The sequence below is a fragment of the Haliotis rubra genome, unplaced genomic scaffold, assembly GCF_003918875.1.
Source record: "Haliotis rubra isolate DU_JTF1 unplaced genomic scaffold, ASM391887v1 Scf498, whole genome shotgun sequence".
Taxonomy (NCBI): domain Eukaryota; kingdom Metazoa; phylum Mollusca; class Gastropoda; order Lepetellida; family Haliotidae; genus Haliotis; species Haliotis rubra.
The window spans coordinates 542371-685312 of record NW_025767188.1 but is presented as its reverse complement, the minus strand read 5'-3'; the positions used below and the strand labels follow the sequence as shown (position 1 = coordinate 685312).

Here is a 142942-nt window from a genome sequence, read left to right as displayed (position 1 = left end):
AGGACTTCACCCAGGCCCATTGTTCATTATATGAGATAATGTGTAATGATCACTTAAAACATGACAATTTCAGGAACATTGAAGAACCCATACAGATGTTCTTCGATATACTAAATGACATTGCTGGTCACAAAATACAAAGACTTCTGCAACACATATTCGTAAACAATGGTTTAACAATGACTGAAACAGACAGTGCAGGGAGAAAGCAGAAAAATATTTTTGGGTCAGCCAACAGGCCATAATTTCGATAAAGTTAACATTTTCATATCAAGGCTCGACGCGCATTTAAACAGAAACATGTGGTCGTACATTTATGTCAAAGGTGCGGATATAAAGATTTAAGGCAAAGGTTCAAACTCTAATAAAGCTGACATAGCAAACAGAACTTGGTGAAACCCGAGCTAAACATTCTTCATCATCTCATTATGTCCCTGAGGTTAAAAAACAACAAAAACAACAGAAGAAGAAAAGAATAAATTTCAACTCAGGTGGAGACAAAGTGAATTATTTTCATTAAATGAGATATATACAGGACTTGAGCGCGAACTCATGATACAGCAACTGAAGCTGATAATATTCAGTATCAGCTCCTGAGACATTTACCTGATTCATATCTAGAAACATTTGTAGATATATTTGACAAAATATGGACATCAGGGAATTTTTCACCTTTATAATGTCGGAGTCGTCGGTCTGGTTTATATAGATCCATCAATTTACAGACCAATATGTTTCACCAACTGCGTCTGTAAGACCATGAAACAAACGGTAAATAATGGATAAATTTGGTATCTAGAAATCACTAACCTAATTACAAATATTCCCCCCATGGTCCCTTGTATGGTGATCTATCTTCAGTTGTTGGCGATCTATAGCCCATTTTTACATTGTATTGTCCAAAAATAGTTTTGTACTTTTAAAGATATACGCTAGCTAGTTTTAACTCAATCTGTGATAATCTAGTGGTTTTACTGTCCTTCGTTGACAGGGTTTTATATATTATATGTATGTATTATGAAATTTAGAACTAGTTTTAGTCACGATATGGCTGAAATATTGCCGATGTGACTTTAAATCTTAACTCACTCACTCACTCACAAATATTCCATGTGGAAAAATAGACGTATTATTTCTCTGATCTTCAGAAAGCCAGCAATACCACTTGGATGCAAGGAATTTTAAAGGGATTACATGATTTTGCTTTGAGAGATCCTTTACTTACCAGTATTTAACAGCATGATTTTCAATTTCGGCGTGTAGTGTCACAGAATACACAATTCACATGCAATGCACGTGGAAGTTGGGGATAAGATAGTCTCAATAATGGGTACAAAAGGTTGATCGCTGTCTGTCGATTATTCACTGTATTTGGAATATTGTTGACGAATGCAAAATGCCACGTCTAAGTGAAGCCAACCCTCATATCGCCATTGGTTTGCTTGAAGCTGGCCAGTCTCAACGTGCAGTTGCCCGACGCATGAATGGTCACCAAAGCACCATTTCACGGCACTGGGAGAGATATCGCCGGCAGAATGCGGCAGCAGATGCCCCTCGTAGTGGGCGACCTCGAGCGACAACTGCGGCGCAGGATCGCTACATCCGGGTACATCACCTGCGTCATCGAACAGCTACGGCGACCAGTACCGCTCGACAAATACCCGGATTGAGGAGGCTTTCTGCACAGACCGTCAGGAACAGGTTGAGAGAGGCTGGTTTACGTGCCAGAAGACCTTATTTTGGCCCTGTGCTTCGACAACAACATCGTCGACATCGAGTTCAATGGTGCACCAACGTTCAGGCCTCGAACCAACCGAATTGGCGTAGAACCTGGTTCAGTGATGAATCACGATTTCTATTGGAACGACGCGATGGAAGATTGCGGGTGTACAGACGTCGACGTCAACGTTTCGCCGACGCTTGCGTTCCCCAGGTGGACCGATTCGGTCAGGGCAGTGTTATGATGTGGGGAGAAATCACCTGCCGTAGGAGAAGTGATTTAGTGATGATCCAGGGCAACCTGACAGCTCAACGGTACTGTGACGAAATCCTACATCCACACCTCCTTCCAATCATTGATCGCCAGAGGGAGTTGTTTCAACAGGACAATGCCAGGCCCCACACAGCACGTCACACTAAAGACTTCCTCCAGAACCACAACATCAATGTGCTCCCCTGGCCCTCAAGATCACCGTACTTAAATCCGATCGAACATCTGTGGGATGCCCTGGACAGACGGGAGACGCCGTAACACTTCAGCAACTCGCACAGGCACTACAGGCAGAGTGGGCTGCGATTGGGCAACACGAGATTCTGAGACTTATTCGTCCAGCAGTTGTGGATGCCCACGGTGGTCACACGAGGTATTGATTTCAGCGCCACCACACGTCCCCATGTGACACTCAAACTGACTTTCCTCGAGTTGGTGCCAAAGACGGATAAGTCTGCACTCCAGTGTGCAATTTCGCTATATTTCATTGACTCATAAAGCCTACAAGATGTTTCATAATATAAACTTAAAAATACAGTTGAAATTCCTATATGCGTTTCTTTTTTGGGAGAGTATATTTATCGAAAAGCGATGATCCTCCAAGCAGGATATGTTTGACCGTATTGACTTCTTTAAAGACCTTGTTGATGGCGTTTGTTGCTACTTAATTTTTAGTTTTAAAAGAAACAAAATAATTGAAAAATATTTATTAACATTTTTTTGGTAAATAATACATGTTATTTTATAACTGATAGATTAAATTAGCAACCGAGATTGTTAGTTGCTGTACGAGCGTATCCTCAACGGGTGTTACAGCACATACAATTACAGTCCTCATGAAAGGGTACATCAGTTCGAAAAGCATTCCAAGCTTTTAATTGTAGCATAGTAATGGTAACATCTAAGTGCAATCACCAACGGCTGACGGAATGATGTAATTCCAGCTAGGGTCCATGCAGGTAGCAAAAGTACTGTAAGTACCATGGTTCATGAAATCGCGATCTAAGGCATGTGTGTTGTTGTATTGTCCTTAATAGAGGTGTAATTGTAATGTAACATGCTAGTTTGAATTAATAGTTTATTCTTTAATTTAGTGTCCATTGACGACATGGTTTTATAGTATGCATGCCTTTATAGTATAAATGTAAAGTTTAAGTTTAACTCTCTCACTCACGATGGTATAGTAAAGAATTTCTAGAAGGTTTCTAACACCTTCATACCTCACCTATCTCACATTACACCAAGACCATTGCGCGAATACCATACCGCCACCATGGCTATCAAGCCAAGCTATTGGCAGCTTTACCGCTGTTGCAGTAAGGTAATATTATTGTCCCTACTTTATTCTTGTTACCAGTTATCTTTTATACTGTCAACGTAAATGTATAAAATTTGTACTGCCACTGGAATTCTTTTAGGCGATGTGTACTGATTGTCAGCTTAGTTAATTATATTCTCACATAAGATAAAAACAGTGTGAATTGTTGATTTGTTTTTGTGAATCCTTTTGTGCTCACATTTTAAGTTCACTTATAGTTTGTTTGGTTTGGGTTTTTTGTGAAATTTTGTGAAATTTTGTGAAATATGGTGAACAAAAAGTATATTTTGCATCAGTTCGTATTCTGTTCTAACTAGACATGCTTTGAGATGCTGCTTCGAACATCTAAGAGAGACTTTTAAGAAACAAATAGCATGCCCTAAGTATTGTATGACGTTATAAGACCAATCATAAAACGTACCCTAACAGTATTAAATAAATTTCCAAGATAATTTGAAGGTCAATGAAACTTGGATATTGAAAGGATTGGATTACTTCATCACAAATGTTTCTCCACAAGATCGATACGACAACAATTGTGTCTTCTCTACAATATACAGGTTTATCCATCCTTGTCTTAAACACAAACATCAGATAAAAAATCTTATATAATAAATCTTCCATTATTTCCTTTATCACAGATAACTGCTTCAAGAGTCATCAATTAATGTGTTAGTGAGTCATGACCGCTCACAGTTCATAGAGTTGAATTCGTACATAGTTCATCGTAATGGAAATACATTTGTAGGAAATACGCTATGACTTGGACAATGTTGTGCTGGTACTCTTTTGGTGTAGGGTGGTTAGCTGAACGGTTTCTGAGAGCCGACGAGAGGACTTGCGAGATGAAACTACGGATGTTCACTTCACTACATGCAATAGCCAACTGATAACACGCAGGATTGTTTGTTAATAACGTGAAATATGCGAGGCTGTAGATCATCAGAGCTGCTAATGTTAAATCTATATCTTGTTTCTTGGGAAATGAAATCAGCAAAACTTGTCTGAGTATGGAATCGATTACCAATATCGTCACCTTATGTCATACGCCAGTTCTGGTATCTAGTGTGCTATGTGGCCGTGGCATTCATTGTGTAACAAGCGCAATAGGTTGTGAAGTCCAAATCGCTGTCTGGGCTGTGTTTAGAAGGGATAAGGGTACCTGAGCTGATGATGAGCTTTACCAGCCTGACTGTGCCAGAATCACCCGAACCTTCTTTGCTGCACAATATATTTTAATGTGTAAAACATAATACTGCACTTATACCAGTGCTGCTCAGTGGCGTTTTCACATAACAACAAGGTGATATAAACAGTAAGACAATGACGACTGATCAAAGAGTGTAAGCGTCTTGGAACAGATCAAGGGCTGATGGAGATCCGAGGCTGTGAGGGAGAGTGGTCCAGAGAGCAGCAGCAGAGAAATCTCTGTCTTCCATGGATGTCTTTGTGCCTGGAACAGATCACTGGCATATACTTTCTGATATCAATGATCAGGCGTGCTGGTATGTGCTTATGATATCATTGATGTATTTATTGAAGGTTGTGTAGGTGATGCAGAGGATCTTGAAAATAATTCGTTGCTTTACTGGCAGCCAGTGGAAGAATTTGAGACAGAAACTACAGCGTATGGCTTTGAAAGGACGTTTGAGATTTATGCGAAAGGCTAACTGACTTTCTCCAACGCTATTTGATTTTAGTACAGATGGTGACTCAGACTGAGCTGAGGAGTATCATCTGCATGACCCCCTGATGACAACTGATTGCCAACAAGATGTGTGGAATCAATACGATAATATGCACAGATGAGTCCAAGACATTTTAAGGTATGATCTATGTAGGGATTTTTTGTGACATGGGGAAATCAGCTTGTAATTTAAGTGAAAGATTTGATTTGCTGCACACACTCTTGCAAGATATGGATTAAGATAAAGAATATGATTTGTTGGGTTTTACTTAAAATGGGTTGGAGATGTATTCATGAAAATTGACCCGGACATGTACTTCAGAATGGAGGATCTCATTGGACAGACCTTCTTTGAGTGAGTTGATGTCGGCCAGGAGCTACGTGAGTTGAAGTCGGCCAGGAGCTGCTTGAGTTGATGTTGGCCAGGAGCTGCGTGAGGTGATGTCGGCCAGGAGCTGCGTGAGGTGATGTTGGCCAGGAGCTGCTTGAGTTCATGTTGGCCAGGAGCTGCGTTAGGTGATGTCGGTCAGGAGCTGCGTTAGGTGATGTCGGCCAGGAGCTGCGTGAGGTGATGTTGGCCAGGAGCTGCTTGAGTTCATGTTGGCCAGGAGCTGCGTGAGGTGATGTCGGTCAGGAGCTGCGTTAGGTGATGTTGGCCAGGAGCTGCGTGAGGTGATGTCGGCCAGAAGCTGCATGAGTTGATGTTGGCCAGGAGCTGCGTGAGGTGATGTCGGTCAGGAGCTGCGTTAGGTGATGTTGGCCAGGAGCTGCGTGAGGTGATGTCGGCCAGGAGCTGCTTGAGTTCATGTTGGCCAGGAGCTGCGTGAGGTGATGTCGGTCAGGAGCTGCGTTAGGTGATGTTGGCCAGGAGCTGCGTGAGGTGATGGTGGCAAGGAGCTGCATGAGTTGATGTTGGCCAGGAGCTGCTTGAGGTGATGTCGGTCAGGAGCTGCGTGAGGCGATGTCGGCCAGGAGCTGTGTGTGATGATGTTCATGATGCACTATTGCTCCGAAAAATGATTATGTTGAAATTGTTTAAAATGGAAAGACTAGTTGATTGATTTCATCAAGGGGGTGAAGTCATCAGTGAGTCCTGCAGCAGGGTGGCATTGAGTGTTGGCAAAGTTTAATACAGATCTAATAACTTCCACCGCACGACTAATTCCATGTTTTATGTCAGGGCCAAAAGATATCATTAATGTGTTGAGATTGTCATTGTTCGTTATAATTCAGTTTTTTTCAAATCGCTAACGGCAATTCATGAACGCACATGTGAATGACGAAACAATTGATTTACATTGATGGTGTGGGCTTTTCCAGTTTCCGTCAGTTTGTTCCAAATATTTTCCGATTTTCCAATTTATCTCTGAACACCTTGTTAGCAATATGTTGATCTGTCATGATCTTGATAAAGTTGACAAATATTATTTCATACATTCTTGTGAATCTTCATTTTTCGATGAAACACGTTTAGAGAAATCTTTCAGAAGAGTACACAGGTTAATTTGTGTTACCATGTGACCGCATACAATTTCTGGCGAAACTGCATTATTCGTGATTCAAGGGAGGTTACTCTCTCTCACTACATTGGACATGCGAATGTGAGTCCACATGCGAAACTTAACAATATTTTAAACTTTGGCGACAGGTTATCTGACGAAATAAATACCATTAAACAATCTAGGCGTCACTTATTGACACAAAATGCATGAAATAATTACAACATATTAAAACAATAGCAAACGACGCGGGTACGTAGTCTTGAAGTCATTAATATTCATGAATGTATTGCTTATGTGGACCGGTTCACACAATATCCATGACGCGATTGGTTGAGATTAAGACCTTTGATGACATAGACAGGGGTCATATGCTAATCACCGAATGCTACTAGGGCGTTCTACGGCAATATTATCGTGTCATAATCATTACAGGCCATGTAATGGTTGCGAAAATATTGTATTAATTTAACGTGCATGAAGAGTCCTGTCAGCTTCGGTGTGAAATGTGATAAACTTACCATCAATATAATCACACTCAATTATAATGAAAATCATGACAGACTGTTGAATCATTGTTGCTTTCGAATGAGAAGAAACAGAATTTCGACAAAACTGCATTTTTTATCACTGAGGATAAGTGATTGATTTCACTGAAAAAAAAATTAAAAACAAAAGATGATTTATATAATTGCTACTGTTGCCTAGTGACAGCTGCTCTGGGCCTTACATATGTTTGGGTAGCGTCTTTTTATTTGGAATGGATAAAATCTTTACGTATGTGTTTGTTTTTCATCCCTTAAAACGTTTTTCAATTGTAATTTTAGAAAGTTAGGAAGAGTGTATTTACTCAGTCTGATTTTAAAAACTTTAATGTTTACAGTTTGGTTGCTGATATGGTATGTAGGAAAGGTTCTATACCTACAAACAAAGAAAATATAATTGCCACCTTTCCTGTCTCGCATATCTGTTACTTAAACATCAGATGATACCCTTGGATTCGTCAGTATGCGAATAATAATGTTGGCCCACACCCGACACCCTCCAACAACCAGCTAGTATGTGATTCACTATTCAGTAAACACGTCTAACAATAAGGAAGTGAAATGCTGCTATTCATATACATGGAAATGACTCACTAAATTGTACAGTTGTAATGACGATTTGAATTACGATGGACGCAGTTTATCGCTTTTTCGGCCTCATGCGTTTTTGGATACGAAAGTAAACTAGTATTGCAAGACATCCACAAGTTAACAAATCCCAACGAATATCAAAATGGTCGTTCTCCATATTGTGAGGCCTCCAGAATGGACATGTGTAAACACGGTAGGCCCATTAAGGACCTTAAAGGACGTCTGTGTCTGAAATATGGATAAATAATTTATAATGTCACCAGAAGACTATTTCGGGAACATGAGTTTCGAATGACGGTTATTCATCCCGTGAAAGAATTTGAACTATTTCGAATGTTAACAGAAAGAGACACTCAGAGTGACAATGGAGACACATGACATGTATACACATGTGTCTAGTCACCCTGAAGCCTTGACTATCACTTACAGTGAAAGCAGCTGTTCATGTACTGAATATTTGTGTAGTACACTGTGGGTGTTCATTCTTCTCAGAGCGGAGGCTTCACACTCCACTGAACAGGGATGTGTACACATAAACTCACCTCGAGATCGGTAATATCAGAGTGTAGATACCGCTACACTGTGAACCATTGCAGACCCGTGTTCGTTTCTGTTACTCGGTGTCCTTTTACACTATCTAAAGCCCATTTCTGGTGTCCACCGCCATGATTTTGCTGGAATATTGCTAAAGGCGGCGTAAAGCCATACTCACTCACTCCTGAAGCTCTAGTTAAACTTCTTGACCTCATCTCTTTGCTTATATATGAGCAATCCAAGCGTCAACTTTAATAAACAATTGCACCAGCAAGAGATGGAGCATAATTAGTGCCAGCTGGGATGTCTACTTTTTGCATTTACTTGAATGTACCATCAGAGGACAGAATACGCCATGAGAGGGCGTGGTTCGAGTCCCGGGTAAACCCGACAAAAGTGCTAGAATCTGTACTTCATGGAGAAAGCGTAATCCGAACTATAACATCTGATATATCAGAACACATTTACTTCCTTTTTAACAACTTGTCCTGAATAATCAAATGGGGTTTTGGGTTTTTTTTGTTTTTTTTTGCATTCATTCCTCTTGTCACATATGCTCTCATTAAAATGTAAGGAATGTTTTAGGCTTGTGGTTAATCTTAGAGACGACGACATATGCTGGACCCCGCAGAATATTTCTCTGTCTGCAGATTTGCATGGAATCCAAGACAAAAGCGTAAATAAGCAGGAATCTACGTCGAATCATCGCTCTATGAGATAAACAAGATGTTGTTATCTAAAAGGTTGCATGTTTCATTATTCACACACCAAATTCTAGAATGCTCATCAAAACAGAAACTACAAAGTAAAATGGGCATGCCTTCAGATAGCAGAGTCAAGTGAAACGTTGAAAGTACCGATGCACGGTTTTGGGCACATTTCTTTCTCAGTTGACACACTGGCCTTATATATGGTATTAGTTGTGTCACTGATGTCAAATCATTTGATTAAACACTTATGTAGTTTCGATTACATGTGATGCTTTTATGTCAGTGGGAACAACTACCAAGGTTTGAGATAGTCGTTTCAGACTGTGGGTGTCAGCAACTTGGGACACAAATGGTAAATTCAAAATTTCTATCCTCTTTTCAGCTTACTTTGGTGTTTCTTTCAAACGGATGATTAATGATAGTAATGTTGAATACAGACCGTAATGCCGGTTACAGATAGTAATGCCGGTTACAGATAGTGATGCCGGTTACAGATAGTAATGCCGGTTACAGATAGTGATGCTGGTTACAGATAGTGAAGCTGGTTAAAGATAGTAATGCTGGTTACGGATAGTAATGCTGGTTACAGATAGTAATGCTGGTTACAGATATTGAAGCTAGTTACAGATAGTAATGCCGGTTACAGATTGTAATACCGGTTACAGATAGTAATGCCGGTTACAGATAGTGATGCTGGTTACAGATAGTGAAGCTGGTTAAAGATAGTAATGCTGGTTACGGATAGTAATGCTGGTTACAGATAGTGAAGCTAGTTACAGATAGTGAAGCTAGTTACAGATAGTAATGCTGGTTACAGATAGTAATGCTGGTTACAGATAGTAAAGCTGCTTACAGATAGTAATGCTGGTTACGGATAGTACTGGTTACGGATAGTAATGCTGGTTTCAGAGAGTAATGCTGGTTACAGAGAGTAATGCTGGTTACAGAGAATAATGCTGGTTACAGAGAGTAATGCTGGTTACAGAGAGTAATGCTGGTTGCGGATAGTAATGCTGGTTACAGAGAGTAATGCTGGTTGCGGATAGTAATGCTGGTTACAGATAGTAATGCTGGTTGCGGATAGTAATGTTGGTTACAGATAGTAATGCTGGTTGCGGATAGTAATGCTGGTTACAGAGAGTAATGCTGGTTACAGATAGTAATGCTGGTTACAGATAGTAAAGCTGGTTACAGATAGTAATGCTGGTTACGGATAGTACTGGTTACGGATAGTAATGCTGGTTTCAGAGAGTAATGCTGGTTACAGAGAGTAATGCTGGTTACAGATAGTAATGCTGGTTACAGAGAGTAATGCTGGTTACAGAGAGTAATGCTGGTTACAGAGAGTAATGCTGGTTACAGAGAGTAATGCTGTTACAGAGAGTAATGCTGGTTACAGAGAGTAATGCTGCTTACAGATAGTAATGCTGGTTACAGAGAGTAATGCTGGTTACAGAGAGTAATGCTGCTTACAGATAGTAATGCTGGTTACAGAGAGTAATGCTGGTTACAGATAGTAATGCTGGTTACAGATAGTAATGCTGGTTACAGAGAGTAATGCTGGTTACAGAGAGTGATGCTGGTTACAGAGAGTAATGCTGGTTACAGAGAGTAATGCTGGTTACAGAGAGTAATGCTGGTTACGGATAGTACTGGTTACGGATAGTAATGCTGGTTACAGATAGTAATGCTGGTTACAGAGAGTAATGCTGGTTACAGAGAGTAATGCTGGTTACAGAGAGTAATGCTGGTTACAGATAGTAATGCTGTTACAGAGAGTAATGCTGGTTACAGAGAGTAATGCTGGTTACAGAGAGTAATGCTGGTTACAGATAGTAATGCTGGTTACGGATAGTAATGCTGGTTACAGAGAGTAATGCTGGTTACAGATAGTAATGCTGTTACAGAGAGTAATGCTGGTTACAGATAGTAATGCTGGTTGCGGATAGTAATGCTGGTTCCAGATAGTAATGTTGATTACAGATAGTAATGTTGATTACAGATAGTAATATTGATCGCTGATAGTACTGTTGATATATTAGTGTTCATGACATATATGGGTACAGAATTGCCGTTCAAATCTGCATGCTCTTTTTCAGCTTCCAAGGCTTTCAGCAGGTTCATGATCACCACAAATATCTTTTTGCACATTCATTCTTTTTAGCCTTTCTAATAATAATAATGTGTCCATTTATATAGCGCCAAACTCCACACTAGGTATGCTCATAGCGCTAACAATCAAGGCACAGCACATTATTACCCCGGATAACCCAAGCTGTCTGTTAGGCGCTAGAAGGTTATAGTCGTATTACTTTTTCCACCGGGTACCCATTTTCCTGCTGGGTGAACAGTGACAATTTTGAACAAACTCACTTGCCTAAGGTGAGACCACATGTGTCACATGTGCTTCGTTGTGGGGCAGGACTCAAGTCCTAGATACTCTCAGGAGTCAAGCTGCCAAACACGGTCACCCATCCAAGGACTCTCCGACCTCGCCGCAGCTTAACTTCACCGATTTGTAACCTGAGCTTTGAGCACAGGACCACGCGCCACCATTCTAGTAACAGTGCATTCGAGATCTTTGAAACATTTCAAAAAGTGACGACACTAAAGATTATATGATCATCCGGTTGGTTGCAGTTGTTGAACATGAGCTTACACCATGAACTACCAATTCCATACGCCTATAGGAAGTTGGTTCATGTGGGTAATGTGGCGTTCGTACAGAAAGAAATGAAGGTGTTCCTGATTCCTGATATTTGAAATGGTGTGGACAACCAGAGAGTTTGTCTGAAAAGGTAGCTTAAGTTCAAAGCATAAATTCCTTTGTTTGCAAACTTCTAATTGAAGAATGGACTTAGCGGGGATTAGTTACTGTTTGTAGTCGGGTTTACCTCACACATCAGGCCCATTATTCTCGAAACGTTCGTAGCTCTAAGAATTCTTAACTTTGATCGTAGCCAATGTGTTAAAAATGGGCTTAAGAAGTTCGTAGGGCTTAAGAAGTTTCGAGAATAGCTAGCCCGGCCCACAAGCCATCTTCAAACTCTGAACAGCGTCAAACCCAACTCTCTCAATAGCCCTGTACACCATCCCTACCCTTCTCTCTCTCTCTCTCTCTCTCTCTCTCTCTCTCTCTCTCTCTCTCTCTCTCTCTCTCTCTCTCTCTCTCTCTCTCTCTCTCTCTCTCTCTCTCTCTCTCTCTCTCTCTCTCTCTCTCTCTCTCTCTCTCTCTCACTCTCATACTCACACACACCCACACACAAGTTAGACATTAGCATGGTTAAAAAGATAAATAGAAGTCCAATAGACATTAAAGTATCTTTAAATAGCGTACATTCAGATCTTTGATACATACATAAACAAATAAACCGAAAATGGGAAACTCTCCGGTTGGGATGGGCTGTGGAGATTGATGTTGTATTTGTGACGTAGGAGACACAGGCTAGAACAAAACATGTCCTTATCGTACATTGGTGTTCCACTACACACGCCAGTCCAATGTCAGATTGGACTTACAGGTACACTTGATGTTGTATTTTCAACACAAATTTCAAACTACATTGTAACGTGTCGCAGGGTCTAAGTACTGTTTCTTTCCTGATACGGCTAGACAGGTGAACCTGATCTTCATTCCTTCTTGTAAGCATGCACTCTGCAGACACTACGACTAAAAATGGAGAGCTCGTCCATGACCTTCACCTTGACTTTACCCACAGACAGGCTTCATGGCAACCATGTTCTCTGCGCATGTCAGAGGGAGTTGGATGACCTTGAGTAGAGCTTCACATATTCCTTTGCATGGGTTTATGCAGGCACCGAATGGAAGGAAGAGAATGTACCAGCCAGCCAGGAAGCCGGCGATGGGCCAGGCAGCGAACCAGAGGATGAGGAGCCAGAGGAAGCCCCACAGAAGACCTGGACATAATCCGGCCCTACCGCTTCCCTCTCCACTGCCATCACCACTTCCGTCTCCCTTTCCCATATCTTTGACTGAAATATACGGCGAATGAAGTTAATATGGCACAGCTAAAACATTTCATTGAGATGATGGGTTCAAATCTAAATCGCCGACCTTCAAACACTAGGAGACTGTAACAGTTTTCCATACATTGCATGTCCGGGTACAACAAGGTCAAAGTAAAACTTCCGAACAGATCTAAGGCGGACATGTGGAGGGCATATCTACATTTGGTGCATCGGTTTCACACTAAAATGATATCTGAAACAAATCATATTTAACTTTTAACACACGTCCCCGTCCAGATGAACAATTGACTAGCTGTTACATGTGTTTATTGATGCACCCAATGGGGCAGGATATGCTCACCTTATCGCGAATACCTGGTGTCATCACTATTTGATAGGGATTTAAAAACACACGCTCACAACATCGTCGAATTGCAACAGAGCCTGATCTTGGCAGAGACGTTTCACCCGCAATTCATTAGTGGCATCGAACTGCTTTCTGGGGCCAGTAATTATCTGGTCCTCCAATCCTGATGTCAGAAGGGTTTAACCCGTATCCAAGTGAGGTTTAGATTGCTTGGATGTAGCCTTCTTATGGATAACATTTATGGTCGATTCAACTGATTTTCAGCATTGGTGATGAACCGGAAGTCAATATCTATTTGTGGAAACGGTTTTTGTCACTTCTGTTTACGTTAGTTGCGACCTGACAGTGAGTTTCAATTTAACCTCATCAAATACACTACCCTGCTCTCTCAGGAAGCCGGTTCAGAGGACCGCATGTGCTTCACTTTTACATGTCCCCTGGATGGCTGGTTCTACGACAGAGCAAGACACGCTCATCCACGTTCACCGGCTTACAGTAATTCTTCATACGAAATGAGATGCTGACTATGATTGGTCGTTATAACTAGATACTCATCTGTGGTAATTACAAACCCAATGTTATTAGCAACTTTCACAGCTATCCGATGCAAATCCAATGAGGCACTGGAGAGATGTGTAGGTAGGGTTGTATAGAAATGTACTGCAGGTCGAGAGGGGTACTAAAGAAATATACTCCAGGTATGTTTCTGTCGTTTAAGGTACTATAGAAATATACTGCGGGTACGTTTCTGTCGTGTAAAGGTACTATATAAATATACTCCAGGTACATTTCTGTCGTGTAGGGTAATATAGAAATTTATTACCCACGTGGTCAACGTATGGGTAGTTGCATACTAATCTCGAACGTCACACGAGTGTCGTATCGCGTTGACATGTGTCGTAACGACTTGACCTGAGATTCTAACGATTTGATTGGATAACCGATGACCTCTCAATTACGTCACATTCTGACGTAACTATTTTTTCGTTCATAACAACCACGTGAATTCATTCATTCTGCAACTTAAATGCATTGTGGGAATGTAAACATTGCGAACGTTGCCGTGTTGCTGTTTAATTGTGAGACATTATATCCGTCGAAAAACATAAACGCAATGTTTCCACCAGTGATGTTATCCGAATGAAGCAACTGGAAACAAAGAAACGAGGTGCTACAGAGTAGTTTACTGTAGGAGGCTGTACGAGGCGATGACAACTGACATGCATCGTGACGTCGGTTACCAAGGCAGTGACGTCATTACAGTGTGACGTCATGCAAATATTGTACTACAGTACAAACTCTTCCGCAACCTCTTTATGAAACCGGTTTCGGTTTGAAACCAAAAACATAACAAAAATACGCTATTTTGTCAATTTAATGCATGTAAGACGTGGGTAATAAATAAAATACCACACTCGGTCTCATTACATACGAATTATACGAAACTCGTGACCTGCCCATTGGTATACTCCAGGTACGTTTCTGTCGTGTAGGGTACTATTGAAATATACTCCAGGTACGTTTCTGTCGTGTAGGCTACTATTGAAATATACTCCAGGTACGTTTCTGTCGTGTAGGGTGCTATAGAAGTATACTCCAGGTACGTTTCTGACATGTTGGGTACTAAAGAAGTTTATTACCCACGTGGTCAACGTATGGGTAGTTGCATACTAATCTCGTACGTCACACGTGTGTCGTATCGCGTTGACCTGTGTCGTAACGACTTGACCTGAGATTCTAACGGTTTGATTGGATAACCGATGACCTCTCAATTAGGTCACATTCTGACGTAACTATATTTTCATTCATAACAAACACGTGAATTCATTCATTCTACAACTTAAATGCATTGTGGGAATGTAAGCATCGAGAACGTTGCCGTGTCGCTGTTTAATTGTGAGTCGAACTGAGACATTATATCCGTCGAAAAACATAAACGCAATGTTTCCACCAGTGATGTTAGCCGAATGAAGCAACTGCAAACCAGGAAACGAGGTGCTACGGAGTAGTTTACTATAGGAGGCTGTTCGAGGCGATGACAGCTGACTTGCATCGAGACGTCGGTTACCAAGGCAGTGACGTCATTTTGGTGTGACGTCATGCAAATATTGTACTACAGTACAAAACTCTTCCTTAACCCCTTTATGAAACCGGTTTCGGTTTGAAACCAAAATATTAACAAAAATACGCTATTTTGTCAGTTTAATGCATGTAAGACGTGGTTAATAAATAATATACCACCTCGGTCTCATTACATACGATTATACGAAACTGTGACCTTCCTATGTTATCTGACCTCGCTTTCGCTCGGTCAGATACCACAGGAAGGACACTCGTTTCGTATAATTCGTATGTAATGAGACCTCGTGTAGTATTCTCTATATACTCCAGGTACGTTTCTGTCGTGTAGGATGCTATAGAAGTATACTCCAGGTACGTTTCTGACATGTTGGGTACTAAAGAAGTATACTCCAGGTACGTTTCTGTCGTGTAGGGTACTATTTGAATATACTACATGTACGTTTCTGTCGTGTAGGGTACTATTGAAATATACTCCAGGTACGTTTCTGTCGTGTAGGATGCTATAGAAGTATACTCCAGGTACGTTTCTGTCGTGTAGGGTACTATTGATATATACTCCAGGTACGTTTCTGTCGTGTAGGATGCTATAGAAGTATACTCCAGGTACGTTTCTGACATGTTGGGTACTATAGAAGTATACTCCAGGTACGTTTCTGTCGTGTAGGGTACTATAGAAATAAACTCCAGGTACGTTTCTGTCGTGTAGGATGCTATAGAAGCATACTCCAGGTACGTTTCTGTCGTGTAGGGTACTATTGAAATATACCCAGGTACGTTTCTGTCGTAGGCTACTATTGAAATATACCCAGGTACGTTTCTGTCGTGTAGGATGCTATAGAAGTATACTCCAGGTACGTTTCTGACATATTAGGTACTATAGAAGTATACTCCAGGTACGTTTCTGTCGTGTAGGGTACTATTGAAATATACTCCAGGTACGTTTCTGTCGTGTAGGGTACTATTGAAATATACTCCAGGTACGTTTCTGTCGTGTAGGATGCTATAGAAGTATACTCCAGGTACGTTTCTGACATGTTGGGTACTATAGCAGTATACCCCAGGTACGTTTCTGTCGTGTAGGGTACTATTGAAATATACTCCAGGTACGTTTCTGACATGTTGGGTACTATAGAAGAATACTCCAGGTACGTTTCTGTCGTATAGGGTACTATTGAAATATACTCCAGGTACGTTTCTGTCGTGAAGGATGCTATAGAAGTATACTCCAGGTACGTTTCTGTCACGTAGGGTGCTATTGAAATATACTCCAGGTACGTTTCTGTCGTGTAGGATGCTATAGATGTATACTCCAGGTACGTTTGACTGAAATATACTCCAGGTACGTTTTTGTCGTGTTGGGTACTATAGAAGTATACTCCAGGTACGTTTCTGTCGTGTAGGATGCTATAGAAGTATACTCCAGGTACGTTTCTGACATGTTGGGTACTATAGAAGTATACTCCAGGTACGTTTCTGTCGTGTAGGGTACCATAGAAATATACTCCAGGTACGTTTCTGTCGTGTAGGATGCTATAGAAGTATACTCCAGGTACGTTTCTGTCGTGTAGGGTACTATTGAAATATACTCCAGGTACGTTTCTGTCGTGTAGGCTACTATTGAAATATACTCCAGGTACGTTTCTGTCGTGTAGGATGCTATAGAAGTATACTCCAGGTACGTTTCTGACATGTTAGGTACTATAGAAGTATACTCCAGGTACGTTTCTGTCGTGTAGGGTACTATTGAAATATACTCCAGGTACGTTTCTGTCGTGTAGGGTACTATTGAAATATACTCCAGGTACGTTTCTGTCGTGTAGGATGCTATAGAAGTATACTCCAGGTACGTTTCTGACATGTTGGGTACTATAGCAGTATACCCCAGGTACGTTTCTGTCGTGTAGGGTACTATTGAAATATACTCCAGGTACGTTTCTGTCGTGAAGGATGCTATAGAAGTATACTCCAGGTACGTTTCTGTCACGTAGGGTGCTATTGAAATATACTCCAGGTACGTTTCTGTCGTGTAGGGTACTATTGAAATATACTCCAGGTACGTTTCTGTCGTGTTGGGTACTATAGAAGTATACTCCAGGTACGTTTCTGTCGTGTAGGGTACTATTGAAATATACTCCAGGTACGTTTCTGTCGTGTAGGGTACTATTGAAATATACTCCAGGTACGTTTCTGTCGTGTAGGATGCTATAGAAGTATACTCCAGGTACGTTTCTGACATGTTGGGTACTATAGCAGTATACCCCAGGTACGTTTCTGTCGTGTAGGGTACTATTGAAATATACTCCAGGTACGTTTCTGTCGTGAAGGATGCTATAGAAGTATACTCCAGGTACGTTTCTGTCACGTAGGGTGCTATTGAAATATACTCCAGGTACGTTTCTGTCGTGTAGGGTACTATTGAAATATACTCCAGGTACGTTTCTGTCGTGTTGGGTACTATAGAAGTATACTCCAGGTACGTTTCTGTCGTGTAGGGTACTATTGAAATATACTCCAGGTACGTTTCCGTCGTGTAGGGTGCTATAGCAATGTACCCTGGGTACGTTTCTGCACTTAGAAATGAAGCCTGGTTAAAAGCCAAACACTGACATGTACCTTAAACTAACGGTCAGCACGGTGACAATGTACAACGTTGCAACTCTTATACCAGAGAAGTCTACATAGGAACTATTGTATATCTATTGAATGCATTGTTCCTTGTGCATCTGGCCGTCACTGCTAACACGACGTCTATAGATCATGAGTGAGTTAATTTTAACGACGTCTTTTACGTCAGCGTGATACGTATAGAGATCCGGAAGTGGTGCATGTCTCAGAAACCTGGAAACACCATCAGGGCAAATCGAGATTCGAACCCAGGATTAGGTTACTGGCAGGCCTAAGGGAAACAACTCTTCATTTAGACGAGCAGTTCCCCTCCCATACCTTCCTCTCCAAAACCTCCCAATACAGCTTTTGTTTTTCAGCCACAAGAGATCAAACTGGTGCTCCTCAGTGCCATACTAGTCACAGAGGTCACGAATCATCTAATCGCTGTGACGATATAACACTGTTTGGCAGCTTGACTCCTGAGAGTTTCTAGGACTTCTGTAATGTCCAACAAAGAAGTGCCTGCGACACGTGGTCTCACTAATGGCACCTGGGTTTGTTCAATATTGCCTCTGTTTACCCAGCGGGAAATGGGTACCCGGTGGGATAAGTCATTTGCGTAGTAACGTTCTAGTTCCTCACAGACAGAATGGATTAACCGGGGTAACGATGCCCATTATGTTGTATGCTCTGATAGCATGCCCGCACTGTTTAGAGTTCTGCGCTATATATGCGCCCTAATCATAGAAGAGTAACCTGTTTTTTACGTATACCACGGTTATAATTTGTCAGTTAGTTTTCGTTCTTAGTCACATATATATTTGATGTGACTTGACTTTGACAAATGGAAACAGCTATAGGTTTGTACATTCCGTTTCGCGTCAATACATGAATGCGATTTCCATTCAACATTCGACAAATAAACGTGACTGACCCCTCAGTTGTATAGCTAACACTCATATGAAAGAAAGTACTGAAGTAATTGTTGTGATGTGCACGCTTCACTGAACCGATAGTGTACCGTACCTTCTGCAAGTCATCTCGGCAAGCACAAACCCGAGCAACACAAATATCTGTTATATATGTTTAAACACGAATTGTTTTATTAAAAAATATATTCTTTTTTAATGTGTTGCTAATTGTTCATTGAAAACATTTTCCATCGGAGAAGTTTCTCGGACCAGCTGGAACATCAGTGACTGCGGCGTTCAACGATATTCCATATATTTTCACTCTTAAAGGTATATCACAGGCAGCCAATAATCTATCATCATATTAGATGAAAAATAAAAGCGTTATTATTTAATTTTGGGAGATGTGGCGATTTGATTTTAATAAAAGCTATGGAGCGAAAAGTATATACATAAAACCTGGGCCTTACGTCACAACCATAACGTTATTATAACTTTAGATGCCAAAACACTGGGAATTTAGATAAAAACATAGTTATGACCTGTATTAAATACGTCAATTTCGAATAAATATTTTTGTGCATTTCAATTTTTGCCGCCATGAAACAACTGTGTATACTTTCTTTTGCTCCTGGGTATACTCCCTTCTTATATACTCATGCCAATAGTGGTTGTCACCCCCTCCCCAACCCAACCCCCACACCCCATCCCCACACCCCTCTCCAATAAAATATTTTGAAGGGAGTGACAACCATTATTGGCATGAGTATAACTAACAAGTGCTTTGTTTACCCATTACTCATCTGGATAATGTGTTCCTCTAATATTGTAAATTAAATACACGTATAAGTTTGTTCATGGGTTTACTTCTGTTTATAGATTTTGCTTCCCTTTAGTTTGCGTTGATACGTTATCTGTGGCAAGTATTAATCGCTATTACATGTAAAGTCATCACTGTAGGCACAATTAACGGAGCTGTATGTAATACTGTTTGTACAACAACTGTAGCAAATGCAAAAGAGAGAGAGATGGAGTGTAACTTACAGTATTAAGGCAGATCTTATCCGGCTGTCGATGAGCGTCTATGCTTCGGGAAGTGGCAGTCGCGCTGCAGTCGACAACATTCGCCACACAGGTATGTTTCTGTGTATATCGCCATAGCACCACCTTTGTTCTGTATTGTCCTCCCTTGGACCATTCCCCTTTGTGCACTTCACCCTAACATTGAATACCAATAAATACTACACAGGGTACTGAAATAAATGAAGGGTAGGTAACTGCTGGTGGGATGAATCATGGCTATTCACTGTGTAAGCAGGAAAGTGAATCAATGAGTAGGATTTTACGCCGCATCAGAGTGAGTGAGTGAGAGAGTGAGTGAGTGCGTGAGTTTAGTTTTACGCCGCTTTTAGCAATATTCCAGCAACATCATGGCAAGGGGACACCAGAAATGGGCTTCACATATTTTACCCATGTGGGAATCGAACCCGGATCTTCGGCGTGACGAGCGAACGCTTTAACCATTAGGCTACCCCATCGCCCCTACGCCGCATCAGAGCCTGAAAGACTATTTCCAGCTGTATTCTGTATAATGTGTGATACCGATACAGTGCCTGTGTGACAGGCATCATAAACTTTATCAAAGTATGATGATAGCAGACCATCCACCCAAGGCAAGCGAGTTCACAAGCCATTTGCGTACTCGTGAAGACCCGGGTTAGAATTCGTTTTCAGTAACACGTGCTTGTCGTAAGAGGTGACTAACGGGATCTGGTGGTCAGGCTCGCTGACTTGGTTGACACATGTCATCGTATCCCAAATGCCTAGATCGATGCTCATGATGTTGATCACCTGATTGTCTGGTCCAGATTCGATTATTTACCTCCATGTAGCTGGAATATTGGTGAGGACGGATGTTTAACAACAAATAAACATGCTATTGCCAAAGTAGGGTGGAACATCGCAGCATGGAAGGAAGCTGGATTGTTTCAGTCAGTTATCTCCCTTTACTCGGAAAGCTGGTATTGAGTTGATACTAAATTGGAATGTCGGTTTGCTCGAGACAAGTCACCTTTTTATAAATGCAGTGTTTTGTGACCTTGACCCAGGACAGGTCACGCTCATTCGTTTGACAACTGTAACGTTTGCATTGATTTTTGAATTCGTGAACCTTTGACTTTCTGATTATGAGATCCAAAAATGACCTCGCCACCCACACACCCTCACACCCACCCTACAGTTTCAACCCGCCATTTTTAGGCAGACTTTTTCTGTCCCTATTCAAAATTAGGGCCACCTACGAGACTCGATCTCTTCCCTTGGATGTACATGAGTGCAACAATTAGTTTTACTGTTCCATATTGCACATGTTGAAAGTTTTCTATGAACAAATATTTTTTTACCATTCGAGCTTAAGAACTGCAAGTGCCCGTCCTTGTAATCCGCAGGGATTATATTACAAATTATCTCCTGTGCTGAGCGGATAAGCGATGAAATGCCTAGAATGTGTCATTGCGAAACAAATTACATAACAACGTGGACAATATAAAGTCTTTAAATAACTTTTTGTTAGATCTTGGATCCAGCTTGATAAATATACACTCAGAAATATATACAATATATAAATACATCATGGGAACTGCTATGCGGTAAACTGTATGAGTTTATGATGGGGATGTGATGATAAGCTGGCTCCCTTCCCGTCTCCACAGCCTGAGATTCATCCCCTGGCGGATTCTGTTTGTGGATGGAGCCACGTGGCACGCTCCGTTGTCATGGAAACATCCAAAGAAGACTTTAAACACATTTCAAAGTGACCTTGTCATTCGACTGGGTTTTTTAAAGTTAATAACGGCAACGAACCCATATGCTTAAGGTTCATCAAATTGAACGCACATATATTTTTAAAAATGAACATTGTAATTGTTTCGAGAAGTAGGACACATCCCAGTCGTGGAGTCTGTCAGGAAAAAAAACATGAACTTGCTGACATCCCGCCTCAGCTGCAGCTGAGATGCAACCATTGAAGGATGACAGATCACGTTTGTTGGTCGAAAGGAAAGCTTATATTGCATGGGCAAGGGAAAGCCTGCTACAACATTAAATATCCGATGGTTCTCTCCATGTTTAACGAAAAAAATGTTAGCAATTTGGACATATGAGCGAGTGAGTATAGTTCTACGCCACCTTTAACAATGTCCACACATTGCACCCATATGGGGAATCGAACCTGGGTCTTGGTCTACACGAGCGAACACTACCCCTCCGGCCCCGGGACATATGAAGTTGAACATTATTGAAAGCACACATTTTATATCGACAGTATTAAAGTCAGTGATTCTTCACAGATAGTTATTTGTGGTTAACTCCAGCACGTTGTTTAACCTTTCTTTATATTCAGTTGTGAGAATCCTCGAGAACTCTTTTCAGAAGATTTTAACCTTCCGTGTCGGTGTCTAACTAGTCGGAAAGACGTTGGTTCTAGGGCCCTATTCCAGTCTGGTATCTTGGTGGAACTATCCGTTTTTCAGTTTAGCGTTGTTTCCTCCTCCCGGTTCCAGCAGTAGAAATTTCCATATATGGCTAAATACGTCATTCTAATCTTCATTCCTTCTAGTAAGCATGCACTCTGCAGACACTACGACTTAAGATGGAGAGCTCGTCCATGACCTTCACCTTGACTTTACCCACAGACAGGCTTCATGGCAATCATATTCTCTGCGCATGTCAGAGGGAGTTGGATGACCTTGAGTAGAGCTTCACATACTCCTTTACAGGGGTCAATACAGGCACTGAATGGAAGGAAGAGAATGTACCAGCCAGCCAGGAAGCCGGCGATTGGCCAGGCAGCGAACCAGAGGATGAGGAGCCAGAGGAAGCCCCACAGAAGTCCTGGACATAATCCACCCCTACCGCTTCCATCACCGCTCCCATCACCACTGCCGTCTCCCTTTCCCATGGCTTAGTCTGAAATGTAAGCATTTAATTAGAAAATACGTCTTCAAAATCCATTGAGCTTCGAGGAATACGATTTAGCTTTCCGAAATGTCTCAAGGATATAATGCTGAGACTGTCACTCAGGACAGATTATTTTTATTAAGACTTTTAGGTCATTTTATGTATCATTTTAACGTCTTATGTTTCAGCGAGAATGTAAGAGATAAAAAAAATAGAACATTTGCTGCACTTAGATCATAACATGTGTCATGTTAAACATTTGGATTAGATTCTCCAGATGGACTTGTATGTGAAGACCATTCCCTAGCCGTACGTTTTGCGAAGCGGACAACATATAGTTTGTGATGTAGACATGGTTTACAGCTTGATGACCAGCAAACACCTGGTGTCATCACTGATTTTCAGTGATCAGTTCATATGACTGACACAGACATTCTTTTCATTTAGACCAAAAGGACTTTGTTACTGAGCATAATTCCACATTAATTAAAAACTTGTAATGAATATGCATGTTTTACGGTTTGTCCAAGAATTCAACCAAAGAAATGCATTCTGGTTTCTGGGAAAACAAGTTCTTTTTGGTTACAAGGGATGTTGGTCTTGAAGATCAGATCCCAGAAAGATCACTTCTGTTGAAAACCTTGAACATTGACATGACCGTGGTTCATAGCTGGAAACACAACACTCAGCGGGTCCTGCTGACAACCTGGGGTTTATAATCGGGGTGATATGGGACACACTCAGCGGGTCCTGCTGACAGCCTGGGGTTCATAATCGGGGTGATATGGGACACACTCAGCGGGTCCTGCTGACAGCCTGGGATTTATAATCGGGGTGATATGGGACACACTCAGCGGGTCCTGCTGACAGCCTGGGGTTCATAATCGGGGTGATATGGGACACACTCAGAGGGTCCTGCTGACAGCCTGGGGTTTATAATCGGGGTGATATGGGACACACTCAGCGGGTCCTGCTGACAGCCTGGGGTTCATAATCGGGGTGATATGGGACACACTCAGAGGGTCCTGCTGACAGCCTGGGGTTTATAATCGGGGTGATATGGGACACACTCAGCGGGTCCTGCTGACAGCCTGTGGTTTATAATCGGGACGATATGGGACACACTCAGCGGGTCCTGCTGACAGCCTGGGGTTTATAATCGGGGTGATATGGGACACACTCAGCGGGTCCTGCTGACAGCCTGGGGTTCATAATCGGGGTGATATGGGACACACTCAGAGGGTCCTGCTGACAGCCTGGGGTTTATAATCGGGGTGATATGGGACACACTCAGCGGGTCCTGCTGACAGCCTGTGGTTTATAATCGGGACGATATGGGACACACTCAGCGGGTCCTGCTGACAGCCTGGGGTTTATAATCGATATGGGACACACTCAGGGTGATACTCCAACTGATAACAGATCCTGGAAGCGGTGGAAGGCTACGCAATGTAATTGAAGGTTGAATATGTGTCAAATCTATGCAAAATAAATGACATCAAACCACCAACAAGATCATTCTTATGATAATATACAGTATATTTGTATTTTTATAAATGTAGTTCACAGAAAGAAATGTATTTTCATAACGCATAGACTCACAATTATATAGAAGTATCTAGTCCGGAATGTAGGATGTCTTGACTAACAGTGTCTGGATTAAAGGGGTCTGGTGTATAAGATTGGGGTAGCTACACTACAGACGTCAGCGGTGGCAATGTGCCTGGGCAACTTTGTCAAGTAGTGTTTGCTCAAGGAGAATCTCAACCGGATACTTCGAGTACTACCTTGTTCGCCAAGAGAAGGTGTGTTTACTTAGTCATTGTGAAGAACAATCTGTATGACACACGTCTCGCTGAAATGGTCAGTATAACACTGTGGCTTTTATTTCTCAGCAAACATGGAATGCATGTGTTGTAGCGGGAGACAGTCAGTCGGGTAACTGGCCGTCAGCGTTGTAGTCGTAAAACAACAGTGTGTGTGAGAGTCATTACGTCGTCCTCAGTCACATGTCCTGACTCCTTTTATCTCTATCCTCAGTCCTCAGTCCTCAGTCCTCAGTCCTCATTCTTCTGTGCCCAGTCCTCAGTCCACCATTTTGTGGTCTCTGACCGGACCTCTTTCTTTAGTCCTCACTCAGTCCTCTGTCCTCTGTTTGGTGGTCTCTAAACAGCCCCTCTCTCCTTCATCCTCACTCCTCCTCCTCTGTTTGTTGGTCTCTAAACAGACCCTCTCTCCTTTATCACTCCTCGTCGTCAGTCCTCTGTGCCAGGCCTTCAGTCCTCGGTCCTTGTTCACAATCCCTTATATACAGTTATCTGCCTTCAGGTCTCTGTGGTCGTCAAGATATGACTGACTGACTGACTGACTGAGTTTGGTTTTACGCCGCTTTTAGCAATATTCCAGCAACATCACGGCGGGGAACGACAGAAATGGGCTTCACACATTGTACCCTTGTGGGGATTCGAACCCGGGTCTTCGGCGTGACGAGCCAACGCTTTAACCACTAGGCTACCCCACCGTCCCCGATATGGCTTAAATATTGCCGATTTGACGTAAAATTTGAACTAACTCACTCATGTCTCTGGCATCTCTCCTATGTCCTCAGTTCTCGGTCCTCGTCTACAGTCCACTGCCCTAAGTCCTTTCTTTTTAAGTCTCCGTCCTCAGTCCGTGCATATACACATTATTGTCACGCTTAATAAATCATGATATAAAAAACAAATGTCATGCAACTCATTGTGACTTCAGAGTTGACCTCAGTGTGAAGCTCATATTGAGACGATTACATCAGATGTATGTATGATGTTTGCAGCACAGGCTATAACTTCAAGCTTTGTTTTCCCACACAAGCAATATATTGTCAGCTCACACACTCAACTTCTATTTCGATGTCCCTGATGCCCAATCGATCACTTGATTGGCTGGTTTGTTTACAGGCTGCCGTTGCAGCAGAAATACTGTGAAGCGCCTGGCAAAAAGTTCTTCCATTTTGGGAGGAAAATTTTGTGAATGGGGCTGCCACCGATAGGGCAGGACATAATGACCTTCTTTGCGAACACCTGGTGTCATCACTGAAGTTGTGATCCATTCATATGATTTTCACATCTACTTTTGGAACTTAACACCAAGTCAAGGATAGTCAAAACTGGGTATTCCTTTGTACAGATATTCTATACTTAATAAGGTCAAAGGGGAGACGTTTCTCTCAGATAATTCCTTGTAATACACAGTGCCGACTTTGAACTCAAGAATTCAACATGCAGAAATAGTCAGTGTACACTGTAACCAAGGACAACGCGTAAATAAAGTACAACAATGCCATAAATATTGATCTTACTATCGCAGTCTGTGTTTGAAGACAACCAGCCATTAATATTGGTCGTAATTAGATTCTCGGCACAATCTCCTTCAAGCGGTTTGCTAACGTTTCCCGTACATCGCTGTCTGCAAAATGTATTTTTGTAATCCATGAAGGGTAAAATGGAATCAATTTCTAGCATTGTTTGTTTTTCATGGCTGTTAGTGGTGTTTTCTGGATGGTTGATCACCTCATTGCCTTATCTCAGGACATAGTTACCGCTGTTATTGTGTGCCACAAGAGTACATACGGTGTCGTCAACCTGTTCATAGCGGGGGCCAGTGCCGAGAGAGCGTTAATGAGATTGTACGGATGAAACACTTCTACCCCTCATACACCGTGTCGTATTGAGGGTGGTGTCTACAATGAAACCCTGTCAAACCGGATCTCCATATTCCAGACCATATTTCTATATACAGTCACAAATAAGGTGAGGTTCGACGTTGCTCACGGCGGTGTTACTCACTGTGATATAACCGGAACGCTGTTCAAAGCGGAATACAAACTGCCTCACTCACTCAAACACATTCCAAACGTGGCAAAACACACACGGACCACTGACATTCTAGCAAAGTTGAGACATCGGATGGGTCAACGCGTTCGACAGCTTGATTGATTGCGAGTATCGAGGGGTTCGCCCGCCTCCATTAACGTCAATGAACAAATGAAAGCGATAATCCACACTCATAAGTAGGATTATACGGATTATCAGATTATCTCACATGATTTCACTGCACAAAGTATCTAACATCTACTCAAACTTACGTGACTCAGGTACAGTTACATTGTATATTTGTATATGATCATAAAGTTACCGGGGCGGTGGGGTACCCAAATGATAAAAGCGTCCGCTCGTCACGCTAAAGACCCGGGTTCGATTCCCGACATGGGCACAATTTGGTGTTCCCCGACGTGATATTGCTGGAATATTGTTGAAAGCGGCGTAAAACCATACTCTCTCGGTAACTCACTCATAAAGTTCCGTCAAAATTGTAATGATCTGTAGTTGTTAAGATAACGCTGAAATATGTAGGAAGGAATATATGTGTACACACACACACACACACACACACACACACACACACACACACACACACACACACACACACACACACACACACAACACACACACACACGTGTATATGTGTGTATATATGTCCGATCTGACGGATTAACAGCGTGTGTGTGTGTGTTAGTGTGTAGCTTTCTTTATTAACATCCTTCGTGTTATACGTCCCCTCTGACCTCTAAGGATTAACGGAGTTTCAATATATATATTCTCCATCGATTTATTGGCCCCTAAGTGTATTTGACCAGTATCTCTGTCGCTAGGCGGCGTCTGTGTCCGGCTGATAACGTTGTTGGTGTATCAATATGTATGTCGATTCAACAATCCCTGTTTCTACCCGTGGCTCCGTGTTCACAGACGGACGAGCACAGCGTTGTCGTTCAGGGTCGTGATGATTAACAATGATTCACATTTCATTCTGTTAATTAATGGTTAGGTGTAAATCAATTCTGTCACAAAATGTTTTCACGACCGCATACAATAGTTCAGTTGAAAGCTATTTCGTTTAACAATGAATGTGTTTTATGAGTTTATATGCCAGTTTCCAAAGTTATAATTTTCTTTTGCTTTTTATCGGATAAGGAAGTTGCGACACTCTAGATTTGAGTACTGCACATAAAACAGGTCACTCCTAAAATATTTAAAATGTTGATATTAATTCATCACTTGACATAAATTGTCACTAAATCATATTGTCTGCCTTGTGTAACGACTGTATGACAACACGAAACGTTAAAACCACGTGAATCCTGCATGAAATATGTACCAAATGACCTGTTTAAATTCACACTGTGTTTAACTGACGGAATATGTTAATACGAATGAAATTATTCTTTAAAATAGAAAAACAAAGGTTTAATTTTGGCAATGCCTCGGCCCACATTTAACACAACTAACAACATATAGGCGTTGATGCCAAAACGTAAACAGAACATGTGCTATGATCCAATCGATGTTCATCGATCACTTTATGTACTTCTCTGCAGCAATATTACAGGCAGCTGGTGTGGTAATGAAAACAGGAATGAAACTATCTTACCGTGTTGTGGAATATTGAGACAGGAGGCAGGAGTGTCGTCGTTCACTCTCCAAGAGTGTAAGTGAGGCTCCAAGTGAACTCCTCGGCTCCTGTTGTGTGTGTTTCTGTGTACATCGTCATGGAGTCGATCTGTTCTCTAACGTCAAACATTGATCCAACGCCATTCATCACTACAAGCTCCTCCCCTCAGTCCTGAAGCTGGTGCGTGCACACCGTCAGTAGTACGGCTTTATATTGATACATACGAAGGCAGGTAACTGCTCAGTGAGCTGAATCACGCCTACGACCTGTCATTGGTTAGCTGGCATCACGTGTTTTTATTTAGGGAAATAAAGACACTGATATTGCAACGTCTTGTTAGTGACCTATCTCACATCTCGACCACGACACCTGAAGATGATCGCTCATTTATTATTGATATGCATCTCTTTGTCTCTACATTCGCCCGGTGGCCAAACACTAGAGCGTAAGTGGGAGTGAAGGGTCATTTATGCATATCTTCCGTTTGTATCGGTGGAGAGATACCTAATGGACCGATACGTATGATATATGCTATCCATGCTATATCATATATCAAGTGACGTACTTAATCGGCAAGGGGTGAGAGTTGGGGCATTTGACATTCTTAGAGGGGGTGAGGTGTGGGGTGGGGTTCGTCAACAAAAGTATCTGTTCCCGATAATACCGGAAAAACATGATTTGCCCTTGGGTTAAGGGTGTGAAAATTTACGTGGAGGGTTTTACTCCCTTGACATTCCACTTTTCGAAAACTTCAGATATGAGGAGACGGGGAAATTAGTATACTGTAACACCCACTCTGTGTGTCTGAGTGTGTGCGTGTGTGAGCGCGTGTGCGTGCGTATGCGTGTGCCTGTCTGTGTTTGTTGTTGTCCTGTTCTAGTGTAAAGTCAATGTACTCTCCTGGCGTTTCTTGTGGAACAGTGTAAAGTCGATGTCCTGTTCTATCGATACGTACAGAGCACAGTGTAAAGCCAATGTAACATCATATCAGCACTTGTAGAACATGAGGTGTATTCAATGTCCAGCTCTGCCGGTACTTGTAGAAAATTTAGTCAATGTAATATCTGTAGAACACCAGTTGTATTCAATGTCCAGCCCGATTGATACTTGTGGAACAAAGTATAAAGTCAATGTAATATCTTGTAGAACATAAGTTGTAGTCAATGTCCAGCCCGATCGGTACTTGCAGAACACAGTGTAAAGTCAATGTAATATCTTGTGGAACATAAGTTGTATTCAATGTCAAGCCCGGTCGGTACTTGCAGAACACAGTGTAAAGTCAATGTAATATCTTGTAGAACATAAGTTGTATTCAATGTCCAGCCCGGTCGGTACTTGTAGAACAAAATGTAAAGTCAATGTAATATCTTGTAGAACATAAGTTGTATTCAATGTCCAGCCCGGTCGGTACTTGTAGAACAAAATGTAAAGTCAATGTAACATCTTGTGGAACATAAGTTGTATTCAATGTCCAGCCCGATCGGTACTTGTAGAACACAGTGTAAAGTCAATGTAATATCTTGTAGAACATAAGTTGTATTCAATGTCAAGCCCGGTCGGTACTTGCAGAACACAGTGTAAAGTCAATGTAATATCTTGTAGAACATAAGTTGTATTCAATGTCCAGCCCGGTCGGTACTTGTAGAACAAAATGTAAAGTCAATGTAACATCTTGTGGAACATAAGTTGTATTCAATGTCCAGCCCGATCGGTACTTGTAGAACACAGTGTAAAGTCAATGTAATATCTTGTAGAACATAAGTTGTATTCGATGTCCAGCCCGGTCGGTAATTGTAGAACACAGTGTAAAGTCAATGTAATATCTTGTGGAACATAAGTTGTATTCAATGTCCAGCCCGGTCGGTACTTGTAGAACACAGTGTAAAGTCAATGTAATATCTTGTGGAACATAAGTTGTATTCAATGTCCAGCCCGGTCGGTAATTGTAGAACATGGTTTATAGTCCAGACCCAGCTGTTCTATGAATGTTCAGGTAATGTCTTATCATAAAGTCAACAAATGTTGGTTTTTTTATTGCTGGCTTGCCATAAAAATGAAGTGGTCGGGCTGCAAACCAGTAAGACGGCATACCACACCGCCCTGACGACTGGCTCAGATATATGGCGTGGAGTGAGCGGATTTTGTTTCGTTAAAACGGCCACAGTGTGCGTCAGCAGGCACAACATAATCTTGTCAGTCACTGAGATCGCCACTGGGGGAAGATTCATAAAGATTCACTGAAGAATCGGATAAAAAATTGGAACCATAAGAGTTACATAAAATCCCATGGAATATTGAACAGAATTATATAATATCCTATGGAATAACATGTATAATTTCATATTATTTGATGGAATAACAAACAGAATGACATGATATCCCATGGAATAACACGCAGAGAATGGCGTAATACCCCATGGTATACCATGCATAATTTAATATCAGACGGAGTACCATGCAGAATGGCTGAAGTTCCCTTGAAATATCATGTAGATTCACATAATACCCCATGGTATACCATGCATAATTCGATATCAGATGGAGTAACATGCAGAATTGCGTAGGTTCCCATGAAATAACATGTAGATTCACATAATACCCCATGGTATACCATGCATAATTTGATATCAGATGGAGTAACATGCAGAATTGCGTAGGTTCCCATGAAATAACATGTAGATTCACATAATACCCCATGGTATACCATGCATAATTCGATATCAGATGGAGTAACATGCAGAATTGCGTAGGTTCCCATGAAATAACATGTAGATTCACATAATACCCCATGGTATACCATGCATGATTTGATATCAGATGGAGTAACATGCAGAATTGCGTAGGTTCCCATGAAATAACATGTAGATTCACATAATACCCCATGGTATACCATGCATAATTTGATATCAGATGGAGTAACATGCAGAATGGCTGAAGTTCCCTTGAAATAACATGTAGATTCACATAATACCCCATGGTATACCATGCATAATTTGATATCAGATGGAGTAACATGCAGAATGGCTGAAGTTCCCTTGAAATAACATGTAGATTCACATAATACCCCATGGTATACCATGCATAATTTGATATCAGATGGAGTAACATGCAGAATGGCTGAAGTTCCCTTGAAATAACTTGTAGATTCACATAATACCCCATGGTATACCATGCATAATTTGATATCAGATGGAGTAACATGCAGAATGGCTTAAGTTCCCTTGAAATAACATGTAGATTCACATAATACCCCATGGTATACCATGCATAATTTGATATCAGATGGAGTAACATGCAGAATGGCTTAAGTTCCCTTGAAATAACATGTAGATTCACATAATACCCCATGGTATACCATGCATAATTTAATATCAGACGGAGTACCATGCAGAATGGCTTAAGTTCCCTTGAAATAACATGTAGATTCACATAATACCCCATGGTATACCATGCATAATTTGATATCAGATGGAGTAACATGCAGAATGGCTTAAGTTCCCTTGAAATAACATGTAGATTCACATAATACCCCATGGTATACCATGCATAATTTGATATCAGATGGAGTAACATGCAGAATGGCTTAAGTTCCCTTGAAATAACATGTAGATTCACATAATACCCCATGGTATACCATGCATAATTTGATATCAGATGGAGTAACATGCAGAATGGCTTAAGTTCCCTTGAAATAACTTGTAGATTCACATTATACCTTATGGTGTAGCATGCATAATTACATAATTTCCCATAGAATATCATCCCAAATGACTTAAAATCCTATGGTTTAACATGCGGATTTCATATTATCTAATAGAGTGAGTGAGTGAGATTTGGGTTTTACGCCGCCTTTAGCAATATTCCAGCAACATCACGGCGGGGGACACCAGAATTATCTAATAGTATAACATGCAGATTGACATAATATCACATGGAATAACATTCAGAATACCATTGTAAAATACAATATGGGTAATGAACTGTATGTATTGTTAAGGTGTACATATTTCTTAAACGTTTTTCGTTACTTGTGAACAGCAGAATTTCTGCATTTGGACACAATCAATGTTATTCGAAATGAACATATCATTATAATTTCAACAAAATTAGTAAAATTACTATCGTTTGTCTGGATTTCTGGTCCATTACTTGATTGTCTGGCTTGTTCACACGTCACCGGGGGCGATGGGGTTGGGTAGTGGTTAAAGCGTCCGCTCGTTACGCTAAAAGTCCGGGTTTGATTCCCCGACATGGGTACAATGTGTGAAGCCAACTTCTGATGTCCCCCGCCGTGATATTGCAGGAATTTTGCTAAAAGCGGCGTAGACCCATACTCACTCTCTCTCTCAGGGCTACTGCTGTTGGGAGACAGGCAACAAATGCAAATTTTGTGAAGGGCAGATGCTGACGCATGAGGATCACAGATTTACCCAGTCCGCTTAGACCGTGTGTCATTACTGACTTTCAGTAAACCATTTATACACTTTTCACAGCAGGGCCCGTTTCACAAAGCCGTCGTACTTCCTTCCCTGCAACATAGACTTACGACAGTCGTATCGCTACGACAGCTTTGTGAAACGGGGCCCTGTTTGGCACTTGTGGACAATGGAATGTATATCATTGGCTTATCGAGACACGTTATGTTATTCTCTGACGTTGTCATTCTGTATCAACAGACATTACAAGAAGTCTGTCTTCTGTCTTTTAAAATATAAGATTAAAACATTAAGGAGTATCACACATATGAAACACGTAAGGAAAAAGAAAGAAATTTATAGGGATGATAGCTTACGCCGATACATACGGCTAACTAAAGCGGCCAGTGGATTAACAATAATTTCTGTTTGTAAGAAGAATGTAGCTTGTTCGGTGTTTGATAACTGAGCAAAATTTGGGTGTAAGATACTGTGTATTACTGTAAAGGTTACATAACGCCCAGCTGTAGTAATTGTTCCATTTCACAGGATATACGTGATTTATACAGTGTGACCATGGATCATTTAGTGCGACACACTGCACGTTCATGTTCATCTTGTTGGCAAAGTTACAGAGGTAGTCCTCTTATACATACGTTCGCTTCCAACGCAGAAAACCTGGGTTCGATGTATTTCATTGTTTCAACGTCTCAATCCATCATTTAGGGTAATGACGTCTCAGATACGTTGCTAATAGCGGTGAAAAACTATATTCATTCACATATATCATATAGATGGAAAATACTGATTTTTTTATACTTCCATTGTTTTATCGATGAAGTTATTTCGAGTCCGTATTTGTTGTTTTTTTACTCTTTGACAAAGAATAAAAAAATAACTACTTGTAGCAACAAGACACTGGTTTAAGTCCGCAGATAGTTGATGAAACTAGTATATAAGAACATTGTCATGTAACAAATAGTAGAAAGGATATTGATGCATTGTCGCCCCTACAAAAACAGGTAGATAATAGCGACAAAACACTTTCCACATTCATAAGAAATCTCTGCTTAAATCAGAGTCGATTGTACAATTGTGACTATATCATGAAGATATAATTGTTTCAGCAGTATTACAGCTGTATGATGTTGTTTGCAAACAAATCGAGTCTGGACCAGACAATCCAGTGATTGTCACCATGTGATACGATGGCAGAGCATGTGTTTATAAATCATGATGAAATAGAGATGATTGATGACACCAGGTTTCGAGAAAACAGTGGCACAATTACCAAAGCTCACAAACATGACGACGCAACATTTCAACACGATCAGAAGATATCTATCAATGATCAGCAATCTAAGACAATTAGCATTCATTAAATACTTTACCTGACAGAAGCGAGGTTATTGATGAGCGGATGAAATAAAATAATCACATCCATACAAAAACAATATTTTCAAAACAAAAACAGAAAAATTATCCATTAAAGTCCCAACAGAACCCCTGAGTCGCAAACAGAGGTAAGTTAGCCGAAATAGCAAAGGCTGAGGTCGACATCTTACATTCTGAAAGCGACATGGAAATAAAAATGGCGAAGGCGCAAGTGCAGGTTACATTCATAGACGTTGTAAGAAGCAGACGACATTTTATCCTTCGAAAACTTCAGATTTGACGCTCACTTGAATGACATCACCAACACAGATCACGTTGCGGAACTTCCTCATGCACAACAGACCGTCCCATTTATACGTAACGGAGGTGACTAAAATGGCGTTATACCGCACGTCAGCACACAAATGTCATGTAATACTGTTTCGCCGTCCATATTTTATTCAACAGCAGTGACATGAATGAAACACATCCCTACAACGTGTTCGACGTTAATTGCACTGTTGCAGACTATTAACATATGCAAATTAGGTTACGTGACTACATAATCCCATGATCTATGAACTCCTCATTCTTGTCCTTGAGTACCGACAAAGTCGCCATTCATGTAATCTCGAGGCTACCTACAAAGTAGGTAAAAGGGTTAAAAGACTTAATTAGTACCAAAAGAGCGTCACAGATTTTTGCCAAATTTGTGTGACTGTTGCTTTGCGGGCCCATAACAGCCGTGACCCTGACGGACAGTTGCTCATCGTGTTAATCACTGGTTGTCTGGACCACGAGACTTTCAGTCCGCCTTCATACAGATGGACTTTTGCTGCGTGCGCCAATACATAGTCAACAAAATAAACAAGAAAAGAAAAACGAGCGAACTGGTTGTGAGTTCCCAAGTCTGGGACATTCGTGACTGTCAATCAGGATCTCCTGAATGAATAAAGCTTCTATGATACAGGGCTGTGTTTGTTTATGAGTCAATGTGATTTATAAGAACATATGCATATTTAATTAAACAGTACTTTAACAGTCGTATATCCGTTAGGTCAAATTGATCTTAGAATGACAAATACCAATTGCGAATAATATTCCAAATGACCAAACGACTCTATACCGCTTCGTTGGTTTTTCAAAAATTATTTTTGATTTCCAACTGAAAATTTCTTAGATAACCGAAACTGTAATCCCTGACAAAATAAACGCACACGGTTTAATTTCGGAAAATATAATCTGATTTAAAACTTTTCCTTTTTAATTTGATGCACATCTTTGACTTTCATAAATAAATAAACATCAATAAATGTTCTTCTTTGGAAGAGGGAGAAGAACACAAACAGACATTTCAAAACAATATTGTTGTGGTCAGGACCTGGTTTAACCAAGTCTGTATTGAACCAATCTAGTTTTCCACGAAAGTACCCAGCCACAGATTACTTTATACAAACTGTTACATAAATGTCTTATGGTGAGTGAGTGTCTTTAATTCCTCTCTGATAAATAGGAAATATAATGAAGTAAGCTTAAATCGTTTAATTGAATTTCAGTAAATGTTCTTTCAAATTTAAATTGAATAAAAACAAACTGGGTATACTTCTTTTGCCGGTCGGTTTAATTTCAGAGTAATGCTATGTTGTTTCAGTTGAGTGACTGTGTTATGCTTCCCTGCACACAGGTAGCAGCTGTTCCACACTTAAATCACAAGTTGCTACAAATCAAAACAAATTAACCTCCACCACTCATATCATATACCGCCCTTCCAACTGATCTGGTGCGGGGAAGAGCTAGTTTACCTTGTTATTGCTACAGTATTTGTGTTTTTTAAGGCAAATAGATTGTGCGCGTGCATTCAGTTCTGGACTGAATGAACCAACAGATTCTGTATCGGTTTGACTGTCAGCGGAAGCTTGCAGAAGCTAATTATTGTCTCCAGTGATGACATCACTTAAAATCACATATTGACTCAGTTGATGAACTACGGGTTAAGTCCCGTAGGTCCGACCTTTGGAAGGGTGTAAAAACAAACTGGTCGGTTTGCAGGGGTGTATCTTTAAGGTCGACTGGTTCTAGACAATGGGCAGTGAATGTTTTTACAACGGTAGGGTTAATGCTAAAATGTTCACCGGAAAATATTCATGCTGTAAAATGTATTTTTTATTCAAACATTCATTGGTCATTGGGACGGTAATTTCTATTGTCTACATAATAAATAATACACATTCATAAAACATAATATATACATGAAAGGTTTATAGCACTAAAATCAGCAACTTTAAATAACATAACATACAATAGCACTACAAATGACCATTTCCTTATGAATTAAATTAAAAAATACAAATCAAATGGTGAAAGCAAAATATACAGGCAACACAGATATACCAGAACCACGAATCACGAGCTCAATAACTTCACACAATAGTAGGCGTTGTCCAGGTACTCCATCAATGTCAGGTCGTTATTTGCAAGCCTTACCTTCAAGGTATCTAGTCGTTCCTCCAAATCTCTGTACTTCTTTTTTTGGGGCCAGTCTTTGACCGGCATTGTACTGAAGAATCTTTGCCTCGTTCCGTCCTTGTTCACCTGCCAAGAACTTGGCCTTCTCGAGAAAGTTGGGGTGACAGGCCGGGAAAGCCACATTTCAAAAATAACTATGGCCGGGAAGGGAACGTTTCAATTACAAGGCTGTAGCCGCCAAAGCCACATTTCCAATACATAATTGGCGGGGACCTGTGTGGAACAACTTATTAGTTGTCAAAACAAAGAGTTCATCTGCTACTGTGAGTAGAAGGTGACTGCTGATGCTATAAGCAAAGGGATATCATCAGAATACAAAGTGAGTGTTTGATTACCATTTATTGTTTGTGTAAAAAATTATCTTTAAGTTTAATGTTGTGAGCAGCTAGTCTGCTTTCTCAGTTTGTTGAGGAGGAAGTTTGTGTAATAATGTATCTTTATTTTTAATTGTGTATTTATCCTTTCTTGTAATTCTGCTATAAGAAAACTTCTGAGTGAATGTTGGTCATATCAGCCATGACTCTAAAGGGAGAGGATTATTCCTGGTAGGAAAAATGGACTTGATATTTTGATGGAGGGTTTTAGGCACAACAAGAAGAATATGAACAGAAGCCAATCCACGTAATGAATCTTCTTGATTAATCTTCCTGTTAACAAGAACTAAGATTCTTCAATGTTTTTACTGGTAACTGACCCTGGGTGACATGCAATCAATTAAAATCACACCATAAACGGTGATCAGTAAACACACGCTTACAACTCTTTTTACAAGAGATCAAAGGTCCGTTTAGATTTTTAATCCGTCAGCACATCATGTTTTTTTCACATGTTGTTTAAAAGATCAAACATCAATTTAAACATTTAAGCTGTCATCATGTGTGATTTCTTCACGATTAAAAAAGATCTTTGATTTCAATCTTGTCAAATAGATAACTAAATCAATTTTTACTACAAAAAGACTTTTTACCGGTACTTTTTTAACGATGACTTTTTTCATATAATCATTCAAAATGTGTGATAGTGTTTCAAAAAGTGTTTTATTAAAAGCGACGTTTATTTTTCACTGTGACTTATGTCACTTACTTACTTTTTTCTGTAATTATTTCATTCCTTCAAAACGTTCTAAAAATGAATTAGCATAAAGGTATTTAACAAAGGGTGAATATTGTAATCCCAAATCATCGTGATGCATGATCGAAAAAAATAGATACGTTTCAGCATATGGTTTACATTAATTGAAATGTGTTTCTGTGAGTGAGATCGTTTTGTATTTTAATCACCTATCAGCTTTACAAGCGATACTGGCGATAGTTAGCAGAGTTTGTGCAGAGTCCTTATCCTACCGCCACCATCCATTGCCAACCTGTCTACCTCTGTGCGAACCCATACTTTGCCCATCGTCAGGTGCAGCACTCACCCCCACTGCCCACGTCCTGCCCCCTCTCCCAGACTCTGCTTCCACAAACCCATTATTGCCCCTCGCCGACTGCAGCCCTCGTCATCAACTGCCCACCCCTGTCTACTTCTGCCAGGCTGCCCCCTCCCCACTAATATCTGCCAGGCTCTCACCCTCCTCATCACATGATGCAAGTGGCTAATCACACCTCTCGGCAATAAATAGGAAGACTAACGGTTTTCTTGCATCAGTCACACATTGTCTGTTAGAGATGGACCTGCCCTCAACTTCATCAGTGAGTACCCTATTGCTCTCAGTATCCCTGTTTAAATCATAACTAAACACATCCAAACAAAAATACACACGTATCGTAAATATACTCTATGTGTTTTCTACACCACTGGTATTATGAAATTAGACAGAAGGTAAAAGTATGTGTCGCAAGTAAAACCTTACAACAATGAGCTTGACGAAGAATTAGTAGAGTATTTGTGATCAATCAGGATGAATTGTTTTTCGTCTTATCTTTGTAAATAACTGATCGCGTCAATGTCCTACAGCCAGAAATGCACCTAATAACCTTATCTTCTTGATATTTTGATAGGATGGGAGAATATGTAACCCACTTTATCGAAAGAATTATTCTGTAGAATACTTTATATGGTGCGGGTATAAGGATCTATACTGGACAAAAATAGTTAGGGATAAATGTAAATTTTGAAATTATGAATAAATATCTATTCATTCATTGACACACTGATTAAATATCAATCATAAAAATACCAATATCCCTAACTTGTCCAGTATACATCGGAACGCCGCTCTATGCAATAAACAAGAGGTTTTCAAAGGTGTACATTACGGTGTCCTCCCATTTGCGAGAAATCCCAGTTGTGAGACACATTAATTAATGGTTCAGTGCACACAGGTGGTGCTTCCCCATCCCTACGATGAAAGTGTGAAAAGCCCTGTTGCTGAAGAGTACCCACAGGAGGCATTGTTCATTAATGAGTTAATTAACACAGAAGACATTGTTCGTTGAAGAGCATTTATTGTTTTCAATAGATACTGAAATACTGAAAAAGATTATCGTGAACTGGTGATATATTCTACTTGTTGAAGGCCTGCCATAATGGTTATCGGAAAGAGCAGTCAAAGGTTAATAAATACATTTGGATTAATTATAGTTACAACAGTTATTGCTAGATTTTTCAAACACGTAGGTAAATTAATTTCTCTTTCAAATGATCACGAAGTTACCTACACAAAGTGTTTGTTTTTAAAGCCATTTATCTCGTAGGTTAATTACTCTATCTTTTAGAGTTTCATTAAGTTACCTCCACAAGAATCAGTTAAATAGCTAATCCATTATTAGCTGGGGTTAATCCATTCTATCAGATGTTTTCTTTGCTAAATACCTACTCCACTGTCTCACAACTGGGTGTCTCACAACTGGGAGTTCTCACAAATGGGAGTAGACCTAAATTACACATATTCAAGTTTATTAACTACTTCATTTTCATTTTCCCCATTAGGCACAACATCACTATGTACACAGACAACCCGCGAAACGCTCCCTGGAGGACGAAGTCACTGCGACCCATCAAACATCAAGAGTTACCTCCCCACCACCGTCTAAGCGCCCCCGCTTGATGGCTGACAGTCAGGTTCGCCGAAGCTACCAGCGTTACCCCAAGCCACCGTATACATACCTAGGCATGATCGTCGTGGCCATTGAGACGTCTCCCACGAAGCAGTTGACGTTGTCCGGCGTGCAGGATGCACTGTGCGCTATGTTCCCGTTCTTCAAGGGGTCCTATGTGGGATGGCGACACTCTGTTCGACACTTCCTGTCTAGTTCACCATGTTTTATCAAGCTGAGCCGTAAGCAGACGGAAAAAGGGTCAAAAGGTTGCCTCTGGACAGTTAACCTTTCTTTGGTTCCAAAAGACGCCTTCAAAAGACTCAAGGTCCCGCCTCACAAGGAGAAGGTGTGGGCGTCAACTCTCACTGAGCAGCTTCGGATGCCAGCCATCACCCACCAGAACACGCCGCCGCCGCAAACAGGGGAGACTACTCCTGACCTAGCATCACCGGCTAGTCTCCGCTACACAGAAGCCCAGTACACCCGCTACCTGAGACATCAGACGCCAGGTCATGCAAAGGTTCCCCTGAACCAGTATCCATCCTTCGCCTCGCTGCTGTATCACGCCCCCACATCCGGGGACTACACAGACGCCGCTGTCAACCTCCACCAGCTGTGTCCGGAACCTGACTACGGCAGTCCTGTCCGAGCTGAGAGAGAATGGACAACGAAGCCTATCACCCCAACGCTCAACACCCAACCCGCTCTTCTTCTTGAGTCGCCTCTTTCGCTCCCAGAAAGCAATGCAACGACACAGGATCCTGGCAATGAAGATGATTCTGCTAACCTCCCCGACCCGTGTCTTCATCTAGATTACAACAGACCTGTGAGAGCTGGTAACAACTGGAACCCTCCACTTCCGACCAGTTGTGATCTGCATTCTCTAAGCAGCAGAACATTAGAACTAGAACCACCGAACGAAGCGGCCGCCTTCCTGCAGCATTTCGTCAACAGCCTCGTCGAGTCCAACAATCCCCAGAGCGACATAACCCCAAACATCACCTCCCTACAACAATGTTCGACTGGCCCGAGATATATCGCATCCAAAACTCCCAGGGACATTTGTTCAGATCCAAGCTCAACCACCCTGGAACAAGACAAGTCTCTGCAGCAGACGACTTCCGGTGTGTCGCGTGACGTTCACTTGCATCCTCCAGCCATTGCTGATATTATGTTATGTTCCACACCTCTGTCCGGGGATATATCCGTCGCTGACGATGTTGCAACAGACAATGATATATCCATTCTCTCCTTCCATGAAATAGGGTTACTATCCCCTGGTGGCATCAACGTGGACAACAGTCTGTGATGTATACACTGCATAAGCCGTCATCTTCATGACACCGGTAACCATTGTTGTTTTGTTTGTGCTATTAGTAAAATGTTGTTTCCGATACACTGATTCCAATACATATCATGCCAAATGTGTGTTGTTGTTTTATTTATACACGGCCTGATACCAAATATTTGATCTCGTAGTTTGCTGCAAACAAAGATCACTTCTTCAACCGAGGGAGGGGTGGGATTATTGGCATAGAAATTAGCATTATAGGCGAAACCTCCCGGCCCATAAATATCAGAATCAAAGAACACTTATCATCTACCACTAAATCTGACAGAAAAATCAGCACTATCAGACCACATCATCAACTGTCCCAATCACAACATAATTTGGGACAATTCCGGAGACACAAGCCCTCAATCAACAGAGACCAGGGATATCTCATCCCTTCTGCATACAATGAACTGATAAAAACAACAGATTAGAGCACTCCAGCTATCATTTCTAATTAATCTCATCAGCCATGTATATTTTGTTTCTGCCTCTAGGACAACTGGCTTCCTCCTATTGTCCTATATTATTACCACCGTGCCTTGTTGTTGTTAATCCCCTTGATTCATACCTACATGTATGAACTTATATATGTTCATGTATATAAGTCTGTTCTGTGCTGTAGTACCTCACTCTTATAAGAATCCATACCGAAACGTCGCATCATATATAATAAAAGAAGTTGTTATTCATAAACAATCTTACTTTCATACAGCTGGATATTGCAGAGTGTGGGCGTTAAACAACAACCCCAAAAGTACTAGAATCTGTACTTTACTAAGAAAGTGTAATCCCAAATATAACATATGTTACATTTGACCACTTTCTAAAATGGCATTGTGTGTTTCATAAAAACGAAAGAATTGGTCTCCAGCAACATGTCGTAAGATGCAAGTTATCGTATCCTAATAGCTGGATGTTCATGGCACCCATCACAAATTCTGGAACGATTACACATTTACTACAATAACACTGACAGACAAACCTGGGGCCTTTATACAAAAGACCACAACATACCCGTTGTCGTGTATGTTCAGGTAGTTGAAAAAGAATCTACTTCCTTCTTAATACACCGCAAAGGTAACCGGAGAGCGCCATGGCCGCGTAAACCAGTACATCATATCACGTAACTAGTCGATAATAAAAATGTAGTTGGTGAATCCATGAATGTTAAAAATTAGACTATGTTTAACGCCTTAACGCCGTACATAGCAACATGCCAGTTATATGACGGCGGTCGCTGGTCACGGTCATTACGAATGTCACCAACTGCACAGCGCATAAACAACACACAATTCAACATTGATCTTTGTGCTGCCTCGTTTAGTACGACTGACTGACTGAGTTTGGTTTTACGCCGCTTTTAGCAATATTCCAGCAACATCACGGCGGGGGACACCAGAAATGGGCTTCACACAATGTACACATGTTGGGATTCGAACCCGGGTCTTCGGCGTGACGAGCCAACGCTTTAACCACTAGGCTACCCCACCGCCCCGTTACGAGCATGAAATATGACATCGTTAAACTTCGGAACCAGATGGCTTATTATAGGTAGAAGCACCAAAGAAACACTAGGCGGGTTAATCAATATACCTTATCACGATTCGTGATATTTGTAGTTCAGGGGCGGTGGGGTAGCCTAGTGGTTAAAGCGTTGGCTCGTCACGCCGAAGACCCGGGTTCGATTCCCCGCATGGGCAAAATGTGTTAAGCCCATTTCTGGTGTCCCCCGCCGTGATATTGCTGGAATATTGCTAAAAGCGGCGTAAAACTAAACTCAGTCAGTCAGTCAGTAGTTCAACTCAATGATTACATATATAATCAGGCACATTAAGTTGGTTTTCACACCTATGCGACATACGCATTGGTGTTGGCGGTCATTAACGTATCTCATATCCGTCCCCCCGTGTCAGTCGATGTGAGGTATTGGTTGCAGCTAGGACAACGTGGCCGACAGCGACGTCACATCAGCACTCTCCAACAAAGTGGTCATCGGTACGGATATTCCCAATTGTCATTTAGTATGATAACTTGGGTGTCCCCCGCGAAGCACCGGGTTAGAAATGTTTTCAGTAACCCATGATTTTCCTTTGAGACGACTATAGGGATGTATTGCTATTGCCTAGTGATGCATTCACCTGTAAACAAACCCACCAACAAAACGCCTCTGCGGTATGTGTTATGGCTATTGCCTTGGACAAAAGGACGTGTAATATTGTAATTTAGTCAATACGGTAATAATGGTTGGTAGGTGTGTTGCTTAACGCTGCACTCAGCAATATTCCATCTATATGGCTGAGGTCTGTACATAAACGAATCTGGACCAGGCAATTCAGTGATCAACATCATGAGCATCGATCTACACAATTGGGATACGATGGCGTGTGTCAACCAAATCAGCGAGCCTGACCACCCATCGCCTCTTCCGACAAGCATGGTTTGCTGAAGATCATTTCTAACCCGGATCTTCCCGTGTCAGTAAGAATAAGTTCACATGTAGGAACACACGTAGGAATCGAATCGGGGTGACGTGGCGAACACCTCAACCACTAGGCCACCTGCATGTATTAGTGTGCGGTATTAATCCATATACAACCGTGCAATGAACCCAAGGAACACGTGATTTACAACATGCTCCGATCAGTAAATATCGACCGCGAAGTAAGGTTTATAAATACCGATTATTATTCCAATCCGATTACCTTTCTTCAGTGGCCCAGCAGTGCATTAAACATGAGCTCTCTTTGTGGGTTAGCCGGTTATGTAATTGCTTGTTTACAAAACAACATACTGCGTTGTTAGGCGTCCGCCTTGGAATACGATCGCCCCATAGACTGTTCTGATTGTGACGCGCTTACAGAGCCCGACTCCCCCGAGGGTTGCTTGTGCACGAGCTCTTTCCCGCCATATGAACCTACTGCAACCTTGCATATCGTATTGCAGGTATCTCATACCGACCCCATGAGAGGTGCTACTTTTAAGCGAGACCAACTTCGCGTTTTTACATGTGAATTGTTAGACCTGCTTATACTTAAATTGTAAAACATGCTTCGAGATATGACGTTCAAATTGTTGTAAAATCTGCTTTAAAGTTAACTAAATTGTAAGTTCCATGGTTTACTGTAGGTTTTCATAAACACTCCTTTCAAGGTAATTCTAATGTTGCTTTCTGATTGTGAAAGGTCATGTTTATTTCATGATAAGAATCGAACCTGCGATCTCAGGTATCGTGTTTAAATTAGTTGGCAGGTGTTGAAACGATGTTTCCCTCCTACGCTTCCATCCAATGTCTTTTTTTATACCGGCACAGACTGTATTGTTTCACTATAAAGTACCCGAATGTATTGCTTGTTTTTAGACGGTTCATAAGTAGGATACCATACGACCCCTAGGTTTTGGTTGAACAATGTAAAAGTGTTTAAAGATGTCACGGCTCAGGCGTTTCCACGTGAAACCCTCAAACTCTTGTACAGTGCTGACAAGCCCAGACACATGCATTCGAACCCACGATTACAGGCTCCTAACTCGCAAAGGGACTCAACTCTGCACAACACCTTAAACGACAGTGGTGCCGATGTCCCTCTGAACGTATGAATAAGTATGGTTCATACGATGGTTAAAAAAACAGGAAATGTTGGCTGCCTGTACGAGACACATTCAACCAGATCACACATTATAACCATTCGATACCCATTTTGCCCATAATGGTTTATGTTACAAACTGACCTGCTGAAATGATAGCCTGTCTCACAGTCCCTGCAATACATTATATTCCCTAATGCCTAGCCTTCCCTGCAATGCTAAAGCCCCTAAATGAAGCAAGTCTAGGTTTCCTCAGGTTTAGGGTGAATCTCCCATCTGACTAAGATTCCTTTTCAATTTAAATGGGTTTATTTGTTACTATCAAAATTATATATATTCAGGGACTAAGCGTTAGTCTACTGAAATGACCCCGAAAGCAAAAAGTACCCTGCCAAGATGCCAAGAGACCAGTGGGGATTAGGGGAAAGAAATGTTCCCCAGGACCCTGCGCGGGTCCGACTGAAAGAATCAGGTAGCCGGGCTGCGGAATTCGATTGGTACCATGTCAAAGTACACCGACGGTTTCATGAATAATTAAAACAGTGGTATAACACATCATATAGAATGTGTTAGACCGTGACATGCATTAAGTCGTCACCGAAGTAGAGTTTAATCTAAAATTATATTAACATACATAAACAACCTGTAGCAAATGACGCTAATTCAGATGACGCTAACTCAGTCTGAAATATATTTCCTTTGCTAAATGTATATTTGTTTAACACCCATTTCTACTTATTCTTCAATCACAAAAAGCTTTCCGTTTATAGCCCTGCGTTTCGAGGTGGGTGGTTGGTATGTAGTGACGTCAGTGTGTAACATGGCAAAAAATATGACAGATCACGATCGCGTCAGTATGACCTAAATGAACTGCAGTTGAAAAGGCGCGGGTGTTTGCGTAAACAGTTTAGAATATATGGAATGCCATTCTCTCGAACTCCTACCACCCACCCACCCCTCTGTGGTGCTACATGATCAGGTCCATTATCGTAGGGATTCATATACTGAATTTCATAATAGATTACAAATTATTAACAGGCTTTCTATTTTTTAAAGCGTGTTTCGTCAGGGTTGGAAGTCACAACAATGGCCATAATGCGACCTGGAAGGCTGTAGACTTGACAACACAGTTACCTTTCCTAACTTATCACCAGGTTCAATAATAGAGTAAAAGGCAAAACGATTTTCTGACTTACTTAATGAAGTACCTGGATATAGCTCCAATTGGCAAGGAAACCCTGTTTTCATACTGACGAGACTGCTTGTTACGCGGGATCAGAAATGTAAAATTGATATCACCTATTGTACTTGTAAAATTGAAATCACCTATTGCCTGTACTTTGACGGAGTCTATGTAAGTGGTTTGAGCCACTGTCGTTCAGCAATTAACACAACTCTTTGTAAAAGTATGAATGAAAGGTTACAATAGTAACTTTGGTCGATTTGTGAAACGGGCCCCATGTTCTGTTCGGGACCGAAACATAACGTCATCAAAGCTTGATAAAATGACCACAGGCGGCAGTGTGTTTTTCTCTTGGGTGAAATCAAGGCAGAAAATACGTAATTATTCGCCCAAGTGTCTCCGTAAATAATACCAGTAACCATAGAGACGAACTGGTTGTTGGATGTCGTCCTGCCCGACTTGAGAAGATACGTCATCCTTCCCTTGTCATTCTTCCTCTGTTCATGATATCGTCCATTGGTGTGTCTTGTCGCGTATTTCCTGACGCCCGGATGTAGCTGTACTATTGCCCTCGCTCAAACAAACTCCCGATCTTAGTCTATCTGTCTCACAATCCCCGAACCATCCTGCTTTCCCACCCACTCAGCCCTCACTGCTATGATTTAACCCTGGAAGAAGCAAAGTGTAAAGTGTACCATCTCACTGAAACTCTCTTTCAATTAAACATGCAGTAGCATGTTTATGTCAAAAATATACATTTTTAGAGATTAACCATTATTGTGTCCATACATCACTATACGGTTGTCGAGTAGACGTTGTTAGCTCTTGGAACCCGAACTAGGGCACTATTGCGATATATTATTGAAGGGACATAACTGCCTGTTTCGTTCATCCGTGAGAATTAACCAAGATTACCGGATTCAAGCTTTAGTGTCAACAGGCGACCCAATGGCGTTTGTTTGTGAGTCCAACTCCGTTATTTGGCTAGATTATCACCACAGCTTGTCAGAAAATCAATCAATTATTTAACCAGCATCTAATGAGTTATTACCCGTGAAGGTCCGGGTTAGAATATTGATCTTCAGTAACCCATGCTTTTCGTAAGAGGCGACTAACGGGATCGGGTGACTTGGTTGACACATGTCATCGGTTCCAATTACGCAGATCGATGCTCATGATGTTGATCCCTGGATTGTCTGGTTCAAAATTGATTATTAACAGACCGCCGCCATATAGCTGGGATATTGCTGAAGTCAGCGAGCCTGGCCACCCGATTCCGTTAGTCGCCCTTTACGACAAGCATCTACTGGTATGATGCGGCCGGTGATAGAACCCCGACCCTCTGCTCTTCCGGCGGCCACCCTGTCCACACAACCAGGTTGGCAGTCTTACGTGCGACAAAGGAAGGATGGCGGACAGAGCGATGTTCATCTGAATTCGTGTGTCACCTTACTTCAATTATCTGTGTATTCATGACTTGAAACTTGTCCAAGAGATTTGTTTGCGGTAGAATTTGAGAAAACATATAACAACACAGTTTCTTTGTAAACCATTTATTTGTAAATATGTCATGTAAAATGACCAAATATTACTTTTGAAATATTTTGATTCTTTACAACATCTAGTCGACACAACCACAAGCAATCATAAAGCGCTACATCTCTCAAACACTACCCCTGTCGGATCTCATCTTTCTAACAACACTCCTTTCGGACATCACATTACATCAAACATTCACCACCGACGTCAAACACAGAGCCGAACGCAGAGAGAGTTAAATGTCACAGAGACAAGGATATAATTCAGAGAAATCATTTTAGCAAAACACTGAACTGTAATAATAAGATATGAACCCTGATTCGTAATAACTTAAAATAGCTTTTACCGGTTGCTATAGCTACCAGTATACCAATCTCTGGCTGATGGGTTAACACAATTTTCTATATGTTTGACTATTCTCACAATTAATAAGATAGGCAGAGAATATATTACGTTATATTTAATCGTCTTTCAATGCAAACAATGGCGTACCAACAGAGAGATGACCTCATCTGGTTGAACCAAAAAGATCCAGTAGCGATGTGCCGTTATTACAGAATAACTGTTTAGGACTGCTTTTTATACCCAGTGGAAACTGGGCCCCGTTTCACAATGCGATCGCAGCGCTACGGCAGTCGTGAGATAATGTTGGATTAAGGGAATTACGATCACCTTAGCGCTACGACAGTCGTAAGACAATGTTGGATTAAGGGAATTACGATCACCTTAGCGCTACGACAGTCGTAAGTCAATGTTGGAGTGGTGGAATTACGATCACCTTAGCGCTATGACAGTCGTAAGGCAATGTTGGATTAAGGGAATTACGATCACCATAGCGTTCCGACAGTCGTAAGGCAATGTTGGATTAAGGGAATTACGATCACCATAGCGTTCCGACAGTCGTAAGGCAATGTTGGCTTAAGGGAATTACGATCGCCTTAGCGCTACGTCAGTCGTAAGGCAATGTTGGAGTGATGGAATTACGATCACCTTAGCGCTACGTCAGTCGTAAGACAAAGTTGGATTAAGGGAATTACGATCACCATAGCGTTACGACCGCTTCGTGGAACAGGGCAGTGTTACCGACGATAATCGAGACTGGTTATTCTCTGGCGTTGTAGCACAACAACCGGATAGTGCACATACAAACACATGCACATACACGCACATGCATGCACATTCATATTGCGATACTTCTACGAATCACCAAAAACAAAACCTGGTGTCAAGTGAACTTGATGACGGATTGGATTGTTTCTCAGAGACAACCAGCCAGTGAGATGTGACAACCAGCCAGTGAGATGTGACAACCAGCCAGTGAGATGTGATAACTAGCTATTGAGATGCATTAATTATTTACGGATAATCAACCACGTAATTACACATTTACATCTTAACAGTGAGTTCTCCATTAAATTCTTCCAGCGTCATGTACGAAATCCATGGTAAGTATACCACGCGAAAGTAAACAAATAACCATAAAACTGAAAGAAAATAAACCGTTAAGATAAGTTATTAGATGATGATGGAATCATTCTTTAAAAAGACATTTTTCAAAAATTGTGATTGTCCCTCTTCGTCAAATCCTAAAAATGACGGCACTAAACTGTTGCAGTGACATCAGTTCAGTTGCCATGACGACACATCAAATGCGGGACATGGAAAGCAGGACGAACAATGAGACAATAACATGGTATGTCTTCACATACTTAACAAGGTACCCTTGAAATTATCAACAACGATGAAAGAAATACATCAACAGTAATACCATAAAAAGTTTCGACACCTGAATCGCAGTTGGGCCGATCCACGGATTTGCAATAATAACATAAATTAAAAGTCATAAATTAAACATAATGCAAACACAGTTTTAAGTACTTTGTGTGGAAGATATACAGAATGAAAACGGCCGTTTTATTTTTCTGGGCCGGGTTTATTACGTCACCTTACTAGAGAATGTAGGCCGGAAGTGGTTCCAGGTCAAGGTCAAAGGTCGATCAAGGCGACGTTAGAATTGTAAGACAGTCGTTTTCAAACCAGTCAGAATTATGTCAGTTGGTCACGGAAGTCTAATCACAGAAATACACATATTTCCAAGGCAACAATAACATTTTGAAGCAGGTTGTTGTTTGTTCGATTATATTGTTCATATATATAACGATCACAGTAGGGTTCGGCCATTCTTCACGTCTATCTCACTGACACATTCACGTCTGATAACTGATTCAGGATGCTGCTCTCTCTCGCGGCCACCTTACTATAAGTCTGATGGCTTCTGACATACACAGATGGTATTTTACACAGATGATTGTCTTTGACCCTTTACTGTCAGGTTAAATTTCAGTTTTTTGTGATCTTTGACCTTCACCTTACTGTTAGGTCACATGCACACTTCCGCAGATCGTTGACCTTCATTTGCTGTCAGGTCACAGATGGCTTTGACCTTAACCTTATTGCCAGGTCACACATACACTCATGATGATCTTAATCCTTCCCCAGAATATTAAGTAATGTACTGTTTGTAACAAAGTTACACGCTTACACATTAATCGCAGCACTGAGGTCTTTCATATGCACGGATGCCCAATAAGTGTCCGTTATCACTTAAATATCAGTACAAATGAAGATGTCGCAATGATTATATATTATCCATGGAATTATATTTCCATGAAAGTGACAGCACCTTGATGCAGCATGGTAGGCTTCACAACAGCCATTGCGCCCGGGGAGTTGTGTCTGCCATAGCCAGGCGAATTTGGTTTGCCGTAGCGGTCGAACACAGAACTGGTTTTGGCGGCCTTCCTGAGCTGGTCAGTGTAAGCCTCGTTGCGTTCACCCTGCGCGTGGTGTGGTGTGTGGGCAGGTTTGGGAGGGGGCTCAGAGGCCGGGGTGTGGTACGTGGAGTATTGAGACACAGGAGTTGAGTGGTAGTGGGTGTTGTTGTGGCTGTGGTAGGGGGCGACCGAAGCCTGGGCCGGAGATGGATGGTCAGTGTACCTACTGCCCCGGTCAGGACGACTTGGGGGTGGTGCCTGAGGGTCCTCATACAGACCTAGATTCTTCCTCCGGGAGACAGGAGTAGACATGGACACCGGTTTACCCTGAAGCTCCGAGGCCCGACCCCCAGGGGTCTGCCAGGCGTTGTCATGCAACTGTCGAGACAGTCCTCCCTCGTCTCCAGGTTTTTTCTCAAACCTTTCGATGAGTGATGTGATGGACGGTGCGTGAGCGGGACCTCTTTGGTCACGGGGGTCAGGACGTTTGTCTGATGCCGGATGCGTAGGATGATGTGGGTCGGCTTGCTGGTGGGCGTGGTCATGAAGCTGCCTCTCCGGGAGGTTACCAGCACTGACACTCCTCCTTGAGTCCTTGTGAGATCGGCTGGGTCGGGGAGGGTCTGGGGTCATTTGTTTCTGCATGTTCTGGGTGGTGCCGTACCCCGGCGACACATACAGCTCACTCTTCTTCTGCAGGATGTGGCGGTAGTCGTCAGATGTAGTCGACTCCTGATGATGGTGCGACGTCACAACCGGTTCAGCTTGACCTCTCACCCCAGGGCCGTCAAACCGTGGGTCAAGTTTCGTCTGATTCTCATAGTTAGGAATCAGCTTGGCCTTGTATACAGGCACAGCTGTAGCTTTCACCCACTTGGAATCAACGTTGCTCAGATGTCCCACAGGCGCATCAGTGGCGTCCCCAGCACCCACAGGGGTCTGATCGTCGTGCGCTCGAGTATACGCGTCGGAAATACTGATGTTGCTCCCCAGAGCGATGGGTGCTCTGTCCCTGGTTCTGTAGGAGGAGCCGCTCTGGGGGGACACCTTGGCAGTGTTCTTGTTATTGTTCTCGTCACTAGCACCGGGATGGTCAGAGAAGGCGGACACGGGCTGCACGTGTCTCTGCCCTGACCCATGTCTGTCTCGGGCTGCACGGGCGACCTCATACTTGGAAGGAGACTGGTCCCTGCTGCGAATACTACTGAGAGTCGATTGCACGGACTGATGTCCAGAGTGCGTGGACGTCCTTGACACTGGGGACTCGTAATTGAAATTCTGATAGTCCCTGTTTAGCTTGTCCTGAAACGCTTGTATTGGATCGGGCGGTGCCTGGGAGTGACCACCATGACCTCTGGGTTCCTTTTCCCTCTTCTCCATCTCATGCCTCCTCTTCTCCTCATCCCTCCGCGCTCTCCTCCCATCCCTGTGCTTCCTCTCCGTGGATTCCTGATCCGACTGGACCCATCTGTCACGTGATACGTCCCGCTCCCTCCTCCCGCCCTCGTTCTCGGTGGTTTTCTTAGCACTATTACTGTTTGAAAATTTCTGCACCACGGTATTACGTAACTTCCCAAAAGGATTTCCGGAAGTTGTAGATTTAGGCTGTTGGCCTTGAGTCGTGCTCTGAGCCGCACTTTGCACCTGTTCGTCATCACTGCGTTGGTCTCTTTTCAACCACGATTTAAGAGAAAACGGCCCATTTTTCTTATGCTCCTGGGCTTGTGTTCCTGGAGTTAAGGTGGCACTTGGAACACTTCTCACATTGTTCATCCTTGCCTTGTTCAGAGATTCATAAGCCTGTTCCTGGTTCTCATAATTGGCAACATAGCGGGGCTGATTCTCATAGTTAGCACTTCGTTCTGCAGGAACAGGCTTCACAACCTGCTCCACAGTTTCAGGACTTGTCTTGTTGATGGCCAGGGGTTTGTGCACGTTAGGGGGCGTTGAAGTCATGGGCTTGGGGAAGGGGGAGTGACTCCTCTGCTGCTGGGACGTGTATTTCGCCACCTCCCTGTTGTCCTCACCCTCGCGTGGCGGAGGAGGTCGGTCAGGCTTCATCTCCTGGGTGTACTTCCCCACAGACTCAATCCAGTTGTTAATGTGCTTCAGCTGCTGCGCCCGGTTAGTCTTCATGTCTTTATCATCGTTCAACACGGAGAGATGCTTCAGCATCTTGGACTTGACGCTGCTGAATCCCTGGCCTGAGGACGACGACTGCAAAAGAAGATGGGGATGAATGAGTGGATGCTGCTAATGTTGAGGGGAAAGGTTCTCAGCGGTGTACGTCGGAATGTAAATAATAACATTTGGACTCGACAAAACACTGACTGAATATCCCAAATGCGTAGATCAGTGTTCATGTTGTCAATCACTGGATTGTCTGGTCCAGACTCAATTATTTACATTGCTGTGATTGGTGTTAAACAACAAACAAAACTGAATAGCATGAGCAACGTTCTATGCTGTCGGGGAATAAATACAAAAATAAAATCATCATCAATATCAATTTGTGAACATCATCATGACTGGTTCAGAAGAAGCCTCAGTAAGGTACTTAGTTAGGGATCCTGGTAAAATCACTGGTGTGAATATGAATTGTGTGCTTTATTTAAGGAGGTATCTAGATATCTGTTCCCCGTCTCCCACGTGGGCCCCAGGTACCACTCACCAACTGACTCTTGGACCTGAACTCCAGTTCGAACTTGTTCCTGGCCAGGTTTCGATGGGCCAGCTTCCAGTAGTACTTGCAGTCGTGGAGGAAAGTTGCCCAGATTTGGAAGAACTCGTGCGGTGTGCACTGAAACAGAACAGGTCGTTGTAACCTAAACATCCGCCATCGTGTGGTCCAGTAATTCAAATATTTAAGCATATTTGCCGCGTGGATGAAATAACATCTATGAGGTTTCTCGTACCTTTCTGTTGTCATGGAGGAAGTAGGCGGTTGTCTTCAGGAATCTATTCCTGCTGTCCTCCAGCACACGCTCCTGCTCGAACACCACCTCCAGGGCTGGAACAACGAGAGGAACTAGAGAAAGTAGCCAGAGACTCAATTCATTAGCCTTCAGTTACCATTAGTTACACGTTTCATACCACGTGTCGGTTCTTCAGTAGTCCAGTGGCTTTAGCCCGACAGCGTGCTGCTCAGAGTTGTCTCCCTTATATTTCCAGATCATTGTAATCCTAGATTTTCTGTTTATGACCTTCGTTTTACCATTGCAAAACAGTGCTTGAACAAAATGGTACATCACCATCGATTGGGTTTTATTCCTGACTAAATATCAACGTTTGGATACAATACCTAGAACCTACATTTAACATTGTCTCATGCCTAGCTTATGAGAATTCAGGTAAAACTTCAGGTATCACAGACATGTATTTGTATAGTGTTACACACTACCTACCACATGTGGCGAAGTTGTCGCTGTTGACTCTCAGTGTCTGGGTCAGGTTGCTGCTCTCTCTCTTCGACAGCGACTCGATCTGGGAGAGAAAGTGAAATTTTGTCCACGTATTGTGATTGTTGTGCTGATTGAGCTGTCCTTCACTATATTCATCAACATCTTCACATACGTGTCATGCAAAGTCAAACAAGTGTCCTTAATGATAAATAGCAGATCGATAGCATACGACGCGTTAATACGCGCTTCAAAATAGCAGATCAACAGTATAGGACGCGATAATACATGCTGCAAAATAGCAGATCAATAGCAGAAGACGCGATAATACGCGCTGCAGAGTAGTGCCCCTTGAGCGCGCCAGCCATCTCGCCCTGATCGTGTTTCCAGCTTGTCTGGACCATAACGCTCTTGTATAAAGCAAGATGTCTCACAAAAGCGATACAAGTGGAAAGCATCTGATACCTGCATCTTTTCAGGATTCACTCCCACATCAAGATGACATGACGTGATATAACTGAAATAATATCCGAGGCGCAATGAACCAGATAACTGCCTGTAACACTCTAACTTACCCTCTCTCTGATGGCGTTCACCTCCCCACGCAGATCGCCCAGTACCCGGTGCATCTCATCAAACGACACCTGCAATACCATCATCAACATAAAAAATCACACACGGTAACAGTTTTTTAACAATGAATGGACAGTTTACAAATGGATGTTATTACCGTTGGGAGTACACCAAGTGATACACAATGACTTATATCTCAAGTGAATAAGTGAGTGATTATTGTTTTACGCCGCATTAGCAATGTTCCAACTATTCCAGTGTCCAATGGATATTGTGGGATCATAGGAACAGTCGTTGACTCAGCAGGAGAGAAACGTGAAAGAAGATAATAAAGGGATAAGCTAACCATCGTATGAATGATTGCGAAGCTTTCACATGGCCTAACCAAAGCTAAACAGCCTATTGTACTGTATGTGGTTGGCAAAGTTACCTGTGCAGCGTGCCTCATGTTGGAAGGTTCTGGTAACCTAAACCGGGTCGGGCATCCAAGGTCAAGGTCGTTCTCGTAGTGTTGCACATACGTCTTCATGACGAACTCCAGCAGATTGCCGCGCCGCGTCTGAACAGTCCACACAATTAGAACATGCATACTTACTTCAGCATTTGATGGCATTTATTGCAAATCTGGCAAATATATAATGTGTGCAGCACTGGCGCAATAACTAACACGAACTGAAGTATCAACCATCAAATTTGACATCCTACGACATTATTGGATCCGTAACTGACACCTCTGGGGATGCAACTATCAAATGCTTTCTAAAGCCCTTATATTCTATGATCCCGTAGGCCAATGAACGAGGCGATAAGGGATCGATCCTTTTTGGGGGAAAAATTAAACCTTACTGTTGTTTTTGTATGCTTGATAGCCAAAACAAAATGTATGAAACATGTTCTACACTTTAAGAAAATACTCTGATTGGAAGCAGTAACCGAAATAAAAAAATATATTGTCAAGAAAAACATATTCCAAACCCTAAGCAGTATATGAAATGGTTGGTCCCTTGTGTAAGGTGCGGTGTACGATAAGTCGGGCACTGGGCCCATGTAGTTCTACCCTGTCGGTGGAGTCCTTCAGCTTGGTCAGGATATCCAGTGTGAAACCATCCGCCTGGCCTCGCTCCAAACTGCCGCCGTTCAGGTAGTTGCCGACAGCCAGCAGCGTCTCCAGGAGGTTCTTCAGGGCAACGCTGTATGAGAGGGAGAAAACAAAAAATGTTTAAAACGTGAATATACATCGGTTATTGTTGTTTATATTATACATTATCCATCCTCACAAATATATTCTGATTTGAGATTACTAATTACTGATTGTACTGAGAATCAACAGTTTTGGGTACCTGCTTGTAATCTCATCACATGCAGTGTTCAGCTCTCGCAGCTGCTGATCTGAAACAGGAAGAAATCGGTTTCACAATATGTTTTATTTTTCTACAGAAAATGCACATCTCGACTCTTTCCACCAGCATCATGCGGACACATGGTGACGTAACTCAAATACTGTTTAATAGCGGGATTGTAACAACATCACTCATTGACAAGCTCGTCTGAAGTTTTTTCGGAAAAAGCCGTTGGTCTCCTACCCAGGCCGCCCTTTCCCCAAACGCAGCCTGACGCTCCACATTTAACTGACTGACTGGCTAAGTGTGGTTTTAGGCCGTTTTAGCAATATTCCAAACATCACGGTGGGGGACACCAGGAATGGGCTCCACTTGTAACAGGTAGAACAACACTACCGAGCGGCTTCAACAGCCAGTAATGTCTTTTCACCATTCCCTTTTAACAGACACAACACATGAGGATATTCAGTACATACCAATCTCGAATAAGTTGACCTGCAGTCTGTGTTTGAATCTCAGGAAGTCGATCCGCTCACGGAAGTGGTCCACCTTCGACAGCTCAAACACCAGGTACTCCGGGCAGTCAAGGTTACCTGTAAGTATATTAAAGGTGTCAGCGAAAACAGAGGAGGCAAATCAAAGCAATCAGCAAACTGACAAGACACAGGATTGTTGCAGGTTCTTTTCGTGTACACGTAAAGTGTAAAGTTTGATAGTAAGCATCAAAAGCATGGAGTATTCAATACCTATACCATACATCAAGATGTGAGAACATTCGCTTTGCCTCTTCCTAGTTTCATTGTTGAATATTGTCAACATGGAACTAGAGTCGTTATCAACGTATTTCAACTTCGATCTTCAATAGAGATTACAATCCGACACTTCTAAAGTTGCTACATCTCCCTGTATAAAAAGATCTATTTAGGGTAACAGCCTGGTTACTTACTCGCTCCTTTGCGCTTGATGTGGTGGAGGATCTTGTCCAGCTCGCGAGGCGTGTGAATTAACTCCAGCAGATCGGCCATCCTGCGGGAAAAACAAATGAAGCTCTCGTAAAATACCGCTAAGAGTCCAGTCATTGTTATGCATAACGGGGAGAGTCGGTGAGTGAGTGAAACACAGCAGTATTTCCGTTAGATCGCGACGTGTCAAGGTAGGACGAGAACCCGAAATAACATTCCCCAGTTCAGTTAAACGAGTACGAGTATAGTGGTGATAAACCTAGAAACAATCATTGCCCATGGTTCCTGGTGATTCCAACTCTGCAGAACAACATCCAGCGCCTTAGATGATCGACAACCTGTGCTCCTTTGTAATGTACAAGCTTCATTTGTCATAGACCAACACTTGTTCAAATTTTTGTAGTTCACTTTTTCAAAAGAACATTTCCTCCTCTTGTGCTAAATTTGATCAAGACTTGCGTAGGCTTGAGTACAAAACGAGGGTAAAATATACGTTCCACGACCACAGCGAAGGGCTATACTGGTCTTTGATTGGTGTAGCTTATAGTGCTAAAGACATATTTAAGACAAAACCAAGAAATTTTACCCGTCTTTGTGAAGCGACGACATGTCCAGGGATGACATCGCCTGTATGACGTCATTGAGAGTGTGACGTAGTTTCTTCATCTCTAACGTCACGCGCTGGGATTTATCACTATCGAATATACCCACAGGCTGAAACACGAATTAATTATTGAATATATTTGTAAGACCAACAGGAGTTTGTAAAGATATAATTGAGATCAAGGCTGTCGAGCCAAATTCAACCATTTATATTAACAGATTTTAACTACTAGAAAAATAAAACAGATTTCAGGAATGAAACTGCTGTGGAAAGAGCGACTGTTATACCACATAACATATATATGTTCCTTCGCAAAGGGTTTCGGTTTTTCCTCAACGATAGTTTAACGTGCAACTCAACCCTCATCAATAAAACAACATATACAACGCACCTGCTGCTTTGGGCGACCTCTCCGGAAGTAGATGTCATCGTATAGTGTGACGTCATCAGATGATGACGGATCTCCGGTCTTGGAAAATAATCTGACAAAAGATAGAAAGCATGTTATTTTAATAAATTAAAACAATAAACCATGATTGAGTCAACGCTATCCGACATCACGTATGTCATTGCATTGAATGTTTAATTTTAATGGAATTTCGCTGAAGGTTACTAAACATTCATTCATGCAAATAAATTTTCAAATATATAACAAATAGGAATTCAAGGAAGTATGTTTTTTTACATGCTAATATGTCGAAGTTAATTTTATACAGTTGACCCTTTATGATTAGCTGTACATGTTTTCAGTTGAGGTCACATCATAGTGAGACGTTAACCTCTAGTGTGACGTTGCTGCTGTTTATGTCAACAATGACGTCGTTCAGGTGGATTACGTCAAACGTTCTTGAGAGCAGCCCGCATCTAACACAATAAATCCCCCTAAATAGGGCCCTGATAGTCCGGACATTCGTCCTCCTAGACAACTGTTGTAGTAATGTGTGCTTATGTTCATCAAATTGGTTAAAACGGATCATTTAATTTAGAAGGTGCGGAGGCCACGAGCTCAACACTTTATAGATGATAAGTACCTCTCTATGTCCTCTGTATCCAGTTTGGGTTCCAGCATGCTGTGCCACACCGTGCCTGACTCGGATCCTGCATACAGACAACGGTTGACAATATGGGACAAGTCTTTGATGATTACCAGACGTTGAAATATCGTTTCAGTACTATTTGCTTTGCATAAAAAGAGTAACCTGCACATGGGATTTGTTGGACAAACTTTAAGATACTGATTCAACTCAGACGTGAATGGATGGATTGAAACACTTAGTCTACGAAGCAAAACAAAAATTTGAAGACATCTATCCGTATATACAAGTTACAATAAACAGAAGCCCAGGTAATTGGATATGTGTAGGGTTGCCAAAGTGCTGTATCCTTACTGGGGATGTATGTACACTATTGTTTCGGTGTCTTATGGAGACTGAAGTAGTACCAAAGGACCCGTGACGATCAAGGGTTAGATTTTGTCTTCAGCAACCCATCCTTGTCGTAAGTGGCTACTAACGGGATCGGGTGGTCAGGCTCACTGACGTGGTTGCCACATGTCATCGTATCCCAACTGGGTAGATCGATGCTCATGATGTTGATCACTGGATTGTCTGGTCCAGACTAGATTATTTACAGACTCCCGCCATATAGCTGGAATATTGCTGAGGGCGGCGTTAAACAACAAACAAACAAACAAACCCTACAAAAGGACCCAAAGTGTAATTACGGTTTTAGCCCGGCAGAGATAGAAAGTTGCGAGATACTCACCAACATCTGTCAGTATGATGCGATGCCAGTGAAGTGGCTTCATCTTAACTTGAGGATGGATGATGGGTTTGTTCGGATACACTTTGTTACCCCGACTGGGCCTTGGGGGTAGGGAAGGGGGGATCTCCCCATCTTGCAGCAACGCCACGGCCTGTTTCCTCTCCTCCTCCAACTTCGTTCCTGCAACATCAGCAACAGTTAATGATACAGAGAGAGCTGTCACAACATGTCCAACAGCAACACTGATCACCCCAGCTGCCACACCACTAAACACCAGGTGCAGATGCTGCTGTGGGACGTACGGAAAATAATTTGATATATCGCAAGCAAGTCATTACAATAATAAAGCATATCCGCACAGGAATCACGGGATTCCAGTAAACCATTCATCGGAAGACATACATAAACTTTCCCATGAAAAGCCAAAAAATAGATGTGCAGAGTTGTCAAGTTTCTGTCATTCCAACATGTTGATTACCGACAATGTCGCCTGCACCATGCGCGGCTGCCGTCCCAGATGTTGCAAGGGGTCAGGCAAGGACGCCAGCTGCTGTCCATACTCTTTCATAATATGCATTATATGTGCCAACAAACAAACACTTCATTCACGTTCATTGTCTAGGGGCAAAATGCTACGTATAATCTTTTTAGGATTTCCAAATACCATTTATATCGATTCTCAAGAACACGTGCCTTTGTATACATGAATGTATTGACGTTGAAAAATACACGATAAAACAGCGGTGCAAAATAATAGGAAATATGATTGGCAAGTATGAAACATATATTCATCTCATTAGCATAACTAAACAGTCCAAGCAGGAACACAAACTAATTAATCAGGAAGTCTACAAAAGGTTGTTATGAATACTAAAGGGATGTGTAGTAGAAGCAGGCTTGACAATTAACTATAGGCATATGAAAACACATTTTCCTGTTTAACATTTTTTTTGTAGAATGTTTACAGCCTCCCTGGGTTATATGATGTTCAAACATTTTTACACCAATACCGTAGAAGAATAATTTGTCCCTTGTAATCTACATACCAGGTGGTAGGTTCATCGTGTTGTCGGATATAATTAGATCTGATGCAAGTCAACATACTGACCTTAGGCTTGGGGCGATTCCTTAAAATATATTCCCTGTGCTGCGTCTTTAATATGTCGGTTAAAACCGCGTGACGACACAGCTACAATCACCGAACGCCTCTACAGCGATACGGCTCGAGCCTCGCTACACACTAGGTTACCGGTAGGGAAACGACACAAAATGTTCATCATTACCAGCGTATACCTTAACGACGAGACAAAGCGATGAGCTGCCACCTCCCCCTCCCATCTCCCTTGGGAAGGTATCTGGGTGAGGACCTGACCCTGTCAGGGGTTGGGAGCGTGATGAATGGGAGGAGATAGGCGATCCAGCATCTCTGATAAACACCGCTTCACCACGTAACATTACCTTCCCCCTGAGCGTGGTGCACACATCGCCGTACCTTCACGCCACTGCTGGAGATGATTGTTCCACTAACCCGAAATTACGTACAATACATTTTACTGCGCTTTTTATGGGCTGATGTGGCCCTTTGACATTCTTAACCTGTGACAGTAGGGATGTAGGACACGGGTCAACCCCCGCGTGTCTGTTTGGGCATCTGGACGACTCTGTCTTGGCAATTAATGTTGTGTCAGAACCTTTGACTTTACTCGGCTAAACATTTCGCTCCTGCGCTCCTTTTCAGGGCACAAAACAAGACATGTACATCAGACCACATTATCACTAACAGCCAAATCACTGTCGGGGAGTCGATTATTTAGTCCTTGTAGAACCGGCAATACAATTGAGCGCTACGTCTGCAGAAACCTGCTCACTGGGAAATAGCTGAATCAGCTACATCAGCCCATTGTCCTTTCCTAATTGAGACGTGGGACTGCTGTGAGTATCACTAACATAAGGATAGTTTACTATCCAGCAAGCAACTCCCGATGCCTTACTCCACAAAAACCACTAGAAAAGACTCTCTCCTTGCTTCTTGTAACTGGTATACATATAAGGTAATGTTCAAACAATAACAGTCTGAGACAATTTCCTCTCCCTGCAAGTGACAAGCTGCCCCAGAACCGCCCATTGGTGAACTACCCACAAACTGACTCATGAATTACATCTGGAGCTCCAGCAGCAGTATCTGGGATGACCATCTCCCCACAGTCAATGGTTCGCTAACACATCCACCCCAAATACATTCAGACCAATATAGGATTACGCCGCGTTACGTACGAATCGTGTCCAGGTACTAACTTCCATTAATTACGCGACCAGCTGACGCTCAAACATTAAACGAAATCAGAGATATGAATTTGCCAATCACCCAACTCTGAATGTCTCAGCTGAAGCGGCAGCCTCACTTCAAAGGCCTCTCATATATACATTATAAGAAACAGCCCACTGTCAAACAATCCAAGCCCAGCATTAAGCTCGTGGATAACAAAGGTGGTCCTATAGTCTCTTTTGGGAGACTGGCGTAATCTCAGCGTTATGATAATGGCGGTATATAACTCGGGGGCAGGTAAAAGTAACACCCGACTGTTATCTGGCCGCGCACGTAGACTGGCGTTCCCCGCATAGATCAGTTGGAGGTATTTCCTGTGAGGGGGGCGACAAAGGTGTCACTTTCATGAAAACATTAGGTTTGAATTTCGCTAGACAGTAATGGGTGTATAGGCGGGGAAACATATGGTAATAAGCGCTCTATCTCAGTATATGTTGTCTCAGGTCCTGTCTGTTTGAAGGGTCATAAAAGTTGAAAAGGAAATTCAATATTGTTTCAGGCCGACAAACTGCAGTAAATGAGAGCCATGAAGGTATTCTACTAAAGACGGTACGTTACAATTTGCTTTGACCGTCAGTGGGATATATCTAACTCAGTCTGGGCGTCCTCAGAGGGTCATACGGACAATTGGGACTATTTGTCGGGTCAGGTACATTAATATATACTGTATAAATAGAAACATTTTATATTACTGACTCAAAGCTTTCCTCACAGTCACTGTAATCGTCTGATATTCAATTAGTGACCTTCAACGATGGGAGGTAACTCGTATGGGTTTCCAACAGAATGGGATAGAAGTACTCCTTGCTCCGCCGTGACTCGTGAGAAAGGACCAAATATAGGATTGGATGGTTATGTCCGACCTCCTGGCTGACTTTGTGTTGAATTTAATGTCTTTGATGATTAGCATAGTGAAAATGACTATCATACAACATGACATTGAAGGACAGGTTATTCCACTTGTTCATATGTTCACATACATCACACATACCAATATAGGTTGGCAGATTTGGATCTAAAAGGATTAAACCCCACATATTTAACAATTTCCGATGTCATATATTAATTGACCTGGACTTAGCCTGACCAACCCAGTAGGGCAACACATTCAATATAGATTTGGACTTAACGTTATGTTGAGCTAACTTGGCCTGGAGGTTCCCACAGGATTAGAACCACCATGTAGACAATAGAAACCAGTCATACATTTAGAGCAGTACGGATTCGGCCTGGTCAGTACAACAAGGTCAGAAAAATATAAATGACAGACTTACCAATGTTGGGCAAGCTGGCCTGAGGTTTCTACGGGATTAGAACTTCCATGCACATAAAATCTACCAGTGACACATTTAAAGCAATAATATTCTGATTCAGCCTGGTCCGTAAAATAAAAACATATACCAATGTCAGACATACCGATGATGTTGAGTAGGCTGGCCTTGGCAGGGAGGATCCCATAGGGTGATGACTTGGTGCTAGAGTTCTCCAGCATCTCTGCAATCGACCTCAACTCGTGCATCTTTGCCATCAGCTTGTTGATCCTCTCCTCGTACGTCCGTAGGATGTGCTGATGTTCCTTCTTCATCCTCTTCATTTCCTCGATCAGCTGCTTCTCATTGTCCGAGTACGAGTAGCTGGGCTCAACCCAGCGTCTCTGAGACTCGCCACTCTCCACAGTGCCACCCGAAGATGTGTGGCTATTTATAGTGCCGGGGATTCCCGGCGTCATTTCATAGTCTATTGCCGCCATTTCTGTTTTCTCCGGAATCCGTTCTTCCGGAATTGCGGAGTGCTCCCTTGTCGACGCCATTGGGTGAATGTACTTGTAGGCGTTCCTATCTCGCAGTTTGAAGTATGTCTGGGTATCTACTGAACTATCTGTAGAACACGTGCTCTCTCGTTTTACCCCTGTATCCCAGGTATTGGGAGGATATCGCTGAATCTCGTGTTTCTTTCCGTGACTAGCTTCCGGGAAGTCTCGTTCAAGCTCCCGTATAAAGTTATTGAAAGACGTCACGATATTATAATCATCAACCCGATGTAGCACTTTATATTTAACGTCTTCGATAAGTTTAAAGTCCAACCTGTCCCGAGGTTCTTTTTGAACAACACTGTATCCTGGCGTCTGATTGGCCGGATAGGATGACGTCATTATAGAAGCATGTTGCCGCTTGATGACCTCATCATCTTGCCACATGAACAACTGAGGAGAATCCTCGAACGTCCTCGCGCCAAAGATGCTTCTGATGAGACCCTCCTTGAACAGGCGTTTGGAGAACTTGACGGCCACAGCCCTTGTTCTGAAGCGCCTGGGGTAATGTTCCAGAAGCGTGGACACTAGCACACACCCCTTAAACACGTTCCGGTCCCTGCCCACTCGGGGCCGACCCCAGTCCATCTGAAACAGACATAACAAAATCAGCAATAGGTAGACAGTGGAATCTTAATGTTACAAATCGGCGAACGTCATGGCCGATTTCCAGGCTTGTTTAATTTAACAATGAGTGAGTGAGTTTTACGCCGCTTTTAACAATACCCAAGCAATATCCCGAGGGGGGAACACAAGAAATGGGCTTCAGGCATTGTACCCATGTTGATAATCGAACCCGGGTCCTCGCTTTAACCACTTGAATACCCCACCGCCCCCTTTACTTTAACACTAGCTGACGACACTAATTTGAATCTTGTCCCTATTTCAGAAAATATAGTCACATATGGGTTCCATACAACCGAAACAGTAGTCGTACCTCGTGAGCAAAAGACGAATACAACAGAAAGCTCCATGACAGTGCCAAGTCCTAAAGTACGGTATTGTCGGACAACGGTCGCTAGTCACTATTCACATGCTTGTGTCTTTGTGAGTAATACCATCACTGTAACTCCCTGCACTGGTGCCCAACAACCTGGTATGTACACTTAATATAATCCTTCAGGTACACTGAGCTGGGCAGATAGGCTCGTATACCTAGTGAGTGGATGTATGTCACAGTGCTGTCAGAAACAGCGCACTTGAACCTACACGTTTGCAGGACGGTCGAATCAATGAAAGATCGTACAACGGTATAGGATTTCTTTAATAACTGCCTCAGATCGGTCGATTCGTCGAAAATTACTTCGTAGGTTTCATTGTAGGTTAATCCAGGCATGGTTTAATGGCAGGGTCAACCCTGGTTGAAGGACTGTTTTTTAAAAGATCGAAAAGCCCTTGACGATACTGTGCAGTTGCTTAAGATGTGTCTGGATGGAGTACCTTTCTTTGGTACTGCAACAACGGATGAAGAGGACATTGATCGCGGGAGAATGTAATGACACGTAAGTGCTTCATGACATCGTGTGTAGACTCGGATATAGATCTTGAGTATGCTACAGGCGTGTGTGTGAAGAGCATGCAGGTTTGGTAGCCCCGGATGAAGATGCTTCGAGTGAGTGTTGTTTCATGCAGTGTTCATAGATTTATCAGACACTTGTGACACTAACAGAAGATTGAGAGAAATATACGGCTATACCACGTTTCAGGCAAGTCCAAATCAGGCATCAGGAAGGTGCCAATCAGGAACCAGAAAGGTGCCAATCAAGCTCAGAAAGGTTCCAATCAGGCACAGAAAGGTTCCAATCAGGCATCAGAAAGGTCCCAGGTACGATGTCAGTTAGTTTAGGTGAGGTCTCGGTTATGAACAGTCCACATCCTGCCTACACACTGCCTTCATTGCAGCCTACACGCTGTCTTCATCCAGCCTACAGTGCAGCCTAGATTCTGTCTACATCCAACAGACACGCTTCCTACAACCAGCCTACATACCGCCTACACGCTACCTATATCCAGCCTACATTACATCCCACATGCTGCCTTTATCCAGCCCACACGTTGTCTTCGTGCAGCCTATATTGCAGCCTACACGCTGTCTTCGTGCAGCCTACATCCAGCCTACATTGCAGCCTACACGCTGTCTTCGTGCAGCCTACATCGCAGCCTACACGCTGTCTTCGTGCAGCCTACATCGCAGCCTACTTCCAGGTCATATTTGTAGCGAGCGAACACAAACCACACACCTATCAAACGTACCACAGACATACACTTCGTTGTGTAACTAATATCTTCTAGCAGTATTTTCATGACCATGAGCTTATCGAAACTATGTACATGTCGACTTCGGTGCACGTCTGTCAGAATTGCCATTACCAACATCAGACACCAAACGTATAATTTCCGCCATTGTTTTCGGGTTATTAACCATGATCAATGACTCGTTCCTTTCAATGTACGATAATGGAAAGCAAATATCCGCATATACAAATCCCTGTGTGCCGCAGAGTGTCTGACTCCCCGGAGAACACTAAATGCGTCATGTGATGCATATCAAGCAGATCCTACCGCACACCACCAGGGTCAGGGTCATTACGTGAAATCTGATCTAACTCTCGATCATCCAATCACCACTGCTTACAGCGGGCGGATTAGCGGGGTAATTGACGCTGAAGCGACACCTAGCGGTCGGGTTGTAAACTCGCGATCAGACCTTGACAGGTGCCTTGCATTAAGGAATTAGACGCGCATACTTGTGTGTATGTCGCTGCAACCATGTTTTGTTAACGTTAATCGAGTGTTGCTTTCACTCCATGGGATGGCATATTACTTATCATTACGAAACATGTCATACAACCTGTTTGTGTGTTTGAAGCATTTTAGTATAAGGTTCATTCTAAAAATAAGTCAAAATCCATTCTCGTTGAAAGAAGCAATGTTTTTATCAACAAAATCAGAACTTTATTCCGTTATGAGTAACACAACAGTAGTGATAAAGTCCAGGTTTGTCAGTACAATATCCGTGAAGGTGGGTTTCACTAGTGTGGCAAACAAAGACAAATACCACCTCAGGTGATTCTCCCACACCAGACTAAACACCAGACCAAACATCAAACTAAACACCTCACAAAACATCAGGTCAAACATCAAACTAAACACCACACAAAACATCAGGTCAAACATCAAACTAAACACCACACAAAACATCAGGCCAAACATCAAACTAAACACCACACAAAACATCAGGCCAAACATCAGCAAATATGTCCAAGAAAGCCCACACAAGTCTAGAAAATGTGGCAAGTATAGATTTCCACAGCTTCAGGAAATGAAGAAAGTCTCAGGGCTCCTTTTCATTATATTTTTTTTTCTTTCTGTAAAATGTGTTCATTTCAAAGACTAGTTGTTAGCCTAACATCAAACCAAACATCAGACCTAACACCAGACTAAACTTGAGTGAGTGAGTTGGTTGGTATTTGAGCAGTGTTCCAGGTATATATCACGGCGTGGCAGCTTTATGTGGGAATACAGCCTGACATGATGCAGTTCTCAGACATTTACCACTTTGGTGTCACCCTCGAGCCCGGCTGTGGTGCAGACAAACCTTAAAACATATGCTGGATTAACAGAGATTCGAACTCCCGATCACGGGTCTCAGTTCTGCATACCCATAGTTCAAGGACCAAAATTATGTTTGCGCGGGCGTTATATGAATGTAGAAATAGGGTTTTAATCGTGAAATACGCAAACATATCATTACACAATATGAATGAATCTTAGATAGCTCAAAATATAATGCATCTGTATTAAGTTGAGATAACCCGAACCAAACACACCGCCCCAAGATCACGACCGGGTTGTGTTTGTTTGTGATGGTACACACGAGACGTGGATGACATTCCACCAGAACAAAGGTATTTCTAACAAGGAAAGATAAAATGTTTATTCACACGGTTCTTGTGAGATGGGGAATGCACAACCCGATAGCTAGGGTAACACGCGGCACAGGGGTCGATGACACAGCCATTGATGGAGCAAAATGAGCGGGAAACTGATACGAGTCCATTAAGAAATGCCCATTGATGTCTGTAAGTTTTCAAGAAGTTCGACGAGTAAACTGTCTCTATGACTGTTACGTTGAGAGCACACGTCGGTGAAGATGAACACATAGTCAACGAAATATTTTAATGCCCAATCCATTTTCCTGTCGGGTAATGTATTATAGAGCTGGCTAGACTATTTTGATAAATAAATACATATACTGAGGGAAGAAAATAAGGGATCACATGAAAGCACTAGTGTTCCTTTATTTTTTTCCAGGTTTCTTCACAATCTATGCGATACAAAGCTTGTGAAAAAACCTTGGAAAAAATAAAGGAACACTAGTGCTTTCATGTGATCCCTTAATTTTTTCTCTCAGTATATTTTCCGGTCATGATGTAGGACTAACATCGGTAGAGAATTGTAAATGGAATTTCAAACAAAGGACGTCTCCACATTATATTAAAGTTCTTGTTTTGGATGACTCTGACTTGATTATATCAAGGCTCAGTGATATTACTGATGTAGATGAAATGGTGTGGGTTCCATAACCTGTTCGCCCTGGTTCTGTGTTCAGGTTTGTCAGAGTGGTGAACACCTAAACCCCGCACCACCATCTTCCTGCATCAAGTCGATATGCCGTCATATAACGTAAGTGCCGTTAAAGACGGCGTCAAAACATCGCACACACTGTTATTGCAAGCGAATGGTGTTTAACACCACCGTAGGCACAATGACAGCACATCCATGATGGCCTATAAGCAACTTAGTCTGGACCGGGAAAACCAGTGGTTGAAAGTATGAGCAGCGTCAGGGTACAATGACGCGAACCTGACAGTCAGGGTGCAATGACGCGAACCTGACAACCGATGGCCACATCTTCGACAAGCAGGACGTACGGGTCACTGTTACACAAGACACCCTTAACGCTACAATGCTCGCAATCCCATGAGTATGGGAGATTCGGTCACCTTAGCACTAAGAAGGTCTTGTGAGACGGGACACAGGTGATCTTTGTTGAATCACCAGGGATTTCTCCATGGGTTCCTGTAACCCTGAAAAGGTCGTTTCTCCTATATCCATATAACATTCACGCGATATTATGATCATACGGTAATCATTTATCACAATGTTACAGTGGGTAAGGATGGGTAAGGTCGACCACCCAAATGCCTGACCGTCATTGACAACTACTGACATAAATCCCCTAGGACATAAACTACCGTGCTAATTGGACTTATGTACACGCAACGCCACGGGGCCTGGAACATGATGTAGATATCAATTGTGGCACTTTTGATGTTCTGAAGACGACCACAGCCATCTTTCATCATCCGTCTGCTTTAATTACACCACTTATATCCAGTCAGCATAGACACAGTCTTGAATGTATTGGCTGAATGTCTGATATATGGCTCTTTATGACGTCGGGAGACATTGATGTGCAGACGTTAAAATGGCTGTATTCATCCGTGATGGTCCGTGTCGGGTAGCAATTACACTGTGTTAGCGTCATATTTGACCTACATTGTCACGCCAAGATGACCTTGCGTCGAGTCACAGCCTGCATTCACTGTATCCATGTACCATCAATAAGCTTTGCTTTGAAATTACTTTCCTCGACAAAGTATTGTGTGCGCGCGCATACCATGACAGTGGATGAATGATGCAGCTTAGTTCACGCTGATAAGGAAACAACGGGGTAATATCTACCAGAAAGACAGCACTCACGTGATATCTTAACACTTCAAAGACGATATCAGACGACAATTAACTCAGCGCAGACGACACATAGGAGCGAAGGAATGTTTTCGGCAAATCCGACGAGAAAGGGACAACAGGATTACAGGAACTGGACGAGGCAGGTCTAAGAATCTGACGACATGTAGATGCGAAGGAATGTATGGAAACGTCTGGGAATGGATTTGGGTGGGAGGGACAGAGTGATAAGATAAGAGCGGTAGGAGATCCACGCCATCACGTGTCAGGCCGGGGTAACCAGCCTCCAGGATTATGTCGAGATGTTGGTGATAATAACTGACACCAATTAATACCTACAGAGATGAGTGAGTGAGTTTAGTTTTACGCAGCACTCAGCAATATTCCAGCTATATGGCGACGGTCTGTAAATAATCGGGTCTGGAGCAGAAAAATCCAGTGATCAACAGCATGAACATTGATCTGCGCAATTGGGAACCGATGACATGTGTCAACCAAGTCAGCGAGTCTGACCACCGGATCCCATTAGTCGCCTCTAACGACAAGCATGGGTTACTGAAGATCAATATTTTAAAACCAAACTCACTCACTAAAGTAGACACCCATATAACGTTAGAAAAAGCTGGAGAAGACACCCTTATAGCAGAAACACCTAAAATAGAGTCCCGTGTAGTATTACAGACAGCTAGACACCAGTGCAGCATCAGACACAAATAACGTAGACACCCTATAGAACCATGTAACTGACAAACAGATCGAACTACAATGATAACGATTGATTTGCTTATGAAAAACGTCTAAAGGTGGTATTACAACTTATTGAAACCCATTTCGAGCCTGGGGGACTTTGTTTTTCAATATTATTTTTTTCGGTTTTTCCAGGTGTGCACATTAAACTGGGATTTTCACGTCACTCTTGTAAAATAGCTGTGACCTATAAAGGGAGAATTGAATCCATAAGTACCCGTCCACACAACAACACCTCGCCATTATATAGGTGGACATACACAAACACATAGAACGCCAACAGTGATGGACTGCATCCGTCCAACAACAAACCCATCAAGACTCAGATGGACTTTTACAGGGAACAAAAGCATTTAGCAAACAACGTAATTATCATAGTCCAGTCCTCCGACAACAAAGGCTCAATTAACACCTGACAGTAATTAGCTAAAGTGACACACAAGTCACCACCTGGGGTGTCATTGCGAGGCGAGAGAAACAGCCGGGCGTTTTGCACGTGCAAGGAAAGGGGAGATAATGATTCTGGGAGCCGTTGTATTGACGTTCTGGATAAAAGAATACTTGACGTGCATGTCCACGAAAAAAAACATAATAATTTTGACGTTGAATTTAATTAATGCCAGTCTCCTCTTGTAAACAAATATACCACTCAAAAAGGTTAAGAACCACTTCATTCTTTCAACCTGTCACGGCTCGACATATCAAGTGATATGAACGTATCGGGTGGTTCTTAACGTCACTTAAGGACCACCCGAGTCTTTCACATTGCTATAGTTACCTATGAAAGATTCCTTAACTAGACTTAACTTCAGGACCACTCTTTCACAACACCATAGTTAACATACAAAAGAAATGGGTGGTCCTTCACTCTTTTAATAATTAAAACACAGTACGACGTCCATACATAAATCTACATATCTTTAATTTTTAAAAAATAATGCTTCATATTGTCGTCTCACAGATAACCGTATGAATGTTACAGCAAGCAACACGAACGATAGGAAACACAAAATGGACGATATTTTGTTCCCATGCCATCCAATAAAATAAAAATAACAGTTTATTATGATTCTATAATTACAATTGAACTACCAAGTAGCGCAGGTGTTTCTGGGAAAGAAAGGGGCACCTGTCAACCTCCGGAAGGTCGGAATCAAGAACACTACAGACACAGTTGCATGAAAGGGTTATGATTGGAGCGATGGTCAAGAGAGAAACCCTACACCTCCAGACGCCCACTGACCACCCCTCCAGGACATGTATTTTGTTTGGACATGGAAAACTATTTAAAAAAAAACGTTTATGGAACTAATTGATATGACCCTCCCCGGACACAAAGAGGCGTGTCCATAAATCTTTATTAAAAGGTCGTTGACAGCTTGGATCCATCTTGATAAATTGTTGATGGACCGAATCAGCACATGTGGACGATATGAACATATCAGTGGAAGGGTTAAAGCTTAACATCCGTCACGTGCAATCGTCATGTAAATCCGCAGTTCCTCTTGCACTGACCACAATGGTCACTACAGCAAATTGATGACCATTTATTGCTGAAATACTACGGGTCGACGGCTGCGGTCAATTGAGATGGACGTCTAGCGTGAAATATGAGCATTTCGGCGATATCAACATTTGTCTTAATTATCGGAAAAGTCAGGTTGATTAATCGCTGTTCGGGGGCAATTTCCTTTGTACCGCTTATCACCAAAAGGCTATCATTTACAGTTTTGTCATTATATTTCCGAAATCAAAATTTTTCTTTGGTACATTTAGATTAAAAAGCTTAGTGTTTGAAATAACGCAATTCATATTAGGAAAATAGAAAGTTCTGTTCCAGTTTTGTTACGTTTTTTCTCTCTAAAATGTAAGTACCTCAGCGTCGTGATCATAGAAAGGGGTCTCGAGAAATGGGGCGGTGGGGTAGCCTAGTGGTTAAAGCGTTCGTTCGTCACGCTGAAATCCCGAGTTCGATTCCCCACATGGGTACAATGTGTGAAGCCCATTTCTGGTGTCCCCCGCCGTTATATTGCTGGAATATTGCTAAAAGAGGCTTAAAACCATATTCCCTCATACTCACTCACTCACTCGAGTAATGGTCATAATAATAAGTGACTGGTACGTTGTACTTATAATAATATTGCTGGAATATTGAGGAGTAAAACCATATTCCCTCACTCACTCAAGAAACGGTCATAATAAGAAGTGGCTGGTACGTTGTACTCATAATAATATTCCTACCACAACGAAACCCCAAGGAGATGCTGGCTATACGTCACTTACGCAAGACTCACCATCCCTGGGTTTATAAGGTAATGTGAAGTACACATTGCCCATCTGAGACTAACATACCCTTGTACGTCCAAGGCTGCGAGCACGGTACAGATCCCCCAGGGCTTACGTAACGACCTACAGGGAAGGTGGCCAGACTGTGGTGAAACTAATCGCCAGACATCGTGTACACATGTCTCACATAGACTTCAAGGCATATCAGCCCCTGGGTTTAATTTCCTGCCCACAGTGTGTGTGATTTATAGCAGAGCGAGCCAGTTCCCGATCCAGCTGCCCGCTGAGTGACCATCAATACCCCCACCACCGGCTGCCTCTCAGCTCATCATCACTCGTCATACAAGAGTCCCGCTGTTCTTCAGGATAGCCCATGATTCCTGGGAGGTGTTACATTGGCACGTTTCTGTATTGATACCCATGCTAATTCCTCGGACCCAGAAGAACAATCACGTATTTCGTCATATGGAAATGTTCTGTGCACGTTACAGACAATCATCAGTGTTTATAAGCCCTGCCATACGTCTTAACATTTTACTGTCCGTTCTACCTAACGTTGTAGGTTATAAAACTAATGAGCAATTAGGATATATCATTACATGTATTTGGGGGAAGGGGGATTTGTTACGATAGAATTTCCAGGTAGCTGTAATTACCCCCCAAACCTGCCCCCCACACTGATGTAATCACCCCTAACCTGCCCCACACACAATATCACCTCAACCCCCACACTGATATAATCACACCCTAACCCGACCCCACACACACACACATATCACCTCAACCCCTACACTGATATAATCACTCCCTAACCCGACCCCCACACAATATCACCTCAAACCCCACATTGATATAATCACACCCTAACCAGACCCCCACACAATATCAGCTGTAATCACCCCCTAGACTGACCCCTCCGTATCCCCAGTTTCTTCCCCCAGATGGCGGACAAGCGATCTGTATCGAATGTCCACAATACTGCCTTTCATTACTGAACCTGACCGCAAAGGTTGGCCTGACCCGACAAATACAGATCGCTCGCCTTTGTAAAGAGCAACTGCGTCCAGCCTCGAACAAACCCTGATTGACAACACGCGTCAAGGAACATGTTAGTGCAGTCTGCGACTATCGTTGGATATTACACCACTATTTAAACAACGTTAAACCACCTCCGCGAAATCACCAGACTGATTTAGAGCAACAGGGACCCAAATAAACTGTTTTCATAACATCAAATAAACATCATCAGGTAATTGTCTAAGTTTGGCACGTGCAATTCGATAACATATTATTCGAAGTGAGCTCTGCGTGTGATCCAGGTCCGAAATTATCTTAATATGGTGCCATAAACCACTATACAGGATGTATTCCGTCCACTGATCTGTGATTTACACCAGGCTCTTGAGTGCATTCCGCTCCCATTACCTACTCCAGTAACAACGAGCCTCCACCACGCACTATTACGTAATTAAGTTAGGAGAGGGTGGTCAAGTAGTTGAGGTGCTGGCTGATGAATAGTTAGAAGTTTTGTTAGAAAAATGGTACATTGATTAATGGTGGTGTTACAACTGGTTGTTTATAATCAGTTTTCAGGGAAATACTTCAACCGGTATTCACTGTAACTGAGGCACACTCGTGTCGAAGTGAATTGTTTACATCATCAGTTGTTACGAATGCAGTGTATATATTAGTATGAGAACGTTCTATCAATGAACTGTTAGCGCGTAGCATCTTCGGACTAAATAATACTCTCCATGCAAATAGTGACAGTTCGTTGAAGTTTACAACATGGCCCTCCTGAACCCATCTACCAATGTGACAATGACTTTATGACAGTACGAACCTGTTCCCCGTCGCCCCATGCTGATGTCGCGCCAAGCACGGCGTACGTAGTTCATCCAAGAACAGGGTTTTACATACACAGCCGTCCGTGAATCTCCTGGCCGGACTGATACAAGCTGATAGTCAGGATGCACCTGTACTGAGGTTTCTGTCTATGCTGCACACACTTGTCCGTCCTCGCAGACTGACCCTCCCTCTACCACTGACTGTTGGCAGCCCACCTCACTATCTCCCCTAATGCAGTTATTGTGCTTGACCACCAACCGTGACCCCTGACCTCTGACCTGGTCGGCGATGAATGGCGGGGTAACTCGAATAACACACGAGAACTGGGTAGTGGTTGGTTCTGGGAGCACTGTGTGATAGATAGGGACACTGAGCCTACAGACAGGGCGATAATGTGGACAGCGACATTTTGTAATATCTGAAATGAAATCTAGGTCTCCTTGTGATTGAAAGAATTCCCGTGGATAAGTGACAGCATGAATAATAGGCCTGAACTTACACGGTAGAGAGTGTACACTGTACCAGATGTTAGGTGTGCAGACATGGAGCAGAATCTTTGCCGACTACCGTTATGATCCTACTCAATCACGCCAACTGTTGGACAATATGACTTCGTGTGAAACTGCTCACTTGGCCCATGAAGCCATGTGTCTGTTGATGCCGGCTTTTAAAAAAAAAGTGTTTTGCTTCCCTTTTCAGATGAAAAATATCTGCCTACAAGTAAGAAGTGGCGTTGCAATTTTGATTCAAACAGCACGACGTTCTTTTATCCATGAGTCATGTGGCCATGTTCAAAGCTAGACAAAGATATCAATTTCAAATTACAGAAACTACCAAAGAACTACTTTTCTTACAAAACGCAAAAAACAAACATGTTTTTTTCTTAAATCAGAAGAATGACAACAGAAATTCTATTTGTTCAATATCCTTCAGAGTTTATTTGACAATATGTAGTTCAATCATGCTTAGACTGATCCTTGGATTTATATTTAAAATACTGTTACCCTTTACAAATGCAACCAAGCGGAGCGTATGGCTCTACGAAGGGAGACAACTGCTACTGAACCGAAACAAAAATAGTCAATTAAGGGGGTCGCTGAAAGCTCGAGTCACTATTGGTGCACTGAAACAGCCCGGGGGCTCCTGTGGGTTCTAACAGCTCCTTTGGTCATCTCGACAAGGGATTACTGCCTGGACACTGGGGTAGATGGGATTACACAGGGAATTATCCCCTAACAGTACCCGTCCGTTGGAGATAACACTAAAGATGTATGTCCAACTAATCACACACTTTGTTATCGGATGTCAACATAAACGTTGTAATTAAATCTTCACAGTTTTGTCAGCTTGTGAAAGAGCTTGCTTTAGGGATCGAGTTAATTTCACGCTGAAGGAATAAAATAACAAAGGCTTATTCCATCAAGACAACACACTACAATCAGAAGTACATAATGTGGACCAAATGCATGACGTTTATGGATTAAATTAACCATGAAACTAGGGCAAGTATTTGATAAAGAGCTGTGACTTAACTGTGATTATGGCGGACTACAACAACGTATAATGTAACATTATTTCGTTATTGGTTTAGGGTGCGTTGTGATTGGTTTTCTTGTTCTCTTCGCCCATAATCGTATTTAACAGTCCGTTTAAAAAGCATTAGTTACCCATGTAAATTCCAACAGAGATACGGGGCGGCGCGGTAGCCTAGTGGTTAAAGCGTTGGCTCGTCACGCCGAAGACCCGGGTTCGATTCCCCACATGGGCACAATGTGTGAAGCCCATTTCTGGTATCCCCCGCCGTGATATTGCTGGAATATTGCTAAAACTAAACTCAGTCAGTCAGTCCGTCCAACAGAGATACAACCCTCATTCAATCAAAAACAACAGTTACGTCCCTTTAACGAGGATCATTCAGTCTTTGATTGTCTGTTGTTTCACAAATCGAACACGACTGTCGCAAGTCTGTGTTAAGTAACGTATAACGTCGAAGAAAAGCCCGATTAAATATAGGGCGAATTTGATATCCAGCGATTGATTGATAGATAGATAGATATCCAGCGGCGTAAAAGCATAATCACTCTAGGAAACACGTGATGGTTTCAGGTACCGCTGATCACGTGGGAGAAACCCTCTTCTCCATTGTTAAACTGTGAGTGAGTGAGTGCGTGCGTGTAAGCAAAATTCCAGCAGAAATACGACAGGGACAACACGAACGGCTTTAAACAGTGTACCCATGAAGGGAATCGAACCCGAGTCCTCGGCGTGACGGGCGAACCCTCTAAACACTAGGCTACCCCGTGAGCATTGTGCGTCAAATGTGATACCTTAAAGTTATTACTGCACGGTTCTGTTCGTCAATTATTCCCCCATAAACAACAAGGACTCAATTGACCTCCTACTGCAATATCCAACCATTGAGCCTTTTTATTTAATCAATACAGTTATGTTAGTATCGAATCAAACGTCAATGTCAAACATATGTTACATTTTTATCAATACATTGTTAAACCAGCACATTTATTAAAATGTCATAAATCGATTTTCGGTTGTAAAAAATTCAAAATAACCATTATATGATGATCGGGCTTCGTTTAATAAATATTCATTTTCAAGTTTACGGTCGTCAAACTGTGGGTATTGGCAGTCTGTGTATCCGAAATGCCCATGCGAACGATGTGTTGCAAAATAACTCAAAATTGAGAATAGTCTATTTAACGACAATGAATACACTGAACCAACCAATACCTGCTGAATACCCTGAACCAACCAATACCTGCTGAATACCCTGAACCAACCAATACCTGCTGTTTCTTAATTCGATACCGATCACTGGAAAAATGTTGTTTAAGAACCGACCATGTTGTTACGTGCACTACTTGATAACGTACAGGGAGGTAGGTACAACAATTTGAGGAACGGTACAGATCTTAATGGTGTCTCACATTGACAAGCATATTATAACAGATGGCATTGTCGGAAAATAGACAAGTTGTACGTTACTATCAATCAAACAATGGATGCAATCAGACCAGAATCCAACAAATTTGGTAAAATTACAAGAAAAGATGGCATTTGTTTTCTCGATAATGTAAAGTTTACTTATTTCCCTCCTGATCATATCGAAAGCGGGTGTACATGTACATATTATTATTTTAAAAAGAGTAAAATTGATAACAGTTGTCAAATTTAATAGGCTATTCCTTATTTTGAGTTATTTTGCAATTCACCATTTTCATTTAGGGACTAAAGAAATGCTGACGACCCTCTCACGTTGACGATCCTGTTTACCTTAATACATATACCTTATGTTTCATATATTTATAGTAGAATTTATTTTAAAAGGTAATTACATTAACAAGTTTGTAAAGAGACTGTTCACAAAGCACGCTTATAAATTCTACATACTTTCTGTTGGCATTTGGACCGGCACATAACCAGATATCGGAAATATTACGATGCCACAGTACAAATGATCACGTTTCACGGCGACGTCGTCGTGAACGTTGGTACAGTTTTACTCCTTCACTACATGGCAACTGTATATGTACAGGAGACGCTCACAGTACAGGCAATCTTATTTATTTAAACGCTACATTACCGACCTGTCTCACAGTCCCTGAACCATATTCTTTCCCCTTCTGTCCGTCTATCTCAGATCGAGCTGCCTTGGCGGTAACAATGGACGTGCATCTCACGCAAGTGTCTGGATGATGTAAAACTAACTCCAGAGAGTCATATGTGTGTTAATCAAGAATCCAATACAAGCCCTTCCCTACCTAATGTGGCTCATCTAGTGGGCATTGATCGCAGCCAAGACAGCAGCTGGGACAGCGACATCTTCATCTCCCAGAATCATCTTCCATTGTGTAGAGTAACTGGGCGCCATCTTATGTGTATTTATCTCCTCTACTCTATTGATTTCAAGGTCGGATAATGAGCAGTCGTACAGTTGTAACAAGCTCTGATTGAGACGTAAATGTGACTTTAATGAGATGAATCTCCAGCCTGAGGCAGTTGAGCAGTATGAGATCTGGATTTTAGATTAATATTTCCATGAAAGAAAATTGCGTGCACGTCGAACCCGTTAATCCGTACAACTGTTTAGTGTATGAACAGTTAAAACAAATCAATCATGCGCCAGTCCAAACTCCTTTTGAATACGTTATCATGTATATACCAGCGATAGTGATAGTGTATCACTCAGGACGAGCCACTAAACTTAAACAAAACAACATAGCTATCTGTCTTCGTGACCCATAGTTATGACACTGCCATTGCCACTCAAGGACGAGTACAACCAAATACATCCTGTCTGCTTCCACAACATAGAGTGAGTGTTAGAGTGAGTGAGTGAAACGTTTATGGTGCTTCCAGACCTTGAATCATAATCAAGACGGATCTGGTATTCGAACCTACGATCGAAAGATTATGGGACAAATCTCAGGGGTTCAGGCTAAAACGTCACCACAGCAAAACGTCACCTGGCGAAAACGGCACCATTTGGACATAAGGGAACTTCGACTTGGCGAAAACGGCTACAAATCTTATGATGGCGAAAACGGCACCAACTAAAATCTCAGCAAGGAGCAATGCAAATGTCTTTGATTTGTGAATGCAACTCTATATGGATTAAATGACCACTGTATGTTCTCATAATACAAAATACAACCGCAGCGCCAGTGCAAAGCATGCTACATTGTGTTATTTGTTTTCCCCGTTTAGGCTTGAGACACATTATGCACGTAGTCAGCTTATCACGATAATGGCTTTCTCAAACCATTGAGGCATTAGTAAGTGAGATCTCACATGTGGCATTATTACACAGAAATTAAACCTCTAACAGTGTGACCTGAAATTCCCTGACCTGAAACAATCCCACCCCGGGGGAAGCTTTTCCCAACTCGAGGGCTAATCCTTTCTCCCCTAACTGACAGGATTATCTCCCCTTGGAGTGCAGTTAATGGCCGATCCGCTTTGTCGTCCGCAGGGCTGGACATGCCAATCTAATTAAATAGCAGATTTGATCGAAGATATTTGATGTGCATTTGTGATTTCATTACAGCCGAGTTCTCTGGGTATTGGGGTGTTATTGGACCTGTGTTTGTCCCAACAACAGTGGCTGTGAGTCGCATTAATTCCGCAACAATAGTGCCTCACGTGCACCCTCACAGACGGGATGAAATATGCATGAGATATTAAGTACTGATTAATAACAAATAAAGATCCTAGTCATCCACCATTTGTAAGCTGATTTTGTACTTGATAACTTGCAAGTTAAGGTTTGAATATATGGATATGTATTTGATGTACATACATTAAGCGTGATCGATACACGACGCACACTTTACACAAACAATGCAGGAACGGTGCACGAGAGGTACGCGAACGGTATATGAACAGCCCATTCACGTCACGACATAAGTGAACACATTTTCGTCTTTGAAAAGATGGAAGACCTACCGTAGCGTAAGTATGATCGGAACATTCACTGAAGGAAGGGCTCCAGGCCGAGGGGCGGATGTCGTCGTCGATGTCGTCGCTCAGGTCCCCCATTTTAGCTAACGCAGCAAGGTACTCGATGTCGTCATGGGCATCCAGGTATTCCATGGCGTCCATGCTGCAGAGTCGGGACGCCAATGTGGCGTGTGATAGGTTGGTGAGGTTCTTCACAAGAGTCGTAAATTACTTGAAAGAAAAGGTTCAACGATGGTTGGCTGTTCTGGTAGAACAGTACCACATACAGGAACACCGGATGGTGCTAACCAATGTTATACTCTGAACAGGTGCGCTGTTCTAGTAAATGTGCTGACAAACAGAGTCCGGATCCGTGCTTGGGGTCCCGCGTGTTCTCCTCCTGCAGCCATTGACGAAACACCATGTACGTATCTGTACTATCACATCAAAATATTCAGAAAGTATTCCGTTCTCGAGAGTATTGTTTGTTTCATGGGAGAACAATCTTGGATATTACCGCCGAGAACTGACACTGTAACCCTGCCTTAACATTCGATTAACACGAAACATCGAAACAGCGAGTGATGAGGAGCGAGGTGTGTGTCTCCAACATCAATGCATTTAAGTGAGAGTCGTGTCCAGAAGTGAAGTTCGGAGATGAACTATCATCCAACACAACCGCCTGCACACTCCTCGACAAGTCTGTTCCAAACAATGCACGATCGATGCTGCACCTACCTACCTACCTCGCTAATACTACCACTGTTCCCCAGGCAATCAGATGAAAATATAATTACGTCAGATCGATAATCTTACTTATAAACAGCTAATTCAGCAAAATCCAGCTAGGGAGATTTATAGAATATATGAACAGCTAATCCTTCGAGACTGGTTCGAGTCCAGCGTGTCCAATGAGGCGTGATCCTCAATAAAGCGGCAGATCACGAGCCAGACAGATTCTCTGTGTGTATAACCCTACTTCTCCGATCACTTGACAAACCGTTATACTTCGTTTGTTACAGATGTGACGAGGCGGAAATAACGCCACCATACAACCGCCAGGCACAATCTTATCTGGGCTGAACTCGGTCTACAAACACTTCATATACGTTCCATTTAGCAGCCTTCAATCAATGAAAGTCTTCAGCGTCGGCGTCTTCAGGTCGCAATCAGAGACAGGAGGAAGTCTATTATACAAGCAACTGCACTTTCCCAGCTAAGTCGATGTATTATTGAAGTCTTATTGCGAATCGGATACACATAAATTAATGACGTGTTTCACACATCCGCAGTTCAACTGAGAACACGGACTAGAGACAAATGTCATATGGTTGAGTAAAACTGAATGATATTCACGGAAAAACGTCATATCATTGTCACATTGTACATCCTCATCACTGTCACCAATCCGGTCAATACTTTACACAGTTTCTTCTTCCATTTATATCCGCTTCTCCAAAATATAATGTCTTGTTATGAGGTGATAAAAAAAGGATAAAAAATGCCTCCCTTCTCCAGCGATGTCCCTACGATCTGTGCCGTGTATGTTTCCACCGGCGTCTCAACTCGACAACGGCCCCTGTGTAGTTTACACAGGATGCGGAACTAAAACAAAAAACTTGCTGTTCCAATTAGCACATGGTGACATCCAGCCATCGATCCCCGAACTGTGTGGCCGGTGTCTCGGCTCAGTCCAAGTATCCTTCCGAGGACACGAACACTGAACCAGGCAGAACGACCGATGTCCCAATAGCAATGAGTACTATCGTAATATGACCTCAATCCAATAAGACTTGAGATCAATAGGACCTATATACCGTATCAACAACTATGCACCATGTTGGGGGTGGTGAAGTATTGAGTCGTTACCGACGTCCTAGATGTGCAACAGCTGTGACGAAGAACAAAAACACCGCTAATCGCTGCTACCTTTGATCGTGAAACGTTCAAAGTATTTAAACATAACATCAACATTAATTGCCTAATTGCACTTACAGGCCCCGGGCTGTCTATTGTTTAATGTTTGTTTAAGCTACGTTTTATGCAATAACGTCCTTCAATAATGTATCGGCGTCGTTTAATGCAATTAATAATGGAACCACATAAAGAACCCGTAAACGTGTGGTGTATTGGTATTCGATATCTGCTGTATAGGTGTTAACCAAGCTGGGAGGTATCTGACACCAAGTGACTACAGATCTTGTAACTGATCTGTCATTGTAATATGGTTGGATCCTTTTCGAATTATAGACTATAAACGGTAAAACATATACACCACAACAAAAACACCTACAGAAAATATGCCCTTTGCTTGTTTGTTTGTTTGTTTAACGCCACAGTCAGCAAATTTCCAACTATATGATGATGGGGTTTTAAATAATCGTTTTTGGACTAGGAAATCCAGTGATTGACATCATGAGCATAGAACTAAGCAACTGGTATTCTATGAATTGCATACACCAAATCAGCGTTAATTTGTAAAGATTATGATTCAGTTTTTTAACAATTATTATATTGACGAGAATTTGTAACTAGGGTCTGTTTTTACTAACTTCAGAAAACGTTTAAAATTCACACACACAAAACACATTTTACTGATTCCCCTTTTTTGTTTAGCACAAAGACATGCTTGCTAATAGTTTTCTCAAATGATCAAAAGAATTGATTAATCCTTGACATAAATTGAAGTAAAGAAAACAACAAAAAACCCATAAACTGTTGTTTTACGATACAGTTCTATCAATATATATTCACAACTCACTATAAACCTCAGAGTGCTACATCCTCTGTACTCTATACAAAGTCCGTAGGTGCTGTTTGTTTGTGAATTACCATGGAAACAAGGAAATTGACGGGATTTATTCGATAATAGGCTGTAACTGCTGCACCAACCACACCCTATTCTTTCACCGCAGGACTCTAAATTGTGGTAAATAGTTAATAGTGGGAGGCGACGTAGCGCACAGCGGGTGTAACCTTAGGGGCACCGCATGTGCTAATGGATGGGGCACATCGGGTGTTAACGAATGGGGCACAGAAAGTGCAAGCAGATGGGTCACTGCCTAAACCTTCAAAGTTTTAACAGGGATTGCCATGACCAATATTGTCAAAGGTTTAGATATAGCTTTGAAACTTCCTTCGATAGGTCCAAGAATGAAAACCATAGCAGAGTACCACGTAAAACCATATGCCCGTTGATATAAACACACTTCTACCATGTTAAACAGAACTACAGTTTGACAATATGGGGAACATCCAATATCACGGAATATCAATTAGACATTATTTAATCAATGTGTTTAGGCTTCTTCCTACTGCCGAAATGTGTGCAAGTCAGTAAGCACTATGAGTGAGTGTGGATGATTTTAGCAATATTCAAGCAACAAGCGGGGACACCAGGCATGGGCTTCACACACTCTCCCCATGTTGGAAATCGAACCGGGGTCTTCGGCGTGACGAGCTAGCGCTTTTACCACTATGTTATCCCACCGCCCCACAAATCAATTGAATTATATAGCTAAATGTAAATAATAATTGTCGCTGATGTTGATGATTTCCCCACTCCATCCCAAATATGTATACAGTAATTTTTAAAAATTAAACCAAGTGTCGTTTGTGTAGAAAATATAATGAAGAATGTTATTCTTTACTTATAGACCCTAAGGTCGATTAAAGTTCTTTTTGAAAACTCTAAGAACATTTAAACCAGAACTTCAGTAAACACCCCACAAAGCATGTCCACCTAGGATACACTGAGAGAATTGCATGTATTATCTGTTACAGAGCACGTAATGCTTTAAAACAATCAGCTGTCACCTTGATTAAACAATGAATAATTACGTTCCAGCCGATCCGAGCTACACGAACCCCCACAGTACGTGGGAACGTCCCTACATCAGGTAACCGAGCCTTTACCTTAATTAACCACTGGCCATCATCTCCTTGACCCGTGTTGGCCAAACACTGGAGTCATGAGAGGTGTTATTTCGACCACCATCTACGCTCGAGTGTCATGTTAGCATCCTCGATGGTCAATACTTTCAGGCCGGTTCAGGTCTCTGTACTCATAACCATTTGACCAGGAAGTACCATCATGTTTGCAGGCATGACAAGAAGGTACTATTTCCCAATCGAAGCCATTCTCAACGTAAACTCGACAGTAAGAACGTGATCAACGTGATATATTAACAATATGTATAATGCTTTTGTAGAGGCATATCCGCCTCAAAGATGTTCAGTGGCATAGTCACTAGTTAAACTAACATTAAATCAAGTGAGGTTTACCATGCTTACACCTAATCAATTACTAGTTGTCTGGGATGTACTCTTATCTTTACAAACATTGATATGCTCAACGCAATATACACCTAAGAACGTGATTTCATTGATAACAACGTTTCCAAAATTCAGAAAAAAAATATACCAATATAATATGTAATACCAGGAAAAGACTGTGTACATCCATAATCCATGAAATAGAAAACAAACAAGAAATGAGAACTTTGATGAGTGACATGATGGCTGTGTTTTAGAGCAATAGAACCATGGCTATACTAATGCACATACGACTTATGTTCTATCAAGGCCCAGGTGTTAAATTGTATTGAGGCATGTGAGATTACTATGCTCAATGAGGGCCCCTGATATTGGCTTTAATGTCCCATTTCATATTTCAATGCGCATATGGCGCAAGGGCGAGGTCCAACATGATCCCTTGATCTATAGTTTATGATTCAAAACTAGGTGTAGGTCTTATCTAATATAATTGCTGTACTTCACGTGTTCGGTGACTGTTGTCAGCACAGTAAAGATTTGAAAACCTTTGAGTGCAATGCGAGTGTGTAGCTTGTACGTTGTATCCCACAGTTTCCCAGGTGTTCCCTTTTAAAGATTTTATACGTCATACAAGTTTATATTTGTAAATAACCTGAAAATTTAGGTGATATTCTTAAAGATCGAATAGATGGAGTTTTGGACTTACTGATAAATCTTGACTTGGGTAATAAGACATTACTATGTTAGTTATGTTTATTCATTCTTACACGCTTTTACTTTAACTAGTCATACATCCTTTCACGAATGGCAATGCATACATTAAAATAGACTAACGCTTAATCTATATTATTTGATAGAAACAAACAATTCCTATAAAGTTCAAAAGTATCCCCAGCTTAGAATGGAGATTCAGAACCTAGGGAAATTTAGACTTGCTTCATTTGGGGCTTTAGCATTGCAGAAAAGGCAGGGTGGAATGGGAAATAATGTGATTCAGGGACTGTGAGACAGACTCGTTATATATATTCAGTGTTCTGTGTGTAACAGCGGAGAGATGATGGTCTCAGAAGGTCTGTTGGAGGTCGCTTCTAATCCGTGGCGATTCTGTACAAGGTGTGGACATGTTGACATGGGCCTGTTTCACCGGACACGCTAAATACATTACACAACTGACCTATCACTCACTGACCCACTACAAACACTGGACAACCCCTGTGTAGCTGGACGATACCATAGGGCACTGAAACTGTCCGTAACATCATACGCAGCAACATTGAGACAGGCGGTTCAAATACTTCAAATATATCATTATCAATGTAATGCTCATTTTCATCATCATCGTTGAGATCGCCGCCATTATTATCGTTGAGATCGTCATCATCTTCGCCATCATCATTATCATCTTCATCATCGTTGAAATCGTCATCATCTGCGCCATCATCATCATCATCATCATCGTTGAGATCGTCATCATCTTCGCCATCATCATCATCATCATCATCATCATCATCATCATCATCATCATCGTTGAGATCGTCATCATCTTCGCCATCATCATTATCATCATCATCATCGTTGAAATCGTCATCATCTGCGCCATCATCATCATCATCATCATCGTTGAGATCGTCATCATCTTCGCCATCATCATCATCATCATCATCATCATCATCATCATCATCATCGTTGAGATCGTCATCATCTTCGCCATCATCATTATCATCACCATCATCATCATTGAGATCGTCATCATCTTTGCCATCATCATATCATCATCATCATCATCGTTGAGATCGTCATCATCTTCGCCATCACCATCACCATCACCATCACCATCATCATAATCATTAGTCTACATCATCATTACCCCATGAAATGACCTTTCATGGGGTGAAGGTGAAGGTGATAAATAACGTTAATAGCAGTGATTCTTGTACAAAGTCTACTAGTCCATCCTTGGGTGAACAGAACTAGAAACGTATATAGGGTCAACCAATGTTTGAGCTCTTTGTGCACGGTCTCGGAGGGTGGGGTGGGGTGGGGGTACACGGTATTGGAGGAGGTGGGGGGTGGGGGTACACGGTATTGTGAGCAGGGTTTTACTCTGCTTTAAACAATATTTCTACAATAACGCGGACTGGACACAAGAACTGATCTTCACATACTGAACCATTTGGAGAACTTGGGCTTTCGGTATGACGAGCGAACGTTTGAACCACTCGGCTTCCCAACATTACTCAACAAACCAAAAAGTAAATCTCCAAAGAAAACATAATATTTGGTTAGGAAGATAGAGTTTCTTTGACACATTTAAAGACACCAGAATAATCTAAATACTATTCTGTCAGAACACCACCAAGAGCAATACATCCACGACAATTACGTTCAGCAGTCACGTGATCACAACAGTGGGACGCGATGGAGACTGACAAATGGCCTTTTGAGGCAGGATTTGGAAACTGAGATTGATCGTCGCGGTTATTGACAAACAAACCGATTGTTTGTGTGTGGGACTTTATTGCGGAATAATTCTTCAGCAAACACAGGGATTACCTGACCAAATATCCCTCAGCTTCCCTACAGCTCGATCATAGGCGTACATTGGGGTTGGATTACGAGACGGTCATATTCATATGGTATAAATATCCCATGTTTACACTCTCTGTTTTGTGTGAGATTATCACATTATATGGCATCATTTATTGCATTAACACGTACATGTTTCATGTCAAAGTTCATGACAAAACCTTCGTGACAAAGTTAAGGATACGAGAGAGGAATCATGGCAAGTGCTCGCATGTGAGATGCAACAGATTCCTTGATTACCCGATAACGGTATTCACCACTTCCACGTCAGAAATGTAATTTCTTATTAATAATTTAACTACAGGCTCCGTCGGACCAGCATGAATGATAAAAGATAATTAATAATGATCAGATTTATATTTATATTATGTTATCCTGTCATTACTAATACTAGTAATTGGATCAGCATCCGAATATTCACAGAATTATCTATATATAACAAAAAACTCACTAATATGTTTAAAATATCTGCGGAGGAAAAGCTATCTATCGTTGTAGTAGCTGGCAGAGAGAGGGGGCGTCTCGTTGATTATATACTACTCACACTTTGCTGAGGATCACAAAAAATCACAACTTTACTTAAATGTAGATACATAATTTGAAATTGTATCCATTTAAAATAATTAATTAATAATATGGTAACCCCTCATTAGGCAAATAGTCACTTTAAGCTAACCTTATGCACTTGAAACATGAGTAACCATAAACACGGTTTTCATGGCACCAATCAACCATTTTGCAAATGATGGAACGAGTCATTGACAAATAAACAACACATGTCAATTGCAGATATGGGGTACACAAGATGCAATGCCATACTGAAGCCTAGGATCCATGCATACAATAAGCTTAGGTCTTTAAACCAAATTTGAACCCACATAATAGTTTTCTGTTGAATTCACGATTTGATCCTTAGCAAAGTGTGAATAGTATAGTACAGTTTTGCAGGAAATAGACCATATTCACATAACAAAATGAATAAAATAAAATACTTTTTGACAAACAAAACATAAATGGTTCGCCGTACAAGCTGGGTGCTGCCTACCATATATGATCTTCCCATCAGTTATTTCAACTTACTTTGTGTAATGTGGAGTAAGATTGTGACAGTGGAGGAGTAATTGCGTCTTAAACGATACATCGAGCTACCTTAGTTCGAGATGGATCATGTGCCGCCACTCAGAAGGCCAACATACTTCACAAATGGCGAAAACAACTCTTCGCCCAGACACACAACACAAACCGACTACTGTGGAATGGACCAACTGAGTGAGTCCAGTTTAGAAAGATGTCCGGAATAGCCGGATTTTTAAAAAAAACAACACTTGAAATGACAATATTAAAAGAAATATTATATATATTGAATTGAATTCAGGGCCGGATATGTGGTCCAGTATTCCAAATAATCCTGATTAGTCAGCGTCCGTATTGGACAGAAAATACAGTAATTAACTGACGGTGCACATGGCGAACACAAGTGCTACCCTTATATCCGTCCAGTCTATCTGTCCGCCCAAACACAGACCCTGATCGTGACTCTTCACAACCATACACTGCACTTGACCCCGACACAGGTCGGGACGTTATTTGGTGGGCGCCGGTGCATGTTGGTTTTACTAATTACAGGTGCGCGGGGCAGTTGAGGAGAATGTCGTGCACGAAGCCGATGACGTCTTACGTCTAGCAACGCTGTCGATGTAGGTGTATGCAAGGTTAGACAGCTAATTACGCCCTGTATAGACACGTGATGGTTGGAGCATATTCTGGATTCTTCCTTATCCAAAGTTATTCAAGATCAAACTAAACGGTGGGCCCTTCGTTAAGAGGGTAGACGTTACACAAAGAATGTCCTGTAAGAAAATGGCCTTGATCGAGCACTTGATTACTTGGTTTGTGACCTGATGATTGCGAGTAAGAAGAGCATTGCTTTAACGGTATTGGTGTGGAGTGGAATGAGAATCGTTGCTTGCAGGATTGAGGTAAGAACTGTCCTTCAGCAACCCATGATTGTCGTAATAGAAGATTAAAACAGGATCTGGTGGTCAGGCTCTCGGTCTTGGGTGACGCATATGTCCCATTTGGTCAGATTGATGCCCCTGATGTTAATCACTGGATTGTCTGATCCACAATTATTTACATAACGCCTTCATATAGCTAGAGTATTGCTTAGTACGGCATTAAACAACAACCACATTAAAAATCAAATAAAGTCTGCAGGGTTGCTATCGTCTTGAAAACTTCACGAAAGTGGAAGGGGGTTCTCTGCATGAAATATTTAAATTACAAAGACACATACATGTCAAAACGTACACATGTATTAAAAACATCATGCATTGATATTCAAACAGCACATCGGTGAACCCATATATGAATATTTCCCTGACTAAACCACCTACCATGACTTGGAAATCACACCACACACACGACTCCTCGATGTAAGGCATGATGACGTTTCAGTCGTCACCGACACCGTCTAATTTAGGAAGCTTCCCCCTCCCTGCAGATCGCCTCTCGCGCCACTTTGACAGCTGCGCTCTCTAAGGTCACGACACTATGCCCTGTGGATTGTCACTCGCAGTTAAATCAGCTATTGCGCAACGGTAGCCCTTCACATGTACTGAAACACTGACGGTTCAAACCAGACTGGTGGTCGTGCTGCCCTCGCTTCGACACAACAAGCCCAGTCTAACCGATCCCTTCATCCCCGAGCACACATACAAATATTGGTTGCAGTCACATGGCCCGGCTAAATATCTGTCAACTCGGTTCAATCACATCTCATGTCTGACTTTTTGTCCCAGCTCCATGGCTAAGCCGTTGTAGCGTTGAGGTTAAAGACAGTGTTGGGCCGGTAACTGGTACACCATCAAATACTGATTCAGATACAGCTTCGGTAACAACACGTCTCCATGAGAGGAGACGCTGGTCTGTAGGTACTAACTGCTATACTTGAAGGCCCAGGACATAGCACGTGTGTCAATTATGATCACCCAATACATCTGGGTTAGAATTCGTCTTCAGCAACCATGCTTGTCGTAAGAGCGACTGATAGGGTGGTCAGGCTTGGTTGACATGTCATTGCATAGCTTGTCGCTCATGATGTCAGTCACTGGATTGTCCTGTCACGATCCATCCGTACATTTATAGAGCTGGTATGCTGTTGTTGTTAGTCAAACAAACAATCACCCAATCACATACAGTGGAGAAGGGTCGTAGTTAGGTGATTCGGTATTATGATGGGAGATTGGTCAATCTCGGAGTGAGTGAGTTGGGTTTTACGCCACTTTTAGCAATATTATAGCAATAACTCGGTGGAGGACACAAGAAATGGGCTCCACTCATTGTACCCATAAGGGGAATAGAACCCGGGCCTTCGGTGTGATGGGCGAACGTTTTAACCACACGGCTACCCCACCGCCCCAGGTCAATCTCGGAAACTGGCAAGAAACTAAAATAAGAGTTAGTCACGAGCTCGTCACCCCGTGTCTTCCTGTACAGTCACTACAACATAACTGACGTCACCAGCTCGTCACCCCGTGTCTTCCTATACATTATAACATAGATGTCGTCCCCAGCTCGTCACCCCGTGTCTTCCTATACATTATAACATAGATGTCGTCCCCAGCTCGTCACCCCGTGTCTTCCTATACATTATAACATAGATGTCGTCCCCAGCTCGTCACCCCGTGACTTCCTATACATTATAACATAGATGTCGTCCCCAGCTCGTCACCTCATGTCTTCCTATACATTATAACATAGATGTCGTCCCCAGCTCGTCACCCCGTGTCTTCCTAAACTGTTACAACAATGTAACTGTCGTCACCAGCTCGTCACCCCGTGTCTTCCTATACATTATAACATAGATGTCGTCACCAGCTCGTCACCCCGTGTCTTCCTATACATTATAACATAGATGTCGTCCCCAGCTCGTCACCCCGTGTCTTCCTATACATTATAACATAGATGTCGTCCCCAGCTCGTCACCTCATGTCTTCCTATACATTATAACATAGATGTCGTCCCCAGCTCGTCACCCCGTGTCTTCCTAAACTGTTACAACAATGTAACTGTCGTCACCAGCTCGTCACCCCGTGTCTTCCTATACATTATAACATAGATGTCGTCACCAGCTCGTCACCCCGTGTCTTCCTATACATTATAACATAGATGTCGTCCCCAGCTCGTCACCCCGTGTCTTCCTATACATTATAACATAGATGTCGTCCCCAGCTCGTCACCTCATGTCTTCCTAAACTGTTACAACAATGTAACTGTCGTCACTAGCTCGTCACCCCGTGTCTTCCTATACATTATAACATAGATGTCGTCCCCAGCTCGTCACCCCGTGTCTTCCTATACATTATAACATAGATGTCGTCCCCAGCTCGTCACCCCGTGTCTTCCTATACATTATAACATAGATGTCGTCCCCAGCTCGTCACCTCATGTCTTCCTAAACTGTTACAACAATGTAACTGTCGTCACTAGCTCGTCACCCCGTGTCTTCCTATACATTATAACATAGATGTCGTCTCCAGCTCGTCACCCCGTGTCTTCCTATACATTATAACACAGATGTCGTCCCCAGCTCGTCACTTCATGTCTTCCTATACATTATAACATAGATGTCGTCCCCAGCTCGTCACCTCATGTCTTCCTAAACTGTTACAACAATGTAACTGTCGTCACTAGCTCGTCACTTCATGTCTTCCTATACATTATAACATAGATGTCGTCCCCAGCTCGTCACCTCATGTCTTCCTAAACTGTTACAACAAAGTAACTGTCGTCACTAGCTCGTCACCCCGTGTCTTCCTATACATTATAACATAGATGTCGTCCCCAGCTCGTCACCTCATGTCTTCCTAAACTGTTACAACAATGTAACTGTCGTCACTAGCTCGTCACCCCGGATCTGACATACACTGCAGGAATGCGACAATGCAACCTGCCCGTCTGTCCGACACTGACGGCTGCAACATTGACAACATTACAACAGGACGTGGCGGCATGACAAAATAATTGGCTCTCTCCGCTGTGAGAGCGCAATACAACTAAAAAACACGCGGAAAATAACGCTTGTGAAAGTTGAAGCATGTATCTCCAGTTGAAATACCAGTTAACAGACAGGTGCTAAATGAGGGGTGGGCGATGCAAATCCGAGGGGACGGGAAGGCGACAGTGAGGGTGGAAGAATAGCGACTTTGTCACGACTCTAATTAGTCTAATACTCTGTGAGGACTGTGGGGCAGCGACTTCGACATCGCGGTTTACTTGACGAACATGGTCCTCGACGCGTCTCGACGTTACACCGAAGTAACGAGCTTTCTGAAACAATGGAACTGGGACGTGAACCTACTTCGGACTGAAACGAAAATCTTCAGGCATCGTGTTGTTATGGCGACGGGGATTAGGAGGAAGGTATACCAGGTTTAATTCCGTCCCTGTACTCAAACGTCTTAATCCATGTTGCTGAGACTGCACCAAGTGATGATGGCGGAATGCTGACACAACACATTCCGCTGTTCCAAACACACACAGCACACAACACGCAACAAAGGCAATGCTATCCTATGTAAACTGTCGTCAAATATTGAATTGAGATTGAAGCCACGCGTGCGGGTTAACTCTCGGCGTTCGTTACTTTAGTCCGTTTGGCGACATCGTCGACGACGATCTGACGTATAAAACATGGGCGCCAATATATACATCGGCTTTATGAAAAACACTGGGAGAAAGCCTGGAAATATTACAGTTAAGACCAATTCAAATCACCGCTCCTCTTCGAACAAATACTCTTTGATACAGCCACTCAGAGACAATGAGATGAAATTCAAGCACTGAAAATAAACAATTGGATACGACAGCAAAGGTCACCTTCCAATCCTATCGTTATGTAATACAAAACATAAGGTCCCTTAAACAATTTATGACTTAAATATGACGAGTGTCGCTTCAGTGGTACAAAGGCAGATGATTAAAGATAATCCCCATTCATTAGTGAGTTAGTTATTGGATTTCGTACCCTTTAGTATTCTTAATCGGACTATAATCCGTTACTCAAGATTATATAATCAAAGAGGAAATTCACAAATCTTCACGGGGAAGCCGTGAGAAAGGAAAGGGTCAACACATGCATTACTCGCACTCAAAAACTCCGGGTCATAACAGTGTTAATAGTTCATGGGTCAGGAAAATATACATCGATCTATCAACTCATCCACTAATTATGAGTACTGTGTTAGCAATCCGATACAGGTAATCAACTTCAAAGGAACCGACGTCAGGTAACGTCCGCTGGCCAGGTGCCGATACTCAACTCACAGAAAGTGTGAAGATTGTGAAGGATTCACGGTGTAGACGGAACCATGGTGGCTCTGTGCAACATATTGGTCAGTGGTTCATAATGATAGCAAGATACTTACAAACCACGATGGCGGTTCCTAAATAATTTTGTTTTACTGGTAATTTAATGTACCATCTGATATACAGCTTGTGTGTCCATCTGATACACAATCATTGTGTCCATCTGATACACAGCTTAGTCACCCCTTACGGGAACCAGAGGACGTGGGTGGCTGTATAACACAACCAATAAATCCCGCCAGTTATCTACGAGGATTCTAGTTTACAATTATCTAGCTCGTCACTCGTTCGATAAGATGGATGCTCACGGTGTCGATCACTGCATTAGCATGGCCACAATCTAGTGGTTCCAGACCGCAAGGTGGCCGAGTGGGTTAGATGGCTGAGTTTGTGTATTGGCGATAAGGTGCCTGACTATGAGAGTGTACATTCGAATCCCGGATGGGACTCAACCATTATAACATATTTGACGAATTGCTAAATGGCATTGTGCATTCATTCAATAGAGCATTCAACATAGCTCTCAGCAGAGCATTCAACATAACTGTCAGCAGAGCATTCATCACAACTGTCAGTTGATCATTCAACACAACTGTCAGCCGGGCATTCAACAGAAATGCCATCAGAGCATTCATCACAACTGTCAGCAGAGCATTCAACAGAAATGTCAGCAGAGCATTCAACAGAAATGCCATCAGAGCATTCAACAGAAATGCCATCAGAGCATTCATCACAACTGTCAGCAGAGCATTCAACATAACTGCCAGCAGAGCATTCATCACAACTGTCAGCAGAGCATTCAACAGAAATGTCAGCAGAACATTCAACACAACTGTCAGTAAAACATCCCACGCCATTTTCAGCATAACATTCAACAGAACTGTGAGCAACATATTCAACAGAAATGTCATAACATTCAACAGAATTTTCAGCGAAACATTCATCAGAAATGTCAGCGAACAATTAACATCAAACAAAACTGAAACATTCATTCCGAACAGAATAAAGGCAAAATACTGTCCACTCACCCTCCACTGTAACGAATAATTACGTCATGGTCAGGGTGACTAAATATACTAGGTTGTGATCGGTATGACCTTTCACTAAATGTGGCTATAGACACATAACATCCACTCTGAACAAATATGCTGAGTAATCAATCTGTGTGAGCCTGTCTCAACCAGCAGGTACAGTCTGCACACCTTATCACAATCGTGAGGCGTGAATTTGCCGTATCTGGAGATTAATGCGTTTAATAGAGAAATAACCAGGTACCATATCGTTATCTGTCAACCTAACACAATTACTAGGGCCATTGACATTAGTGTTATCGTCGCGTAAACCATTGGTAGCACTCACTCCATATTGATATTGGGGGCCGTACCGGGAGATTCTCAAGCCCATATCGTGTAACATGATTCAAGTATATCTGCACTATGTACTCATCTTAACCATAGCTGTACGATTGGTGGCCACTGTTCACAGGGTGTAGACCTCGATCTATTCACACGCTCTGTTGTTAGGCAGAATTTAAAAATTACAATCTCATTTATTTTCATCCGTTTTATGTTTTTGTTGGAAATTGTAGCGTTCTAATCACCTGAGTATAAGAAAGTGAGAAAACTAGGCTCGAAGTATACTGCTGATTGAAGACAAATGTTTGTTTGCCGGAAGCTACCCCTGTGATTGGGCGTCGGGGTGAAACTCAACGTAATCTAACCTAATTAGTAAGTGTTGGGGCTGTGTTTACAAGGGCTTTACTCAGAGGCGCCATGCAGCCCTGTTTACATGGCATACTGGAAATGTGATGGTTACAATCTTGTAGGATTATAATGTGTTGCTTAAAGACGTGCAGGATTTCTGCAGACCATCTCCGAGAGGCCCCGACAGAGGGTTGCGGGGACAGTGAGACCAAAGGATGCCTTCATGACTTCGATATACCCGTAGTTTTATCACATGAAACAAACATATATGGCGTTACATATTTGCAAAATATTCACAACAGTTGCAGTAGCCATGAAACGGACTCAATATGAGTGTCATTATTCACCAAGAACTTACTGAACTTTCAGCAAATAATTGCATTTTCTCTCAATGTACCTACTTTTGACAGCCAAGATTCAAGAGTCTTTATTCAGTATCAAAGGCCTCCAGCCCCGAGTACATGTGTATATAGTGTATATATAGTCAAGCTGACAACCGTATGCAATGTATGTCCATTAGGGGTAGCCCACTGCTTAAAGCGTAATGGTCATGCCAGGTTCGATTCCCTAAACGTGTGCCTCTGTGACGCTGGAACCCGTGAAGATCCGGGGTAGAATAGGTCTTCAGCAACCCATGTGCTTGCCATAACAGGCGACTATGCTTGTCGTAAGAGGCGACTAACGGGATCGGGTGGTCAGTTTCGCTGACTTGGTTGACACATGTCATCGGTTCCCAATTGCGCAGATCGATGCTCATGCTGTTGATCACTGGATTGTCTGGTCCAGACTCGATTATTTACAGACCGCCGCCATATTGCTGGGATATTGCTGAATGTGGCGTAAAACTAAACTCACTCACTCACTCACTGTGACGCTGGAATATATCTTTAATACTGCTACAGATACGGTGTGGTAGCCCGGTGGTTAAAGCGTTACCTCGTTACGCTGAACATTCGGGTTCGATTCCCCCAGGTTACAGCGTCAACGGGAATGTTGCATGGATACGATAGGAAACAGGGAGACACAACGAAAGAATATTACAGAGCACGACTAGTCGGTGATAAATCAAAGCAATCGCGACAACCGCTCTGATCGCTAATGAATGGGTCCTTAGATGTCAACTCAAGCTACCAGGAAGCTGATATTCAAACGAAGCATTTGTGGATGTCAAGAGCGATATAAACATTCTGATCACTGCCAGAAAAGAATTCATCTGACATACAAAGAAACACAAACATTATCATTCATGATGGATCGGTCATTCGGACGTCCATATTAATATTTGCGATTAAAGCAATACTAAACAAGCGTTAATATTCATTTCAGTTGGAACATGAGCATAAAATGCATCCGTGTTGACTGTTGCTAGTTTTATGAGGCTTTGTTAATTGTACTTGGCTTCAGGAGCTACTGTTGCTGCCAGTGTTCCGCCTGAACTACCAGGGTGAACACTGAGGCACACACTCGGGCCTCGCCATGCGGAACTCGGGGTGGGACATTAACAACGTAAATACATGTACTTAAGTCTCAACGATCACACGCAGGCAGGTGCTGCATGGATGGTGTGTCGTGTGATGACTGAACGTAGCATGAAGTACCTCATGTGAAACGTCAACATCGACAATGTGTATTGATATTTGTGTTTGATTGGCGAGTTTGATTGGGTTTTTCTGGCGCGGGATATCCGAGGGAAGTCGGTGATATGAAATGCGTCTCCTAATACCCGTACACCCTGTGTCTCTGCAAATACCCGTACACCCTGTGTCTCTCCAAATACCCCTACACTATGTGTTCCCCGAATACTCGTACGCTGTGTCTCCCCGACTACCCGAACACTCAGAGTCTCCCTGAATACCCGTAAGCTCTGTGTCTCCGCGATAACCCGTACGCCCTGTGTCTCCCCGGATACCCGAACACTCTGTTTCTTCCAGAATACCCGAACACTCTGTTTCTCCCCGAATACCCGTACGCCCTGTGTCTCCCCGAATACCCAAACACTCTGTGTCGTCATGAATACCCGAACGCTCTGTGTCTCCCCGAATACCCGAACGCGCTGTGTCTCCCCAAATACCCGAACGCTCTGTGTCTCCCCAAATACCCGTACGCTCTGTGTCTCTCCGGATACCCGATACATCCTGTGTCTCCCCGGATACCCGATACACCCTGTGTTTCACCTGATACACGTCACTGTATCTATTTGAAAGATGTGTCCATATACCCGAATACCCGTTCACTCGTGTGCAGTAGTGTGTAACTAGTAACCGTAGACAAGTACCGGATAATCACAGTACATCCCCTGCAATCTAATCAGCTGACTTATTGTGGCAGTGATGTCTTCAGCAAGCTGTGCGTCCCGATCGCCCCACCCATACTGTACATAGAAAACAACTCCGCGTTGACAGCTTAGCGTAGTATTGCCGAGTCGCATGGTACAGATGGGAGTGAGTTAGTGTAGTTTTACGCCGCAAAATTCTGGCAACATCATGGTGGTGAACATCAGATATGGCCTTCACACATTGTGGGAAATCGAACCCGGGTCTTAGGCGTGTCGAGCGAACGCACTAACCACTAGGCTACCCCGCCGCCCCCCATGAAGTCGAGGACTTCCAAGTGTACAGTCAACTGTACGTAGCGCATTCTGCTTGAATGTAAACGCAGAGAAAGAAAGATGTAACCGCTGACAAGAACTATGACAACCATGAGATGAGGATGGCAATATTTGGTACGCATATTCAACATTTTAAAATATCTTCCTAGAAACAATCCTTTAATTACTGTATTTTATTCAGTAATCTCCCTTAAAGTCGCACCCTCTTCTCAATGCTTTAGATATTTGTGTTAAGTGGTATTTGGCTTCAAGGCAGAGCTGCAGATTCAGAGTGAAACTTTCATGGAATTCGGGAATCGCAGGACGAGGACATGGGGGGACAATATCAGCGAATTCCCGATGTTGGATTAAAATTGAAATATAAATATGACCATGTATTTGTTATGAGAAGACAGATCATTCAACCTCGAGATATCGGCAAGGTTTAAATACTTTTATTGTAATTACTCCTTGTACATTCTCTTATAGCCACGACCCTCGGTAAACCGCTATCCACGTAACGCCGACAGGAAATACCTGTCACTGACGGAGTGAGCGTCACTTTTGATCTCGCTTTAATTAATACAAGGTAAGCACAGGTAAACCCAGGTAAGTGTCCACTTGAACCCTGTATAGACTCTGGGAGGTGTATCTTGTCGAGAACATCCCGTACACAAATGAATATGAGTGAATACATTTCCCTCGCCCAACCAATGCCCCTGATGAGCTGGTGTCTGCATTAAAGCCTCCCTCATTCGGAACATTTCCTGAAAAATCTACAAATGAACAATTTCATGTAAAACTAGACATAGGTTACTCTCATCAGTCAGTCGAAGGCAGTAATTACACGCCTCGAGAGCAGCAGGATGATGAAGATGAGAACTGTTAAGACAGAATTATGGCTCTTCTCTGTCTCATTAAGTCGTCATGTCGCTGTAGACGAAGTACCGTAAGATTGATGACTGTGTGCGACGTTGCCACTTCACCCACTGACTTGCCTAGCTCGATAGCCGGCGTTCCGAGCAACACCGGCGTTTGCTGTACAACACGAACACCGCCGTATTGTGTAGAATACCCGCATTGATAATGCGATGATGATTATGATAAATGTCCATTTGAACATCTTTGTCAGATTCTGTCATTTACAGCTGTCTCTCGGCGTGACAAAATGACCACGTGTTTTGAATTGCTGAGAGGTCGACCCACTTCGGATGTGACGAAATTGTCTTCGAAAACTGTGTTATTGCGAATTCGAAGTACATCACGTTGACGTGATCATTTGCGTTACTGTCACATGACATTCCTATATATCGAAGGCTAGAAACATCCGTAATTACGAAAACAATGTCTTTCCCCAAGGTGCGATGACTAAAGATACCTTTCACGTTAACTCCGGACGTAACGAAGGCCGGGATATCGGATATTACGAAGATATTTCCATAGGCTGCGACGACTTCATATTAACTGCGACCGAAAACGAGCAAATTTAAAGGTCCATTTATAGTGTCATTTATATCCCAAGTTTGTTTAAAGTTGATGGGTTTTAAAAAAATTAAAAAATGAAAGGTTCATCTGCAACCCGGTGTTTTTGTCGATCTTCTATTATTTAAATTATATAAGTACACATATTCGCCAATCAATGACATATTCTATAAATTGTGTACACTGTTTTAGATAGTATTACACTTCCTACTCAGTCGATATCTTATTGGACGCGACACAAAAACGTAACACGACAATTACGGTCGCTTCCTGGTAATGCAAAAGATGGCTTGCACTTCTGTTATTGTGCTACACAAATAAAACAAGTTGTTAGGTAAACCGTACCGCTGTACGTATAAATACTTATGTAGGCCAATCAATACACGCACATATAATGAATTAAAAAGAGATATCTTAAGCACACGTTTTAAATTAATTGCATGTATTTAAACTATTAGTGTTAGTCGTTAAAATATAATGGTATTCCTCCCACGCAGAATGTGAATACATAGCGTGACATAGAATTCAGCTGATTGTACACTTATATAACAAGATCCTCAGGCGTGTTTCTGTACATGTACATGTACATACCGGTATGCTAACAATGTGACACGCTACCCGAGTGGAGGGTATCCCCAAACTATGTCACAGAACCGTGACAGTAACACCTGCCTCCTACACAGTCATTTCCTTGAAGTCAGTGTAGTAATAACGATGGCCTCATGATCTGTGATCAGTCATGTAATAATGAATTTATATGTGTATGTATAGCAAAATAAGGAAACTGATATCGGATTATAAACTAGACTTGTTATGAAACTATAGATCAATACCACCGGTTCTTAAAGCCATTGTCAATACAACACCCACAGCACGTGTTGGGCAATTTTCACGTGCATTAAACACGTCATAGAAAGAGTAATTATGCTTACCTTCCTGTTGACAAAACTTCCAACTCCTGACCGACGTATTAATGGAATGGAGAGGTTGTTCCTGGGTCTAGGAAGCTGACCCCCAAGTCTATTGGCTCTACCCCCGGGTATCTTGTGTCCCCCGGGTACAATGTTCCCCCCGGGCGTGGCCTGCATCGTCCACTCCTGTAGATTTCTGACCCCCGAAATAGACACCGTCTCCACTCCCATCGAGCCTTGCAAGCTGACTCAAGAAATACTCAACGAAGTTGGAACAGCTGGTGTCGACATTCTGAACACAGATCTACAGCCTCGCCGCATCTGACAGCCGCTGACATCACGGAATCAACAGGTAAAGCAATTTCCTTCTCAGGCGAGCTGACATTCATTCAGAATTGTCAACATGACGACTTACACAGCGAAGTGACTGCAGGATCGCATGAATGGAAGTATTGATGTCCTCTGCAGAGTGCTCAAGCCTGGAGCTCTCTGAGTTTGTGTTTTAGGAAGACAATTGTACAGGGTGTGTCGGGAAAAGATTAAAGGTTTAGTTTGAGTTCGAGAGAGGAAACTATCCACATGAGTGTCTCGTCTGCATCACAGGAGGGACGGATGCTACATCGGGCAGTGATTCGACTGAGATAAGCACTCGTTTGAGTTGGCACGCGCCACGACACACCTCGTTTGTCGTCTGCTCCTCGCGTGGGGCAAGATCAACGTCCGAGATCGATACTGACCGTTTGATTGCAGTTCATTGGCTCGACATTTACCTGGTTGTAATGGGTAAACAAGGTAAGACGCAACGTCAAAACAATAAACCCGTTAAACCAGCCGAGCGGAGAGATTTCAAACGCAACGGAGTATCGGCAGAGTAGGGTCACACTGTGAATCTGGGCGTAAACACAGCACTGTTCTCTACATTCACAGCCAGCTCTGGGATACAGGTAATCCCGCTAGGGGCATACCTGAATCTCAATGATGCTACCTCGCTTCCCTTCACATCATCATGGACGACATACATGAGTAACATCTAGGCCAGATGGGGAGAGTTTGAAAATTGTCGCCGTTGGAGGACAGATTCGTTTGAAAAGCAAGCGCTGTATAGGAATTATCAGCGGATACTTACCCCCTCCCGGGTGTCACAAATCTGCCGGAATACCACTGGGGTTATACATGCGGTCGTGTACAACTCAAAAGAATTGTGGACTAACCGATTTGTTCATATTACTATAATTGTTCTGACGTGACTTTACACATCGACTACAGAGATATGAAAAATGGATGGTCCTTAGAAATGACTACATACAGGAAACCCTGTTAATCTGGACTGTAACCATATCAGACTAATTGTCCGGATTATTAAACGTGATTAACGAATCTTTCATGTGAATATGGTGGTGAGTTTCTAATTTTTCCACGCGTTTTGAAATATTTGAATACCCGGTACAAGGTATCACAAAACTAGACAGAGAATTGAATGTTGCGGGTACCAAATATTTTTGAAGGTACATGTTTATGGAAAGAAGAAAGTGTCTCACAATCAAACCAAGTGACTTCTGGTCAATATATTGTTGGCTACCACCGATTAAGTACACAGTATGGTCCACGGGATCCATGATAATTAAATTAGCATACGTATCTACACCGTATCTACACCGTATCTACACCGTATCTACCGTATCTACACCGTATCTACACCGTATCGACATCACACATGTTCAGTATCCTGTATCACATGTTGTAGGGGTATCTACACCGTAGGGGTATCCTGTATCACATGTTGTAGGGGGGGGGAGGGGGGTTGGCAACAATCACAGCTTCTCGCGAGAAGTCAACACAGGCACATCATCGAAATGAGTGAGTGCGTATGGTTTCACGCCGCTTTTAGCAATATTCCAGCAATATCACGGCGGGCACGTGTGGGGAATCGAACCCGGGTCTTCGGCGTGACGAGTGGACGCTTTAACCACTAGGCTACTCACCGCTCCTAGTCATCGTAATGAATGACAATAGTTCTTGTGAGCAATAAGAGCTAGGTCTCTTCTGGTATTATCGGGGTCCGAAATAGACAGGACACGGAGTAATGCCCGTCGGACAGGACAGTTTCACTTCAGTCTGTCTATCGGGCACTTTGATCAAGATGCTGTGATGCTTTCATACGATAAATCACTGACGTTACCGGATCTGGAGGAATCTCAGGACAGATGGTTCTGGTGGCCCGACTAAGCCAGCAGAGATCTACAAGAGATATACGTGTGTCACTTAAACTAATGAAGAGGCTGTACTTGTACACTGTACGATGAATGAGTGTACTTATGCCCGTAACTGAGACAATAATGATGGGGTCCGGTGTCCCTTCATACAATAGATAGTTGCCTGGACTGTAGATAAGGTATGTCGGGATACCTGACCCGGCCTAACCGACGCGATATAGTCATTGAGAGGTATAGGTATTTGGGTGTCTACAGCGTTAGACAGAGATAAGCTACCGTCGTACAGACAGGTGTACGTACAGTTAACATTGAGAGGTATAGGTACTTGGGTGTCTACAGACACATCGTTAGACAGAGATAAGCTACCGCCGTACAGACAGGTGTACGTCCAGTTAACATTGAGAGGTATAGGTACTTGGGTGTCTACAGACACATCGTTAGACGGAGATAAGCTACCGCCGTACAGACAGGTGTACGTCCAGTTAACATTGAGAGGTATAGGTACTTGGGTGTCTACAGACACATCGTTAGACAGAGATAAGCTACCGCCATACAGACAGGTGTACGTCCAGTTAACATTGAGAGGTATAGGTACTTGGGTGTCTACAGACACATCGTTAGACAGAGATAAGCTACCGCCGTACAGACAGGTGTACGTACAGTTAACATTGAGAGGTATAGGTACTTGGGTGTCTACAGACACATCGTTAGACAGAGATAAGCTACCGCCGTACAGACAGGTGTACGTACAGTTAACATTGAGAGGTATAGGTACTTGGGTGTCTACAGACACATCGTTAGACAGAGATAAGCTACCGCCGTACAGACAGGTGTACGTACAGTTAACATTGAGAGGTATAGGTACTTGGGTGTCTACAGACACATCGTTAGACAGAGATAAGCTACCGCCGTACAGACAGGTGTACGTACAGTTAACAGAAAGGACAGTGGTATATTGACTGGAGATGTGTACATTTACTGATGATCCCTGTTTACATGAGCGAGTGAGTGAATGAGTGAGTATGGTTTTACGCCGCTGTTAGCAATATTCCAGCAATATCACGGCGGGGGACACCAGAAATGGGCTTCACACATTGCACCCATGTGGGGAATCGAACCCGGGTCTTCGGTGTGACGTGAGAACGCTTCACCCACTAGGCTACCCAACAGCCCAAATGTATAAGCGTCTGCTCTGGAATTCAACTTGCAGATTAGAAGTGTCGTTTACAGGGGCACAATTCAACATGGAGGGAGCACATGGGGCACACAGCAGGAGCCGTGTCCACTATTGGGCCGGGGTGACACAGACAGGACCACTGCCTTATACAGCATCACCTGGAGATCCACTGGTGAGCACCCAGTGAAAGGGCACATACCTCCTAACTCTCTGTCCCTGCCATTTAGACGGTCCAGGGTTATATATCCGGTGTCGGTGCTCAGTATAGGGGCACAGGGTAGATGTGCCCCATATCAGGATGCGATGAAACATACTGGGTACAGTAAACTATGCATTGTGTGTGTTTTATTCGAATAGTGAATTACGGTTAAAACGAACTAGGATTGATGGTCCTTTTGAGTTCGTTTTTATCATAAAGTTTACTGTTGATATAAACTGTCCTATATAGTTGAAAATCCACACACAGAGCGACACTGACCTATGTTGAGACAGGTAGCCTTACGCAGAGCTTTACTTAACAATATTAGGGCACAAGGGTGCATATGAACTGATATTGTCCCATACTGGGGCGCACGACAAATTCATTCACCCTCAACACAAGAGATGGGAACCGCCTTGAAATCCTCCCTTAATTGTAATCATGGAGTGGTCATTACTCTATCTGATACGACACAAACCTCCTTGTGCCAATGACTCGTCAGGTCGTCCAAATTCTCAGGTCTGTTTACCTATCGCCAACCCCTATATAACAACGCAGGTCGACCTCGTGGCCCCGGTCGGGCAGGGCCGCTGTGAAGCAACTCCTGTCACTATTACACGGGAGGAGTTTTAAGGTCGCTTTCAATCCCCAGCACAGGAAGTACATTGTGCGTCAGTAATAATACACCGTCGGCTATCTCAAGCTGTGAGCGTACACAGAGCCCTGTTAACGACCATGGAATCGGTGCTCAAGAGCGACCAATATAACACAAGGAAGATACATGACTTAGCGAACATCGTATTCGACACAATCTCAATTGTGAGACTCGAGAGCAGGTAATCGTGACATCTCGTCATACAGGCTATTTATATAGTGATATGTCCAACCCTGCATGTTGACAATACCAAACAGCACAGAACACTGGTTTACATCTAATTTAAGTCCACAACTGCATCTGGTCCACAACTGCATCTGGCTCACACTTCAGTATCATATTCAGGTATGGATTGGCTGACATCTGTAGCTAACCGTCTGGTGTTCCACACCCCGCTGTCACTTAACAGTACACCCGGTCACCATGTGCCGGGTGACATAACTCAATAATCTGACGACACATTACGGTAATGACAGGCCGCTGTCCACCTGTAGCTTTAGTGTATTGATTACAGGTGAACCACAGTTGAAAGCTACATTACTGTCTACTCGACGAGATGTGACCCGGGTGTAAATTATGAGCTTATAAAGATGGAGGCACGTTTAGCCTACCTTGTCGTCTGCTTGTATCCGCTCCACCCGCTGTCGTCTGCTACGCTCGCTGCCTACACGCGATTGTCGCGCGATATTTAGGTCAGGTTAAAAGCGATATAGTAGCTGAAGGGTCATATCCGTGGCACGAGATCTGTGAATACACTGAGTTGTTGTCCTAAGAGCGCATAGTGTTTGTATTATATTTATCAAAACTGGCTTTCCCTGCTCGCACGGTGCGCGGGAGGACAGAGGTCAGTGAGCGCTACATTTTGAACAGGACTTGACTGGACAATAAACTTGGGATTAAGGACATAGATTTGGAGCTTTACTGTTAGGTTACACATCGAACTGTTGCCAAACTCGAAGTTTCCTATCTTCCTTCCTATTTTCACCTGTACATGCGTACCTGTTAATACCTCATCTGTGACGAGCTCGTCGACAAATCCCGTTTGATCTCATGACTCGATGTGCGTCTTAGATTCGAATGAAATAAGGGGATCGGGGGAGAAAATGACTGACTTGAGTCTGTCCCTATGACAGCCTTGGTCCCTGCTCTTTACATCAATCACTGATCTGTCAAGTCAAGACCTTTATTCAATCTGTGATACAGATGGATACAGTTCTGTGTACAGCTGTAATTTCTTATTATTTATACACGATTTTACATTAAAATATTGCTGACTGGCGAAATGTGGCCCGAGGGCAGCATACCCTTGCCGACATTTTGAATCGAGTTTCATCGCTCTAGTTTTTGACTCCATGTTTGGAGGGTATCTAGTGACGAGGCTATATGTGAAGGAAATGTAGATATCCTAAATCAATACTATATAGTTTCACTCTTGGAGGAACCAGTATGGACATGGCGAGATCGTGTCATTTGATGATAATAAATGTCACCATTATGTCGGCTCAGAATGCCTAAACGCCAGTCAGTGAATACTGTTTTACGCTCCTTTTACAAATATACCCGGCAATTCACGCTGGGGGACCACAAGGCGGTTTCAAAAATGCAATTCTATCCACGTGGGGAATCGAATCTGTTCTTCATATTACGCTATTACTATCAAACTACCCCTTAAACAGCATGACCCGAGTTGCATAACTCAAGGTGACCTTACTGCGACTTGGCTTTACACAAAGCGACTTCCAACAAACTGTCATTTTACAGAGATGCAATAAACAAAGTTGTAATATTTCAAAAGGCATTACATAAAGATAGTCCTTTTACATAATGCGTTATCTCTCCCACTGGCATCAAACACAGTCACATTATTCCGTGGGACAATACTCAAAGTGGCATTGTTGCAAAATGGACTACCCAGAGTAGTAGTATTCCGACTGGCATTACTAAAAAAAAAAGTGTTATTCCGACTGGCATTACTCAAAGTGGCATCATTACGACTTGCATAACAAAGTGACATTATTCCGACTGGCATTACTCAAAGAGGCATTATTCCGACTGGCATCACTCAAAGTGGAATTATTCCGACTGGCATTACTCAAAGTGGTATTATTCCGACGGGCATTACTCCGTGTCCAGTTTTCAGTCGGTTGCTGATCAAAAGGAACAGTTTATCAAAGTTTACAGAAGCATTAGGGTATCTATGTGTGGGTCAACACGATGAGTTTCAAACCTCAAGTTCAACTTTCCCGTCAGGACATGTCTGGGACTACATCATGATCTGTGAGTAACAAACACTGACACGTCATCACCACGAGCCCGCTCGCCATGTTTGGTAGTTGGAATCGTGTCTATGTCCCCTGTCGGATTACACTGTGCATCGAGAATGTGTTTACCTGCGCGGGTACACATGAATCTGGCGTGGATGACGTTGCGACGTAACGTGGTCAGACGCCCATGTCGGGGCAGTCAGTGGGGATTAACATTCTGCCACGGGTTACTACAAAACAAACACCCCTTGACTCTCAGCACGAATCAACATTTGTAAATGTTTCGAGTTCATACGAATGTCGTAAACAAATACTCAAATAAATACAATGTGTTTACTGCAAACAGTTTGACAGAAAATACAAAGAATGTCGACATAAGTAGGCAAGTCGGTGAATGAGTACGTGAATATTGTTTTAAACCGCAACACCAGTAAGATGCCATCACGGAGACAAGTCGAAAGAAGAACGTATTGGGCGGACTTGAAGTGGACGTGAGCGCTACCATCAAACAATGGCAGCTCCCTAACCAGTTTATTCAATAACAGCGCTGAGCGAACACCGGACCTGTGACGTGTGTTATGACACAGTTGACACCTGAGACAGTTTGTAGATGCATGTTTATGTATACATAACGCAAACCCAGAGGATTATGTGTGAATAGACTACAGTAGGAGAGAGGCTGAAAGACTTAACTCAAAATTTCATTTCTCTTTTGTTGCTTTTAATTTTGTTATAAATGTAACATTTTTATGTATGTTACTAGATTTACATCAGGATTATGATATTGACCTCGCTGGTGCATGAAACTTCTCCGTGGGAATATAACGAACAATACACACCCGGATGATTCAGAGTGAGTGAGTGTGGTGTTATGCCGCTAATATCCTATTTGTTGGTTGTTTGACCCCGGACTCCAATATTCCAGCTATATGACGGCAGTCTGTAAATAATCGAGTCTGGACCACACAATCCAGTGACCAACAGCATGATCATCGATCTACGCAATTGGGATAAGATAACATGTGTCAACCAAGTCAGCGAGCCTCTTTAGTCGTTAGTCGCCTCTTACATCAAGCTTGGGTTGCTGAAGACCAGTTTTGACCCGGGTCTTGAACATTGATCACTCTTTCATGGTGTCATTACAACATTTCCAAATGTGCTATTGTTGAAACAAAAGGCTTCCTGTGTGTGCCATCGGGCACCTGAAACTGTTGTTGTTTAATGCTGCACTCAACAATTCTCCAGATATATTTCTTCGATTCTGGACCAGACAATGCAGTGACTGACATAATGGGCATCGATCTACGCAGTTGGGAAACGATGACATCCATCATACCACAGGGGCTTGTAACGCTAAAAAGTGCCATCAAGGTATATACTGTCATTGACGGGGTTTTGATTTAAACATATTTTATTCTATTCAAGAAGAAAGAAAAGGTTTGGCAAACAAGCCTAAATGGCTTATATTAATGCCGCTCCATAATACATGTGAAGGTTCACATTTGTGCATAATGTTGTACATATTTATAGTGGTTATATGGTTTAAACATATTTTTATTCCTAGAGAATCTGGTTTGGTAAACAAGCAGAACTCTGCTTGTATCAATACCTCACCAGTACATGTATCATTTAAACAAAATACACAAGAACTTGATACAAAAACCGACAAATTACATCATATATGTGCGTTGTAGGTGCTTATAAACATTGAGCCTGCAGCTACACTTCATTAATTGATTGCATATAATTGTTAGTATAATTTGTCAAATCGTTTAGACTTAAAGATGTATTGATGCAGGGACTCTATTATGTTCTTATTGACATCGTTGTTTGCCGGAGGTATTCCGTATAACACAGTTTGGAGATTGTGGCCATTTACATAGAAGTAGGTATTATATCTAATGGTTATATCAAGTTATCTCTGAATAATAACAATCATGGATATCAACAATTTATCTTGGTTTTGTTTCGTGACGGGGTTTTAGTACTATAAAAAAGGACATCCTTTTTAAACATCCTTTTATATAGTACTCAGACCCCGTCAGTGACAGTATATACCTTGATGGCAGTTTTTAGCGTTACAAGCCCCTGTGCATCAAACAATGCAAGTCAGCAAGCCTGACCACCGCGTCTTACCACATGACCAATTCTAACCCGGATCTTCACTAAGTTGTACTGATATGAACTTGGCATGTGAATAATCGCGTCTGGACTACGTAACCGGTGGTTGATATCGTGAACAACAAGCGACGACGTCGGGTTAAAATGACGCCATCAGCCAAGTACCAGGATGTTGCCACCCGATCCGTTGAGTCTCCAAGCATGGGCTTATGAGGGAGAACACCTAACCCTCCATCTAAACGGGAACAGCTATAATCAAAGACCCTGAGTTTTGTTCAAAGTCATATCTAAATCAACATATTCCAAAACACTGTAATTTTACTTATGTCCTACTTACGTATTGTCAGAGAAGCCGGCGGTCTTGCTCAAGTCTCTTGTTTCCGACACTTTACAAACAACCTGTTACTTGACACGTGAGTATAACAGTAATATGTGTCCTCAAAACATCTCATTACTCCAACCGATCGAGCGTTAGTCTCACGTGATCACAGGTGATCACAGGTAATATACAGGCGGGTAACAATCAGCGCTGAGGTGTGTTACCTCCAGCGTCCGGAGTTACAGGTATCGAGTGAATAATATACACGTACAAGATTAGCATTACATGTAAGTAATAGATTACTGTGTCAAAGGATATCCCTTCCCGAGTATCACGTGACCAGGAGTTGACATTGATATGGTGTTACGAAAGGAGTTATGAATATGATTGATATGTATCCTTCGTGCTTCAACTGTTGTGACTGCTTGAAGCCATATTGTTTTATATAATAACCTCTGACTGGCATGTGTCAAAGCTAATCAGCTGAGGAGGGTGGGGGTGCCACTACTTACCTCATTACAGGGATCACGTAGCATTGAATCAAGTACTAATCAAATATGATAAGCATAATTCCTGATAATGGGTTTATTTTCCTGGATCCTTTTGTTGGCGTTAGATCCTCAGGGAGGATTTACATTGTAAAGGTAGCCTGAAGTTTAAAGCGTGTGGGGATTCGAACCCGGGTCTGCGGCGCGACGAGCGAACGCTTTAACCACTAGGCTACCCCACCGCCCCTTGTGCTATAACTTCTTCATGGAAGGGGACCGTGTTCTCTCCTGAATTCCCCATTGACAAGAACAGAATCTACCCATACACTGCACAATATGTAGAGAACAGTGACTTTACATGTTAATATGACACAAACGTGATCCGTGTATATAGAAATACAACCCGGTCTAGAGACAATACATCCTCGGAACAAATCCCACCCGATCCCATTTTCCAAGATTGTACATCTAATACGCTCCAATAAAATCTAGATATTCAACCCCAACCAGCAAGAGTCTGTAGAAGAATGCCTTACCGACGGATGCTGTGAGTGTTGATACCGAAGATGTAAAAGATAACTACCATTTAAGAGCGTTCCCACGCACTCGAATCACAAACATACCCCATACCCCCAGCTCATCATACCACGATCTCAGGACATGTTTATTACTCACTTCTACATTGTAAGGTGACAACAACCTGCTGCATGGTATTCTAAGTATATGTAGAGAGCAGCTTGACGGCCTGCTGTGTGACAGCGGGAATGTTCATTCAGCAGATGCCCGCGGGAATGTTCAGTCAGCAGGTGCCCGCGGGATGGTATAAACTAGTTGTGCACCGAGATTTAGGGAAAATAATTGACTCGGTTTGTTATATAAATTTATCAATTATTATTTTTCACGCCGAGGTTCGCTTGAGGATATTACACGTTCGGTGTCGGTTGTGAAATCAATAAACACAAGACAATATGTTCACCTAGTGCAAACTGAAAATCCATGATGGCATGTTTTTGACAGTCAGCGGAAAGTTATTTCCTCAGCAACTTTCTAACTCTTATCTAAGCCCATAAATAAACCGTAAGTAAATCTCTGCTCCCCCCCCATCTCTCTCTCTCCCTTCCTTTCTCTCTCTCTTTCTCTCTCTCTCTCTCTCTCTCTCTCTGTCTCTCTCTCTCTCTCTCTCTTTCTTTCTCTCTGTGTCTTTCTCCCTCTCTCTCTCTCTCTCTCCTCTCTCTCTCTCTCTCTCTCTCTCTCTCTCTCTCTCTCTCAGCTCCCTATGTAGAACACTAAATGCTAACTCCACATCTGTTTTCACCACATTCTGATATAAATCTCAGAGGAGATACAACCTCGGACTTCAAATCTGCAAAGCAACTGTAAAAACATATGGTACTCATCCAAGATATATATTCACATCTCAACACACCTCTCCAATGATCTCGGTGTTGAATATTACTTATCATCAATAAAGTATTCAGGTATACGCCCACCAGTTGCCACGTTACGGGGTGCAGGATGTGCGGAATGTGTTTAACTAGCTGATTACGTGTAGAGCGTGTGTGGAAACACGTGAAATCATTGTAAACAACGCAATACAGGTAACGATGACACATGAGTAGACCGGGCGGAGAAAGTATTATACAGAACTCTCAAGCAGAAACTATTCTCGAGTAATATCATTCATTCGACAAAAGAAACCGAGTCAATGACTTGTGTCTGACATTTATGTTTGGTTGATGAAGTAGTTTACACGTCAAATTGAAACCTGAATTACCCCCACTCCATAGCGGAGCACTGTCAGTACATACATAACGAGATCGGGTTCGTCATTAGAGGAGCGATAGCTGTTCACCATTTCTGGGTGTGTAAGAGAGCGACAAAACGTAAACATAATCCTTAGAAATCTCAGCTAAAAGTAGGGTTAATCATACCATGTCAAGAGCATGTGATGAACAGAACAGAAGTCTATACTCATACAAATCACATGAAGTGACATAGAGAACATGCAGTAACTGACTGACTGACTGACTGAGTTTGGTTTTACGCCACTTTTAGCAATATTCCAGCAACATCACGGCGGGGGACACCAGAAATGGGCTTCACTCATTGTACCCATGTGGGGATTCGAACCCGGGTCTTCGGCGTGACGAGCCAACGCTTTAACCACTAGGGTACCCCATCGACCCTAACATGCAGTGAAATTTAAATAAGACACATACATTCATTTACAGAATTTGCTAATTTTAGTATAATTGGATTATAATTATTTCACAAGATGGACAAATTTGGCAACGGTTGGATGTGAGCAGGAATACATGTATTTAGGTAGACAGGTTTGACGTTGAGAAGAGAGTGATGGACAGACAAGTAGAAAGTGGAATTCATCACAGACATCTAAATTACATCATGTACAGATTCTACTTTCCCATAATATATTTAACCAGGCCAAGCTTCATTTGGAAGTCAGTGATTAGTTGTCAGTTGTGATTCTGTATCAGTCAGTGATACCATGACGTGTTCGCAAAACGTAAGCGTATCCTGCCCCAACGGCGACAACCGTCACAAACACATGCAAAGGCACGTCAATTGTTCACCTCAAAAGCACGGAAATAGGGAACTGCATCAGACATAATTTTGCTTTGTTATTGGTGCGAGAAAAGTTGGAATGTCCTCCACATGTCTTCCATGACACTTATGAAAGCTTTACTGAGGCCTTGAATGCTGTAAGCCTGGCCAAACAACTTTTGAATTAGTGTCGTGTGAGAGTCTCTGAAATCTTCGTAGAAAGGACACACTCGACTTTGCCTCAAACGTTTTGAGTGAGTGAGTGAATTTAGTTTTACGACGCTTTTAGCAATATTCCTGCACTATCACGGCGGGGGACACCAGAAATGGGCTTCAGACATTGTACCCATGTGGGGAATTGAACCCGGGTTTCTGCGTGACGAGCAAACGCTTTAACCACTAGGCTACCTCACCGCCCCTCAGTGTGGTGAAACGTAGAACAGGGATGGAGTCTCCAGGAATCTTCAGTAATATCTCCGATTAACCACGGTATTATAACTCAATTATGTTATTTATCTTAATTATCACCCCTTGTTTATACACCTTTCATTGTCTATTGGATTAACTGTTCAGTTAATTGTCCTTCTTTTATTGGTTATCGTGCTTCAAAAAGGAGAAATAGTTATGTCCAACTTCACGTGCTATTGTTTATGTCTGTTTTGACAACCGTATCATATTAAACTGGAGGAAATGTAAGTTAGAGATACCTTTTGGCTTTTACCTACTTAACAATATGTAAATATCTCGAGGATTAAAATATAGAAAGCTCTGGTTATCGTGTAATATCAACATACGGAATATAACGCATGTTTTGTTTTCTCAAGTATTGTAAGGCTCTTTCATTTTGGAATTGAATGGAATTAATTAAAGAGAGGAATCTAGGGATTGATAGGCATGTAATATGCCCTATTAGTGATACGTGTCCGTGAATAGCACCAAACACCTGTTCAGTGTCGTTACAAGCCACCACGCAGTATTGGAAACCTATACCTGCTTCCCGTGTTGATATTACAAAGGTCAAACTGACCTGGCAGACACTGCGGTGAGAATGGTGAAATATTAATAATACGGCAATGTTAACTTCCTCACAGTGACATCGGGACTATTCCGTCGGAATTATTTCGTCGGAATTATTTCGTTTTAATTGAGAGCATATTTTTAAACCAACCTATTCCTTACCCCCAACAATACACTGTATTGTACATCGGTATTTTCTACACACGAAATATGTAAATTCATCATCTAACATCATCAGAGGAATGTGAGTCCATTAATCTCAACCATTTATCAATATTTAAAAAGGACTTCATAATACAAAGATGTCAGATGTCAAACTATCCGTCAAGTACCAAACCCTGTCTTGTACCAAACTACAAGGTGAAAAAAGAAAAATATTTTACAGCTTCAAAAAACATCGACATACCTTTGAAATCGAATCCTGCATAATTTCCAGTTAAAAGCCCTGACAGGCAGTGTATTAACTGACGTCCAAGTGGAGAAATGGTTAGAGCACGAAATAAGCCGAGAGAGATAAACCCGTCTCCGTAACGTGATCAACAACTAGATACCATCTCCCCGTTGCCCATATGTCGTGGTGATCCCACTGGTGATTGAGGCTAGATAGAATGCTTATTACATCTGGTGATCAACTATTTCTGGAGTAGCGTGTATTACCTTAATATATGAGGTCAGGAAGAAGGTTACAAAAACATATTGTATTCCCCAGCAATTTGGGAAGAAACACAGATATACAAACTAAACACTGTATACTCCCCAACGCATTAACTCGCTGTAGGTTCTGCGTGGCGAGAAGCATAGATCATGTTTTGGTTTTATATATAACAGACAGCCACGTTACCTGTCGCTTCGGGAAAGAGAGCGCCGGTTAAAGAAAGAGGGATATGTTTTCGTAGTTAAAGATGTACTTTGGGGTTGAGTTACATGTCTTGTTGTTTGTAAATGGCGGAGGGCACACTATAACACGGCGTTGTCGTTTTATGCTATTGCTTTGCTTGTAACACCTGTTTTTGTTAACATAGAGTAAGTATTACACTCTACCTGCAACGTAAAAGTGCAAGTTAACATGATACTGTTTAAATCGAGGTGCTCATTTGTTTTCCTTTGCAAACATTGCTAGATGTCATAACAACGTTGCTGGCTTTCATGATAACAGTTAATAAAATGAATGTCTGATGACTTTGCTAGACGTTATAATAATATTAACGCCCCGAGATGTCATAATAACCTTTTCTAGAGGCTGTAATAAAGTTCCTAGATGTCCTAATAACCGGTTCTAGAGGCTGTAATAAAGTTCCTAGATGTCATAATAACCTTTTCTAGAGGCTGTAATAAAGTTCCTAGATGTCATAATAACCTTTTATCAATGTTTTATTAACGTTCCTTGATGCCATAATAACCTTATCCAGATGCTATAATAAATTTACAAGATGCCATAATAACCTTCTGTAGATCCTATAATAGATTTGCTAGACGTCATATTAACCTTTCCTAGATGCTATACTCAAGTTGCTAGATGTCATAGTATCCTTTTCTAGAGGTTATAATAATGTTCCTTGATGTCATAATAATCTTTTCCAGATACTATAACACAGTTTCAGATGTCATAATAACCTTTTCTAGAGGCTATAATAACGTTGCTAGATATCATAATAGCCGTCCCTATACTATAACGCGGTTTCAAGATGTCATAATAGCCTTTTCTAGAGGCTATAATAGCTTTGCTTGAGGTCATAATAACCTTTTCTAGAGGCTATAATAGCATTGCTTGATGTCATAATAACCTTTTCTAGAGGCTATAATAAATTTGCTTGATGTCATAATAACCGTCCCTATACTATAACACGGTTTCAAGATGCCATAATAGCCTTTTCTAGAGGCTATAATAGTATTGCTTGAGGTCATAATAACCTTTTCTAGAGGCTATAATAGCATTGCTTGAGGTCATAATAACATTTTCTAGAGGCTATAATAACGTTGCTTGATGTCATAATAGCCGTCCCTATACTATAACACGTTTTCAGGATGTCATAATAGCCTTTTCTAGAGACTATAATAGCATTGCTTGACGTCATAATAACCTTTTCTAGAGGATATTATAGCATTGCTTGATGTCATAATAACCTTTTCTAGAGGCTATAATAACGTTGCTTGAGGTCATAATAGCCGTCCCTATACTATAACACGTTTTCAGGATGTCATAATAGCCTTTTCTAGAGGCTATAATAGCATTGCTTGAGGTCATAATAACCTTTTCTAGAGGATATTATAGCTTTGCTTGATGTCATAATAACCTTTCTAGAGGCTATAATAACGTTGCTTGAGGTCATAATAACCGTTGCTAGATGACATATTCTAAAATGCTTCGGTGAAAGATCAAAAGTGCCGACAGTACTTTATCAGACGATAATGCGCAAGCGTCCTCGTCTTTTAACTATACATGGTGGTAGAGCGAACTGTATTTCTTAAATAACATGTTGCAGATGGCTTATGGAGGTTGCTGGACACCGTTATCGTTATAATGTAAATTTCTGAATGACAACTCTCAACATTGTAGTCGGCTGCATTAACCAATGAATCCCAGGATACTTGTGATCCCCCATACAGGTGGTGTAAACCGTCAACGCTAGAGAACAACCAGTGCCGCTTACCTAGCGAAACATATTCCTTTTGGCTTAAATAATAAATTGATCATGGAAAACAAAGATTAAAGAAACATGCAGCGTTATGGGACGTGAGATAAGCTGAGTGTATGGATATCACAAAGGTCGAGATAAACTGATACACAAAAAAACCAAGCCGGTGTCTATCAGTTTGGTGTATCCCATCAGTGTGGTGCTGATTGTAGTCGGTGTGAATCTTTGGACTTGGCAGATACCTCTAACTCACTTAAACTATAACTCTAGGTTATATAAAATATATATCTAGTTGATTTAGCCCAATCTTTAGCCGACTTAGCTGACATATTCCTTGCAGCTAATATAGAATACACATGAAGCCGACTTATCCTCTACCCCCAATAGATTTAGCCTCTACCCCCAATAGATTTAGCCTCTACCCCTAATAGATTTAGCCTCTACCCCCAATAGATTTAGCCTCTACCCCCAATACATTTAGCCTCTACCCCCAATAGATTTAGCCTCTACCCCTAATAGATTTAGCCTCTACCCCCAATAGATTTAGCCTCTACCCCTAATAGATTTAGCCTCTACCCCCAATAGATTTAGCCTCTACCCCCAATACATTTAGCCTCTACCCCAGGTTGATGTTGCATGGACCTCTAGCTGTTGGCCTGTACTTGTATATGTTACAGGGAATGTGTGAAACCTGGGATTTCACGTAATCCCTGAAAGATTCAGCGATTTCGCGAAATCACTGTGACCCCCAGGGATTTCATGTATTCCCTAAAATTTCCAGGGATTTAAAGAAATTACTGATTTTATTGGTGTTCCATTACACACATTCCCTGTTAGGATATCAGTGAATGTGTGAAATTATTTGCCTTGTCCTTTGTATGCTGACGAGCGATTGCAGCTTTTATCTAAATGTACAAGTCTTTTAGATGTTTGTCTTTTTAAATCTGGGTATGTTGAAAAGTTAGTTTTCCTCTAGCTTGTCCAGGTGTATCGTTTTTATCTGCTAAAACCTGTCTTAATATTCTTAAAAAGCGTACTGCAAATTTCTATATATCTTCTTAATGTAACTTGTACCCTTATTATTGCATTTTTAATATTCATAGATTATACTCTGTATATTGTGGCACTCATAATTCCGTACGGAATGGCTCAACATTTTACTGTGATATAGCATTTAAAAAATTATCGAGGTTTTTCAAACATTTTGTTTTCTTTATTGAAAATAGACGTTTAAGTTTAAACAGACTATACCATTCATAGAAATAACTTGGAATATACATCATCCCGCTGTTGAAGAAGAGCTTTGGGATATGGGTTTGGGAAGGAAAAGGTATTTTTCAAACCATATATTTCATGTTTGTCCTCAGCGTCTTCTTTCTACGAATGATGTGACAATGGACAAAGAACTGTTTCTCCACCCAGTTGTGATGTTCGAGTCGAATTGTGGTGGTCAGGGTTTCCAGAAATGTAACTGTTGTCCTAACCAGTGTAAATTAATACGTTGTAAATGTTTTAAAGTGCTACTGAAGTGTAGCAGCTTGTATAATAACACTCTATCTTCTCCCAATAAATGAATTTTATCAGGAAATGCTCTGTACTCGCATTATAAATGTGGTGTTCTCTATTTCAATAAGGGCTTACAGGGATTTCATGAAATCCCTGAAAATTTTAGAGAATACACAGGGATTTCATGAAATCACTGACTCTTTCAGGGATTAGGTGAAATCCCTGGTTTCACACATTCCCTGTAAAATATACACCTGTACTTGTATACACCTGTACCTGTATACACCTGTACTTGTATACACCTGTAGCTGAATAAGATTGTGCCTGTAGCTAACGTTTATCTGATTTTTCTATATCATTGTCGTTGTTCGATTAATGAATTGATTAATCTACACCTGTAGCTGAATTAGCCCGAGCCTGGAGCCTTTGAGAACAGTTATATCAGACAGTCAATACATTCCTCATTCTATTACAGTCATAGGTTTGTCTCAGCCGGGCTGTTACCTGTATAACAACTTACCTGTCCTAATTACATGGTAATTACTAACAACAGGTAGACCCAGTAGTGACAGCTGGGACAAGTGGACTGGAATCTACCATAGCACAAACAGAAAACACTACCATATATAAAACAAATAACATCTCCATCATAATTGCCAGTTGCCATGGCAACACAGATATATAATTCATAATCGTGTTTTTAAGTTACAAGTAGAACATATGTTTTGAAACAAATCAATTGATCAGCTAGCTTAAGCTAAGACATTATTTTTTGAAAATATTTCATTATTTTTGGTGCTAACATTTTAGATTTGTACATTATTCATCTCATTTCCTTTATCATTATTAATAAACAGTCTTTGTTTCAGAGTCGTGGTTTCTACATCGCGATTAATCAAAAGGTCGCAAAGGGATATATCGACTACATATTGTATTCCATTCATTATTCATGGATCAGGTAATGTTTCCTTTGTCCTGCTCAGTTTACTTGGCGTGACTCCTACTTCATGACAGGAACCAGACCAGCAGCAAATGGTAATGATCGAGTGTTACACCGCACGGAGGGACTTAATGGGTACAAACATATGCAGAGTCTGGCGTCGGTTACTTGTCCCGTTATTTTGTAAGATTGATGATATTGCTACGTCATAGAACAACAGGCTTAATTTGCAGCCTTTTTTCCTAAACGCATTTAGTGATTGTTTTAGAAAACATATTGGCTACTTAATTCCTTGAAACGCGATGCAAATGCATGTGTATAGGGAAGAATCCCTGAGACACTGCGCCTATAATGCAGGTAACTTCAGAACCAGTAATATCTAATTATCCATATGCCACCCAAGTGCATAGTATAACATTTATTCTGAAATATATATTAGTAAGGGTAGAAGTTGATGGATCTTTTGAATACAACAGCTATGTACTTCAGCTGGTGAGTCATGTATATGAGTGAGTGAGTGAGTTTAGTATTACGCCGCTGTTAGCAATATTCCTGCAATATCATGGCGACACCGGAAATTGACTTCACACATTGTACCCATGTGGGGAATCGAACCCGGGTCTTCGGCGTGACTAGCGAAAGCTTTAACCACTAGGCTACCCCACCGCCCTCAAGTATTTGAGAGAAGGAGCGTGTGTACTGAGACTTGAAAATATACTGGCCGGTTCAACGTGTATATGGCTTGATTTGAATATTAGAAGCTCGCAGGCATTACACCCTGTAGATGAACCAAATAGTTTGATGAAAACAGGTGCCCTAGCGTATAGTGATAGCGAGTGTGTGTTACTTATCCGCTCGATGAGAACTACAGGAGAGAGGGGGCTCAGAGAGACACAGAGTGAGTGGGGAAGTACACACACTGAGAGAGGGAGAGACACTGTGTGGTGTGTGGGTGAGAGAGAGAGAAGGAGGGAGGGAGAGAGAGAGAGAGAGAGAGAGAGAGAGAGAGAGGGAGAGGGAGGGAGCTGTCCTCCTAAAACAGAGATCACCCGTTCAGTACTCGTGTTCTTATTCAACACCGAGGTGTGGCTGGGGAGGTGTATTGAGATGTAAAATATCTTGGATGAGTACCATATGTTTTTACAGTTGCTTTTCACATTTGAAGTCCGAGGTTGTATCTCCTCTGAGATTTGTATGAGAATGTGGTGAAAACAGATGTGGAGTTAGCATTTAGTGTTCTACAGAGGGAGCTCTGTGTGTGTGTGTGTGTGTGTGTGTGTGTGAGAGAGAGAGAGAGAGAGAGAGAGAGAGAGAGAGAGAGAGAGAGAGAGAGAGAGAGAGAGACAGAGACAGAGACAGAGACAGAGACAGAGACAGAGAGACAGAGAGACACAGAGGGACACAGAGAGCGGGAGGGAGATGTTTTCCTAAAATAGAGATCGTGTTATTATTAACCCAAAGCCGCGGGTCACTTACCATAAAACCAGACAATTACCACTATCACACCATCATGCTAGCCGGTGCCCTGTTGACCTAATCCACGAACGCCCATTTCACACTCTGCATGTGTTGCTCAACCAATTACAACAACCACAGGTAGTTGCAGGAAGATCAGAACGCTTGTTAAACACCGATTTCGAGCCATTTAAAACATTCATCGCCGTCCCCCTTCAGGCGATAATACAATGGGGAGACAATCCCGTTCTGACGTGATGTTACGCAGTCGCCAGGTTATTGAAAGATCAAGAGTGACCGGTCAGGCGACGTGAAGTATTGTCGCTGTCAACAATATTATCTGTATAATTAACTCCTGGTCAGTTTACTTGATCCGTCGCTATTGCCCTGGGGTGGGGCTTGATCCGGCCGACATCGCCTGGGGTCGGAGTCACCACCGTGTGTGTTCCCGTCCACTTCATGAGACCAAGCACGACATCTGAAGTCAGCTAACTGACTGACTAACTGACGTTTGGTTACAGTAGAAAACATTCCATATTCATGCAATACTGTGGGAACAGATAGACCTCACTTTTTATAGAAAAACAACCCAAAACGTTGCAGTCATGTTGGATGTCCAGAAATCATTTTTCGGCTTTCCCTTTCCTAGAAAAAATATTGTATCTGTTTCCTACCGAAACAAATTCCAAAGTTCACTAAAGGCAACAGAGACGAGTGGAATTATAAGGATAGATCAATGTCAATCTGTTCTAACACCAGGTGTTCCAGAAAAGAGTAGACGTGTCAGTCCCCGCACTGTTCACGGTGCTGAAGAAACGCAGCGGACACGAGATAGTGTCTAGTGTATGTATACTTGCATAACAACGCTTAACTGCCAAACTCTTTGCTTTGTCGAATGTCAAATAAGAAGTAATGAAGTCGCTCACCCACCTGTCACAGCAACATCAGCAACAATAGCAACGCCAGCAACTTCAAGCAACACAGTACAGTTCATAGTCAGATCACATGCCAGGCAGTTGCACTCCAACACAACCTACAACAACGTGTTTTCCAGTACCTATGACTTACGCTGGATTCAACTCCTACCTGACATGACCGAGAAACCCTGTGTTCCCCTGGTCAACAAGTTATGGAATTGAGACGGGTGAAACCTAAGAATGCGTAACAATTAGATTGTTGGAAATGGGCTGTGTGATGGTTTGTACTCATGCATTGTTACCCAAGAGTCCAATATTAGCGCCAAGCACGACTCAGGCCGTTCTGTTATTGATACACCACACGCAAACTGACACCAGTGTGTGCTCAACACGGCCCTGAACAAACTTCGGGAACATCAGGTCATATCGCGCAAACACAACCGTGAGAAATGGCTGTCTTGTCCCGTTCGGAGGTAATCAAGGGAAAGGGAAGAGGAGTTTGTTTGTTGTTTATTTTCTTGAAACCGGTAAAATGTGATTAAACAGACTATTTGCAATTATTATCGTTTTTTATCATCTCGTCCGACATGTTTGATTGTCTGGCAGTTCCTGAAATGTCTCAAATACTTGGGACAATGCTGACATGCCAATGGAGGCCGTTGCTTGTTTGAACAAGATAATAGAGGCAGCATGGAACAGCAACGAGTTGTGTCAAACTCGATAAATCCTGTAGTAAATCCACTTGTACTGATGGCAGTGGCAGGTTCATGTGGCATTGGGTTCGCATCCGTTACAGCCACATTTCTATTGATAACAATGATAAACCTACACCAAGAGTCTCCTTCCGACTGCAAATATTTGTCTATTTTTTTCTCATTAATTCAAACGGTTTATTGGAATACAATACCGGTCCAATATCTTCATCATCATTGCGTCTTTAATCTCGGGGACCGACAATAGCCCTGGCCACACAGTCCTGTCACTATAGTCAACATTTATTTATCAATATTCTCAACACGAACCCCGTGGCATCATCGCTCGGACTCGAGATGAAGACGATTGGTTCTTTTTGAACACCAACATCTAATTTCTTCAGTTCCTGGACCGTTCTATTCAGCTATGTTTCCTGCCATTGATTACAACCTGGGACGAACGTGGCTCTCTATTGTCTTCACGGTGACAACAGAACGCGCGCGTGCTGCTGTCGATATTGACATTTTTGGGACAACATGAGGTGTCATTACATCCACGTGCTGCAAACCTCGGACAAGGGTTCCTGGAAGACTTTCTGAGTTTCTGAATTTGTAGATGTTGTAGATAGGTTGGTCACGTGGTCCACTTGAGATAACGGACAATGTCCAGTCAATGACTTGGTAGATTATAGAATTAACATTTCTATGATACAGGCGTGTTCCTAGCGTGAGGTCAAGATTGCAAGTGACAGCAAAGTAATTACCGTTATTTCTGAACCGTAACGGACTATTTCTTTCACCTGTCGTAAACCAGCTCGTATTGACGTCGATATCAATGATGATCACGTCAACGCGCCAAATTACCGTCCCAGCAACCATTAGCGTCTATTTACCTGTGACTGTTGATTGCAATCGACATCGATGCATGTCCGAGATAATGACCAGCGCTAATACTGCCGCCTCGTGTCAGATGAGTTTGGACAAAACAATGGACGTATGTTATCTATAAACAATAACCTAAAGTTTAAACTACACGTGCAACATCTCTGTTCCGCACGTGCATGTTTCTAACGTACGCAAGCAATATCTCAGACCTGCACACGCTATATGCCTGACCGATACAGTGACCATGATTTATGTCATGTTTGACGCCGATTATATGTATGTGATGACGTCTTTTGCTTGACTGGTAACTCAATCGCTTGATGCAAGCTTATCTCCAGTATCTGACGACTGATTTCGGCCCTGAATTCGGCAACCCTTTTCTATGACATGTTTACATTAAGCGGAGTGCTCATGACTATTCCCTAACAAAAGCTACGCTGTCAGTAACGTCATCGGAACAATCCCACTGACTCGTTCCTGACACAATCGGTAGGACCCGATGCTCATAAAGTTAACGACACCAATGACACCGGGTAGTTTGGCTAACAGTTGGACAGAGCCGGTCATATTCACGTCATGAACCTACCGGCATGTCAGCAAGAAGTATCAGCTGATATAAAGGCGATTATGGTCCTATAAAACACGTGGGGCCCAGGGCACGGTGTGTTTAATATACATCTCAGTACATACCTCCTCTCGCTATCATCCTCTTGCGTTGTGTGAAACCCGGGTATAGAACACAACTCCTCCACACCCGACCTGCACCGAAATGACAGGACTATTGCGTGGTTCCACCCGTGCTGTGGAAAGCTTTAGTTGTGGACGGTCGAGATTGTATCACCTGTAATTACTGGCTGTGAACTACCTGTAGTCAGCCTCCACGGAAGGAACGCCACAATGAGTTTTAAGTATGCCACGTTGACAAAAGGGTTGAATTATGTCTCTTGAAAGCATTCGAAGTGTTTATTTCTTAAATGCTTTGGAGCAGTCTTTCATTAAATGCAGATAATTGTGGAGTTCGACAAAGATATTCGGCTAAGTCAGTGTTGTCTCAGACAGAGCTTTATGGAGGAGGATCAGAGACTCGTTCAGAGCTCCCGTGTGGTGTTTTATCATCACGGAGATACAGTCGATGGAGTACATTCATCCTCATCATTTATGATGCTGATGCAACGGGGTGTTCACGTTCCCTACCCTCAAAGCCCACGCTATCCCCATGATGTACCCTCGTATCACCTGCACATTCCCTAGCAGGCCACCCCACAAGCACAATAGGTACTGCATGGTCTGTACCATTATACTTGCATAGTCTACTTCTCTTTCTGAAAACTCCCTCGTCTGAGGAATGCTTTCACCTGCCAATGTCTGCCATGCACTCAACAACCTAACCTACCATTTGCCCAGACGCTAATCACCCTTATACCCCTAAGATTTTTAATCTCAACCCCATTACCCCTCAACGCCCTACCGGTTCCAGACCCTTCCTTTTATCTTTCTACAACCTCAACACTCTACACCCCAAACGCCCGTACTCTCAACGTCTTACCCCCTCATGATCACCTGCCTCAACGCTCTACTCCCTCCGCACCCTACCCACACAAAATCCTTACCCCAAGCACCCTTAGCCCTGAACACCCTACCCCTGAACACCCTAACTGTACACACTGAACACCCTACCCACTCAAAATCCTTACCCATAAACACTCCACACCTCATACCCTAATTGTATCCTACCCCCTCAAAATCCTTACTGTACACTCTGAACACCCTACCCACTCAAAATCCTTACTGTACACGCTGAACACCCTACCCACTCAAAATCCTTGCCCATAAACACTCCACCCTCAAAATCCTTACCCATAAACACCCCATTAACTGTACGCTGAACACCACTACCCACTCAAAATCCTTACCCATAAACACCCTCCCACTCAAAATCCTCAACATTCTAATTGTACCCTACCCACTCAAAATCCTTACCCTAAGCACCCTTTACCCAAAGCACTCTACCTCTCACCACCAAAAGGTACACGCTGAACACCCTACCCATTTACTATCCCAACCCTCACAACCCTAAATGTACACGCAAAACACCCTAAACTCAACCTCCTCTCTCAACACACTTTCCCCATCAACACCCTTATCCCCCTGAACAAACTATACCACATCACACCCGGCTCCCAAACCCTCTTTCGCCAATTCGATTTCAAATCCTGTTTGAAAGGTCTGCTCGATTTGATTACGTTACAAGTTCGGAAGTACATAATGAGTATATGATACGGGTAAACGCTTCGACAACATCAATTTTCATTATGTGCAACCATTGCGTTTTAAGGAAACCTTTCTAAAGTGTCCCCGTAGTTACAATGAATTACAAAGAGACCAACTGATCCCCAAGGCTGAACAAATGAGGGGACACAGTAGTCGAAGCTAGGGGAGGGGCGGGGCTGTCCACACGCCACGCTTGATTTCACCCTGATATATAAAAATCCATGAAGGAATGTTTTCTCCTGTTCAAATACCATTTAGACACCTGGCACAGGTCAGACGGAAAATTCACTGACAAAACGACATCGTATATAATGACATTCAAATTTCTCAATCTCTAATTATAAATCAACTGAGATTAAAATAAACGAAGCGAAGAACTCGGCCATAACCCAGCCCGTCCTCATCTGTTTGTGTCAGGTTAGTTTCTGGTGGCGCCAAAAGATGGATCACTAAAACAGCTACAAAAACGAATTCGGATATATGTTCTCGTTGTATTATGATAAATTACATTGGTCTTCAGTTTGTGCTGTAATACACTTGCGAGGCAGTTGCAACGAAGTATGTTTAATTAATCTGAAAGCGTCGTGCCGTTTAAAAAAGGTCAAAACACGAAGAGATGTATCGTGTTTCGTAAACGCTAAATATACTTCATGCCGTCGGCACATTCCCATCTCTGCTAGTCTATAAACCTTCAGGTCAGTATGAGAGGATGTATTCTACTGGGACTAAATAATCAGTATGTATACTGGCTACGCAGACACAAAACATTACTCCTGTTTGTACCTAATTTGTCTATTTGTTGTTTAAGGCAGCGCTCTCCTCCATATGACGCCGGACAGTATATTATCGAGTGTGGACCAGACAATTCAGTGATTGACATCATGAGCATCCAGGTACACAGTTGGGATACGATGGCATGATGTCACCGATCCGACAACCGGACTTCTTGCGACAGGCATGGGTTACCTATATATTGAGGGGAATGTGTCTGTGTGTAAGCTAGTTGATTAATTGAAATAATCGAAGATTGGTCGCAGTGATTAAACGACAAAGCAATCGATCATGCTTTCTCATAATCGAACACAAACAATTCTGGAACATTTGTTTGCATTAATAAAATTTTTCACAAGGCTGGTTTTGTCTGTCATTAAATTTACATTTCATAATCACTACAAGCTCGTTCCATGTCATGATTGAATTTATCTTAAAGACTTCAAGAAATTTATGTTCCTAACATACTAGTCATCCTTTAAAGATGTGAAATTTACAAATGCATTTTGTGCAATTTGCACAAAAAACCCAAAGAACTACATGTTTTTTCTTTATTTAAAAAATAACCAGGAAAATTTCATAAATGACGCTAACCAATTATTTTCGATGATTGATCGGTTGTAATGAACCAATCATCAACTATAAGATTTTAACCAATTCCCACACACTAGTGTAAATGCTCTGATCGAAGAAAATATTATTTGACACTTTCTTCTGTTGATAAGGTTATTGTTGATACAAAAATCATTGACTAGTACCTATAGTATGACGGAGTAGATGTTGTAACAACCATACCGTATGTTACAGCAGTCTTCAAAGAGTTGAATCCTAATAAACCAGTGGTTGATTACACGAGCACCTGCTGTACAACCAGCCAGGTCACTGGTCGCTGCCATTCAAATGGCACGCTAAATAGTTTTTACAAGAGTTGTATTTTGGGTGTGCCAAAATCAGAGGGTGATGATGATTATGATAATGATGATGATGATTTGGACGTGAATGTTGATGAGCAGCTTGACATTGCATTAATGATGAAGACTGTGTAGGAGATGCTGTCGTATTCCATATACCAAGTTGTCACCGACGAGGTGGTCATGTATATAGTAATGCATACCTGTCTAATTAGCAGAAACATGTCACCTGTCACAGCCATTACCTGACAGCGCATCTAGAACAAGCATTATACTCCCAAGACCAAACCATAGGTGAAACTGTACGTGATCTTAATCATTGAAAATGTAAATAGTAAAAATCAAAGAGTTTCAATCACTGTCTGCGGGAGAGCTGGAGGCACAAAGAGTCTTTATATTCCACCGACTTTAACCAGTCGAACTGTTGCCTATAAATCCAACTTTATAACTCAATGTGTTTCTCAACTGTCAAAAGTTCACACATACCTCCCAGCATATACACTGGGAGATAAGCGCATTGATGTGAGGACGGGCCATGCCTGACAGTCACCCTATAGCACAGTACACCCACGTGCTCAGCTTGCTGTGATGTTGGATTTGTGAAGTTTAATATATGGAATCTCACGTTAAGATAAGAACTCTACCTATAGTAATACAACTACAGCAATATGTAAACACAGATCTACTAAATCCGTGCGAGGTGTACAGGTATCATGAAGCACGTATAGATCTGTGGACATAATTGAACGCATCTTACCTGTAGAAAGCAGGTACCATGTTGGTAGAGTTGTGTTCCGTATGGAGTTGATAATTCCTGATCCTTCTGTGTAGGTAGTCTGTACCTGTGGTGTCTACCTGTTGTCTCACCTGTGTGGACTTGCCGGCCACTCAGGCCTCTCTCACCTGGATTACCTGTCAGGTGAGCGGCGTTACAACCAGCCGACCACAGTTCACAGATCCCACTCGCGGGACGTCCGTCACATGACCAGGGAGAGCGGCAGTAAAACAGCAAGCCCTACCGCCCCACAGTCCGGGCTGAGGGTGGGGACACAGCCACACAACGTAACGCAGGTACACACAGAACACCTAGCAGCAGACAAATCACAGTGGGGTATTCACAACGCTTGTGATGAACAGGCAACAATCAGTTCCGAAGAATGCTCGGGAATGGCTGACGTATTTTTTTCAGATGTCACTTGGTCAGTTCGAGTGAAGTCTCACCAGGGTGATAAACCCGTGTGTATCTCATCAGCGTTAGAATGAGGGTTTCATTCCCGAGAGACCTTCCCCCGTCACTTCCAGGCCCTACCCCTACTGACGACCGGTGTAGGAGACGGACCCCCGGGCTAGAAGTCCGTTCACTACTTTGGTATTTTACGGATTCAGGTCACAAGACCTCGGTCCTAGGTCAACCCTTTTAATAATACATAGTGTAAATATTCAGTTTGGATACAACCAACGTACAATTATCTGAGAAAATCATATCGTTCCGCCACTTAATCCTTGTAATACAACGCATGTGTGTTCATTTATTTCTAATTTTATACGTCGTGGAATGTAAGTCGACATCGTCGACATCAAGCATCACTACACCGCAACAAAGACCCGAGTCACCTCAAATCTGCTCTTTGAAGCGGGGAGATAGTTAGACTTGCTCCAAGGCTGTACTAAATGCTAATTCCATGGATGTATAGTAAGCCTATCCTTTAAAGAGGCAAGTCTAACTAAGCGAAGGACGTCGGTCTGATATAGGGACAAAGTGTTCTTTTTATTAATTTTTATTTAGAAATTATCACGTATACTAATATTTATTACCTTATAGACTTGTGCAAGTCTAGGACATGGTGTTCGCTGTGTCTAAGCCGTTATGTATTATCGTACACCTTGTGTGTACGCCGGTCAGAGATCGAGGTAATATTACACCTATGCTGTTGTATACGGGGCTCAACAAGCCTGCCCTATCTCCCACAGCGAAACAAAAGGAATTCACGCTCGCGGAATGGTGGATATTTCAATATCTCGACAGAATCACTTTATCGATCGGAAAGGATCATACTCCTTATTGATCACAAAAATCTATAATAGCGGTACGCTTGGACGATTCGTTTAATTGATTTGAAAAAATCTTTTTTAACTCTTCCTCTTGCATACCGGAGATAGCGCGTTCAGCACAAAAATTCAAGGGATATAGAGCATGGCAAAGTGTCTCGAGGCAGAATGAGTTCGTAAAGGCTTAGTCAGCCGTATTCCGATTAACGAAGATATGCGGTTAGGTGAACAGCATCCCTTTGTGTCGAAGCTTTAAAACGTTGATGGGAACATACCGCCCTCAACTTCAGTTCTGGGGATTATTAAAAAATAAAGCAAACTCATCGAAATAAGTAATGAATGTGTGTTATATACAGATAAGCTTGTGATACGGTCCCTGGTGTAGATGAATGGGGGACGAGCGTGAGAACAGCCCCGTGTGCCAAGGTAAGTACATGTAGGTATATAGACTTTACAGGCGTCTGTTTGGTGACGCTACGGCAACATGTTACGAAACAACTGCTACAATAGTGAAGAAACTCCGTACACCGTAATTTACTTGATGGGAGCTCTTCGTTAATTGATAATTTGCGATATATATTCCAGTGAGAATCCGGGTTAGAATTGGTCTTCAGCAGCTCAGGCTCAACTCAGAGACGAAGATGGGATCGGGTGGTCAGCCTCCCTGACTGGGGCAATAGATGTTAATCACTGGATTGTCTCGCCTGGATTCGATGTTTTACAAACATTCGTTCACATGGCCGAAATTACAAAGACCAAAAGATCCATTATAGAGTGCGGTGTTAGGAAACAACAACTAAATATATATGTCTAGATGTAGAAAGTCGTAAATAGGTAATAAGGTTTAAGGTGTAAGTTATATAATGTTCAAGTCTCCATCAGAGGTACAGATAAGCTGCGTATCTGCGTAAATTACGCAAATATCTATGTGAAAACTCAATTCCTATTGCGTACAAGTACGCTTGAACTTTTGTAAATTTTTGTAAATACGTGTACTCAGTAAATTTGATCTTACATGCGTACACATGAAAATGAAGTATACTGAGAGGTTCTATTTCAGCACATGAACTTGGCAACTTGCAGACTTTCTTATCGTTTCTCATTTTACAGATCAATACAAATAACAAATACGTAAACCAACATATAAATTGTATGATATTTTTACAGTTAATGTCAAAATACCAAACTGAGTTTGAGTAAGGTGGGTACAATTTGTTTGGTTACTCAGATGAATACAAGCGAGTACATAACTCAAAGACTCAAAACGTTATCTGTAGCTCTGCTCCATCCAATAAGTTTACGTCCGAGTTCTGAACTTCTCTTCAAAATGTCGTCAATGAGACGACCAGCGTATCACGGGAATTGGATATGCCTGCTTGATAGGTCTGTTATAACCGATTTCGTCATATCCGAACTTTAGTTATTGATCTGAGTTTAAAAGGTAGGGTTGTTATTATTAAACAGTGTATGTTTTTAAATAACGGTCACTGTATAAGGTGACTTAGTGAGAGGGAATGGGTGTTATGGGCCGTTCCTGATAATAGCATACATACAGCTCCGTGCAATGCTGTGAGAAAGATACCCCACTCAGATGCTGTGTACTAACTCCGAACCAACCAGTCCTTGTTCTGCACCCTTAGTGACCCGTGAAGTTCCGGGGTAGAATAGGTCTTCAGCAACCCATGCTTGTCACAAAAGGCAACTATGCTTGTGGTAAGAGGCGACTAACGGGATCGGGTCGTCAGGCTCGCTGGTTAAGTTGACACATGTCATCGGTTCCCAAATGCGCAGATCGATGCTCATGCTGTTTATCAATGGATTGTCTGGTCCAGACTCGATTATTTACAGACCGCCGCCATATAGCTGGAATATTGCTGAGTGCGGCGTAAAACTAAACTCACTCACTCACTAGTGCCGAGCACTAGGGTAACAACAAGTACCGCGCTTAACAGTATTTGGTTGGACGTGGCACAGAATCGAACTTCCTACCTTCTGCTTTCCGAGCGGATGCTCTATCCACTAAACCACGAAGCTCTCCTGTTCTCAAAATACTGAATATATTACGTTCACTGAGCAGTTTGAACCTTGTTATGAATACAACTGGATATTGTATGCTAATACTGGGGTGTTTAACACCCACCATGGTGCTATCTACAATGGAAGGTTCTGTCTGTGACCGGAGATGTCTATCACAGTTGGTGTTTGTACATTTCTGCTGGTACATACTCTCCCGTGTTGACACTCATACACTAGAGGCTGACTACTCCTCAAGGTAAATACATTTGTCCATTTAATGCTACACAATAAACGTCTTGGCCAAATATTTGCAGCTTCGCTTGTCTACCTGTCTCAACAATATCCACTTGCTATGTTTGTATGTGAAGCCCCAGCAAGTCTAGCAGGTCGTTGTGGTGGGTGAACACAAGCTGAGAATTCTGACTATGTGGGATACAAGGAAGCTGAAGGACGGGGGGCATAGATAGGGCGTGTGAAGGGGTGCGGGGTGGGGATAATATAACCTGTGGGGTGTATAGCTGGTGGTGTGTGTGTGTCTGAGTATGTCTGTGTGTATATGTCTGTGTGTATATGTGCGTGTATGTCTGAGTGTGTCTGTGTGTTTATGTGAGTGTGACTGCGCGTATGTCTGAATGTGTCTGTGTTTATATGTGTGTATGTCTGCGTGTATATGTGCGTGCCTGCTTATATGTCTGAATGTGTCTCTGTGTATATGTTTGAGTGTGTGTATGTGTGTGCGTGTCTGTGATGTCTGCGTGTATGCATGTGTGTGTATGTTTGAGTGTGTATGTCTGTGTGTCATGTGCATGCGTGCGAGTTTGTGTGTGCGTTAAGGGGTGATCGGGGAGGGTTGTGGTAGTACATTCCATGACTAGAAAATATGATAATGATAATGATGCATGTGTGTGTGCGTTTGTGCACGCGTGCGTGCGTGCTCGCGCGCGTGTGTGTGTGTGTTTTACAACATTAGGGGTGATGAATTTTGAGGGGGATATATTTCGTTGTTTAAAGTGTAGGGATAATAAAATTCCATGACGACTTTTTACTTATTATTGTATGAGTATACACGCAATGTCAAGCTACACAGACACTGACAAATCATGAGAGGGTTACAGGGCACTGGCAATGCTTGAAACACGCGGAGACATTTTCTCCTTTGTGGGAAGTGAAGTTTAATTTCCCTGTGTGACGCACAATATCGGACTGGGTCGCCACGAGTCAATGCACCAGATAAGCAGTTTTGTTATGCGAGGAGTGTATACATAATCTATACCAGTCAATATTAATAAGTAATACAGATGAAGCATGTTGACGTGGGTGGTGAGACGTGAGTATGTCTTTGTGAAGGGTCATACTTACATTGGGGGTGAGAGGTAGGTTTGGAGGGGTTGGGGGGAGGAGTGACACAAGACAGTCAGAAGCCGAGACAGCCATGCTGTTCCGAGACACGTATTTTTGTTTTAAGCTCACATCTAATCAAGTGATTTTCTGAAAAAAAATCTTTTTTGCAAAAAAACATTAAATACATCTGTATATCTGATATTTGCTACGTAATGTTTTACATAAGATCACTTAGCGATTGTGCATGTGACGTCAGTCCACCATGAGCAAACTACCGGACAGAAGAAAGTATATAATTTATAATTGATTTGACCAATGGATTACAAACGATAAACGATCAAAAGGATATCAGAAACATTCGCAGTAACACTATTTAAACTTCATTGATACCCGTATCAAATAATCACCATCTAATAAGTATATTTTCCGTTGTTTCTTTGTCAACCATTTAAAGTAAAGCGTCGGTGTAACTGTCTTTTGCCCGCTAGTGTAACAAATGTACAGCTGGACTAGAGGTGCTCTTGTGGCAGAGTGAGTTAGGTTTTACGTCGCTTTTAGCAATATACCAGCAACATCACGGCAGGGGACACCAGAAATGTGCTTCACACATTGTACCCGTGTGGGGATTCGAACTCGGGTCTTCAGCGTGACGAACAGACGCTTTAACAGTGTATGAAATAAGGCCCGTCCGACCGCCCGAGACGGTCTAGGTTTCTGACGGACGGTCTACATTTACAGCTAGCCTGCCCGATGGTCTGGTAAATTTTTTAGATGTTCTATACATCTGAGTAAATTCACCATATTTGGTCTGGTTAAATCCATTTTGGGCTGGTAACATTTTGAAGTTGCCAGACATCAGGGCTTATGTTTTGGGCTTATTTCATACACTGGCTTTAACCACTGGGCTACCCCACCGCCCCCCTTGACGCAGGATCTTGACCACTCGCTACTTCCAGAATGCAAAATTGGCACTGTAGTCTAAGGCACCGCAATAACCTGATTAGAGTTGCGTCCCTTGAGATTGCCAGAAACCTGTGGTCACGGGGTCGAATCCAAGATTCCTCCAGATAGTGTCTATAAGTTATCGGCACCAGACCCTTATTCATCGTTTGGCAAGGCACCAGACCCTTATTCATCGTTTGTCAAGGCACCAGACCCTTATTCATTGTTTGTCAAGGCACCAGACCCTTATACATCGTTTGTCAAGGCACCAGACCCTTATTCATCGTTTGTCACAAAGTGGTAAGACAGGTATGACCCTTATTCACCGGATATCGTCCCACACTAAGTTGACGCGCTGTGATGTAACTTGAATACTGTTCCAATGGGCTAGGGCGGTGGGGTAGCATAGTGGTTAAAACGTTCGCTCGTCACGCCGAAAACCCGGGTTCGATTCCTCACAGGGAACAATTTGTGAAGCCCATTCCTGGTGTCCCCGCCGTGATATTGCTGGAATATTGTTGAAAGTGACGTAAAACCATACTCACTCACTCACTCCAAATGGTGTTAAAACCAGGCACTCATTCACTTATTACGTAAGACTGACACGCATACACCAGTTACTATAACATCAGTATTTAAGTGAAACATTACGGTACTGTTCCGGGTCGAGAGGTTGGAACTGTTCAGTACAACTTATATACATGTATTTAGATCTACCGTAGTAACTCAACCAGCCGTATATCGTCAGTGTGACAGGTGAGTCAGAAATCGACAGATAAAATCCAACGCGTGGATGATTTTTGTAAATATTTCATCCCCGCCTCTCATTTTTTCTAAGTGTTTTCTGTAAAAAGACAATCAGATCTGTCCTTCAGATGGACGCGCGATACTTGACCTTTCAATAGATGAGCTGGCTGAAACTACCGTGTCGTATTACAATGAATATTTCATCCATGTTCCATCTTTATCTCTACCGCCATGATGCTGCCTCACAAATATCTGTCATCTTTCTGGATATATATATCTGTTGTACATACTGCATATCTAATCAGCGTATATAACAGATGTATAATTAGTGTGTATATAACAGATGTATAATTAGTGTGTATATAACAGATGTATAATTAGTGTGTATATAAAGGTTAAACAATTAGTGTGTATATAAAGGTTAAATAATTAGTCTGTATAATAATGTTAAATAATTAGTGTGTATATAAAGGTTAAATAATTAGTGTGTATATAATGGTTAAATAATTAGTGTGTATATAATGGTTAAATAATTAGTGTGTATATAAAGGTTAAATAATTAATGTGTATATGAAGGTTAAATAATTAGTGTGTATATAAAGGTTAAATAATTAGTGTGTATATGAAGGTTAAATAATTAGTGTGTATATGAAGGTTAAATAATTAGTGTGTATATAAAGGTTAAATAATTAGTGTGTATATAAAGGTTAAATAATCAGTGTGTGTATAAAGGTTAAATAATTAGTGTGTATATAAAGGTTAAATAATTAGTGTGTATATGAAGGTTAAATAATTAGTGTGTATATAAAGGTTAAATAATTAGTGTGTATATAATGGTTAAATAATTAGTGTGTATGTAAAGGTTAAATAATTAGTGTGTATATAAAGGTTAAATAATTAGTGTGTATATAATGGATATGCAAATAGTGTGCGTATATACAAGATATATATTAATTTATGTGTATGTTTATGTGTCTGGATATATAATAATCGTATATATGTCTCGGATGTAGAACTAACACATGTATATACTGGATATGTAATGCTTGTCTATATATTCTTAATGAATGATATGTGTGTATGCATGTGTGTGTGCGTGCGTGTGTGTGGTTAGTTCGTATAAATGCTTGATATATAATCAGTGTATGTATACTGTGTAATAGATATATATTTATGTATGCATATTCTGGGGATTCTGTAGTTAAAGTACGCGTTGCAGTATATATACAGCTTTTTAGGATTCGCGCGATTTCACCTTTTCCAGTATCATACAGCACATGGTATATCTATGATATTGTCACCCTTAAATGTTTTGTCATGTGTACTGAAATTCCTGTGAGTCAACGAAAGCAACAGCTACATGCAAACAAAAGTGATAGAAAGCTGGGTTACACGGTGAGTAGGAATCACTGAGACCCGAACAATGGGGGTATTGTGAAAGGTCCCTGCACACATACAGAAGCAGGTACGCGTGGAGATCGCCATTCCGTGTTCCCCCTCCTGGAAGACTGACAGACCACATGCAGCCCGCCACTCAGTCAGATGAATAAATAGCCTTGTGCTGTTTAGTACGATTCATAACTATACGTTCTCCAACTGAGCAAACACATGTGAATATCAGTGACAACCCTCTTATACATTATTCACACAAGTGAGATTCCGCGAATGTTTTATAGAAATCTGACAAGCCGCGCTCGCTCGGGGCATTAATAATATATCCCAATAACGGCAGCAGTGCACGCGAGATTTGCACAAATGATTATGTCGTTAAGATGCTCAGTAGATAAGGCAGACAATAGTAACGATAGGTTGTGTTCTCTGGAAATATCTAAACCTCCCCGTTGTCGATATGATCACAACGCCTATTGGCGGAGGGGCATGCTCGCCAGGTGTAATCAGCTCTGTACGACTACCGTACTGCGATCCGTTGACACTACGCAGCAGGGGCGTGGAATTGCGCCCGTTGTTATGTAACTGTGGCGAGGGGGGTCAAGTGTTAAATAAGGTCTAGAAATGAGGAAATGTATTACACAAATACCAATGACAAGGGTTCACTTGGTTTTCGGGTGAACAAAAGAAAGGTTTATGCAACATATGTTCACACTGTGCTGATATTATGACAGAGGACTGCTGTACATTGTTTCACTGAAGTTGAGAAATATATACGGTAAACTGACGCACAAAAGAAAGTAGACACCTGATGTTTTAGGATTATTGTCCGAAAAACAACGTAAATAGTTTAAAAGTGTTTTGATCGTGAGTTAAATGTTTGCAAGACTTAAAATGCTGTGCACACGTGGCCAAAAACACCACCGATATCTATACTGTAACCAAACTAGTCTGTAACCACATTGGACCGTAACCACACCAGACTGTAACCACATTGGACTGTAACCACACTAGTCTGTAACCACATTGGACCGTAACCACACCAGACTGTAACCACATTGGACTGTAACCACACTAGTCTGTAACCACATTGGACTGTAACCACACTAGTCTGTAACCACATTGGACTGTAACCACACTAGTCTGTAACCACATTGGACTGTAGCCACACCAGACTGTAACCACATTGGATTGTAACCACACCAGACTGTAACCACATTGGACTGTAACCACATTGGACTGTGACCACACCAGACTGTAACCACATTGGACTGTGACCACACCAGACTGTAACCACATTGGACTGTAACCACACCAGACTGTAACCACATTGGATTGTAACCACATTGGACTGTAACCACACCAGACTGTAACCACACTAGACTGTAACCACATTGGACTCTAACCACATTGGACTGTAACCACACCAGACTGTAACAACATTGGACTGTAACCACATCAGACTGTAACCACACCAGACTGTAACCACACTAGTCTGTAACCACATTGGACCGTAAGGACATATACAGAGCGATCATGGTGCTACAGTATCAGAAGTACATAGGATTTCCATGTGGGGATTGGATGGCCGCATGGTGTGACCTCTGTGACGCCAGGTCACCGTGACCCAATGGCATGACTGGATTCTTCTGGTATCCACCACTAGTTAGATCTGAGTGAGTGAGTGAGTGAGTGAGTATGGTCTAGTTAGATCTGACTCATCATCTGTTTGCAATGGTGTTAACTACTCGCTATACAATTTAATATTTCTGTGTTCTTGTATAAATAAGATAAGCCCCAATCTATACATCTTACAAGCTGTGTGTACCATCTGACTGATAGTGTATGCTGCACACACATTCGCTTCTCGTACACCTCTCGCTCTGATCGACCCGGTATAGCTGCTGTAGTCATGCTCTGTTGTGTATGTTGACTCTGTGAGACTACTGACCATGGTATTGCCTCTACTTGACGTTGACAAGGAACCCACTGTTTACACTGGCTAAATCCAGACGGTAAACAGTTAATCGCACGGACTGACAAATATAAGGTTATGCAGTAGCATCCCATGGTATAGGTAAATTGTTACACAATCGAATCGTCCGGAATGCACAGTGTCCAGATTAACAGACTCTCAACTGAGTAGTACAGTTGTATGTAGGGTAAATCATATACATGTAGTATGAAATATTGAATATTAGGAAATTGTATACATTTAGACTCACGCATACACACTCACACACACGCACACACACTCTCTCTCTCTTTCTCCCTTTCTTTGCTTCCTTCTCTTTGTCATTACCCCATAGCCATAGTGGGGCGGTTAAGGCCAGGATTTTGTCAAAATTGTGCACTTTGGGTTAAAAGCACCAAACTTGGCACACTGATACATTGAACAATTCTAAACATTTCTGGATATGGATCCACCTCAGTAGTGCCCCCTGGTGGCCGAAAATCCAAGATGGCCGCCAGTTTGACTGAAATCTCTAACTATGTCAGCCCATGCTCAACATATCATAATTATCTTGTCATATTCAGTATTTTATTAAGGAATTGTCTTCATAGTGCTGTATGTAATTTACATCTAGCATGTAGCGCCCCCTGGTGATGACAAAATTCCAAGATGGCCGCCAAATTTAGACTTGTATAGAATGTTTCAAATGTTTGTACACAATGTCAGTATTATTTGTTCAGATCAGTTTAATTTAGGATTTAAAAAATTCCTTGTTACTGAATGTTCTAGCTATTAATACCAAAATGATTTTCCCTGTACATTTAAAGTATTACTTTTTGTTATTTATAAAATAATTAACACATGAATAACATGATGAATACAGTCTTGATCAAGTTGTCACGTTATTATGTTCCACAATGTTTATTGTTTTATAGCTATGGATTTTAAAATATATTCTTTTAATACACATATGTGTATGGCCTTTTTAAATGAGATCAGCACTTTTGCAAGTAGTATTGGAATTTTCTCCTTTGAACAATCTAAGATGGCTGCTTGTAGCAGTCGATGCATTTTTTGAGAGCATTCTTGTGATGGATATTTCCTTAATGAGGCACCCAAAGGTATGAATGGGAGGGAACATCAAACAAAGTTCAACTGATGGAAGAAATAAGAAGATCATTGTCAAGCTGCCGTTCGTCTATACCAGTGTACCCCCATTTTATGTTTTACCAAGACGGATCATTATATGCCGCCTTTGAAATGACCTTTTACTCAAGATGAACATTGTGTTAACACAATACTTGATTATGAGAACTAGGTAATAATGACGTTTTTTCTCATGGGAAGCATACAATGCACTAACAGACCCTCCAACAACAATTGCGCTTATGCCACTGTTTTTAGAATGTGCACACTCTGTTGCTACGATACAACATTCAATGAATGTGGCAAAGAAAGCTGTTGAGCAGTTACACCCAGGTCATCTACCTGTATGCAAATGCTAAAACAATCCAGTGGAATTTTCCGGAATCATATGATGATGCCAGTTTCCTTATATCAGGTTTGGTGGATTGGGTATTGAAATAGCTGCGTTCAGGATCCTCGGATTTGACGGACAACTGCAATTTGCGTAGCTGGGTTTGCTGATTCCTTCATCAAGTGTACCCACCTTGCTAGAACAAGGCATGTCCATCAGATCACAGCCGCTACACTATTCCTACAATAGTACCAGGCATATGCTCACTGTCAGGAAACAGAATCAAACAAAGAAGACCTTTTTACTTTTAGAAGTTGGTGTGATGCAAAGTCAGCTTCTCAATCCTAGTTTCAGTATTGGTCCTTTGTTCCTGAACTTGAACTTTGCACATTGTGCCTGGTGGGTGCAATCAAAAAGCAGATTCCCCAAAGTATGTAGCATCACTTGTCAGAGTAATACCATGGGTCTTTATGTTAGATCATGTCATCTATGCACGTTTGCTTTCAGTTCACATCAGAAACATGTCTTCCTTATCGGTGGAACACTCAGCACTGTACCACACATTTTGTTCTGGATTTGTAGAACATAAAACTAAACGACCATTCCCTGCCATTGTACTAGATCGGGCTCATGAAGAAATTAATGCTCTTGTGAAAGGAGATGGAGGGGCAGTTGAACTGACAGAAAACCCATCAGGATGGGTGGTTGCAGGACCAGAAGTGTCTAGAATGATTCAAGAATTCAATTCAATATGAGAGTTTTGTAAAAGAATGGTTCATTGACAGATCAAAACCAATAAAGGAACCAGTAAGAAAGAGCAAGCTGCCACTGTTTTTAAGACTGAAGACTCTTCGTCTTCCTATTTCATTGTGCATCACTTGAGGGTTACTGTGCGTTCTGTTTACCAGGTTGTACATATCATGTCTACCAAGAGAAGGGGACTTTCTTCGAGCATGAAAATCAACCATGGCCTCCTTTATTGTCCAAGATGGGAGGAATGAGATCGCGTACAGACTTTCTTGAACAACCTCAACATATACAAGCGGAGCCACCAGATGCTACTCAAGCTGTTTCTGCAGTGATACTTCATGGCCCTATGATTGTGCAGATGCTTCATCCCAGAACATCCATAATGTTTCAAGTCGATATCCAGAATGTATTTCTGCCATACATGTTCCAGTATCTTGAACACCAGGACAGACTGGATATTCTTTGGGACACCTAAACGTACAGCCTTAAAACATTCACCATAGAAAAAGGTGGCAAGGGTCTAAGAAGAATAGTCAAAGCATCATCACTTGTGCGAAGTAACTGAGAAAGCTTCTTCTCAGTTAATGAGAACAAAGATGAGCTTTTGGCACTGCATGCTGAACAGGTTTCTTCAACAGAATTTGAAGGAAAACAAATTTACAGCACCCTTGAGACAAGAGTTGTAACCTCTCCTGAAACAGCTGACAGAAGAGTCCAAGAAGAAGCCCCCACTCGTCTTGCATTGCAATATCTGCTGCTTGACGTGGTGCGCTAAAACGGTCCTGATTAGTACTGCTTACACAGACGTTGTTGTCATAACGATAACAAACATTCAACAGATACCTTCAGAGTATGGATATCATTTGGCCTAGGCAAGCACAAAGGATATATATAGCTGCACATTAAATTGGAACTACCCTCTTTCCATCAAAATAAATGGCATTGTCAGTATTGCATGCCTTCACCAATTGCGATGTTACTTCATTTTTTTTGCCGGGATTGTGAAGAAAACTGCTTGGGATACTTGGAATGTATATCCTGAAGTCACCAAGCATTCCTGTCACTGGCAGATGCCCCAGCAGATACCTGTATTGTATTTTATCTGACAACGCAATGCAATTCCTTGAGCTGTTTGTCATTCTTTTAAATGACAGAACTAGTGTGACTTGGAACGTCAGTCAGACAAAAGCCAGACAGACAAAGGCAACCCTAAAACAACACACATTATAGGAAGGTCAGGTGCATCTCTGCCACGTCCTGCAGACTGGGGTTGGAAGTTGGCATGTGATAAAACATGGATACCATAGTGGACAACGCTAGGTCAGGCACAGGAACAGTGTTATGAACTGACATACTGCACCTGTACGAAGTCTTGCACGGGCCTTTGTAAATGTTACAAAGCTGGTCCAAAGTCCAAACTGCTTTGTGCAGTTGTGAAGGAAAGTGTTTCCAGTGAGTGAGTTTAGTTTTACGCCGCACTCAGCAATATTCCAGCTATATGGCGGCGGTTTGTAAATAATCAAGTCTGGACCAGACAATCCAGTGATTGTACAACAGAATCGTTTACTTGCAAATAAGTACTGCATTAAATTGTTATCTGAAACTTTGCATTTGGAAAATACTAACCGAAATACTTCTTACATTATAAAGCATAATACCAACAGATCATACACAAGAGTGCACAAATATATACATTCATTTGTTGCTATTTAAAATGTCTTTTTCACAATATTTTAAATATATCAGTATAACAAGGCAATTTCTGAATATTTTGCAGCCATCTTGGATTTTCATCACCACCAGGTGGCGTTGTGTAATAAATTGGGAATATGTACCTCACTGTTCCAATTAATCCTCTATGAAATACGAAATTTGACAAGATAATTATGATATATTGAACATCGATTGCATGTTAGTCTAAATGGCGGCCATCTTGGATTTTCTGCCACCAGGGGGCACTGCTGAGGTGGACCCATATCCAGAAATGTTCGGAATAGTTCAATATATAAGTGTGCAAAGTTTGGTGCTTTTAACCCAAAGTGCACAATTTTTGCCTTAACCGCCCCACTACCAGGCGTGTGAAGAGTATTACAAATGTATCATATATTTCCACTTTTTGTGTGTGAATAAAATATGAGTTGAAAACATAACCACAATTAGTTTTGGTTTTAACACACTGTGTGAGTCCAAGGGCCGTGACGACTGCTTGTTGTTTTTAAGACATGTTTCACTTGTATTAAATACAGAAGTATAGACACTCGTGTTTTCATAATGTCAACATAGATACGAATATGGATGATTTTGCAGGACACTGGTGTTGACATAGAGGTGACCTACAATACAGGTTACCTACAATACAGGTTATCTACAATACAGGTTACCTACAATACAGGTTACCTACAATAAAGGTTACCTACAATACAGGTTTCCTACAATACAAGCTACCTACAATACAAGTTACCTACAATACAAGTTACCTACAATACAGGTTACCTACAATACAGGTTTTTCTTCCAGACATTATGACGGGTTTCATCCACCTGCTATAAAACCACAATTGACATTCCCTGGAAGACGGTCTGTGCAACAGTAACCGACCTCATACCCGTGTCTTCGTCTCGACGGGAGACAAAGATAAACGTTTTCACTTCACGAATGAGTTGTCAGGTAAGCGGTCAGGTAATATGAACAGATATTTACCTGTGCGCGGCGACATCTCTTTGATCTGCGTGATTACAGGTAGCAACCTTCTGTCAGCCTTCATCTGTAGGTATGAAGCCCTCACCTAGACAGCGTCTTCTCTGTTACCCGAGTCCTGACTGACATGGTGCAGCAACAGTTACCTGACTAGATGAAGCCTACCAGTACTTGCTTTCAGCTGTTGTAGTTTGACCTGAATTATTTATTGATATAATTCTATGCTCATTATTTTAGTGTTCGCTCTGATGATGTTTGCGAGCTAGCGTGTAAAATAATCTTACTGAAATATAGAACGACTGTTGATTGAAATCACCCACACATATATAATGTAAATATGTGAAAATGAATATAGTGTTGTATTACTTACAAATTTATAATGTGGTATATACATTGTGTTACAACAATACTCCATATAGCTGGAATTGCTGAGTGCGGCGTTAAACAACAAACCAACCAACCATTGTGTTCCATATTAGCATTGTCGTGTACATGTATATACACAATTAGGCGTGGGCGAAATGTAATGACTGACTGACTGAGTGAGTTTAGTGTTAGTTCCAGCAATATCACGGCCGGGGACACCAGAAATGGGCTTCACACATTGTGCCCATGTGGGAAATCGAACCCGGGTCTTCGGCGTGACGGCCAACGCTTTAACAACTAGGCTACCCCACCGCCCCGCGAAATATAATGGTCTTTGAGAGACAATTAAAAGGAATATGAGAATATTAAAGTTTAAAAAGATACAGCAAAATGATTTCAAGTATGTTTTCGTCAAAAAGCAAAATAGAAGAGTAAATATCTTTCTATATTCACGATTAACAAATTGTCGTCAAAGACAAATGTAACCATATTAAATTTTCCCAGAATCATTTGAGGATGTGTGAGTTTAAAGTGTTTGTTGTTTAACGCCAAACAATATGGCGAGGGTTTGTAAATACTTCAGTCTGGACCAGACAATCCAGTGATTGATATGATCGATATACGCAACTAGGATACGATGGTCACTGGTCACTGCGCTTTGTCGTCTCTTCCGACAAGTGTTGGCTGGTTGAATGCTTAACGCCCCACTCAGCAATATTCCAGCTATATGACGTCAGTCTGTAAATAATCGAGTCTGGACCAGACAATCCAGTGACCAACAGCATGAGCATCCATCCACGCAATTGGGATACGATAACATGTGTCAACCAATTCAGCGAGCTCGACCACCCAATCCCGTTAGTCGCCTTTTACGACAAGCATGGGTTACTGAAGACAAATTCTAACCCGGATATTCACAGAAACAAGTGTAGGTAGATGGGACCTATACTTGGCATCTCCACGTGATAATGTTGACACCCACTGATTAGTACTAGTGCTCCTGTGCCGCGTCTAGACCAGGGACAACATTCGTCACCACTCGCCCCTTTCCGTTACGTCGGTATTCGGCTTGTCCCGGAATAACAAGAGTGGTTCACGAATGGGGACGCCAATGGTTGTTAGAAGGAGCATGCGTGTGTGTTGACATTCAACAGTATGGCCATTTGATTTACATTTTAACTCAACTTGAACAACAAACATGGGTTCCAGCGCTGGACTCAGTACACCCAATTAAGTAACGATTTTATGACGTTTTCAAAATCATGTTTTCATGAGTATATTTTTTCTTGTAAGGGTGTACGGCATTGCCGATGCATATTTAGAAATACGTACTGCCATACGTTCTAAATGTAGCAATATATTGAGGAGAGTTTATATGTACAAAAAACACGGTGATGGAACTGTTAGCACCATTATATAAGCCAAGATGATGTTGAAAGAAGCGCTCCACTACCTTTAAAAGTCAGCCATGGAGTGAGTGAGGTTAGTTTTACAATAGTAATATTCCAGCAATGTCATGGCGGGGGACACACATTGTGCCCATATGGGAAATCGAACCCGGGTCTTCGGTGTGACGAGCGGACGCTTTAACCACTAGGCTACCCCACTGCCACCTGTTACCTATGGAGACAGTTACAGTAACATGCTCTCAACTATGCGTGGAATGTAATAACACGTGCAAACCCGTTCGCCCAGACGCTTCATCGGATCTGTAATCAAATATTGAAGACCAAGCACTTCCTTTCTAATCAATTAGATTCAATGCTAGTGCGGTTTTAATCGCGTCCTAGCGTGAAGCGTAACCCTGGTGTCTCGTTTTCAACGTCCTTGACGTCTTAATTGGGACTACTCCATTAACAAAAACGCACGCTGCAACATCAAGGTGTACATACCGTTGCACATAACGTGCATTGCAGCATGGCGAGGCAGGCGAATAGTGCATTTTGTATCGCGCAGGTGTATCGTGTTTGACGATTGAACGTAACGCTTGGAATGGATGCTGGATATTGACAATCGAATCTTTTTATATCGCTTAAATGATTCAATCAGTGATATCAGCTGAAATGTTTCTCGTGAGATTCATTATCAATTGTTTATATGAAATCCGAGTCGCATCATCTCAGTGCGACTTCATTCCTTCCAACGTCGTCATATGAGAGAAATATTCTCAAGCACGACGTAAAACCCAATTTCACCTCACCTCACCTCATTCCTTCCAAACAATAGTAGTAGTAGTAGTAGTAGTAGTAGTAGTAGTCGGGCGAGAGTTTCTCATTGAGTTTGGACAAATAAAGTGGTTGATGTTGTAAGCTGTCTCCCACGCCGTCGGGGTAATATGAAATACAATGAACCAAGTCATTGGGTCACTGTCCTCGGTGGAAGTTGTCTTAACGGTATCAGCAA

The 142942-nt window shown here is 42.1% G+C and overlaps 1 protein-coding gene and 3 long non-coding RNA genes across 10 annotated transcripts; all 4 read right to left on the bottom strand.

Annotated features, from left to right (window-relative positions):
* Positions 1-12183: 12183 nt before the first annotated feature.
* LOC124291631 lies at positions 12184-20054 on the bottom strand. Its single transcript, XR_006902252.1, has 2 exons — positions 19855-20054; positions 12184-12867 (listed from the first exon to the last, which is right to left on the bottom strand). It is a non-coding gene; the product is annotated as an uncharacterized LOC124291631 (long non-coding RNA).
* A 1294-nt stretch (positions 20055-21348) lies between these two features.
* LOC124291630 lies at positions 21349-28428 on the bottom strand. Its single transcript, XR_006902251.1, has 2 exons — positions 28237-28428; positions 21349-22776 (listed from the first exon to the last, which is right to left on the bottom strand). It is a non-coding gene; the product is annotated as an uncharacterized LOC124291630 (long non-coding RNA).
* Positions 28429-33052: 4624 nt separating this feature from the next.
* Positions 33053-41779, bottom strand: LOC124291628. Its single transcript, XR_006902250.1, has 3 exons — positions 41767-41779; positions 39387-39389; positions 33053-33162 (listed from the first exon to the last, which is right to left on the bottom strand). It is a non-coding gene; the product is annotated as an uncharacterized LOC124291628 (long non-coding RNA).
* A 5472-nt stretch (positions 41780-47251) lies between these two features.
* LOC124291598 lies at positions 47252-140278 on the bottom strand. Of its 7 annotated transcripts, none has more exons than XM_046728626.1 (16): positions 140177-140278; positions 62411-63392; positions 58669-58848; positions 57936-58002; positions 57296-57386; positions 56887-57014; positions 56285-56364; positions 55815-55931; positions 55339-55387; positions 55056-55188; positions 54429-54557; positions 54001-54069; positions 53432-53510; positions 52943-53037; positions 52699-52827; positions 47252-52244 (listed from the first exon to the last, which is right to left on the bottom strand). In XM_046728626.1, the coding sequence occupies exons 2-16, from the start codon at positions 63390-63392 to the stop codon at positions 49911-49913; spliced, it is 4662 nt and encodes a 1553-aa protein (XP_046584582.1). In that variant the 5' UTR covers positions 140177-140278; the 3' UTR covers positions 47252-49910. The 7 variants fall into 7 exon arrangements, with proteins under 7 accessions (XP_046584582.1, XP_046584581.1, XP_046584583.1 ...); XM_046728625.1 differs by lacking the exon at positions 140177-140278 and adding an exon at positions 125569-126182; XM_046728627.1 differs by lacking the exon at positions 140177-140278 and adding an exon at positions 121549-121642.
* Positions 140279-142942: the final 2664 nt, after the last annotated feature.

Excerpts from the sequence above, each read along its gene's own strand:
- LOC124291598 (XM_046728620.1), bottom strand. The coding sequence starts at position 99,040 with ATGGGAGTGGAGACGGTGTCTATTTCGGGGGTCAGAAATCTACAGGAG. Across the intron at positions 57,015-57,295 it reads GAGGTCGCCCAAAGCAGCAG|CCTGTGGGTATATTCGATAG; the intron begins GTGCGTTGTATA and ends TTCGTGTTTCAG. Across the intron at positions 54,070-54,428 it reads ACATGAGGCACGCTGCACAG|GTGTCGTTTGATGAGATGCA; the intron begins GTAACTTTGCCA and ends ATGGTATTGCAG.